This window comes from Aegilops tauschii, chromosome 6, assembly GCF_002575655.3.
Source record: "Aegilops tauschii subsp. strangulata cultivar AL8/78 chromosome 6, Aet v6.0, whole genome shotgun sequence".
NCBI classification, from domain to species: Eukaryota; Viridiplantae; Streptophyta; class Magnoliopsida; order Poales; family Poaceae; genus Aegilops; species Aegilops tauschii.
In genome coordinates this window covers 376,023,245-376,167,423 of record NC_053040.3, presented here as the reverse complement: position 1 = coordinate 376,167,423, position 144,179 = coordinate 376,023,245, and the positions used below count along the sequence as shown (strand labels likewise).

Below are 144,179 nucleotides of genomic sequence, written 5' to 3'. Positions count from 1 at the left end.
GAGACGGGGAGGCTACAACCTCGCGTAGCATGGGATCAAATTTATATACGCGCGCTCTAAGGGGTGCCCCCCTCTCGGTCCCAACCGGAAACACCCATGCCCCCTGACCGGATGACTGGCTTTAATCCAGGGCCATGGAACCCTCATCCCGGCCCATCTATTTGGTGTGTACACGGAAAGAGGTTACCAACTTACTAAACCGTATTCTTGGCAGAAAACATGTGGTGGCACGAAAAAGGGGGAGAACGATAACGTGACTCAGTCCACGTTAACATCAGGGTTTATCGGATATCGTAAGGCTGGCATGCTACAACAATACCACCTTACTGCCTTTCATGTCACCACATGACTAGGCCATCTCTCATCAGAGATCATAGTAACTTTGGAGCACACGGATAGTTGCCTTACATGCAACGAGATGCTCACCGATACTCATATGCCATGCACAAACCATTCAAGCAAACATGCAAAACACCCGTCATATCAAAGGTTCGAACATGCTTGCCTGGTTCGGAGAAGTTGGTGTCTAGCTCGGCGAAGTTCGCGGCTCCGTCACCTCTTCCGGAACCTACGGTATAGCGAAAACGTATACTAACGTGAAAATCATCACGTGTATAAAAGTTGTCCCAAAAATTATCCAAATAAATACTATAAAAAACTAGACAAAAATATAAGACTGTCAGAAAAAGAATCACTCAAAAATCACTTTTTATTAAAAAGTTATAAGGGTTTTTGTCCAGGGACTAATCTGTGATGAAACAGAAAAGAACCAGGGACTTAACTGAGAAAACAGAAAACGGTTCGAAGAGAAACGCGCCAGCCCACATAGAAAACGTACTTGCCCGAAGGCGCCAACGGAAAACGCTTCGGGGAGAGAAAGAAGAGAGGCTGACGTGGGGGTCCCACATGTCAGGTTTAAATCCTCGTCGGCGCCCAAAGACTGCGGTGGTCGCCGGCATCGAACCACAGGGAGTCAGGGAGATCGGAGTGTACCAAGAGCTTCAGCGTGTCCTTCCACATCGGTGGGTGGTGGACTTGGTCGTCGGAGAGCACCACGTCGACGGCGACAATTTCTCCGGCGGACGGCGGCTCGGGCGATGGTGGAGAACTCCGGTGGGCGCTGCAAACTCCGAATTGAAGCGCGGGTTAGGAGAGTGGATGCATAAGAGAGCTACTAGCAAGAGTTGGGGGTTAGAGGTGCACGCACAGGAGCGAATCGAGCTGGATCCCATGGCGGGTCGCGGCGGCCGGAGTTGAGGAAGAAAGCTCTCCCGTGGCTCTACCAGTGGCTAGGCGTGGTCTAGGTGGAGTGCAGAGGTGGTGTGGGTTTGAGTTTGAGCTCGGGGCCTCTATTTATAGACGGATCGAGGGGGTGGCCGTGAACGGGATCGCTCCAGCGAGCAATTACGGCGAGGCAATGGCTTGGCAGGGCGCTTAAGTGGCCAGGCAACATCAGGGAGGTGTACTGGTGCCGTTCCCCTGCTAATCTTGGTCGGTCTTGGCGTAATGGCGCCGGTCCTCGACGGGGTGGCCATACGGGCACGGCGGCGGCAGAGAGCGCGCTCCGCGCCTAGCGGTTCACGACGAGGGTGGCAGCGCGCACGGGGGAGTGGGAGGCCACGCGGCGGCCTCCGGTGGCTTGGGCGGCACTGGGTGGCGCCGTCCACGCTGCGCTCCTCTCTGGCGGCCGCAAAGCCGCCGCTGCCGTCGGTCACGGGGCGGCGCACCTCCTCTTGCTCGTCGCCGACGCCCGCAACCTTCCAGGTGCTCGTGCGGTGCAGAGGACAAGGGGGAGGGGACGGGGAGCAAGACGCCACAGCGACACTGGCGAGATGGACAACGAACACTGAAGAAAACGACAGTGCACTGAAACTGTTCTCTGAACTTAACTGAACATGACAGCAACAGTGTCCAGTAGGTGTTCGACGAAATGATTTGGCAAGAAGAAAATTTTTCCTGGAGCTGGGACTTGGTGAGGTGACCTCTCAATGCACCCAGAGGCTGCCTGATTTTTCTCAGATTTTTAGGAGAAGGATTTAAATGAATTTCATCAAATTTGGCAAATGAGGCCCAAACTTGCAGCAAGTGTAGTTTGAAAAAATTGAACTGAAGACCAGTGGATCTTCATGGATCTTGGTTGAGGGTTCAAAGGACTAGCTAGGGGAATTGGTTTGGAGGCAAAATTCAAAGCAGAAAGGGTAGCTCCTTTGAAAACCTCCAAGGATCAAGATAGAAGGCAGAAATAGTTTTTGATAAGAAATAAATGGGAAAAATTATATGGAGAGGTTCAACTTGCTGTATTTGAGGTACATCATGATCCAAAGGTGGGGAAAGGTTTATGGAAGTGGATTTCCACTTGGGTCATGGCAAGAGGGATTTTTGAAAAGGAGGAAAGATCACTCAAAAGTACCATAGTGCCATTTAAAAGATTTCAAAAGAAATTTTCCTAAGTGAAAAGCATTTGGTTTTGAGTCCAAGTAAAAAAAAAAAGAAAAACCTCCAAGACCAAAATCAAGTCTTGGGTGAATCCAAATAAAACACTTGCCATAAAAGAAAGTTTATGAGAAGGTGGGTTCTTTAGAAGAAAATTTTTTAAATACCCTCCTCAAATAAAATAAAAGTTTTGAAAAAGCCAAATAAAATTTTGGGTGTCACAACACCTACCCCCTTAGGAAAAATCTCGTCCTCGAGATTTCAGTTGATCCTCAAATAGATATGGATATTCTGCCTGAAGGAAATCTTCTCTTTCCCAAGTAGCCTCATCCTCAGTGTGGTTGCTCCACTGGACCTTGAAGAATTTGGTTGTTTTCTGACGGGTCCTCCGTTCAGACTCTTCCAATATCTTTACTGGCCGTTCTCTGTAGGTGAGATCTGGTTGCACATCAATGCTCTCATGGGATACATGCTTTTTCGGGTTGTTCACACATTTTCTCAATTGCGAGACGTGGAATACGTCATGGACGTCTGACAGCTCCTTGGGTAGGTCTAGTTGGTAGGCTACTGTGCCTCTTCGCGCAATCACACATAATGGTCCAATAAATCTCGGGGCTAGCTTCCCCTTAATTTTGAACCGTTGCAGGCCCCTCATAGGAGACACTCGTAGGTATACGGAGTCACCGGGTTCAAAGCTGACCTCACGATGTTTTTTATCGTAATAGCTCTTTTGTCGGCTTTGAGCTGTCTTGAGTCTGTCCCTGATCTGTTTAACCTTCTCCTCGGCCTCCTTGAGCATGTCTGGGCCGAAGATACGACTGTCACCTGTTTCTGACCAATTTAGTGGGGTACGACACCTCCGTCCGTACAATGCTTCAAAGGGTGCCATTTGCAGGCTGGCCTGGTAACTGTTGTTGTAAGCAAACTCGGCATACGGCAAACTTTCTTCCCAATTGGATCCATAGGTGAGCACACAGGCTCTCAGCATGTCCTCTAAGATTTGGTTTACGCGTTCCGTTTGTCCATCAGTCTGAGGGTGGTACGCTGTACTGAATGCTAGTTGCGTGCCCAGAGCTTGTTGTAAGTGATCCCAAAATTTTGAGACAAATTGAGTGCCTCGGTCGGATATTATAGTTTTTGGGACTCCATGCAGACAGACTATACGAGAGAGATAAAGCTTGGCTAGCCTTTGAGTGGAGTAGGTCGTCTTTACGGGAATGAAATGGGCTACCTTGGTTAGCCTATCTGTGATGACCCATATGGCATCATTTCCGCGTTGCGATCGAGGTAGTCCGACGATGAAGTCCATCCCAATCTCATCCCATTTCCACTCAGGTATCCTGTTTGGTTGTAGCAGCCCTGCTGGCTTTTGATGTTCGGCTTTGATGCGCTGACATGAATCGCAACAAGCAATAAATGCGGCTATATCCCTTTTCATACCGTGCCACCAAAATCTTTCCTGAATGTCTTTGTACATTTTGGTTCCTCCAGGGTGGATCGAGTATGGAGCGGTGTGGCTCTCGGTTAGGATTTGTTGCTTGAGTTCCTCAATGTTCGGGACGCAAAGTCTGTCCCCGTACCATAATATTCCTTCACTGTCTGTGACGAACTCTGAAGCCTTGCCAAGGCTCATTTTCCTCTTTATTCCTTCGATGCTGGGGTGCCCTTGCTGAGCCTTCTTGATTTGTTCCATTAGGGTGGGATGTATCTCCAGATTCGATACAGTGCCTTCAGAGACCAACACCATGTTGAGTCTAGCGAACTCCTGCTGAAACTCAGACCTCAAGTTTTGCGGACTGTTGTTGTCTGGTCTGGGGTTCCGACTAAGAGCATCTGCCACTACATTAGCTTTCCCTGGATGGTAGTGAATGCCGACATCATAGTCCTTGACCAATTCCAACCAGCGTCGTTGGCGTAAATTTAGCTCTGGCTGCGTGAAAATATATTTAAGGCTCTTATGGTCCGTATATACTTCACAACGATTTCCCAACAGAAAGTGCCTCCACTCCTTGAGTGCATGGATGACCGCTGCTAGCTCCAAGTCATGAGTTGGATAATTTTCCTCATGCTTTCGTAGTTGCCTGGAAGCATACGCGACAACTTTGCCATCCTGCATCAGCACACATCCGAGGCCTTTCCGGGATGCGTCACAATATACTTCAAAACTCTTGTGTATGTCTGGCACAGTTAAGACCGGTGCGGTCGTTAGTTTCTTCTTGAGTTCTTGGAAGCTTTCCTCGCATGCTTCCGTCCATACAAATTTCTTGTCTTTCTTGAGCAACTGTGTCATTGGTTTTGCCACAGTGGAGAATCCTTCTATAAATCTTTTGTAATATCCGGCCATTCCAAGGAAACTCCGCACATCTGTCACGTTGGCTGGTGGCTGCCAGTCAAGTATGGCTTTGACTTTCTCTGGGTCTACGGCCATGCCTTCTTGGGTTAATATGTGGCCTAGGAAACCAACTTTCCTTAGCCAAAATTCACACTTGCTAAATTTGGCGTACAACTGATGTTTCCTTAATTCTCCCAAAACAATTCTGAGATGCTCAGCATGCTCTTCTGGTGTCCTTGAGTAAACCAGAATATCATCAATGAACACCACAACAAATTTGTCCATGAATTTCATAAACACTTTGTTCATGAGGTGGACAAAATATGCGGGGGCGTTCGTCAGTCCAAAAGGCATCACGGTGAACTCATATAATCCGTATCTGGAGGTAAATGCTGTCTTAGGGATATCTTCTGTCCGTACTTTCAATTGATGATATCCCGATCTCAAATCAATTTTTGAGAACACCTTGGCTTGTGCGAGCTGGTCAAACAAATCATTTATCCGTGGCATCAGATATTTGTTTTTGATGGTGACCATGTTGAGAGCTCGATAGTCTATACACAGTCTCAGTGTCCCATCCTTTTTCTTGGCGAACAACACTGGTGAACCCCATGGTGAGGAGCTGGCTCGAATAAAACCTTTGTCCAATAATTCCTTTATCTGCTTCTTCAACTCTACCAATTCTGAGGGTGCCATTCTATAAGGTTTCTTATAGATGGGAGCGGTGCCAGGTGCTAGTTCAATGCTGAATTCTATCTCTCGGTCTGGTGGCATGCCTGGTAGTTCTTCAGGGAATACGTCTGGGAACTCGCACACCACTGGAACTTTTCTCAATTCTGAAATGTCCACCTTGTTCAATTTTGGTTGCCATGACAGTGGTCTTTCTTGAGCTGTGACCTTTATTGTCTTGCCATGATGATGAGTGAGAATCACGGTCCGATTGAAACAGTCAATAAATCCCTTCTTGGTGGTCAACCAGTCCATCCCTAGGATGACATCCAGTCCTTTATTTTCCAACACGATGAGGTTAGCTTGGAACTTTAGTCCTTCGAACTCAATGATCACTCCTTGGCAGTAACTCTGAGCGATCTGCTTATTTCCGGGGGACTTGATGATCATAGATTTTTCCAAGGGAAGTGTCAGAAAACCATGTTGTAAAACAAAACTCTTCGAAACGAATGAATGGGAAGCTCCAGAATCAAACAAAACCGTGGCAGGTACTGTGTTGACAGGGAATGTACCGAGCACGATGTCTGGGGCATTCTGCGCTTCTTCCCTGGTCACATGGTTCAGGTGACCCTTCCTGTGATTGTTGCTGGGGTTGAAATTGTTGCGCCTGGGGGCTGGATTGTTCCCACCATTGTTTGGCTTGGGGGTCGAGTTCCTTGGTTTTGGGCACTGTTTAGCATAGTGCCCTTCTTCACCACAAGCATAGCATGTGATCCCTGGACGGTACGTGAAGTCCTTGTCCCTGGAATGAAACTGCCGGGTTGGCCTTAGATCAGTAGTTGTGGATTTCCTTGCTTCAGTCCTCGGGACCTCAGTCCTGCTTCGGTTGTTGCGAGCAAGAGTCGTCTTGTCCCTCTTTCGCTTACGGATATCCTCCAGGCTGCGGCGCTCATTCTCCAAGGTAATGGCCTTGTCAACCAGAGTTTTAAAATCCGGGAAAGTGTGCACGACTAGTTGGCATCTTAACGCCGGTGCCAGGCCGTCCAAGAATTTCTCCATCCTCTTGTTCTCAGTCATATGCTCGTCATAGGCATAACGAGATAGCTGGGTAAACTGACCGTTGTATTCTGTCACTGACATGCCTCTCTGCTTGAGGTCATCAAATTCTCTCTTCTTGATTTTTATGATGCTCCTGGGGATGTGTGCCCCACGAAAGCCTTCCTTGAACTCCTCCCAGGTGATGTTGTGTTCACTGGGGTGCATGTGTAGGAAGTTTTCCCACCATGCTGCAGCTGCTCCAGTAAGGTAGTGGGGTGCATAAAGCACCTTCTCATGATCTGAACACTGCGCAATAATTAGCTTCCTTTCGATATCACGAAGCCAATCATCGGCTTCAAGTGGCCTATCGGTATGAGCAAAAGTTGGAGGGCGAGTCTTCTGTAATTCAGACAACTTTGAGTGTGGTTGATAGGGCTCACGGTGGTTTCCCATATTGATGACGTGATTCATCATCTCTTGGTGTTGTTGCTGGCTTTGTTCGAAAAGGCGGCATACTTGCGATAAGGCCGCTTCGCTGTCCTGTTGACTAGACTGTCCCTGAGTGAAATTGTTGTTGGTCTGTGTTCTATAAACTTCTTCTGGCTGATTGGGCATGGAACGAGTCCACGGACGAGACATTTTCCACTCTGGGGTATTATTTAGCAAAAATTCATGAGAAGAACTGTGTGGCACCCGGAAAATCTTGCAAAGGCAAAAATTTAAAAGACCTCAAGATTTTTCAAGAAAACATAAACGATTTCGCTCAGAGAAATGACTGCTTAAACACAAATCTTACACGCGAAACGCAAACGTACGATACAGCACTCAGGATGTGCGTACACATTCCTGACATGTTATTAAGACTAGCACAGCTCTCCGGAAAGCAGCGTACACAACTACTACAAGCTTGAACACATAAAACATATCATACAAACAGACACAACGCACGGCTACTCGGCGCACTCAGTCGGAGATGGTGACGATGTCCTTCCCCTTGCCGAGGGTAAGACCCAGCAGTATAGGAGACTCAACCTCCACCTCCTCTCTAGCAGGCTCCAGGCGCGCAGCACTGTGCTGAGGTGACGGTGCGGGAGCGACGGGCGGCAGTGCGGGTGCAGCAGGCGGTGCAGCTCTGACTGGAGTAGGAGCGATGACTCGGTCGAACTCCTCAGTGGTAGGCAGACGGCGAGCAGTGGCTAAAATGGCCGGTGCATAAGATGCTGAGGATGAGACGAAAGTCAGAGGCGGTGCCGTGTGGAGAAGCTCCTTCCTGCTGGCAGGACCGCCCCGGACTAAGTCCATGCGGGCAGCCATGAGATCGTCCACGAGGTTGTCGAAAGATTCTTCCAGAGCCTTGAGGTACTCCACAACCATCTCGATGGCTTCATCTCGCTCTCCCCTATGGCAGGCGAATGCATAGTGACAAGTATATGGCACATGGCATGGGAGGTAGCGGTAGCGACGAGTCTTCATCATAGGAAGAATGTCCCGAAGGCGAGCTATCGCCTCTCGGGCAGCCATCTGCATGGCATGCCTCTCCGTAGGCATGGCCCTTCCCACAAAACGGAAGTGGCGAGACGCAGAACGTCCTCCCTTGAATTGCACCACGACCTGGTGCATAGACACGTCGTCGCTGAGCTTGTGCTGATAAAGCGTGAACTCCGGACGAGTCGCTGGCCCGATTGCGAGCTTGGTGATGGAGACGAGGAGCTTGACAAACCCCTCGGGCACGTTAGTGAACACCCGAGTCTCGCAGTTGCTGCCAGCCATCTACAAAAGTAGGCAAAAATTCTGAGTAGTCATGTCATAAATTTATGATGACCAACAGAAAAAATAGCTACAATTGCAAAATGCTGAAAAAGCACAAAAGACGCTAATAACCGATTAGCGAGCGCACCTAGCGGCTTCCTACAGTCAGCCTGGCTCTGATACCAAGCTTGTCACGACCGGTTTTCCAATAAAAATATTTATTGAGAGACCGATCCCTTTTACGGACCAGTAGAGAAGAATTCCTTCTTACTGGTAGACAAAATCTTGATCACAGAAGAAAATACCAGGAGTACTGAATATAATACAAAGTTGAGCAGGGACTGCTCAACAATTTATTACAAACACACCAATAATACAGAAAGGCGGATAGGGTGGCAAATCTACTAACTCACGATAAAAGCGGTGGTGGATATATCACAGCGAAGTGGGTGATATGACTCCTGAAAACTAACAGCTCTTTGAGCGTCGGAGTGAGGCTCGAGGAGACTTATTGCGGGTGGCGGAAGCGTATATGATACAAGTGACCAATATCCAGGATCGCACGGGACTGACTGGGATTCCTCTAGGCGTCGGACTCACTATCAAACTCTTCATCCAAGAGAACGCCTTCGTCAACATCTGGCCAAATCAACAAGCCAGGTGAGTACTATGAAAGTACTCGCAAGACAGTTCGGACATAAGATATAACAAATGTAAACATGATGCATGCGAACAGATTATCAAGTGCACCTAGACGAAGGGACAAAAATGCGTGGAAAAATAAAAGAGAAGTCGGGCGGTAGTCCTCCCGAAATCCCAAAATAAATACTGAGGGCCAAACGAGTGTCTGAATGACTCCTCGAGAGGAAAATACAAGAATAACAATGCCGCAGTCGGGCGTCAAGGCGACACCACATAAAGGGCTTATATTGAAAGAATAAACAACAGTGCATGCCACAGTCGGACGTCTGAGCGACATCACATAAAGGGATTATATTGAAAGTAAATAACAAGAGTGCCACAGTCGGACGTCTGAGCGACATCACATAAAGGGCTTATATCAAAACTAAATAACAAGAGTGCCACAGTCGGACGTCTGAGCGACATCACATAAAGGGCTTATATCAAAAGTAAATAACAAGAGTGCCACAGTCGAACGTCTGAGCGACATCACATAAAGGGCTTATATCTTAACTCAATAATTCAGTAGCTCAAGAATATAATTCATTAAAAGTACGAGGTAAATAAAAGGTTAGTCCATCCACAGGAATAACAATTAAATTGGGTTTACCACTCAAGCTTGTTCACCGGGGATTTACCACGAGGATTGACATAGATATGGGTATACTGGCCATGGTCCTTGACCATAGATACGATGACTCGGAAGGATTGACTCTGCAGAGTTTGTACTTTAACCACAGCCAACGGATTTCAGTAGTCACGGGGACTAGTTCCGTTTACGGTGTTTTGGAAGAAACACATCTAACCAGTACACACCCATTCAACATTCCGAAGCCAGGAATCACCCTCGGCAACGTTCAAGAAAAACCTTGAGACGGGGAGGCTACAACCTCGCGTAGCATGGGATCAAATTTATATACGCGCGCTCTAAGGGGTGCCCCCCTCTCGGTCCCAACCGGAAACACCCATGCCCCCTGACCAGATGACTGGCTTTAATCCAGGGCCATGGAACCCTCATCCCGGCCCCTCTATTTGGTGTGTACACGGAAAGAGGTTACCAACTTACTAAACCGTATTCTTGGCAGAAAACATGTGGTGGCACGAAAAAGGGGGACAACGATAACGTGACTCAGTCCACGCTAACATCGGGGTTTATCGGATATCGTAAGGCTGGCATGCTACAACAATACCACCTTGCTGCCTTTCATGTCACCACATGACTAGGCCATCTCTCATCAGAGATCACAGTAACTTTGGAGCACACGGATAGTTGCCTTACATGCAACGAGATGCTCACCGATACTCATATGCCATGCACAAACCATTCAAGCAAACATGCAAAACACCCGTCATATCAAAGGTTCGAACATGCTTGCCTGGTTCGGAGAAGTCAGAGTCTAGCTCGGCGAAGTTCGCGGCTCCGTCACCTCTTCCAGAACCTACGGTATAGCGAAAACGTATACTAACGTGAAAATCATCGCGTGTATAAAAGTTGTCCCAAAAATTATCCAAATAAATACTATAAAAAACTAGACAAAAATATAAGACTGTCAGAAAAAGAATCACTCAAAAATCACTTTTTATTAAAAAGTTATAAGGGTTTTTGTCCAGGGACTAATCTGTGATGAAACAGAAAAGAACCAGGGACTTAACTGAGAAAACAGAAAACGGTTCGAAGAGAAACGCGCCAGCCCACAGAGAAAACATACTTGCACGAAGGCGCCAACGGAAAACGCTTCGGGGAGAGAAAGAAGAGAGGCTGACGTGGGGGTCCCACATGTCAGGTTTAAATCCTCGCCGGCGCCCGAAGACTGCGGTGGTCGCCGGCGTCGAACCACGGGGAGTCAGGGAGATCGGAGTGTACCAAGAGCTTCAGCGTGTCCTTCCGCGTCGGTGGGTGGTGGACATGGTCGTCGGAGAGCACCACGTTGACGGTGACACTTTCTCCGGCGGACGGCGGCTCGGGCGATGGTGGAGAACTCCGGTGGGCGCTGCAAACTCCGAATTGAAGCGCAGGTCAGGAGAGTGGATGCATAAGAGAGCTACTGGCAAGAGTTGGGGGTTAGAGGTGCACACACGGGAGCGAATCGAGCTGGATCCCATGGCGGGTTGCGGCGGCCGGAGTTGAGGAAGAAAGCTCTCCCGTGGCTCTACCAGTGGCTAGGCGTGGTCTAGGTGGAGTGCAGAGGTGGTGTGGGTTCGAGTTGGAGCTCGGGGCCTCTATTTATAGACGGATCGAGGGGGTGGCCGTGAACGGTATCGCTCCGGCGAGCAATTACGGCGAGGCAATGGCTTGGCAGGGAGCTTAAGTGGCCAGGTAGCATCAGGGAGGTGTACTGGTGCCGTTCCCCTGCTAATCTTGGTCGGTCTTGGCGTAATGGCGCCGGTCCTCGACGGGGTGGCCGTACGGGCACGGCGGCGGCAGAGAGCGCGCTCCGCGCCTAGCGGTTCACGACGAGGGTGGCAGCGCGCACGGGGGAGTGGGAGGCCACGCGGCGGCCTCCGGTGGCTTGGGCGGCGCTGGGTGGCGCCGTCCACGCTGCGCTCCTCTCTGGCGGCCGCAAAGCCGCCGCTGCCGTCGGTCACGGGGCGGCGCACCTCCTCTTGCTCGTCGCCGACGCCCGCAACCTTCCAGGCGCTCGTGCGGTGCAGAGGACAAGGGGGAGGGGACGGGGAGCAAGACGCCACAGCGACACTGGCGAGATGGACAACGAACACTGAAGAAAACGACAGTGCACTGAAACTGTTCTCTGAACTTAACTGAACATGACAGCAACAGTGTCCAGTAGGTGTTCGACGAAATGATTTGGCAAGAAGAAAATTTTTCCTGGAGCTGGGACTTGGTGAGGTGACCTCTCAATGCACCTAGAGGCTGCCTGATTTTTCTCAGATTTTTAGGAGAAGGATTTAAATGAATTTCATCAAATTTGGCTAATGAGGCCCAAACTTGCAGCAAGTGTAGTTTGAAAAAATTGAACTGAAGACCAGTGGATCTTCATGGATCTTGGTTGAGGGTTCAAAGGACTTGCTAGGGGAATTGGTTTGGAGGCAAAATTCAAAGCAGAAAGGGTAGCTCCTTTGAAAACCTCCAAGGATCAAGATAGAAGGCAGAAATAGTTTTTGATAAGAAATAAATGGGAAAAATTATATGGAGAGGTTCAACTTGCTGTATTTGAGGTACATCATGATCCAAAGGTGGGGAAAGGTTTATGGAAGTGGATTTCCACTTGGGTCATGGCAAGAGGGATTTTTGAAAAGGAGGAAAGATCACTCAAAAGTACCATAGTGCCATTTAAAAGATTTCAAAAGAAATTTTCCTAAGTGAAAAGCATTTGGTTTTGAGTCCAAGTAAAAAAAAAAGAAAAACCTCCAAGACCAAAATCAAGTCTTGGGTGAATCCAAATAAAGAAAATTTTTTAAATACCCTCCTCAAATAAAATAAAAGTTTTGAAAAAGCCAAATAAAATTTTGGGTGTCACAGGTACTCATGGATGGAGGGAGTAGTATCAATATCCTTTATTATGAAACTTTCCGTCGCATGGGGTTAACAGATAAAAAACTTAAACCGTCCAATACGGTGTTCCATGGTGTGGTGCCTGGTAAGTCGGCATATCCTGTTGGTAAAATAGCTCTGGAGGTGGCTTTTGGAGATGAGCATGACTCGAGATCAGAAACCTTGACCTTTGAAGTGGTGAAAATCAGCAGCCCGTATCATGCCCTATTTGGACGGCCAGCTTATGCTAAATTTATGGGACGGCCTTGTTATGTTTATCTACAGCTCAAGATGCCGGGTCACAAGGGAACTATAACCGTGCATGGAAGCCGCAAGATTGCTCTGGAGTGTGAAGAAGGTGATGCGGCTTATGCTGAGTCGGTTTGTGCAACAGAAGAGTTGAAGTATTACAAGGACAATGTTGATCCGGCAGATACGACTTCATTGAAGAAACCAACTACAGAGCATGATCCGGCCCTGAAGTTTAAATCGGCTGATGAGACTAAGCTTGTTGACTTCGTGCCTGGCGATTCGTCCAAGCAGTTTAGCATCAGCGCTAACTTGGATCTGAAATAGGAAAGCGCGCTCATCGAGTTCATCCCTGAGAATCGGGACATCTTTGCATGGAAGCCTTCTAACATGCCAAGTGTACCGAGAGAACTCGCTGAGCACACTCTCAATGTTGATCCCAAGTATAAACCGGTGAAGCAGTTTCTTCGCCGGTTCAATGAAGAAAGACGCAAAGCTATTGGAGAAGAAGTAGCCAGGCTCTTGGCGGCTGGATTTATCGTTGAAGTATTCCATCTTGAGTGGTTGGCTAATCCGGTGCTGGTCCTCAAGAAGAATGGCACTTGGCGTATGTGTGTGGACTACATAGATCTCAACAAAGCTTGTCCAGCAGATCCTTTTTCCCTTCCCCGTATTGATCAAATTATTGATGCTACGGCGGGTTGTGAGCGTTTAAGTTTTTTGGATGCATATTCTGGTTATCATTAGATCAAAATGGCGGTTAAGGACCAGGAGAAGACAGCTTTCATAACTCCCTTTGGAGCCTTCTGCTATATATCCATGCCCTTTGGGCTCAAGAGTGCCCAGGCGACTTATTAAAGGTGTGTGCAGAATTGTCTGCACGAATAGATCAGCCGCAATGTTCACGCCTATGTGGATGATATTGTGGTAAAATCAAGGAAAAAGGAGACATTGATTGATGACTTGAAGGAAACCTTTGATAACCTGCGGGTTTATAAAATGATGCTTAATCCGGCCAAGTGCGTCTTTGGTGTACCTGCAGGCAAGCTCTTGGGTTTTTTGGTATCTAACAGGGGCATTGAAGCTAATCCGGAAAAAATCAAAGCCATCACCTCCTTGGCTAAACCAAAGTGTATCAATGATGTTCAACGCCTGGCAGGCCGAATTGCCGCATTGAGCCGGTTTGTCAGTCGCCTTGGCGAGAAGGCCATCCCTTTATATCAGATGCTGAAGAAAATGGATAACTTCGTCTGGAGTGACGCTGCTAATGAAGCATTTGAGGACTTAAAGCGGCAGCTGGCTAATCCATCGATTCTCGCTGCTCCAGTGGACAAAGAACCATTGTTGCTATATGTGGCAGCTAATGCTCGGGCTGTTAGTGTGGCTATTGTGGTGGAGCGCAAGGAGGCAGGAAAGGAATATCCGGTTCAGCGGCCGGTTTACTATATTAGTGAGGTACTTATTGAGTCCAAGCAGAGGTACCCGCATTGGCAAAAATTGGTGTATGGGGTTTTCATGGCAAGCCGGAAGCTTAAGCAGTATTTCCAAGGTCATCCCATCACGGTGGTCAGCTCTGCTCCTTTGGGGGATATCATCTAGAACAGGGAAGCAACTGGTCGAATTGCTAAGTGGGCTATCGAGCTCGGGCCTCACGGGTTGAAATACATACCCCGAACGGCGATCAAATCTCAGGCACTTGTGGATTTCATTAATGATTGGACAGAATTACAAGCGCCAGAGGAGAAGCCGGATCACACTTATTGGACTATTCATTTTGATGGGTCCAGGCAATTGGAGGGCTTGGGGGCTGGAGTAGTATTAACTTCCCCACGAGGTGATAAGTTTTGTTATGTTCTCCGTTTAATGTTCCCTTGAACTAACAATGCAGCTGAATATGAGGATTTACTCCATGGTCTTCGGATGGCTAAGGAGATGAACCTAAGCCGAGTTAAGTGCTTTGGTGACTCGGATCTGGTGGCTCAACAAGTGTCCGGCACTTGGGATTCCAAGGACCCACTAATGGCAGCATATCATCGTGAGGTGGATATTGTTGCAGGTCACTTTAAGGGTTATCAGGTGGATCATGTGGACCGGCGGAAGAATGAAGCGGCGGACGCTTTAAGCCGCCTGGGTTCCCAACGTAAACCGGTTCCACCTAATGTCTTCCTGGATGTTTTGCATAATCCGTCCGTCAAGCTCCCTGGTGAAGAGGATTTGGTTGTTCCTGATCCGGAGGCCCAGTTGGTGGCGGCTCTTCATGTTATCCCGGACTGGACGGTTCCATATCTGGCATATATAAACCGGGGCGAGTTACCAGAGGATGAAACTTTGGCCAGACAGATAACCCGGCGGTCCAAGTCCATGACTATTATCAATGGAGAGTTACATCATTGCAGTGTGACAGTGGCGTTTCAACGTTGTGTGTCTCCTGAGGAAGGCCGTGAAACTTTGCGTGAGATCCACGAAGGAGATTGTGGTCACCACGCCGATTCAAAATCTTTGGTGGCCAAGGCGTCTCGTCATGGTTTCTATTGGTTGACAGCTCATGCTGATGCCGAGGACTTCGTCAAAAGATGTGATGGTTGTCAGAAATTCTCAAGGCGCGCTCATGTACCAGCTCAAGAATTGAGAATGATTCCAATTACCTGGCCGTTTGCAACTTGGGGGATGGATATGGTTGGGCCTTTCAAGAGGTCCAAGGACAAGAAGACCCACCTTTTGGTGGCAGTTGATAAGTTCACGAAGTGGGTGGAGGCAGAGCCAGTTAGTAAGTGTGACGCAGCCACGGCGGTTCAATTCATCAAAAAGGTGATCTTCCGGTTTGGATTTCCACATAGCATTATAACAGACAATGGTACCAATCTGTCTAAGGGTGCCATGAAGGAGTTCTGTCAACGTGAGCACATCCGGCTTGACGTGTCATCAGTGGCTCGTCCTCAGTCCAATGGTCAAGCAGAGAGGGCCAACCGAGAGATCTTGAGAGGCATCAAACCCCAGCTTATGGTTCCTTTGCAACGGACGCTGGGTTGTTGGGTTGAGGAGTTACCTTCAGTGTTATGGAGCATCAATACCACACCCAACAGATCGACAGGATATACACCGTTCTTCATGGTTTATGGAGCGGAAGCGGTTCTTCCTAGTGACATCTGTCATAACTCACCTCGTGTAGCGGCATACGTTGAAGCTGACAACGAGAAGGCATGGCAGGAAGCTCTTGACCTGTTAGATGAGGAGCGTGACATGGCGGCAGCCCGTTCGGCGATTTATCAGCAAGATCTGCGTCGTTATCATAGCCGCCGGGTTAGAACCAGAACCTTTCAAGAAGGTGATTTGGTGCTTCGGCTCATCCAGGATCAGACGGATATGCACAAGCTATCCCCCCCTTGGGAAGGACCCTTTGTGGTCAGCAAGAATCTACACAACGGGTCGTATTACCTAATTGATGTTCGAGAGCGCAAAGACTCACGTAAATCAGAGGAGGAGACCAACCGGCCGTGGAATATTGCTCATCTTCGGCCCTACTATACTTGAGCTACAGGCTCTGCTTATGTACATATTATGACATTGTATATATTATGATCAATATAATAAACCGGAACCTCAGCTAAAGCGGGGTATTTGTTGTTTTCTTATATCATGTGTGGTTACATGGAGCTTACAAAGCGGCGTCCGGTTTACCCCTTGATTTAGCTTTTCAAAGCTTAATATTAGGTCACTTGGGGGCTTGGTCGTATCTGAACCATAGCTACACCTCTTGATCGGCGTAATGCCACAGCATCACTTGGGGGCTTGGTCGTATCCGAACCATAGCTACACCTCTTGAATCGGCGTAATGCCGCAGCATCACTTGGGGGCTTGGTCGTATCCGAACCATAGCTACACCTCTTGATCGGCGTAATGCCACAGCATCACTTGGGGGCTTGGTCGAACCCGAACCATAGCTACACCTCTTGATCGGCGTAATGCCACAACATCACTTGGGGGCTTGGTCGAACCCGAACCATAGCTACACCTCTTGATCGGCGTAATGCCACTGCATCACTTGGGGGCTTGGTCAAACCCGAACCATAGCTACACCTCTTGATCAAATTTGGGGCCTGGCAGCCCGTGAAAAGCCTCGACTACAACGGTTTTTATTTGCCTTTTGCTGAGTTTTCTTCGTTTTCATAACATTTGTGACGTTTTCAAACCGGCGTTTATCAACCCGGTTAGGCTGTCAACTACAAGTTGTCAGTACATGATCAAGTTATAATCAGGAGACTATCAGCCCGGTCTGGTTTTGACTCATAGTCACCAGTATGGAGTAAACTGGTGTTTATCACAACCCGGAACGGTTTTATTGTAAACCGACATCATATAACAGGAGTTACTTTTACTCCGAATTAGGGTTATTACCCTCATTACAAGGTTGGTCAGCCAACACTATGTCCAAAGGTCACAGGTATCATATATTTCCATATTTGATTATCTTTTACAACCTTGGTTATAAACCTTGGTCATATATATATTTGGGTATCGTGACCCGCCCGGTGGTAAACCGCCAGGGCGCTTTAAGCTTCTTATCTGCAGGAACGGCTTGAATAAATAGCTATGGATTATGAACATCATATCTTAAGCATGGCGGATTAACACGCATCAGTTGCAGATAAATATGCACGAAGGCATAACAGACAAAGTGTTTTAACTAGCCTATTACAAGGCGTTTCAGTGCCCAAAAGAATAATTGTTTCTCAGTAAGCATTGCAGCAAGTGAAAGACTAAACCGGCCCCCGGATTACGATTGCTTGTCAGCTTGACCTGACGGCTGCAGATCATCTTGCACCGGTTCATCTTCTTCGTCTCTACCCAGCGGCTGGAAGTCAACAGTTGTCCAGCCGATCCCAGTTAAAGCTTGCAACACAGCTTCGTCGCTTATAAGGGTTGACGGTTCAATATCAGGGGCATAGGTGTGCTTACGGATTGGAGGGATCAGATTTTGCGCTTCTGGAATTGGCGCCGCAACCCGTCTGTTCTTTTCATCATAGCTTGCCTGATAGTGTGAGGGATCAACTTCTTCAGCCAATTGACAAGCCAGTGGACGTAGTTCCCGGTTTATGGCGCGGAGATCCTCCTGGCCAAATTCTGATCCATCTTCTTTTAAGCTTGGGAAGCCTTTAGCCACGTCCACCGGATCAAGATCAGGCACCCACGCCTTTGCCCGGGTTAGAGCGGTCAGAGCGCCAGCCCTTGCAGCAGACCTCTTTAGCTCTTCTACCCGGGTAGGCAGCATAGATAGCCTGTCTAAGGTATCCTTGATTAAAGTCGGGGTGGCTTATTGTGAGAAGCGGTGCAGATAATTCGTTGAGCACCGGTATACAGTTGTTCTATCAGCGTGTAGGCAGCCTTCAGTTTCTTCTGAACATCAGAGCCCAGATGACTAATGCGAGTTCCTGCATCATTGCAAACATCAGTAAACCGGCAACGCATGGGAAGTATTAAGGAAAAGATGCTTACCAAACACAGCAGCGGTCATCGCATGTACTTGCCGCTTTACACCAGTCAGCTCGTCTACCACCGGTTTGAGAGCTGCTTCTGCGTCCTCAGCTCTTTTCCGCAAAGCGGATTTCTCGGTGTTCCAATCCGCCCGTTCCTTGGCAAAGCTCTCCTTTAGCTTTTCCATAGCGGCTAAGGCGCTCGTCAGTTCATTTTTTGCTTTGGAAGTTTCGGCCTGTTGGGACTTGATGTTCTCTTGCAGATCAGTTGTTTGGCTTTCCTTCTTGCTCAGCTTAGCCTATAAAGAGACAGATACAAAATGAGTTGACAGTACATATTTGAAGTACCAAGCACATAACAAGTTATCCCCTTGATACTTGGGGGCTAATGCATATTTGCTCCTTATCAGACATTTCTACAAGTCCCAAGCACAATACAAGTATTAATCTTGGCACTTGGGGGCTAATGTGTGTTTGCTCAAAAACTGTTGGTATGGGAATTCTTCTACAGTCCCGGTTCATCTTTATAAAATTTAACCGGCCCTTGGGGGCTATACCGGTGAAAGAGCAGTATGGCAAATTTTAAGGAACCGGTTCATCTTAAAAAGGTAATCCGGTCCCTGGAGGCTAAACATGCAAAGTTAAGTTATGACAAAAGTCCCAGTTTAGATTGGTATCATAAACCGTCACTTGGTTTCGACGTTTTCGAGGAGCGAGAGTGTTCGGTAAGCCGGAAGACAACTCTTCACCGCCGCTTGTCCGGATCTGACGTCGATTCTCGTGTTGCTGTTGCTTCAAAAGAAAGTGAGGATCTAAATAAGCCAAGGGGTGTGAAAACCTTACTTTCCGGGTTACTTGTCGAAGTTTCTGTCTTGGCAAAGGTTCTGAGTCGGAGGAGATAATAGTTACCTCTTCTTCAGCTGCTTGGCTGGCTCCCGTGTCATCCTGATAATAGTCAGTGTCAATAAGATGATTGAAAAATGAGCCAAGAGAGTCAAGGGCTACCTCCGACTCAGAGGTGTCATCCAGATTAAGCATATCAGAGGCGCTTGGTTTCTTCTTTCTCTTGGTGGTCTTCTTGGCGGCTTTCTTGGCGGCTTTCTTGACAGCCCTGGCCTTCTTGGCAGCTTCATGATCATACTTCTTTTTCCAAAAGTCAGACTTAGCCTGTAAAGGTCATTAAAGGTTGAATTAATAAAGGTATTTGAATAATGAAGTAAAGGTAAGAAAATTCAGAGACTTACATCTGGTGGCGGATTAAGCTTGCAGAAAGGGGCCAGACCCACTTTAACGCAATCTTCCGGATCTTCATTTAGAAGGGACTTAACCATTTCGTGAATTTCCTCGTCAGTTAATGGCACAGAACTATGGCGCAGTGGATCCTTTACACCACCAGTGTAAGTGCACATTAAACTGGTGCGGCGACTCAAGGGTATGACCTGCCAAGAAACCCAGCACCTGACTAAATCAATGCCAGTTAACCTGTTTCCTAGCAGAGCTTTAACCTTTGCAATGGTAGGAGCAAGTTTTTCCTGTTCGGCAGTGGTAAGTTTCTCAGGAAGATTGTGTTTTGGGTCCAGGCGCTCGGAGCGGTAACCCGGCAGTGGATTCTCGTCATCCGGAGAGGTATCTTTGCAGTAAAACCATGTTTGATTCCAATCCTTGGGGTGGCTCGGAAAGCATGCATAAGGAAAGATGGCATCTCTTCGGCGTTGAATCGAGATTCGGCCGAGCTCCAGGCTGGGACCGTTCGTGAACTCATTCTGGTGGTTCAAATAAAAATATTCCCTAAAGAGGTTGATGATGGGCTCCTCTTGAAGATATACTTCGCAGAAGACTTGAAAGTTGCAGATATTTGACACGGAGTTGGGTCTGATGTCTTGAGGATGGAGTTGGAAGAAATGAAGAACATCTCGGAAAAACTTAGAGCCGGGTGGTGAGAAGCCCCGGTTCATGTGATCAGTGAATACAATGACTTCGCCATCCTTTGGCTGGGGTCTTTCTTCGCCCGGTTCAGGAGCACGGTAATGCATAACACTCTTTGCAGGCAAGTACCCGACTTTGACAAAGTCTCTGAATGAGCCCTCAGTGATGACGGAAGGGACCCAATTGCATTTATAGACTGTCTTTGGCGGCATTGTGAAGAGAGAAAGCCTAAAGGAAGGGGAAAAATTTTCTGGTTCAAGTTAGTTGGTGAAATCACGAGTTAATAGTTGCAGTATATATTCAGAATGGCGGCTTAAGTGAGGACTAATGATATATGGGTAATTGTAAGCCGGACATGTAATCCGCCATGACACGTACTGGTATTCAAGATCTGACAAGAGCAAAATTTTACTAAGTGTTGGGACAAACAGGTTTCACAGATTGAAGTTATAAGATTGGATCTGCAGCTATTCAGAAAAATAAAATAAAATCTAAGTTCAAAGTGGCGGTGGCCAAAAAATGGGGATGTCCAGATGAGATCTTTTTGCAATGGGGATATATTCTGATATCACAGAACAAGTGTTAAAACTGCTACCGCATAAGATTTATGTGGTTTTTCGGATCTAAGCTATGAATCTAAGCAAGGAGAAGGAAGGGCGGTGACGAACACCGATGACCACCGAAACCCTAAAGACAGATCTATGAGGAAAGAGAAGACTTACTGATGCTGATGAGACAGCGGAGAGGCGTCGCGGCGTTCTGGTCCGTTCACGGTGATGCAGCGGCCGGAGTCGAGGCAGGAGACGAAGGTCGACGGCGGCGGAGCTTGGGCGCACTAGAGCATCGCGAGGAGGAAGAAGAAGGCAAGAAGGAAAAGGGGAAGAATGAAAAGTGAACCCGTGGCCCTATTTATGAGGCTGGAAGGATAAGTGGCATGCGCGGGAATCGAGGAGACAGGAAAATGGATATGTGACGGCGTGGGCACCTCAATTTTCGGAGGGCTAGTAAAGGAAAAGATTTATTACAGATTCGGGCTATGTGTAGTATTAATCACAGGTGACGTCATGGCGGGTTACCGCGATTTCCGAAGATGACGTCATGGCGGGTTACAGTATTTCACACGAAGATGAAGAAGGATTTTTTCCAAGTGTTGAAGATTGACATGAACAGGTTCAAATCAACCTGGGGCCTAATGTTGGGGATATGACTATTGGATATGACCCGCCCAGGAGGGGCCGGGTTATCCTCATGGCGGTTCGTCTAAGACAAAGCCCGTGAGTATATTGAAGATGGCGGTTCATGGAGTAGGCCTGTTAAAGGGCCCAAGCCGAGAGGTGGCTTAAGGCCCATGAGTATAAACCATCATGTATATGTATCTTGTATTATAAGCATGTAAGATAAGTCACCAAGCCGGACACATTTGTATGAGCTGGCCGGGACTCTGTAGGCCGCAGGGCGTCAACCCGTGTATATAAGGGGACGACCCGGCAGCGGCTTAGGGCAAGAAAACAACAGATCGAAAGTCGGGCAAAGCGTATCCGCTCCCTGGTAATCGAAACCCTAGCAATACCACCAAAAACTGGATTAGGCTTTTACCTTCACCGCAAGGGGCCGAACGAGTATAAACTCCTCGTGTCCTTTGTCCCGTTTAACCCCTTTAAGCTAACCTCATCGCAATGGCTCCACAACTAAGTCCTTCCATGAGGACATCTGCCGTGACACTTCCACGACACTCACTCTAGTGGTCAAGTAGAATTGAGCATAGAGAGATTAAATTGATTCTGCAAAAGACTGTTAATAGATCTAGAAAGAATTGGTCTAAGAAACTTGATGATGCATTATGGGCTTATAGAACTGCTTATAAGAATCCTATGGGTATGTCTCCGTATAAAATGGTTTATGGAAAGGCTTGTCACTTACCTCTTGAACTAGAACATAAGGCATATTGGGCTATTAAAGAGCTCAATTATGATTCAAACTTGCCAGTGAGAAGAGGTTATTTGACATTAGCTCACTTGATGAATGGAGAACCCAAACCTATGAGAATGCCAAGCTGTTTAAAGAAAAAGTTAAAAGATGGCATGACAAGAGGATACAAAAGCGTGAGTTTAATGTAGGTGATCATGTTTTGCTATACAACTCTCATTTAAGATTTTTTGCAGGAAAACTACTCTCTAAATGGGAAGGTCCTTACATTATCGAGGAGGTCTATCGTTCTGGCGCCATCAAAATCAACAACGCCGAAGGTACAAATCCGAAGGTGGTAAACGGTCAAAGAATCAAACATTACATCTCAGGTAATCCCATAAATGTTGAAACCAATATAATTGACACCGTAACACCAGAGGAGTACATGAGGGACACTTTCCAGAACGTTTCCGACTCCGAAAAGGAATAGGTATGTGGTACGGTAAGTAAACCGACTCCAAAACTGTTCTAATGGCAATTTTTCTCCGTTTTGGAATATTTAAAAAATTAGGAAAATTAAAAGTAGTCTAAAAAGCGCACGAGGCATCCACAAGGGTGGAGGGCGCGCCCCCTGCCTTGTGGCCACCTCATGTGCCCTCCGGACTCCGTTTTCTTGCATAATACTTCTTTTGGTCTGTAAAAATTCATTAAATAATCTCTCGAAGGTTTGACCACCGTACCATGACAATATCTCCTATTTTTGTTTTGAGCTGTTTTTCTGACAGATCTAGATCACCATGACGTCTCCAAGCGCCCCCAAGGACAAGTTTTTCGAGAAGGTCATCAACCCTTACCTCGCGGAGGTGCTGCGACACCCTCAAACCATTGAGATGCGTGAGGGGGTGCTACACATCCGCGATGTTGAGGGGCCGAAGAAGACTGGAAGCGTGCAGACAAGACTCGAAGCAATGGAGCAGCAAGTTTTGAAGTGCCAAGGGATGGTGGAACATGGACTCAACGCCAATCACATGATGATCGCGGAGTTCACCAACAATCACAAGCTGGATGCCAAGAACATCTGGGAGGCCATCTTCAAGCTTCATGAGAAAATCGAGCATCTCCAAGCCCAGATCTATGACCTGCAAAACCAGAACTGTGAGTATGAATACAGATTTAAGAGGATGAGTCTGGCTACAGATTTGAGGATCCCGGAGACTTGTTCATGTTTCTATGATGGTGAATCTATGCCTTGGAATATGGATGACAAGGCTACTACATCAACAACTCCATCATCACCACGTCCGAAGAAAGAGACATAAACACATGGGTATGGGCACTCCCCTTGGCACTGCCAAGCTTGGGGGAGGTGCCCCGGTATCGTATCACCATCACTTCTTTACCTTTATCATTTTTCTTAGTTTGATCCTTTTTGTTATATCTTGATCTAGTAGAATAAAGTTTTAGTATGATCTAGCTTTGAGTTTTGTTTCGATCTCTATCTATGTAATTGAGTCCGTGAGTTATATATAATAAAGAGTAGTTTTGAGTTGAGGGCTTTGCTTTCTTGCTATGATCTTGAGGGAATTGAATTAAAGGAAACAAGTAATAAAAAGAAATAAAAAGATAATATATTGATCTTATGGAGAGTAATGACTTCACATATAAAGAGTATGATAAATAAAAGTTATTGAGAGTTGACAAACATAGTTTTGGTCATTGTTGCAATTAATAGGAAGTAATAAAGAAAGAGAGGCTTCACATATAAATATACTATCTTGGACATCTTTTGTAATTGTGAGCACTCATTAAAATATGACATGCCAAAAAGTTGATGTTGGACAAGGAAGACAGCATAATGGGTTATGTTTTCTTATATCCGAATAGAAGTTATATTGTCATGGATCATCCAACATGTTGAGCTTGCTTTTCCCTCTCATGCTAGCCAAATTCTTTGCACTAAGTAGAGATACTAGTTGTGCTTCCAAACAATCCCTTAAACCAGTTTCTCCATGAGAGTCTGCCATACCTACCTATGGATTGAGTAAGATACTTCAAGTAAGTTGTCATCAGTGCAAGCAATAAGATTGCTCTCTAAATATGTATGATCTATTAGTGTGAAGAAAATAAGCTTTATACGAACTTGTGATATGGAAGAAATAAAGCGATGGACTGCATAATAAAGTTCTTTATCACAAGCGGCAATATATAGTGACATTATTTTGCATTAAGATTTTGTGCATCCAACCATAAAAGCGCATGACAACCTCTGCTTCCCTCTGCGAAGGGCCTATCATTTACTTTTATCTTGTACCCTTATACAAGAGTCGTGGTGATCTTCACCTTTCCTTTTTACACTTTTTCCTTTGGCAAGCACTATGTGTTGGAGAGATCCGGATATATATATCCACTCGGATGTAGGTTTTCATAAAGTATTATTGTTCACATTACCCTTGAGGTAAAAGGTTGGGAGGCGAAACTATAAGCCCATGTCTTTCTCTGTGTCCGATTGAAGCTTTGAACCCATAAGTACCGCGTGAGTGTTAGCAATTGTGAAAGACTAAATGATAGTTGAGTATGTGGACTTGCTGAAAAGCTCTTATATTGACTCTTTCCGATGTTATGATAAATTGCAACTGCTTCAATGACTGAGATCATAGTTTGTTAGTTTTCAATGAAGTTTCTGATTCATACTTTACCTTGTGAATAAATTGTTACTTTGGCATAAGAAATTATATGACAATATATGTTGTTGTCCTAAAGATGATCATGATGCCCTCATGTCCGTATTTTATTTTATCGACACCTCTATCTCTAAACATGTGGACATATTTTTTGATTTCGGCTTTCGCTTGATGACAAGCGAGGTCTAAGCTTGGGGGAGTTGATACGTCCATTTTGCATCATGCTTTTATATTGATATTTATTGCATTATGGGTTGTTATTACACATTATATCACAATACTTATGCCTTTTCTCTCTAATTTTATAAGGTATACATGAAGAGGGAGAATGCCCGCAGCTGGAATTATGGGCTGGCAAGGCACAAATATTAGGGACCTATTCTGCACAACTCCAAAAGTCCTGAAACTTCATGGAGAATATTTTTGGAATATATAAAAAATATTGGGCGAAGAAAGTACCAGAGGGGGGCCACCTACCATCCACAAGGGTGGAGGGCGCGCCCTACCCCCTGGGCGTGCCCCCTACCTTGTGGGCCACCTGGCAGGTCCCTGATGCCCATCTTCTGCTATATGGTGTGTTTTGACCTGGAAAAAATAAGGAGGAAGCTTTCGGGATGAAGCGTCGCCGTCTTGAGGCGGAACTTGGGCAGAACCAATCTAGGGCTCCGGCGGAGCTATTCTGCCGGGGAAACTTCCCTCCGGGAGGGGGAAATTGAAGCCATCGTCATCACCAACGATCCTCTCATCAAGAGGGGGTCAATCTCCATCAACATCTTCACCGGCACCATCTCCTCTCAAACCCTAGTTCATCTCTTGTATCCAATCTTTGTCTCAAAACCTCAGATTGGTACATGTGGGTTGCTAGTAGTGTTGATTACTCCTTATAGTTGATGCTAGTTGGTTTATTCGGTGGAAGATCATATGTTCAGATCCTTAATGATAAGTAATACTCCTCTAATTATGAACATGAATATGCTTTGTGAGTAGTTACATTTGTTCTTGTGGACATGGGAGAAGTCTTGTTATAAGTAATTATGTGAATTTGGTATTCGTTCGATATTTTGATGAGATGTATGTTGTCTCTCCTCTAGTGCTGTTATGTGAACATTGACTACATGACACTTCACCATTATTTGGGCCTAGGGGAAGGCATTGGGAAGTAATAGGTAGATGATGAGTTGCTAGAGTGAAAGTAGCTTAAACCCTAGTTTATGCGTTGCTTCGTAAGGGGCTGATTTGGATCCATATGTTTCATGCTATGGTTAGATTTATCTTAATTCTTCTTTCGTAGTTGCGGATGCTTGCGAGAGGGGTTATTCATAAGTGGGAGGCTTGTCCAAGGAAGTGAAGCACCCAAGCACCGGTCCACCCACATATCAAATTATCAAAGTAACGAACGTGAATCATATGAGCATGATGAAAACTAACTTGACAACAATTCCCATGTGTCCTCGAGCGTGCTTTGCTTTATATAAGAGTTCGTCCAGGTTTGTCCTTTGCTACAAAAAGGATTGGGCCACCTTGCTACACCTTGTTTACTTTTGTTACTTGTTACCGTTACGAATTATCTCATCATACAACTATCTGTCACCGATAATTTCAGTGCTTGCAGAGAATACCTTGCTGAAAACCGCTTGTCATTTCCTTTTGCACCTCGTTGGGTTCGACACTCTTACTTATCAAAAGGACTAGGATATATCCCCTATACTTGTGGGTCATCAGCCGGGTCAAGCTTGTGGGAATCATTTTCTGGATGACAGGCAAGCATATAGATCAACAACAATTAGATAAAATGTGATGTCCAATAAAATATAAGAAGGAGAAGAAGAAGACAGTTGTACCTGAACGGAAATGATCCAGTAACAAGTTCGTTGAATTCAGGACACGAATAGCCCAACACTGTCAATTTCGGTGCGTGCATGACCCTGATTCTTGCTAGACCTAATTTATCATGTACATACAATCTCTCGAGGAAAGGCGCATTCTCAATGACAATATCGTGAAACACCTCAATTGACAGCCTTGGACAGCGCCAGCAATGCACATAAATCGCACAGACATTCGATGAGGTGATGTGGAGGCTACTAAATCCATCCATCACATGAAGACAAAGGTACTCAAGCGTTGTACAGCCGACGAGCAGGCGCTCAAAATCCTCCTTCAAGATAAGGGCGGCAATGAGCTCGAGGTGCTTAAGTTTAGGGAGATGAAGAGCGCGCGCGGCATGGATCCGGGGGAAAATGCACCGCCTGAATGTAGCGCAGTGCAGCGTGGGCGCGAGGTGGAACACGGATGGCGGTAGTGAGCAAGGACGTCTAGCATGAAGGCTGAGCTCCTTGAGTCGATCCAGGGCAGGGGATAGGAACCAGTAGTGCAACCTGGGTTCGGTCTTGTTGTGGGGATTGAGCCTGTCGATAGCAAGGCATCTGACCAGCCCAGGGTGCATGTCGAGGATGTGGGACAATGCGTCCAGGCGTTGCTGCTCCCCGCTGCAGAACTCGTGGTCGACGATGAGCTCCAGGGGGTGCAGCACCAGAGGGGGCGCCACCGTCGTGAGAGTATAGTGGTTCGCACGCCATATTTGATGGGGAGGTGGGATATGATGGTTACCAACATCTCGTCAGGGAGGCTGCTGATGAAGTCCATGTTCGCCGGAGGCTCTTGCGGTTCTGGCTCGACCTGCCCCCGCTTGTTGGCCGGCTCGTCCTCCATCTCTCAGCAGGCGGTGATCCTCGGCGGCGGTGCTTGTAGATGAGAACGGAGGACTGCTCACAGTCGTCCCGCCTAATCAAATAGCTGCCCGCGGTAGTAAATGGTTAGTTGAAATGCCCACGGTTTGAGTAATACGACCATTTGCGATAACAACGTGGTGGCTATTTGTTAAAAATGACTAGGAAAATCAATGTATAAAAAGGAGAAATGAACCCTGAATAATTTCATATGTTTAGCACAGTTGCATGGTGCCTCTGTAAAATAAATCAAGGCGGGAAGATACAGCGTGTGTCGTTTCTCGGCCAGATCATGTGACCAAGTTCGCTCTCTGAACCATGAGGCTTCTTGATAGAAGCTCTGGTTTGTATGAAAGAAAATATGGGTCAAAGCTGAGTTGAAAAGGGCAGCAATATCTAACCCCAGCTTACATAAGGTACAAAAGCACGATGGTTAATTGTTCATCAGGTTTACACAAAATCCAGATTGAACAAGACAATAACAACTAACTCAACCAAAGTTTTGAGCAGTCACAGTGAAATGGATCGGTCTGATCCAGAAAATCGAGATCCTGGACCAGAAAATCTACTGGTACATGATAACAAGTTGTTGTAAATAGAAGCCGAGCACGTTCAGAAGCCCTTTTGTCCACCTGAAACTTCTTTATGCTGCTCAACGTGTCCATCCATGAGAAAGTGTCTGTCCAAAAACTTATTCCTCGTGGACAATAGTACTCTCGCATTCAACAGGAAGAATGTAACAAAGCTAGTGTTTGCTTGGTTGGATGCATATCCTTGCAGCGTTATTGTCCTCAAACGAATGTCATGAGAAATGAGAAAATCCCGGTGCTTCTTATGCCACCGATTGGTTATACCTTTTTGTCCATGTCCTTTAGCCTAAATAGACATGAAGACTGAAAACAGTTAATGTCTAAAAAATAGTATAGCTGAACGGTTAGTTCTAGTAAAGTATATCAATGTGCTTGATATCATCACCTGTATATACAAATTCTCCAGACATGGAAAGCATCGCAGCAAGCTGATAACCATGTTCAACTCAAAACACCATGTATTGATATGTAAGGTCTTGACAGAATCCAACACCATTGATAGGGTACCCATGGACAAACTCTTCATTGAGCATAGAACATAATATTAGTACCAAAAGCGTACTCCAATATTATATAAAGATTATGCGCACAAATGAAAAGTGCAGCTTATGATTACAAAAGTGTTGATGATATAAAACTTACGCACACAAATGAAAAATGTAGCTTATGATTACAAAAGTGTTGATGATAATATACAGTACCTGAATAAGTGTGGAGCCAACCACCATCTTGTAACCTTCAAACAGATCAGGAATTACAACCAAGGTCTCCAGTTTAGGTGCAGAGACCATAGTTATTTGTGAAGGTGCATAGCGATAATCAAGAAGCGGTCTTTGGAGTGAAGGGGTGTCTTTGATGATGAGCTCCTCTCCTTTAAAGCAAATTTCCAATGCTTACAAGGTGAGGCGACTTTATTTGGAGACAATGGATACGGATTTCTTTTCCAAAAACAAGCAGCAAACGCTCCAGGGCAGGGAAGCAGGAGTGGATGTTGTTGTGCAGTGACGCCTCCGACAGATCGACCACCACAAGCGCGAGTTTTTTTTAGCAGTGGGAGTCGAAGCATTTGTGCCAGATTGTCTGGTAGATGACACCGGGCCAGGGTGGTGGTGTGGAGAGAGGAGGAAAACCATGAGATGGACACTGGTGGTGAGGACACAGCTACAACGCTTGGTGGACAGCTATTTGCATAGTAATGGTAGAGCTCAAGATGTTGGAGTTTTTCGAATTGACGGGATGTCAGCCAGGCATTCACCGTGAAGGGTATGTGCAGTAGGCAGCATGCCGAGATGCATAGGCGTTGAACGGAGCCCTCATGGGAGCAGATGATGGCTCCGTGGAGTTCAAAATCATGAAGGACAGATAGCCGGCGACAGACGAGATTAAGAGGTGCGGCGTGCCATAGAGTGCGCCACCGAGATGCGAGGACCTGTGTGCAGCAGCCATCCTTGGTGGGGTGAAGGAAGATGATCTCCCCAAGGATGGCGTCCGGGAGATCGCTGATGCGGTCCGCCCGATATTCTACGGGTTCCTCAGATCAAGGGGGCGAGGCCGCTTCTGCCCGCACTGCCGGGTGCAGGATCTACAGCTGGCGGCACCGCTGGCCGGAGCCCCATCTGTGTACATAGCAATCTGGAAGAAAAAAGGCAGAAACATACACGTAGGACACTCAAAATCAATTCTCAAGATCTGGAAGAAAAAAAGGGCACAAACATATATGTAGGACATTCAAAATCAATTCTCAAGTTCTGGCTAAGAATTATTAGCACGCACGCTAACCCTAGTCGGATTATTAGCAAAAAAATCATTTGTACAGAACAAAAAATTAATCACTAACCATAGATACCATTCAAACAATCAATACACTACACGAATCTTACTCTGATTTCACGGACTAGGTGAACATAACCAAGGGTTTATGTTCCCAACAAAAGGGAGGGACTAACCGATTTTCCGTCGGAGTCGGAGTCATTGCCGGAGTAGCTGTGGACCTCCGGCTCTGGCTGGGGAGGCACGACGACGGCGACGAAGTCAAGGTCGCGCTGTTGCCCGCGTGAGACCTCGTCGGCGGTGTCAGCAACCTCTGTGCCCACCTTCATGCATTGCGCAGGTGCTTCACCAGCCGATGGTGCGCTTCGGCAAAATCCTAATACACTCCATGCAGCGGTGACAACTGTGGGTGTGCGGCCGCGGATCGGGCGCGCCATTAATATGGAGTAGTGGGAGCGAGGTGGGCGGCGGTCAAAGAACTGGCTCGCCTCCCGATGAGCCTGCGTAGAAGACTGCTGGCACGCCTACCGTCATTTCACACAGCTACTAGCACGCCCCACGGTGAGAGTGTGGCGAACACGCGCATGCCTCGGCCTCCCGGTCGGCCTGCTAGCATGCGTCTTGTCAACTCACGCGTACTCGTACGGCACACGGGGCGCGTGTGCGGCACATATTATATTGGTTTTTCCTTTTTGATGATTAATTTTGCCACTTTATTGCTTAACCGAAGCACTGCACTTACATTTTGTTGGTCTAAAGCACACGGTTTGAATAAAGAGTTCGTTTGCGATATTGGTTGATTATTTATAATTTCTTGTATGTAAGAAGATTATATCAAAACTTGTCTCAAATTTGAAGAAAAATATCACAGTCTATTGGTGTCCATATGACACCACGATAAGTTTCATGAATTTCAACTTAGTTTTGGATTTATTGGATTTTAAAATCAAGATTCTAGATGTTAGAAATTTCTTGCATGGGGACTAAACATGCACCCAGGGACACGTACACATATGATTTTGCAATCCATTTTCGTGCACTATCACGGGTCTCATGTAGATCAAATTTGATTTTTGCACATTTAAATCCCTGGGAAATCAATCAATGTATAAAAAACGGATAGATGTTATCTATTTTTCTCATTTTTCAACACTAAACTCCTTTGGTCGCATGTTTGCTGCAGAAAAAGTTTGACATGCATCTTTGGGCCACATGCACGCGGTGATCCTAGGACACTCACTCGCGTGGGCCCGCGAAGTCGTCGTCTAGCACTATGACATGCGATGAGAGTGGTTAATTTGGCCAAGAAGGATGGTCATTTTTTGGTTTTTGTTATACGTACGGTAGGAGTATATATATATAGTACACGTTGAAGAGGGTGGCCGGGGGCAATACTACGCGTCATATAGGACACTCACTCGCGTGCGATGCTTCCATCTGTGGGCCCACGAGGTTGTCCTCCTTCACTTTGACCCAGCAAGGAGGTTTATTTTTGGGTTGTGTTGCGGTAGGAGTATATAGTACGCGTCGAAGAGGGGAGGAGGGGGCCGGGGCAACACATATATACTACGTACACACACGTCATGAATCGATCGAGCTCCGTGAGGGGACTTTTCAGTTTCCGAGGCAAGTGCCGCAAAGAAGTTTTGCATATTGGGTATTAAAAACATCACCAAGACATTGGGCCACGTGCAAATGATGGTTGTCACTCATTCGCCTGCGACTCTTCCCTCCATGGACCCGCAAGGTCGTCGTCCATCTAATATATGACACAACGAGAAAGGTAATTTGACGAACAAGGAGGATTATTTTTGGATTGTGTAACGGTATGTAGGAGTATATATTACGCGTCGAAGAGGGGAGGGGGCAACATATATATACTATGTGTCATGAACCTCGGCTCGTGTGGGGGACTTAAAGGTTTCCGAGGCAGGTGCCACATCAAAGTTCTGCATATATATTAGGTATTCAAACATCACAACCACACATCTCCATATATGTGTTTGGCCCACAAGCAAGCGATGGCGGTTGTCATCTAGCACTCATTCACGAGGCTATCAGCGAGATGCTTCGTCCATCTCTGTGTGCCTGCTTGGTCAATCACTTCGACCGACATCGATAGAGGTTAATTTGACTTATAATTAGGAGGGGATTAAATTTTGGTTTGTCTTATACGGTTCGGTACATGCAACTATATACTTCACGCGCATGTGTACGCACGAATCCCTCCCACCGGGTCGAAGTGGGGGGTGAGCACGCGACACATCATGAACCAGATCTGTGTGGGGACTGTGCGTTTTCCGACGCATGCATGCGCCACATCAAAATGTTGTGCTTTTGGTATTCAAACATATATGCATGCATCACGCATGTCCATGCATATGTTTGGGGCACATATATACATGCAGTGGTTGTCTTTGGACACTCTCCCTCGCTTGGTTATCATCGACGGCCTATATATTCGTGGGCCCGCATGGACGTCCATCACTTCGACCAACAACGCTAGAGAGGTTACTAGGGTGGATTCTTCTTCTCTTGGTTCGCGTTACTGTATAGTCGTACGTCAATCATGGTGAGATTCGAGACCTAAGTTCGAGGGCTTGCATACACATGAATCCCTATATGTATATAGTATACTATGCGTCGTGAACCCTCGCTCCATGTGGGGACTTTCCGGTTCCAAAAGCACGCGGCCACATTAAAGTTGTGCATTGGGTATATTCAAACACCACATGACACTTCATACATATGTTTGGGCCACATGCACACAGTGGTTGTCTTCAGGCACTCCCTCAAGTGGTTATCGGTGACAAACTAGCCTATATTGTGGTGCCGCGTGTGGAACGTCAATGCATGACTTTGACCCAACAAACAAGAGAGGTTATACGACCAAGGTGGTGATTCTTCTTGGTCAGTCTTACAATACACCTTGGTGAGATGCCCCCTCCCACCGACTCAAAGTGTGTGTGCGGGGGGGGGGGGGGACAGTACTACTTCGTACTAGATGAACCTTCGTGGGGTCGGGGATGCCTGATTAATTTTGCCATGCACATGTGCCACATCGAATTTGTGATTTGGTAACGCTAGAAGAACACATCTATGGGCCCGCACACGATCCACATTTGATCGGAAGCAAAGGGGGCACAGTACTACTTCGTACTAGATGAACCTACGTGGGGTCAGGGATGCCCGGTTAATTTCCGATGCACATGTGCCACATCAAATTTGTGATTTGGTAATGCCAGAAGAACACATCTGTGGGCTCGCACACGGTCCACATTTAACCGGAAGCAAAGGGGGGAGGGGGGTTGATATACTCCTTTTGGTTTTGTGTTACGGTACGGTGAGATGTCAGACCTAGCTATTTGGGGGGCATGTGTTCATAGCTAGGATTCCCCTCCCGGCAACACGAAGTGTGTGTGTTTGGGGGGGGGGGGCTAGCAATAATAACGTGCGCTTTGTGCGACAGGTGAGTTGTGCATTGGGTATTTGAACATCAAACCACCATTTTCATACATATATTTTGGTCCACATGCAAGTGTGTTCGTGTTCTGACCCTTTCCCGCATTTTTTTGGCCAAATTTATAAACAGCAGACGAGTCGGACGCAGCAACCGTCTGCGATCGGGTACGAAACAGACATGGTTCCCTAGGACAACCCGTGTGCCGCGCCCCTGCCCCTGTCACCCACATGATCATAGTAGATTGGGCTCCACGAGGCTTCCCTCCCCCTCTCGAAAATATCTACTCCCCCTGGCATTTTACTCCCGCCCCGCTCTACTTCAATCTCTTGATCCAAATTTTTGGTAGCCCCACCATTTTACTCCCGACTAGTAAAATTTTCAGTACCCGCGGCATTTCCTCAAACACCACCTTGGACCCCTCCACACACACACCCCAAATCCCCCGCTCACACACATACACACCACTCCTCCCTCGCTCCAAACCTAGCTAGGTCGTCGTCGCCGCCGCGCTGCCTCCATCATCAACCTCTGCCGGTCTGCCCGTGCAGTTTACCCACCGATATACATACCCTCGCCGCCCTGAGTTTCTTAGATGATGCCTGCGAAACACCCCCATTCCCAGAGATCCCCATCCCCACCCCCTCCCCCACTCCAGAGCGTCGCAGCCTAAGCCCGGCTACACTTCCTGGGGAGCTCGAGGAGCGAATGGCCCAAAAGAGCTTTACCGCGGCCTCTTCGCCCGACGTCGGTGAGGTGGCCGGCGAGGAAGCTGACGACGATGACTGGACCTGGATTGAGCCTTTCGATCAGCGGGCTGGAGTATTCTTGCATGTCGCGGACGCCGGCCACGACATCGAGGTCGCCGACACCAACGGCTTGACGTGGGTTATGTCAAAGGTTAAGTTGCCCATCACCAACCCTTCGGGTTCGACAGCCGTCGATCTCATCGATGGCCCTGCCGCTGATCTCCTGTGGCTCGTTATGAACAATTTGCCATCCTTCATCGCCATGGAGCCCCTTTTTCATTTCTGAAGGACATGTTCTGTGACGCTGGCCTAGGATCCTCAGCTGGCAAGTCAGGCCTCATCGATGGCGACCACGAGGAGGAGCCAATCTGTGACAAGTGAGGAAACCCATGATTTGTTTTCCCAAACCCCTTTTGTAGTGAGAACCTGTCCAATATTTATTGCTATATTAGGTTGTTTGCATTACGCCTTGTTTATTTCTAGGGTTTATGGTTGTTCGGTTGTTTGTAGTTAGCATATGTCCAGTTTCAATTACCATCTTTGGTTGTTCGTAGTATGCCTTGTTTATTTTAGCTATTAATAGTGTGATGTTCTATATGTGCTAGTATGAACTTTGCAGTTCAATTTCGTCAATACCAAGACAATAGCTCTATGAATGACTATATTTGGTTGCTGTTAAGCATGTTGTACTCCCTCTGAATCTTTTTAGTTCGCATATGAGATTTGTCTAAAGTCAGGCCTCTTAAAGTTTGACCAACTTTATAGAACAAAATACCAACATTCACAATATGAAATAAATATCAGTACATGTGTCATGACTTAAATTTTCATATTGTATAGCTTTAGCATGCTAGATGTTGATATTTTTTCATATAAATAAGGTCAAACTTTATGAAGTTTGACTTCAGACAATTGTTATATGCAGAGTAAAAATGACCGGAGGGAGTATTGAACACGCCTTTCCATTTGATTTAACACTTGCACTGTTTGGATACTCTAACTTAGCTAGGAGTTAGTTTCTAGCTCATGACAATTAAAAGGGAGAGAGAGAGAGATTGGTGAAATAGTTGATTGTATTGCTTAAGCCCCGTTGGCATATATATATAGGAGTACATGGTCATCTTGGAGTACAAGTCAAGGTAGAATAAATCCTACGCTATCCTACGTTTCCTAAATAACAATGATACTCAATAATGACTAACCCTGAACTAACTCTAGCCAAAGAGGTGTTTGGATGATAGTGTTAGATTGATAATAAATGCACTAGGAGAACTAGCCCCAATCAGCACGTCTTGGGTGGGATAGTTGTTTTGGGTGGGTTTGACTCAACTAGCTCAAACTAGCTCTCATGTTTGGATACTTTAGGGCTATTTGAGCCCAAACTAGCTCAAACTAACTCTAACCCATGGATCCAAACAGGGCCAATAACTAGTGTACTTAGACCTGCACAATACAGTTTGAATGACTATGTTTGATTTTTTTAAAATATTAGGCCTATTGTTAATAACACACCTTTCCACTTCTTGTTTTTAAATATTAGGTTTTTAAAATTTGGTCTTGCACATGTAGGTCCTACTATCAGAGGTTTTGACACACTGTTTGACCCTTTTTGCATATGTGGAAATGAGTTGTCCATTAATATCAGTCAAGTCAAGACACTTAGAAAGATTGTTACGATAAAGAAATTAGCGACAAAAAACAACAAGATCTTTGTTTGCACAATGAAGAAGACATCAGTTCACTACGGGATGGTACTAACTGTTATACCTTGTCTTTTTAATTCCTTTGCACCATTTCAAATCTGGAGAAGATATTTATGCATATCCTTGTTTTCAGGCCTTTCAAAAGCAGTTCACTGATGATTACCTCTCAAACCACATGTATGGTCAAGAGGCGAGGAAGGTTTTCATACAACACCCACGGTTCAATATTGAAGTGTTCCTGAAGAGGACGAAGGATGGACGGTCAATCATCCACAGGCACTGGCCTAAAGTTGCAAAGACCTTCAACATCAATGAAGGCTCAATTTTCGCCTTCCGCTTCAGCAGTTTTCCATATGAGATTCATCTGTCTATGTTCCGTCTATGATGCTAATTTCGAAAGGTTGTAGATGTTGCATGTGAAACTTGGTGCTGGTGCAGTTGTGTAATGGGGTAGCTGAGTGCTGAAGCTATATGATGTTCTACTCTGATGTATTACAATTATGAAATCATACTTCCTTAATATGGAAATGAAATATATTGCGTGCTTAATATGAAATGTCAATTAGATTAATAAATTGATTATTAATAATAGGCCAATTATCCTGCTAATGGCCAATTAGCCTGCTAATTGGGTTTTTCTATTGCAAACGGTTATTGAGAAAACACCGTGGGCGATGACCTCAGGCAACACACACAGTTTCTAGGAATAAACGGTGTTGGATCAATGAACAATCACACACAACATCCTCTTGAAAACTTTTTGTGTTAGGCCACCTTGTGCAAACGATTACCACATAAAAAGTGTGTGTGATGGACAGCCTTTGCCACATAGTTTCTTCTATGCACCGTGTGTGATGCATTCAATAACGCAAACAATAAAATTGTTAATATCGTGTGCAATGGCAACGCTATCACAAACTATTTAATGGAGAAAATTGTGTGTGATGTACCTGTGAACGGAAATGTTTTCCTTGGAGTGACTGTGTGGGATGTATATACAAACGGAAACGTACTTCTTGGATTAACTGTGTGGGATGTACATACTAACGGAAACGTATTCCTTGGATTGACTGTGTGGAATGTACATACGAATGGAAACGTTTAGTGGGGACTGACTGTGTGGATGTACTTACGACCAGAAACGATTTCACCTGTATAATTGTATTTTTTAGCACTACTGTACGTATAACCGTATTTGATCGCTCGCCGGTCGCACACGACCTCATTTTGCCGAGCGTGTGTGCCAGGAGGGCATATCCCTGACGGTTTCTGCGTCGTGTGGGAAGGACCCCCCTATCGCAGTCACTCACTAGGCGACGGTTCCAAATGTCATCGCGGAAAGGGGTTAAAAACCGTTTGTATAGCGCCTCGCTGTACCAGTGTTGGTCTTTTCATGAACATGACCATAAGCTCTAAAACTCACAAGAGAAACACCAACCAAGAACCAAGAAAGATGATGCAAGGATGCAATGGTTTGAGCTATCTATGAACGATACGATCAAGCTACTCACTTGAGAGCCCCCTCCCCCTTGATAGTACGGCAATCGATCCTATAAGCCGGTCTCCCAACTAGCACCATGAAACCGGTAAAATAGAAAACCTATCAAGGGAAAACCTTTGCCTTGCACATAGTCCACTTGAGCTAGATGATGACATTCTTGACTTCCTCACCACCTTTCTTGATTGCGTTGGCTTGACGAAGACAAGTAGATTGCTCCCCCATACTCCACTATGGGTGAGCCACTCTTCGGCACATCTTTTCATAAGTCCATTGTCACCACAATGGACGGCAAGCTTCAAGCATGATCTATTCATGATGCTCCACTTGGACTTGCACACCGCAATCTAAACCCACATTGAACTCTCATGTAGAGCATGGGTTAGTACACAAAGCGTAATGGACAATGCCTACCATTACCATGGGATCACTTGATCCCTCATGGTACATCTTGTACGTTTTGTGTGTTGATCAACTTGATTCATTCTTTGACTTAGTCGTGATCAACCTTGTATCATGTCTTCTCTACGACAAATCCTTGAATAATTCCTTGAGTAGCACCTTGGTCATCACATAAACTCCCTGAAACCAACAAATGGACTTCAAGAAATGTCTATGGACAAATCCTACGAATATAACTCAAGGCAACCATTAGTCCATAGAGAATATCATCAATTACAAAAACCACACATGGGGGCACCATGCTCTTTCAATAGGCATCTGTTGCAGGCTCAACACTTGGGCCTCACACGGATACTAAAGCCCACAAGTCTACTCAGTCATGATCCAAGTCCAGCTCAGTTCACATCCGACTAGTGTGAATCAGAGGAGACTCCGGAGCCTGCCATTCCTATGGAATATTATGAAAAATCACATGATGAAAATCCTGAGGATGATGATGAGGAAACCCTTGGTAGGGGTAAGAGATAAAGGACTGCAAAGACCTTTGGTGATGACTTCCTTGTGTGCCTCATGGATGATACTCCTACATCTATTTCAGAAGCGTATGCATCTCCAGATGATGACTAATGGAAAGATGCGGCCCGTAGCGAGATGGATTCCATCATGGCTAATGGGACATGGGAGATCATTGAACGTCCCTATGGTTGCAGACCATTGGGTTGTAAGTGGGTGTTCAAAAAGAAGCTTAGGCCCGATGGCACGATTTAAAAGTACAAGGCTAGGCTTGTGGCCAAGGGCTATGCCCAGAAAGAAGAGGAAAATTTCTTCAATACTTATTTCACCTGTGGCCAGACTGACCACCATTCGAGTATTACTCTCGTTGGCGGCCTCGCATGGTCTTCTCATCCACCAGATGGATGTTAAGACGGCTTTCCTGAACAGGGAGCTACACAAGGAAATCTACATGCAACAGCCAGATGGCTTTGTGATAGATGGCCAGGAAGGAAAGGTGTGTAGGTTGCTGAAATCTTTATATGGCTTCAGATAGGCACCTAATCAATGGCATGAGAAGTTTAATACAACTCTGACATCTGTTGGCTTCGTTGTTAATGAAGCTGACAAATGTGTATACTATCGCCATGGTGGGGGCGAAGGAGTTATACTGTGCTTGTATGTTGATGACATACTGATATTTGGAACCAACCTCGAAGTCATTGAGGAGGTCAAGTCATTTTTACCTCAGAACTTTGAGATGAAGGACCTTGGGGTGGCTGATGTTATGCTGAACATCAAGCTACTGAGAGATGATGAGGGTGCGATTACGCTTCTGCAATCCCATTATGTTGAGAAGGTTTTGATTCATTTTGGATATTCTGACTGTAAACCATCTCAAACGTCCTTATGGCAAAAATCTCCTCAGATCATGTTCCCATCAAAGTACAAATTGACAGCAACATCCCTAAAAGCAATATCTTCAGGTTTGAAGAATTTTGGACAGAGTTTGAGGGTTTTATTGAAACTGTGGAGAAGTACTGGCACAATAGCATGCACTATGCTGATTCTGCTAAAAACCTAGTGGCAAAATTTAAAGCTGTTAGAAAAGGACTGAAATCATGGAGCAAAAGAATTTCACAGCTAAAGAAAACTATTGAAAATTGCTGCTTCTATGTTAAGCTGATTGATGGGATTGAGGACCAGAGACAACTTTCAAGAACTGAGAGGAATTTCAGGAAAGCACTTATCACTCACACCAACAAACTGTTGGACACAAAAAGGAAATATTGGAGGATTAGAGCAAACATAAGATGGGCAAATCTTGGAGATGAAAACACCAAATTCTTCCATGCTATTGCTACTCAGGTTTTTAGACACAATTACATCACTTTCCTCAAAAACACTGACAACATTGAAGTATATGATCATGATCAAAAGGCAGCTATTATTTGGCAATCTTTTAAGGAGAGGATTGGTATAACTGAGAACACAAATAAACTCTTCAATGTTGATCATCTTGCTTTGACACAGATTGATGAATCTATGGACAACATCTTCACTAAGGAGGAAATTGATAACATCATTAAATATATGCCTAATGACAAAGCTCCTGGGCCTGATGGTTTTAATGGTCTCTTCATGAAAAAGTGTTGGCACATTATCAAAGAATATATATACAAGTTTGTTGATGATTTCTACAATGAGAAAATTTCCCTGGAACCTGTGAACTCTGCTTTCATAGCTCTCCTTCCAAAAAAGGAAAACCCTGATAACCCCAATGATTTCAGGCCCATTTCACTTGTCAGCATGCCTATAAAGATAACTACCAAGCTACTGGTCAATAGAGCACAACAAGAAGTAGTGAAAAGGATTAGCAAAAACCAATATGGTTTTATAAAATCCAGGAACATTCAGGACTGCTTAGCTTGGAGTTTTGAGTACATTCATATGTGTCACAAGTCCAAAAAACCAATTGTGATCTTCAAAGTTGATTTTGAAAAGGCTTTCGATAAGGTAGACTACAATGCTATATATTACATGATGGATCACTTGGGGTTCTCAACCAAATGGATTAGATGGGTGAAAAAGATCCTAACTACTGCATCTGCATCTGTCATAATGAATGGTGTACCTGGGAAGAAGATCAAATGCAAAAGAGGAGTGAGACAAGGAGATCCTTTCTCACCACTCCTATATGTTATTGTAGCAGAATTGTTACAACTTTTAGTAAATGAAGCATGGTCCCAAGGTGAATTATCTCTGCCAATACAAAGTAACAACAATAGAAGATACCCTATTATCCAATATGCTGATGATACTCTGATCATCTTGCCTGCTGAAACTACCCAATTGAGAAAGATCATGAACATTCTTTCTATATTCACTGAATTTACAGGTCTAAAGGTAAATTACAGTAAATCCTCCCTAGTACCAATCAATATTTCTGACAGCAGGCACTTGAATTAGCCAACATTCTAGGCTGTAAAAAAGAAGGTATGCCTTTGACATACCTGGGCCTCCCTATGGGATCCACCAGACCTAAAGTTGATGACCTCATGCCTATGGTATCAAGGCTAGATAAAAGATTATCTGGTATTGCGAATCTGATGACATATTCTGGTAGATTAACACATTGGAAAGCAGTGGTTTCTGCTCTACCAATTTATGCAATGTGTTGCATCAGAGTGCCTTTCACTATCCTAGATCACTTTGAAAAATCTGGCAGAAGTTTTCTTTGGTATGGTAACAAGATCAATAATCAGGGTGATTGTCTGGTCAAATGGGATACTATCTGCCTCCCCAAAAAAGCAGGAGGACTGGGAGTCCTTGATCTGAGAACTCAAAACAGAGCTCTTCTAATCAAATTTCTCTTCAAGTTTTTTAATAAACATGATATTCCTTGGGTGGAACTAATATGGAATAACTATTATTCTCATGGATCTATACCCTCATATCCTACAAGGATGGGATCTTTTTGGTGGAGAGATTGATGTTCTATCTTGCAGGATTTTAAAAGCATGACTACATGTATCCCCTCTACTGGCAGCACCATCTCACTATGGCAATGTAAGTGGAATGAAGACACTCTAGAGAACATATTTCCTCATGTATACTCATTTGCTAAAGATACTGAGTGTATAGTTGCCTCGGCTATCGTTTCCTCAACCAGCAACTTTTATGAGATGTTTCATTTACCCATGTCATCTATGGCTGTTCAACAAAGCAATGAGATGTTGGAAATCATAAGCAACATCCACCAAGACAATGACAATAAAGATTGCTGGCAATTTCTCTGGAAAGGAAACAAATACTCCAACAGAAAGATTTATCTGCATCTTATTGGAAACCCACCAAAGGCAGCACCACCATTTTAGTGGATTTGGAAATCATGCAACTTGCCCAAACAAAAATTCTTTTTCTGGTTGCTTCTGCTTGATAGATTAAATACCAGAGATCTACTAATCAGGAAGAATTTTCAAATAGAAAACAGGAGGTGTATCCTATGTGATGATGAACCCAATGAATACCTACAACACCTCTTCTTTGAATGTGACTTCAGCAGAAATTTCTGGGCTGCAATAGGAATGGAATGGAATACAGATCTTAATACTATAGAAATGCTGATGGAGGGAAAAAGCAGAGAACAAAGCCAGGGTTTTAAGGAGAAGATGATAGCAGGGTGTTGGAGCATACGGAAGCACAGGAATGGCATTATCTTTGACAATAATGATAGAAGTTTGACTCACTGCTTATCAAGTTTCAAAGAGCATTTTAGCACCATTATCAAGAAAGCAAGACCTAGTTTAAAGGATGGGATGCAATCCTGGTTGGATACATTGTAATCTGTTAATTCTTTTGTATCATGTACCTTTTCTGTACAGACCCATGTAACACCACCCATTATTAATAGAAAATAGAGTTACAGTGGGGAGCCTTTCCCCACTGTGTTTGCTCAAAAAAAACATCTCAAACGCCATATGATCCTAGTGTGCTGATTAGAAAGTTGGAAGGCACAGCTAAAGATCAATTGAGATACTCACAAATTATTGGTTCACTCATGTATCTAGCGAGCGCAACAAGGCGTGACACCACGTTTTCTTTGAGCAAACTGAGCCGCTTTGTTTCCAAACTGGGTGATGTACATTGGCATGCTATTGAAAGAGTTATGCACTATCTGAAAGTTACTATGAACTATGGACTTCACTGTACTGGATACTCGTCGGTACATGAAGGGTATAGTGATGCGAATTGGATCTCTGATGCTGATGAGATGAAGGCCACAACTGGGTATATGTTTAATCTTGGAGGTGGTGTTGTTTCCTGGAAGTCTTGCAAGAAAATGATCTTAACGAGATCAACAATGGAAGCAGAATTAACAACATTAGACATGTCTAGTGTCGAAGCTGGATGGCTTCGAGATCTTTTGATGGACTTGCCATTGGTTGAGAAGCCGGTTTTGGCTATCCTTATGAACCGTCACAATCAGACCGTTATTGTCAAAGTAAAGAGTTCAAAGGACAACATGAAGTCCAACAAACACATAAGAGTGAGATTAAAAGCTATCAGAAAATTAAGAAACTCTGCAGTGATAGCGTTGGATTATATCCAAATGGCTAAGAATCTGGCAGATCCCTTTACTAAAGGGCTATCGCGTGTTGTGATAGATAATGCATCGAGGGATATGGGTATGAGACCCACGTGAGTTGCCATGGTGGTAACCCAACCTATGTGATCGGAGATCCCATGAAGTAGGACTTGGGAAAACAAGTGGTGGTGAACTAAGGAGAGTAACTATGCTAACCCACTCCGTTGAAGATGCAATACTCTCCGAAATTGTATGGTAGGTTGATTACTGTCTTAATGTGTTCCAAAGCTTATACAAGTAAGATGATATCCTACATAGCGATCTTTGGAGGAACACACATATATGAGCCCGACTGCCGATCACAGCCTACGAGATTGGGGTGATCTCTAGCAAGCTCATTAATAGGCTAGGAGTGTGACTAATATTCTCCACCCGAGGGGTCAGCCTTCGGCAGTCTAGTACTAGTAAGACATGTGGTAAACTTCTTTACGCCAAACTGACAATTCAAGGTATAGTCCATTGTTCAGTTGTGAAGGAGTGTTGCTACTTGCTCTAGGTGAAGCTCAACCTTAACAGGTCTCCACTAAAATACTGCTATATCAAAGCAGTGTTTGGAACAAAGGGCAATATGGGCCTCTGAGATCTGGTGGGGCATTGTTGAAATATTAGGGTGGGCCTAGGGCCCATCTAACAATTTCAGAAAAATCTTTAAGGGCACATGTGGGTTAAATGGCAATGGATGTGATGGGAAGTTTAGTTCCATACCGCTAGTTGGAGAGGAGTTGGACCTCCTTATAAGGGATTCTCTTCCACATGCTATTGGAGCTTGAGAAGAGAAGTGGTTCCCGCGCGCTCCCCCTCCGCTGCCCGCCTCGCCACACCTCGTCACGACGCACCACTGGTTGCAGGAATGTGTCGAGCTGAGCTCACACCTATGCGTTTATTTTTGCCGGTCAGGAACAGAGAGTCTTTGACAGGTGGACCACGATCTGAGACATCGTCTCAGACCGTGGGTTGTTACCAACTCGGACGTGGGTCCAGCCCATGTCTCTCCACCCTAACGCGCTTATATATGTGAGGCGTCGGCCAAACCCCTAGCCGTCACGCGAAATAGATCACATATCTGCCTCCATGCCCACTATCGTTCCATTGTTGCTGCTGCCGCTGCTGATCCCATGCCGTTCATCGCGTACACGGTTGACGAGAGAGCAGGCCTATGAAACCCCGCCTCTCCGGATCCTGTACAGGAGAGGGGCGATTAGAATTTTGGGGAATGTCTCCTACGTGACTGCTCGCCACTGTTCGTCCACGTCCGTTGCGTCATCTACGTCTGCATCGTCTTCATCGTCATCATGTCCACTGACGCCGAGGGAGTCACCGCCGAGAAACTCGAAGCCGACAAGAAGGCTGCCGAGGACGCCGCTGCTGCCACCACCGCGACTTCTGCCTGGCCTACTAGAGGGCATAACTCGTTTATCCGCTCATGCTTATTTCTGGGTTAGCCATACTAGCATTATGTGTAGATGTGTCTACTGTTTATGTAGTACGTGCTTATCTAGATCGTAATCAGTATGTCTTTAATTCTGTCAATGCCATGTTCATGATTATTTCCTGGATTAAATTAATCAAAAACTGCCTATTTACTCAACACAAACTTGGTAAACCTAAACATTGGTTCTGGTTCTAGCGCCTTAGTTCCATGCAAAAATGTTAGAAAATCTTAGGCCCCTTTCTCGAAATCAGATGGATGACTTGTAGTTTTTATCAAAGGTATTCATTAGGTTGGTTGTAGTGGGGAGTATCATATCCTAATATCATGCATATGATACCAGTGTATAGTATCATAGACTAGTATCATATGTGGTCTCATTTATTGTCATGCATGACACATAGTAATATAAAATTTATTATGATATGGTATCATAACATGATACTCAATTCTCTCTTTCTTCATTTAACTATATGTCACCTCAACAAATTGCCTAATTGGCATGTATGATACTCCCTCCGTCCCAAAATAAGTGTCTTAACCTTAGTATAACTTTATACTAAACTAGCTTCAGAAAACTTTATACTAAACTTGGCAATTGCCTGTGCGTTGCTACGGGGATAATATATTTATTAGGCAGTTGTATTTCGTCATGAATAGTCTTACAAGTGCAATTCAATGTATCTTCCACTCTATGCACTTTTCTTACTGTTGCGAGAAGTACAACAAAACGAAGCCTCCAATCAAACACGAAAATGGATTGAGATTTTAATTTCTTCAGTACTAGAAAGAAATTTTCTGCAATAATCAGCAGAAAAGTAATTTTTCATTTAGTACATGTGTGTATGTTTTAGTTTTAGCGCTAAAAGTTAGCAAAGTGTTCTACTAATTTGTAGCAAAGAGGAATTAACAGGCATGGAGGGATGACAGACCTAGGAGCTAGCCGAGGATAATCATGCCATGGTGTAGGAAGGGCGTGAAGCGGTTGGTCAAATTGAATCTCCACATGAGCCATCTCCCTACCGGTACCTCATGTTGTTGTGGCCGCCACCCCTCTCCTCAAGGGCAGCTATTGTGCGTCGTGTTGGAGGTGAACCGGTGGACAACGGCCCCAAACTCCTCCGTCGACGTTGTTACCTTGAGCCTCTCTGTCGTGCCCACACCTCTGTTGACCCGCCCGGGGCACCCACGCTGGGAGCCCAGATGAAAAATCTTCGATGTTCATCCGCGCTCATCTTCCTCTAGTGTGCTAGAGATGTGGAGCCCTCGATGTGGGATGGAGAGATTTTGTGAGGACATCACTGTGTCCCGTCTGTGCCCTCCAACGCCCATCGTGCTACGGACGAGCATACCCAGGCACCTGGATCCAAAAAGAAGGGGATGCCGATGGAGACTGTGCGGCGGTGACGTAGCAGGGGAGGCCATGGCACGTGGAGATGAGGATTGGGGCATCATGGGGCGTGTGAAGAGGTGCCTGGGGAGGCCACAATGCCAAGGCGTTGGTGGGAACCAGTGGATGGCGGCGTTAATGGTCATGTCAGGCGGGATCTGAGCGATCCGAGTAAGGAGGGAGATGAGAGGCGGCGGGGGTCTCTACGTGCGTGCGTTTCCTTTGGAATGGTTTTTTTCGCTGATTCTTCTGTTGTGGTGTGTGCGTTGTTTGTAGTCCGGTTTCGTTTGGTTAGGGAAAACCGGGGGAGGCGGCCTACGATGTGTAGTGGGACGATGTGCGGACGAAAGGGAGGGCGGAACATGGTCCAACGGCAGGAAAAGGAACCTTACCTATTTTTTAGATAGTAGAGATACATGTGTGTATGTTTCAGTTTTAGCGCTAAATGTTAGCAAAGCGGTCTACTAATTTTTGGCAAAGAGGAATTAACGGGCATGGAGGGATGACGGACCTAGGAGCTAGCCGAGGATGATCATGCCATGGTGCAGAAAGGGCGTGAAGCGGTTGGTCAAATTGAATCTCCACATAAGCCATCTCCCTACTGGTACCTCCAGGCTGTTGTGGCCGCCACCCCTCTCCTTAAGTGCAGCTGTTGTGCGTCGTGTTGGAGGTGAACCCGTGGACAACGGCCCCAAACTCCTCCGTCCACGCTGTTACCTTGAGCCTCTCTGTCGTGCCCACACCTCTGCTGACCCGCCCGGGGCGTCCACGCTGGGAGCCCAGATGACAAATCTCCGATGACCATGGTGTGCCAGAGATGTGGAGCCCTCGATGTGAGATGGGGAGATTTTGTGAGGACATCACTGTGTCCTGCCGGTGCCCTCCAACGCCCATCGTGCTACGGACGAGCATACCCAGGCACCTGGATCCAAAAAGAAGGGGATGCCGATGGAGATTGTGCGACGGCGACGTAGCGGGAGAGGCCATGGCACGTGGAGATGAGGATTGGGGCATCATGGGGCGTGTGAAGAGGTGGCTGGGAAGACCACAATGCCAAGGCGTTGGTGGAACCAGTGGATGCAGCGTTAATGATCATGTCAGGCGGGATCAGAGTGATCCGAGTAAGGAGGGAGACGAGAGGCGACAGGGGTCGCTACGTGCGTGCGTTTCCTTTGGAATTGTTTGTTTTCGCTGGTTCTTCTGTTGTGTTGTGTGCGTTGTTTGCAATGCGGTTTCGTTTGGTCGGGGGGAAACCGGGGGAGGAGGCTTGCGATGTGTAGTGGGACGATGGGCGGACGAAGGGGAGGTAGGAACAGGTCCAACGGCAGGAGTAGATAGTAGAGATTAGTACAAAGTTGAAACACTTATTTTGGGACGGAGGCGGTACTAGTTAGGATAGTCCCATTACTGAGTATTTGGGTTCTTTGATTTGATATACTATGTCTAATTAATTACTCCTAACGATGTTTAAAAGTTTACAGAGAGAGAGTATTAATTAGTGAAGTCTGATTGTTTACTCAAAATAAATAGATAGAGGAACGAGATACCCCACTTTCCCAATATCACCAATCCGTCACATTCGTGTGTAGTTTTAGCGATTTAGGCCAGATGGGGAAAAAAGGAGGGAGATAAAGCTACTCCGACAAGTCAATCACTCGATCGATCAGCGCTCCCCTGCACAAGAAAAACAGTTTTCCGAAGCTTCGAGCCAGGGCGGTTGGCGGCAGCCGCGGGGACGATGGTCGGGATCTTCTCCAGGTTCTCTTCCGGCGCCGGCCACCGCCGCGCCAAGAGTGCCGTGGTGAGCTCCCCCTTCTCCTGCTTTCTTGTCTCCTATCTATCGTGCCCGTCCGTACTCTATTCCTACTTGCTCCCTAGTTTACTTGCCCAGAGGAGAGATCTGCCTGTAGATACGATATGTAAAGGCTGCGTTGTTTTAGCTCTACGAGGTCCTGGAAGTTTCAGATTTGAGCTATTTCGATTGATCTCGTATTCGTCTCATGATGAGTGGATGGTGCGGTCTCCAACACAGGGTAGCTCCTCCCCTTTCCTCATCCTGTTCTTCAAATTAGGATTCTTTTAGGGAGGATTTCTGCTTTAGCTGATTTTGTTCGGTACGGTTCAAGATAGAGTTGAACCTACTATATGCTTGCTGCGCTTGTCTACATGGATTAATCAGAACCGATCTCAGGTTTGGATTTCACAATCTCAGCATGAATCCATGATGTGAGCAGTATAGGAGAAGAGTAGGTATTCGAGAACATCATAGCATAACATTCTTTGCTGATTCGTCAGGAAAAAAAGGAGTATTCTTTGCTATATTGGGGAAAGTTTGATCTTTTTAGGTTAGTATCCTAAATGTAATCCAACCCTTTTAGGTTAGTATCCTAAATTTTGTACTACTCAGTTAGTGTTCTTGATTGATTTTGTAAATCCAAGAGCAGTTGTTACCTCTTGGCTGTCGTGCCCAACTGCTCCAGTGAGTTAACAGTTTTGGGAACTGAAATTGGTAGTACTAATTTGGGGAATTTCGCTCTGATGGTGCAGGAGGTTGTGGAGACATTGGCGCCCAACATGGAGACCGGGGAGTCTGACCCGGCAGCTGATCCTGGAGATAGCCCGCACGGCATTGAGGTCGGCATCGAGTTCAAGCCGGTGGAGCACCCTGTGGAGCCTGTCAACCTTGACCAACCAGTGAAATGCCCGCTTCCTGAGCCATCTATACTGCATGTAAGCCATGCTCTGTCTTGTTTTTGAATGATTGCATGTTTGTATTGTGTTACGCATGTAGTCCACTACAAGTAGCAAGAACTACGAGAGAATATTATATCACTACCACAAAGACAAACATGGTAGCGAACTTGTGTAGCGGAAATACAGCTGCGACGACATGCCGGCTTTTATATATACTTGAAAGTTTGAACCTTCCTCTACATATATATATTCCCAGCACCAGATAGTACAAGCATATTGGTCCCTTACTGGCTTTACTCATTGATTGTTGCTAGGATGGGAGGATATGGCAAGAGAGGATGTCTACAGCGGGCGGGAGGCCGAGGACGGACCTGCCGGTCGTGAAGGAAGGATCGCAGCTCGAGCCCGACAGCAGCACCACAAGGTCGAGGTCTGCGGTCCGGAGGCGCGCCATACTGCCCTCCGTGAGCGCCCCTGAGCATAACATCCTGGCGCTGCTTGACGAGTGCGACGTGCCTGAGAGCCAGCGCCCTGCTGAATGAGCCTGGATGCCGTCTCCACTGTATCTGTACATTGCTGTATCTTCCATCACCGCCGTCGCTACGAGCTGTGGATACAGCCGTGTTGAATCTCCGGTTGCAACTAGCAACAGCCTTTTGTGTGGATTGTTTCTATATATATGTACACACTTTGCATACGAAGTGAAAAGAAATCTGCACTTGCATCATCACATTTACTTGTTTAAGACGAAATTGGGTTGGTTGGATTCATTTTGAGCAGCACTGCTGCTATGATCCTTCCTTATAGTTTACTACTCCCTCTGTAGTTTAGGTCACTATTATATTATACTCCCTTCGTTCCTAAATATAAGTCTTTTTAGAGATTCCACAATGGATTACATACGAAGCAAAATGAGTGAATCTACACTTTAAAATATGTCTATAGTTTATAGTGCAATCTCTAAAAGGACTTATATTTAGAAGCAAAATGAGTGAATCTACACTTTAAAATATGTCTATAGTTTATAGTGCAATCTCTAAAAGGACTTATATTTAGGAACAGAGGGAGTAGTTTACATAGGGAGTAATCTAATACTTCCTCCGTCCTAAAATAAGTGACTCGAGTTTGTATTAACTTTGTACTAAAGTTAGTACAAAGTTGAGTCACTTATTTTGAGATGGAGGAAGTATATGAGCATTTAGATCACCATTATATTAGTTTACAGAGGGAGTAATTTAGTTCTCTGAGTATCATTTCTTATACCCAACCAAGAAGAATATGCTTTGCGTAACACAGAAATCTTCTACTAAACCCGCTGCATAAAATACGATGTGTTAATAAAATGTCTAATGATGTTTAAAAGAGGGAGATGTTGCCGATCGGCTGTGTGCATCGGCATAGATGCAAAAGCCGGGATCTTTCCCTTCACAAAAGAAAAAGGAGAAAAAATGATTTTGCTGATACAAACATGCCCCTATGTTTAATTTCGCAAGGGGAGGCTCTAAATATTGGTCGAGTTTCTCGACAGGTGCAAAGAGCCCAATCAAAGTTACAGCGACTGCCGATGACTATATTATTAGTAAATCAAATCATGCCACCAAAGGCTGTATATGCGAACAAATAGAACAGAAAATGCCGAGCTTGTTGAAGTGAAGTGCATCATGTTCACGTTGTTGATACATGTAAGCCTCCAAAATTCCGCCCAGGTGTCAGGATATAGCAAAGCAAAAAGAATCAGCGAAGACGAGGCAGGTGAATCACCGGCCCCCCCGTCCAGGCACTCTCTCCCGAACTGAACATTGTAGCAATCTACTCCTAGGCATGACCAGCTATCTTTCTCCTCTGCTGGTGCTCGGCGACCTTATAATCTACAACCTCGCGGAACAGGCCCGGGGTCAGCTCGCACTCCGTGCTCCCGTACACGGCGGCCTGCACGCTCGCCATCAGCTTCGCGATCTCTCTTCCGGAGAAGCCGTCGGTCTTGGCGGCAGCCTCCCGGATCAACTCGTCGGTGATGCCCTTCACCGCTATCTTCTGAGGCTGGCGGCGGAAGAAGCTGAACAAGCCCTTTCGCTTTTCGCCAGCCTTCACTATGTACTTGTCAAGGTATAGCTTGACAAGCTTGGACCTCTCTTCCTCCCCAGGCAGAGGGAATTCGAGAACCTCATCGATACGGTCAGCAACAGCGGAGTCAAGGTCACCAGGCCTGTTGGTTGCTAGTGCAAGCACAATGTCCTTGGACTGGTCACCTGTCCGGAAAAGGAGAGCATTCAGAGCACTCCTTTGAGCTTCGCTCATGTATGTCTTGTTCCGTCTGCAGAATTAAAGAAATGTCAAATGCTGCACAGTTGAGTAAAGGCAAAACATATTACCAACAAGAAGTACAGGACTTGAGAGCAGCTATATCTCAGTGGTATCGGACATAGGAAGAAGCGACATGACAATTATAGAGGATAGAAATAGCCCACCACATTGCTACCCCTTCTACTGCTGATGTTTAGCAATTACACGACAATTTCAAATACTTTATGAAATATCAAATGCTGCAAAATCACATGATATCATGGAATCTAGTTAACAAACAGTAGTCTGAAGATTTGACTATCACTTACTCGCACAGGAAAGCGTCAGCTTCATCAATGAAGAGGAGTAAACCTCTATTAGATTTCTTTGCCCAGTCAAATAACTGATGAATCTTGGTTACTGCTTGCGATCCTAATGGTGCAACATCTCCACCAGTCATCAGTGCATAATCTAGTCCCTGTAAATGGTTATAATGTTAGTGAACTAATAATATTTCAAATTATTGCATTAGTGCTCACAGGGAATTGGCTTGTGTAACTTACAGATTCGCGAGCAAGTTCTCTTGCTGCCATTGTTTTCCCAGTGCCAGGAGGCCCATAGAAAAGCATGTTCCTAAAGGGGGCTTGGTGAAGCTTCGTGTTTGCGGTGGCATTAGCTAGTTGGTTCACTCTCTTCTGAAGAGATGGATTTAGAATAACATCACCAAAACCTTTCCCATCCTTCCCCAGATTGCTCCCATTTTTCAGTTTGCTAGTCACAGTACTCATAGCACGTGAAGGGACACCGGACCAAGGATACTTCCCTCGCGATGACTCTCTGATCAGTGATGGCTGACCCAGAATACGGTCAACATAACCCCAGACTACTCTTGCACCTTCCCTGGAGGCAAATGCGTTAATTGTATAAGAACATCACATGCACAAATGAAAAATATAAATATAACTACAAAATGTAATTTGTGTTGTTGGGGCTAAAGAAAGCAAGATTGGATTCAGCAATAAAGGATAAGAAGGTCAAGAACTATGTTTATTTTGACACAAAACAGCTTCACCAGAAGGGCCAAGGCACATGAAATGAAGAACAGTGGATTGACGGTAGCAGAGCAATCAGTATTCAGTAATACTGCTTTATAATTTTTACAAGAATCCAACGAATAGCTTCCAGTATTATTGTGGCACAAAATGGTCTCATAGATTCACAATGTGAGTCATTTTGTCTTCAATGTACGCAACTAGGTTGCCTCACATAAATATCTCATGATGAATCTAGTAATATCAATTTGATATCATGAATGACAGTAATTCCTTCTTTACAGATGGTCAAACCTAGAAATGACTGAATTGGTAAAAATTCTAGAAGGACTTAAATTGTGAATTACAGAGTACATTTTAGAAGTTGCAACTTGCAATCAAGTGGATGCACAACAACAGTTTCAAGCAATTAATCCTTAGTTTACAAGGTCAAGATACACTTGGAGCATACCTTTCAATTTATGGTAGTGGATGCACAACAGCAGTTTCAAGCAATTAATTCCTTAGTTTACAAGGTCAAGATACACTTGGAGCATACCTTTCAATTTATGGTCATTTACCAATCGCTATGTCTGAAGTTCAAACATAGAGAGTACAATTATGAATTTTACCTTGTTGTGTAAATCCCAGCTGCAAGTGCAGTTGCGCCTCCAACTGCTACTACTAGCTTATTCTGATCAGTTAATATCGCCCGGAGACCACCTAAAATGTCAAAATAAAAATGTTAGACCGGAATTTCCTATAGCACTGCAGCACTATTAGACACTCAGATCCAGTCCGTGCAGGCCCGAGTGCTCAGACAACAAAAGACTAGATAAATGGTTTGTCATTCGGCACTAGGGTAAGTGAAGAAAGGCAGCCTGCCACCACTATGATTGTTTTGTCAACTAGTCTGCTACCAGTCTTGATTTGGTGATGCTCACAACGGCTCAACATTATTGCCAAACATATGTTGCGGCACTATGTCAATTGACACTTGATATAATGCATTTCTTCCGGGATTGCTATCTCTTTGGCTCCCGCGTGTCCAAATTACTGGCTCCATATCTGGTGTTTACCATCTCATATTATCCAAATATGTAGGTAGTTTTACAATTATACGCACTTCTAACTCCACTTCTCCTATAATGCCAGAACTACTTCTCAGGGATATCTTAATCACATTGGATAAGTTGAAGCTGCACTCCAACAGAGCATGCATGGGAAATGAGCAGCGTGCATGTGATTCATTAGAGAGAAAGAGAACATGTGAGCTTAGAGATTAATTCGTGCACACTTGAGGGAATAAGAGAAGGGAACATGTGATCTCTTTTCGTCTAAAAACATGTGATCTCTGCAATTAACTCCTTACTAATTGCACTGAAACATATCTATTTCTAGACAGAGTAAGTGCTAAAGATTCACCTGGGGTAATTTGCCCTAGGTTTAAACTTAAGGCCATAATTTTGGAATGGTTTACCCATTCAACATATGCGATCCAAACATGTAGAAATAGCTTATAGTAGAAAACATCCAAGAAATTCACATGTTTATATTCAATAAGCATGTGGAAATAGCAACTTGCTAAGGTATACCTCCTATATGCTCAAAAGTTGTATTTATTGCTTGGACCCACTTCTCCCGCTCAGCATTTGCCCGCTCAATAAGCAATCGCCGTTTCACATCTTCAGACAGTTGCAGTTCAAGTGCTTTCGCCTCCGCATCTGCCATTTTTTGCAGTCTCATAGTCTCCTGCTCTATACGTGCCTTTTCCTTCTCTGTCCGTCTCCGTATTTCATTGATTTCCTCTTCACTCTGGCGTCTCAGCTGCTCTAGCTTAATTGCAGATTCTTCTTGCATCTTCACGAGCTCCTGGTTTCTTGCCCTCTGTGCCTCATGCTCATGCTGCGCTCTCTTCCTTCGTAGCTCATCCTCATATCGAGCTACTTGTGCCTTTATTTCAGCTTGACTTTGCGCAAGTTTTTTCTTCTCTTCATACTCTACACGTGTCCTCTCCTGCAAATGTGACAAAATGCAACATCCACATAAACACACAAATATACAAGAAATAAATTTAGCAGTGAAGATATATGTTTAGTAAAATACATATAAATGGGCATGATCTGAAACATTTACGACATGTAATGAAATAGGATGCAGTAGAACTTGGTTTCAGTCAAGCAGTTGGTATCTACAGGATTATAAGTAGCAAACATATATGTGCATCGCAACTAAGTACCAAAAACTCCATGCGAACTACCGGGACGCAAGAGAATAGTACATAAATAGCAGTTTCTTTTTCGTGTGTGTGCCACTGAAAGATCGGCGATTATTGTGTGTGGCATCCCCTAACTCATTGAAGAGTACACCATTGGACCTGAGTTTTCTTCTCCTTTTCTTCCATTCTTGGATAACACCTAGTAAATTGCATATGCCCCTTGCTTGGTCTAGACTATCGCTATACAACCAACGAGTAAAATGGAACGGAAAGTACTAGCAGTAATGTACACCGAAATCCGACAGCTCGTGATATTGAAATGCCTGAAAACGATCTGAAGATATTTGCCAACTCTTGCAACAGTGCGAGTCTAATGCCAATTCGTTCAAAGGATTATGACAAACAACGAGATGACAGAAAGTTATCTCACGAGCTCGATCTGCGCGGCCTCCTTCAGGTAATCGGCCTTCCTTGCAGCGAACTCCGCTTGCCGCGTCTCCTCCCGCTTGTTAGCATGGGCGAACGACTGCACAACCATGTGCCAACGTCAGAACCAAAGCACAGACATAACTGAGGCTCCCCCCGGCCCTCGGAACACCTACCTTTTTGACATCAGCGTCATCTCTCTTTTCGAATTCGCGCAGCAGCTCGACCGCGCGCTCCAGCGCGTCGGGGTCGAACCCCGCGGCGGTGGTCCGCGGGTTGTCGTTCCGGGGCTTGGGCGGCGCCTCCTCCGCAGCCGGCGCGGCGGGCGGCGGCGCGCCTGAGGCGGGGGCGGGGGCGGGGGCGGGGGCGGGGGAGGAGAAGCCGGGGAAGCGGAACCCCGAGCCGCCCTCCGCGTTCACCCTCTGGGAGGACGCGGCGAAGGCCGCCCCGGCGGAGAGGACGGCGGCCCCGACCTTCGCGGCGGCGGCGGCCATGGTTTCGGTGGGGGGTTTGCGGGTGTAGGGTTTAACGGGGTCCGCCGGTTCGATCGAGAACTTGGTGGGAGATGCGTGCGTATTTGTGCGTGCTTGGACGGCGCCTCTCAGTTCGGCTTGCGGCCCAAGAAGATGGACTGCTCTTCTCGTTTTCCTTTTCCCTTTTCTTCCTGAAGGCGCTTCTCCGTTTTCTTGATGCGGAAGACGGGCTTCGCCTCGGATATTTCTGTCTTTATATTTACTGCGTCATCCATCCGTTGCTGAGTTGCGGGGAACCAAGGCCCCAGATGCTTCATTACTTTTTTGTGTTTTTTTATTGAAAAACTTGAAGTCGTGGCATACAACATCTACATCTTACACACAGGACCCTACGAGAAAAAGAAATAACAAAGGGGTCCCTAGAACTAACAAAGAAGACCCTGGACAGAACGTGAAAACGCGTTCAGGTCAAAAGCTACTTCCCGACGACTCCAATCCCGCTGATGATGGGGACGGGACCCCTTGGTCCACGAAACTTCTATAGCTGCTCGCCGCAGATACCATCTTGAAGCAGCACTACCTACCACACGACATCATTGCCATGAGAAATGATCTTGGTCGCCCTTTTAGGCCCGAGGATGCAACAGGTCATCAGAGGACGCTGGCTCGCCATCTTGGTCGTCATGGCTCCTCCAAATCCATCGCCGGTGGTGCCCTAATTTTGTGGTTTAAAAAAACCGAACTGGTGATGTTGTCGGTTAAGGTTTTCAAACAGTCGAACCAGCGGTTCACCATTTCGTTGGTTGGTTTAGTAGGCCATGAAGATATGTAAAGTTGGGTCAAATACATTAAGTATCTTTACTTTGGCAGCAATTACTCCTTTAAAGGATGGTGAATTGCCCGCCTCCTAGGGGCATCCACGCTCCGCACCATCTGATCCGCGCCTCACGCTGTTGTCTGCCTAGCGCACTCCCCGCCATCCGATCGTGCCCTCTAGTGGAGAACTTGGAAAATTTTGTGTACAAAACTTGGGAGTGATAATGCAAAACTATGTTACTTCTCCATCTCACTTATATAAACTAAACAAAGTGTAGCATATTCTTTTACATAGGAAAAAGTCCAAAACAAACCTTGAACTTGTAGACCAAACTTAAATTGAACCCTGAACTTCAAATCCCTGAAATTAGCACGCCGAACTATCTAATCCCGGTCTATTTTAAACCAAACAGGGATCGTCGACGTTGCGGATGGAACCCGGGATGGTGGCTGCGGCCAGACTGGGCCGGCCCATCTTTTTTTTGCAATATTTTTTCCGAACCACGCTACATGAAAACGTAGAAAAAATAGAGGCTTGTGAATCGAACTTCCAACCTAACGCTAGTACGCACATCCTGCTAGCCACTCTAACTGATTGCCGTTGCTCAGATAAGAAAAGCGCGAAATTATTTAAACCAACACAGCGTCGAGATTTGAAAACATTTTCTACAATTGTTTGAAACATTTTCTTGAAATTTGTCAACAATTTCCAAATCCGAATATTCTCGAAGAAAAAATCAATTTTTAAAATTCCAAACATTTTTTAAAAATTTGCACATTTTTTTTGTTTTACGAACAGTTTTTGAGAAACATGACTTTTTAAACATGAACCATTTTTTAAAGCCCAGAACATTCTTTAGAGTGTGAAACCTTTTGGCAAAAAAGGACAAATTGTTGAAAACACAAACAATTTTGAAACCTGGAAAAAATTAATTAAAGTACGATTCTTTCCCCATTATTAAGTTTTTTAGAAAATGTTCACATTCTAAAATATTGTTCAGGATTCAAAATTTGTTCCTATTTTTCAAAATATGATTATGTTTAAAAATGTCATCTTTTCGAAAAAAAATCTCAATTCAAAATTTTGTTCAGGTTTAAAAATTGTTACTGAAAAATCACGTTTAAAAATGGTTCAGGTATAAAATATATTCAGGGATTTCAAAATGGTCATGTTTGAAACTTTGTTTGTGTTTTAAAAAAACCGTATTTCCAAAATTTCTTTACACTTTTGCAAACATGTTCACAATTTTAAAAAACTGTTTTTGCTTTTAAGGATATCCGGATTTTAAAATTGTTGATTATTTTCAAGAAAATGTTTAAAAAACTCTAAAATGTTTTCGAATCTGGATGCTAATTAGTCTGGTTAAATATTTTCGCTCCTTTTATTTATCACTAACAGTTATTAGGTGGAGTCGCTACATGATGAGTTTAGTAGCGGCAGATCTTAAGTTCGATTCCCCATGAGTATTTTTCTTTTTGGTATTTTTATAAGTCAAAAGAAAAAACATGTTTCGCGCTTGGTGGGCCGGCCCAGTCGCCAGCGATCCCAGTTCGACCAGCTGCCACGTCGACAATCCCTTCGAAAAAGCGTCCAAGATTTAATATAGACCGGGATTAGATAGTTCGGTGTGCTGATTTCAGTGATTTGAAGTTCGGGGTTCGATTTAGCTTTGGTCTACAAGTTCAACGTTTGTTTTGGACTTTTTCCATTTACAAAATTGATGTTTTTTATATAAGCTCGATTTGCTCAACCATGACATATGTTGGTTCCTCTAGTCCTCGCTATTTTCGGTAATATATTATTCTTTTACCGAAAAAGAATATATTGCTATTTAATGGAACAAATATTATATGACCCGAATAGTTCAGCCTCATGGGCCAAAGTGCGATGCAACCCATGCCGCTTGTTCTTGTGGATTTAATGTGATCCCGACATCATGATGAGCCCATTGATGATGTGGATATGATTTAGGAAAACACCAGTTTTCAGCCGCTTGATCGCTTGATCGTGTCATCCGGGTGTGTACCTGTTGGATCAAAAGGTCATCATACGATGTGTGATCGTTGCCTCTCTGAAAGCACCTCGCACGAACCAACTCCAACCTTATCTCGGTCACCCATCGCTCAGCCCCATTCGCAATCTCCATCGATGTGTGCTATGTCTCCCACCTCCAGCGAGCATCAAGCTTTGCATCACACTCATGCCCCATGGTGCTACAAGGAATGCCTCTGGTGCTTGTCATACATACAATAGTGAGTAAACAGAAATTTGGATTCACAAAATCGACATAGTGTAATTTAGAAATGTGTTGGGTGTGTGCGTTTGTTCATGTATGTGTCCCTTCTTATTTCTGGAATGTGAAAGAAAGGTCAAAGCATGCAAGTATCTACCCAATAAGGGAACAATTGAGGATGATGGTGCACCCATGATAACGTAACCATTTTCATGTTTTTATGAGCACCTTTGCTAAATGTAGCTTATAACTTAATGGGCTAAATTTATGACTTGACTAATGATTAATTCAATAACATATATGTACTGATATATAAACTTGGGTTTCAACGATTCTCATCCAGAAGAAACTACATGTGATTGTGATTCGTAACTATAAAAAATTGTATAATTCTTTTACGATAGATGATCGATGTTCAGGTCAGGCAACCATAGTATGCCATATATTTTGGACAAAGGGAGTATTTCATCTTTAAATTTCCAGGGAATTGCTAGATGTGTAAACTACACATGCACAAGCGTCCCCGCGGGGATGGATGTGCTCTCACAGCAAAAGGGGGTATTTCATCTTCTATACACATGAAAAAAGTTTTATTTATAAAGCAAGAAGATATCTTTTGTCAATAAGAAAGTGGTATTTCCAGAAAACAATGTTGATTCTATGGCTATGTGGATATGGGCAACATATGCGTTAAATTGGGTTGTGTGATTCACTTTTGGTCGGCATATTTTTATTTGAAAACAAAACCATTAGAAACCAGTAAAGAAAAGACAAAAGCCTTCTAGTAGGTACCTAAAACTAAGAAATCAGGAATCAAAACCTAGCTAAATGATAGGCCAGCTTAGACGCTTAACTTACTCGGCTATGCGCGATTTGTGGACATTAGATCACAATAGGTGACAAATAGGAAACACCATGGTTTTCTAGTCCCACCAACCACTGCGTGTCTTTAGCACAAAAGTACAAAATGACGGTGCACCTCCCGCAACAGGAAAAGTGTCGTTGAAAGGAAAAGCTTAACGGGCCAGCCATTGATGTGGCCCATTTATACAAATCTTTCTACATTTTATGAAAAGGTAAAAAACAAATCTGAAAATATTCCCAAATTTAAGTTTAATAATGGATAAAACATATTCCTACATACAATGAGAATGTTCATTTTTTCTAAATTCATAATATGAAAAATGAGTTGTTCGCCCATGTTAGAATACGTGTTTATATAATTTTAGAATGTTTATATATATCCTTCCAAAAGGTAACAAAAAACAAATATTAAAAACAAATAAAAAAAGAGTGTGTCTAAGACTCATCTAGATGTGACATAACTATGTCGCACCTAAATAAAACACGAAGGAACAACCTTTCATTGTGTGGTGCAGTAAGATATTTGCAAAAAGGGAGTAGATGTATGTTTGATTTGGAAATAATTATTTTGGTTGATGTTCATAGCCGTTAGATAGATAGATTTTTCTCTCCTCTCCTCACCTAAAAATATATGTTTCCTCTGTAAACAAATATAAGATGCTCTGTATGCAGAGGTAGTACTACTTTCTTGTCACTTTAATTTCGCACGGAATCTTTAAATTTAAGACCACGTGATTCTTGGTGTCCGAGTGAAATATGGTCACTCCTTTGAGAAATAGCAAAAGGAAAACACTCCCTTCCAGCGGGCAGGTAGCTCCCTCAAATCAGCCGGGTGCGTAGCCGTTCGATCAAATCCAATCATGCGCGCGTAGTGATACTGTTAACAAACGACGCCTCCCTCTGAAACATCCCGCACGAACCGCGTAGCCTGGCCCACCACTCCCCCCCCCATTCTCAATCTTCACCACGGCACCACCGATGGATGCTCTCTCAATCAGCGAGAACACTGTGCTACAATTGACGCTGCCGATTCTGCAAAGCCACGGGGCTGCATGGATGGCGGCCGTCGGTGTTGCGACCGGCGTGGTGAAGGGGCGGTCGGCGCCGTTGCTTCGACGGCTGTGCGATGATGGAGCTGATGATACGACGGCCCTCGGGATGATGCGCGGTGATATTTGTGAGGCGACGTTGCGATGGGAGCGGCGGTTGCCGGCGTTCTTGGAGGTGATGCTGGAAGGGGAGTGGTAGAGCTGCTACTGCATCAAGGTGCTGTAAAGACGGGGGTGACGCATCCCTCGCCGGTGCTGCTAAGCCGCTCACCGACATGCATTGGGTGGATGTTGCGAGGCTGCTCACCATGGGAGCGTGGGTGTTAGAGCATCTTCACTAGCCTCCCCAGGACACCTTTTTAGGCTCGGACGACACTTTTCGCCGAAAAACGGCCCAGCCACGCCCCCAACGCCCCCCAGGACGTCAAAATAGCGCCGGCAAACCCAGGCGAAACCCGGCGCGCTGGGGGTCTCTTGAGGGCGCCGGCGGGAGTTTCGGCGAATCGTGTCTCACCACATGTCCTTTTTCTTGGCCCACTTAATCATTCTCCTCACAAACTTTTGCTTGGGGTGGGGTGTGACTGGGAAGATGCCCTCTTTATTTCGCCGGATGATCCCCAAGACATCAATTTTTTGGTTCGGTGATGTTCTTGTGGGTTCCAACGGCTGGAGATGCTCTTATGCGCCATACATACCTTCAATGGCCACAAGGAGTGCCGCGACAGCATCGACAGTCACGACCATGCTATGAGACGTGCTTCAATTTGTCGTGGCAATGCGTCGACGGCCGCTACGATGCTTCGATGACCACGGCAATGGGTGTGCTTCAATGGCCATGGCAATGCTTCCATGTCCATGACGACTTCGACAACCACGCAATGCTTCAACGACTAGGGCGACGAGGCATGCGATGAAGGCATTGACGACCGCAGCCATGCAACGACGCATGCTCCAAATGGTCACGGAGATGCTTCGACGACCATGACGACATCGATGACCGCGGAATGCTTCGATGGCCACGACGACAAGCGTGCTTCGATGGCCGTGGCAATGCTTCCATGTCCATGACGACTTCAATGGCCACGCAATGCTTTAATGACTAGAGCGACGAGACATGGCATGACAGCATTGACGACCGCGGCCATGCAACGACGTATGCTCCAAATGGCCACGGAGATGCTTCGACGACCATGACGACATCGATGACCACGACGACAAGCGTGCTTCGATGGCCGTGGCAATGCTTCCATGTCCATGACGACTTCAATGGCCACGCAATGCTTTAATGACTAGAGCGACGAGACATGGCATGACAGCGTTGACGACCGCGGCCATGCAACGACGCATGCTCCAAATGGTCACGGAGATGCTTCGACGACCATGACGACATCGATGACCGCGGAATGCTTCGATGACCACGACGACAAGCGTGCTTCGATGGCCGTGGCAATGCTTCCATGACCATGATGACTTTGATGGCCACGAGAATGCTTCAATGACTAGAGCGACGAGACATGGCATGACAGCGTTGACGACCGCGGCCATGCGACGAGGCATGCTCCAATAGTCATGGTGATGCTTCGACAACCACAACGCCATCAGACTGCAGAAATGCTTCGACAACCACAACGACGGGCGTGCTTCAATGGTCGTGCCAATGCTTCCATGACCATGATGACTTCGACGGCCACAACAATGCTTCAACAACTAGGGCGACGAGGCGTGCCATGATGGCATTGATGACCGCGGCCATGCAATGCGGATGCTCCAATGGTCGCGGCGATGCTTCGGCGACCACGACGACATCCACGTTTGTGGAGATTCTTTGATGACCACGATGACAGGCATGCTTCAATGACCGTGGCAATGCTTCCATGACCGACAACTTCGACAGCCACGACAATTCTTCAATGACTAGGGCGGCGGGACATGCCATGACGTCGTTTGACGAGCACAGACCATGCAACGAGGCATGCTTCAAGGTCATGCCAATGCTTCGATAACTACGATGACGTAGACGACCGCAGAAATGCTTCGACAACCATGACGATGAGGCATGCCATCACAACGTCGATGTCCGTGGCCATGCAACGAGGCATGCTTCAAGGTCATGCCAATGCTTTGATAACCACGACGACGTAGACGACCGCCGAAATGCTTCGACGACCATGACGATGAGGCGTGCCATCACAGCTTCGATGTCCGCGGCCGTGCAACGGGGCATGCTTCAATGAGCTTTACGGAGCATCACCGGTGTTGTTATGGAGCATCGATGGGTTGCTGGAGCATCACTGGTGCTGCCATGGAGCATCGTCGGGCCGTCGGGATGTTGAACCTCGCGGGTGCTGCAATGGAGCATCGACGGGTCGCCGGAGCATCACCGGTGACACGATGGAGCATGGTGGGTCGCCGGAGCATCACCTGTGCTACAATGGAGCATCGACGGGTCGGCGCAGCATCGCCAGTGCTGCAATGGAGCATCGACGGGTCGGCGCAGCATCACCTGTGCTGCAATGGAGCATCGACGGGTCGGCGCAGCATCGCCAGTGCTGCAACGGAGCATTTGCCAGTCTGCCGGAGCATCACCATTGCTTTGATGGAACATCAACGGGTCGCCGAAGCCTAGCCGGTGCTGTTACGAAGCATCGACGGGTCGCCGGAGCATCGCTAATGCTTCAGGAGATGGTCGCAACTGCGTCGGTGCTGCAGCCGTGGCCAGTGCTGACGAGCTCGCCGGCGTTTTGCTTTCAGATGACCGGTGACACAGCTGATGCAACGTGGACGTACGTTGCATCTCGTGCAAGTAGAAGTTCGTGGTGCAAGTAGAAGTTCGGGGCCAACTGCCGCCCGTCGCGTGGGAAAGGACGTTGCATTGCATTCGATGGCTGGCTGGAGTGGCTGCGTAAGATACATGGGCGTATCGTGGTGGAAGTGATGGCTGGTCCAGGGATCAAGCAGATCAAATCGATGCAAATGAACGGCTAGCCAGGCGGCTGATCTTTTCGTAAGATCAGCCGGCTTACGCCTAGCAGCGGCCATAGCAAAACCCATCACACATTTGCACCACCACATGATATGGTACTGAAGACCAAGCGGCCTGCTTGGTAAGCTACTAAAAAATTGCTAACAATGACACGGTACTGAAAAACGGAGATAACCATGAAAGATCCGATCCTAAATCCATTTCTAGGGTAGATCCAAGTCCTAAGTAACACGAGCGATTAATTAGACCTTCAGAGTATGGCCCCGGCTGCCATCCTGTCGCAGTGTCGCTGCTTGCCCAGTTGGCCGGGCAATGGATCTTATCCCCAGCCTAATGACGCCGTGACAGCATCCATTCCGCCCATCTGCCATTTGTCCGCTCCATACCCCTGGATGACATTCCACAGCCCATGAAAATCCCACCACCGCTTCCCAGCCACGAAATCCTACCCCCGCGCAGTTCCATCTCCGCATCGAGTGAACAACGAGGAAGCTAGCAGAGGGACGTGGGATTTTCACTCCTCGCGGTAACCAATTCGTGTGGACGCCCCAGCTCCATGTTAGCCACTCGTTCGCAGTTCGACGATGGTACGGTCTCACTCTCATCGCCCCTGTTGTCCCGCACGCCGATGGTAGCGCCATGGTGGGAGGTCTAGTGCTCCCCCAGCCGCAGCACCAGGCCGCCACGCCAAGAACCGCCGCCCCGGCGCCGGCGCTGGAGCAGGCGCCGTGCTGCGCCACGGTCTCGGCGCGGCCCGTGCGGGGCCTGGACGAGGTCAGGAAGGCGCACGCGAGGAACGTCAAGCTCGGCCTCGACCGCTCTCCGCCGCACCTGCGGCCGCTCCTCGCGGCGTGCGCGCTCGGGGAGTGGCCGGGCAGCATGGAGTACGCGGCGGCCATCTTCGCCACGCTCGACGAGCCGGAGGCGTTCGACTACAACACACTGATGCGCGGCCACGTCGTCGGCGGCCGCGACCCCGCGGCCGCTCTGCGGCTGTACGTCGACATGCTGAACGACGGCGTCGAGCCCGACGGCTACACGTTCCCGTTCGTCCTCAAGGCGTGCGCGCAGCTCGCGGCGTTGCGGCAAGGGAGGCAGCTGCAGGGACACGCCGTGAAGCTCGGGTTCCTCGAGCACGACGAGCACGCGCAGAACAGCCTCATCAGCTTCTACGGCAAGTGCGGCGAGCCGGAGTTGGCGCGCCGGGCGTTCGAGCAGATGGAGGCCGGGGAGAGAACGGCGGCGTCCTGGAGCGCGCTGCTCGCGGCGTACACGAAGGCCGGGCGGTGGGCTGATTGCCTCGAGTCGTTCGGCGCGATGGCGCGGGACGGGTGGAGGCCCGACGAGAGCTCCATGGTGAGCGCGCTCTCGGCGTGCGCGCACCTGGGCGCCTACGACGTCGGCCGGAGCGTCCACTGCGCGCTGCTGAGGAATACCATGACGCTGAACACGTTCATGGAGACGTCCCTGGTGGACATGTACGCCAAGTGCGGCTGCATCGAGAAGGCGACGGCGGTGTTCGACAGCATGGACGGCAAGAAGAACGAGTGGACGTACAGCGCCATGGTGTCCGGCTTGGCGTTGCACGGGGACGGGCGTAAGGCGCTGCAGGTGTTCGACGCGATGATCAGGGAGGGACACCAGCCCGACGAGGCCGTGTACGTCGGCGTGCTCAACGCGTGCAGCCGCTCGGGGCTGCTCGAGGAAGGCCTGCGGTGCTTCGACCGGATGCGGCTTGAGCGCAAGGTGGCTCCCAACGCGCAGCACTACGGCTGCATGGTGGACCTCATGGCCCGCGCCGGGAGGCTGGACGAGGCGCGCGCGCTCATCGGGAGCATGCCCACGGGTCCCACGGACACGGCCTGGCGGAGCCTGCTCAACGCCTGCCGGATCCACGGCGACATCGAGCTCGCCGAGCGCGCGCTGCGGGAGCTGGCGCGCCTCGGCGGCGCCGTCAACGCCGGCGACTACATAATCCTCGCGGATATGCACGCCAGGGCCGAGAACTGGGACGAGGCGGCCGCGCTCCGGACGGAGGCGGTGGAAAGGGGCCTAGCGCAGGCGCCGGGGTTCAGCGCCGTGGAGGTGCACGGCGAGATGCACCGGTTCACGTCGCAGGACCGGTCGCACCGCCGGACGGCCGACATCTACGAGATGCTCCACCAGATGGAGTGGCAGCTCCGGTTCGAGGGCTACAAGCCAGACACGTCGGAGGTGGCGCTGGACGCGGACGACGAGGAGAAGCGGAGCGCCGTCGCCGCCCACAGCCAGAAGCTGGCCTTGGCGTTCGGGCTGCTCAGCACGCCGGAAGGCACTCCGGTGAGGGTCGTCACCAACCTTCGGATGAGCAAGGAGTGCCACGCCTACAGCGCGCTGATATCGGAGATCTTCGGGAGGGAGGTCGTCGTCAGGGACCGGAACCGTTTCCACCGGTTCCGGCGTGGCACCTGCAGCTGCGGGAACTATTGGTAGCGCCAGGCATTAGCTGTGAACTGTATCAGATTCATATGTGATGGTGTAAATATGGGCAACTGAATTTTCATCCAAGCGTATGCGATTGATTTATTTGTTGTGAATGGATTATATGGTGATTTTTTGAAGCCAGGATTATATGGTGTAGATCAGTGCAGCAACGTGTGTAATGTAATGTGCTGTACTTGAAAATCTCTTTTCATGTCAATTGCTATTCCTCGGGCATTTGATTTTTTACTCATTTAAAAAAATGTTTTCATGTCAGTCGATTTCACCCCCCGAGGTCATGACATGGCTGGTCACAGTGTTGCAAGTGGAGGCTGAGCCGGAGGTCGACTCCGTACCAGGGCATGATGGTCGGGGGTGACGGCAACACGGATAAACGTACACTACTAATAAATAGAAAAAGGACCCAATATACACCTGATGTTCCGTCTGGAAGGCTCCTAGATCGAACGAAAGGTTTGCCGATGGAGGAATGATCGATCGAACGAAAATCGCTCTCTCATATAATACAAAAAAGGCACAGAAAATACAAATTACAAATGCCAAGCTTGGATTTATAAATTTAGCATGGTATATTTCAAAAAAGACTATGAAAAATCAAGGCAACCCGTATACAAGTTTACATGGCAAAATCCAACTATCATGGCAACAGATAATTTCCATGGCAAAACCTATGTTGGATTGCAAATTGTATGATGACTATTAACCCCAAAAAAAAGTCATGGCTAAAAATAAAAATCACCATGATCCAATTAATAAAATCTCCATGATCTCAAACATAAAATTACCATGGTCTAAAAAAATGCCACGCTACAAAAATTAAAATTGCCATGTTCCCAATAATAAGTTTGCCATGGTTTAAATTAAATTGTGAATTTGGTCCAAAAATATATATATTTCCGTGGTCACTAAAATTGCCATGGTTCATACACTAATTTTGCCATGATGCATACAATAATTTTTTTCCATGATCCCAAAACAAAAGTTGACATGATACATAAACTAAAAAATGTAAACATGGCAAAAGTTGTAAGATTTTTTCCATGACAAAATTTGTCCTCGAAACATGGCAAATTTTGTATTGTTGACATGGCAAAAGTTGTAAGATTTTTTCCATTCAAAATTTGTATTGGTAACATCTCAAAATTTGTGTGCTGACATGGCAAAAGTTATGACGATTTTTGCCATGGAAAAATGTGTATTGGTGAGATGGCGAAAATTGGATTTCAGACATTGCAAGAGTTTAAATATTGTTGACATGCAAAAAGTTTTTTTTAATGTGTATTGTAATGATATATTGCCATGGCAAAATGTGTATTGGTAACATGGCAAAAACTGGATTCGAGACATTGCAAGAGTTTTAAGATATCTGCCATGGTAAAAGATTTCACAAGTTATGAGTTGCAATGATATTTGCCATGTGGAAAAGGATTTTAAAATTTGCCCATAAAATGATGGCTTTCTAACGCATGGCAAAAAAAGATTGTACTAGTCACATGGTAAAAGTTTATGATATTTTGTGATCTAGATCGTGGCATCTTCACATATCATGGCAAATACTAAAAAACAATTGATTATGAATCATGGCAACTCTAGAGTTTTAATGTACCGGTGGCATGACAACTACTTGTTGTGATGTTGAGATAACACGTCATGGTGACATGCTAGTTTGTTTAGGATTTGCCTTCGAGGTGGATGAGAAAAGGCTTTGGGTCCTAATAAAGTTGCCATGAGTGTACTCTAAAAAATGCCACCCTCAAGACAAACTTGTCATGATCATGAGACCATGTTTCATTTGTAAGAAAAAAATTGCTGGCATTTCAATCTAATGATTTCCCCTGAATACTTATAAGATGCAACAATGCTACATGGCAAAATGGTCGTGATACATAACTGTTTTGCCTTAAAATTGCTATGTAGCAACAAATACAAAACATTTTCAGCAAAAAGTTCATGTCATGTATAATTGGCGTTCACTACATTTCCATCAGCCAATGCCAACTGCATTTTCATGGAAAATCCACTACATAATTTGCCATGGCTGCAATGCACTGTTCACTGCATTTTTAGCAGAATGGAAAACCGTTACGAGGGAGGAATCTAGTAGAAATCTCACTAGCATCTATGTATGCCTCGTTCCCTCGGTCAGTTTTATGGATTGAACGTGTCGTGGTGATGACATGGCAAGCCGCGTGCTCTCGGTCCAACGGCTACATGGACGTTACGATCTAAAATCCTAAAAAATTGACGTCAGATTTATAGTGATTCCGGTAGAAAATAAAATAAAATCATGGCATGGTCTTTTCCCCCTCTTTCTTTAGAGTTTTCTATATGCACAATTTCTCTATATTTCGATGCCTCGCTTATGCACCGAGGCCACAACGTTACAGGCAGAGGCGAGCTGATGGTCGACTCGTGCTAGGGGATAGATGGATGGTCAGGGGTGGCGGCAATGGAGAAACTTAGACCACAAAATGGTCTTGATGTTTACTTCGTGGTTTATACATAGAAGCCCATTTTCTGTGTCTTACATGAAACACATGTACCGCCTTGAAAGAACATGTGGTGCCCCCATGTTTGGTTTTGGTAATTGATGGCAATCTCTATGGACTAATGGTTACCTTGAGTTATATTTGAAGGGTTTGTCCATAGGATTTTCTTGAAGTCCATGTGTTGATTTCAAGAGTTTATGTGATGACCAAAGTGCTATTCAAGGAATTATCCAAAGATTGGTCATGTAGAAGTCATGATACAAGGTTGATCAAGACTAAGTTAAAGTGTGAATCTAGTTGATCAACACGCAAAGCGTAGAAGATGTACCGAAAGGGACCAAGTGATCACATGGTATGGTAAGCATTGTCATTATGCTTTGTGTACCAACCCATGGTCTACGTGAGAGTTCTATGTGGATTTAGGCATGTTTCCATGGGTTTGCATCAAGAGGAAGATCTCATACATCTCATGGAGGATGACATCAAGTGGTGATCGTCATCAAGATTGCGGTGCAAGTTCAAGTGGAGCATCACGAAGAGATCATGCTTGAAGCTTGTTGTCCATTGTTGTGACAATGGACTTGTTAAGATGTGCCAAAGAGTGACTCACCCATAGTGGATTATGGGGGAGCAATCTACTTGTCTTCATCGAGCCAACACAATCAAGAAAGGTGGTCCAATTGAGGGAGTCAATATTGTCATCATGTAGCTCAAGTGGACTATGTGCAAGGCAAATGTTTGCCCTTGATAAGTTTTCTATTTTACGGGTCTCATGGTGGTAGTTGGGAGACCGAGTTATAGGATCGATTGTCGTACTATCAAGGGGGGCTCTCAACTGAGTAGCTTGATCGTATCGTTCATAGAGAGCTCAAACCATTCATCCTTGAATCATCTTTCTTGGTTCTTATTTGGTGTTTCTCTTTGTGAGTTTTAGAGCTTTTGGTCATCTTCATGACAAGCTCGAGTTCATCAAAAACGGAGTTCATATATGCATCTTCTATGATGTTTTCGATGTTGGAGTTTATGCTCGTTATTCATTCATAGAGGTTTCACATCTCTATATCTTAGGCATATCTCCCCTGCCTCTTCTTGGATAGTACTAGTCATTATCTATCCGACAAGTTTGAGTTTGCTCAATTCGGAGTTCATTTGCAGAAGTTATGGCAGTTCAGGCTTTACTGCTTCCAGCTGTTTTTCTTAGGCTTTTTTGTTGCTCTCTAGCAGTAGTACCGCTCTGGTCTGCGGTAGTACCGCTTGCGCGATACTTCCGCGATTCCGATGCCGCGGGCTCTTCCGCTTATTCTTGGGCTTCTGGTTTCATTTTCCTCTCAGCGGTAGTCAAGCGGTAGTAGAGCGCGGTAGTACCGCTTGCGCGGTACTTCCGGCCCTCTACTACCGTAGGAACCTCCGCTTATATTTTAGCTTCTGGATTCGGGTTTCCTCTGCACGGATGTAGAGCAGCAGCAGTGGGCGGTAGTACCGTTGGTGGTAGCGGTAGTACCGCTTCGACGGCACTATCGCCTCCTTGAGTTTCTCAGTTGCACGTTATGGCTGAATCAACCGTGCGAGCGGAAGTACTGCTCGTTCGAGCGGTACTACCGCTTGTGCACGGACTGAGTGCATAACGGTTGGATTTGGGGGTGCCTATAAAAGGGGGTCTTCTTCCCCATTGTATTTCACCTCTTAGCTCCTGTTCTTCCCTCATTGTTGACCTTCTTCGTGCTTGCTATCTCTCAATCCCTCCAAGGATTCTTGCTAGTTCTTGGGGGAAAAGAGAGAGAAGATCTAGATCCACATTTTCACCAATCACTTTCTCCTCTTTGTGAGGGAAACCTCTTGAATTTAGATCTTGGAGTTCTTGGTGTTCTTCTTCTTGTTCTTCCTCTCATATTCCTCCATAGCTTTCGTTGCTTTGGTGGGATTTGAGAGTGAGGGACTTGGGCACTCTGTGTGCCCTTACCATTGCATTAGTTGCATCGGTTTAAGTTCTCCATGGTGATACGTGGAAGTGAAAAGTTGATAAGTTTATTTCTCTTGGGTGCTTGGTACCCTAGAGCTTGTTTCTCTTGGGTGTTTGGGCGCCCTAAACGGTTGGTGGTGCTCCTGAGCTCAATCATTATTATGTACAACTCTGGGCTTGCGTCGGGGTCTCCAATTAGGTTGTGGAGATTGCCCCGAGCAATTTGTACGGGTTCCGGTGACCGCCCCCAAGGGTTGCCAAGGCGTACGTGTTCGGTAACCACCCCCAAGGGTTGCCATTTGTGCGGGTTCGGTGACCGCCTTCAAGGGTCACTTAGTGGAATCACGGCATCTTGCATTATGCGAGGGCGTGAGGAGATTATGGTAGCCCTAGTGGCTTCTTGGGGAGCATTGTGCCTCCACACCGCTTCAAACGGAGATTAGCATCTGCAAGGGTGTGAATTTCAGGATACATCGTCGTCTTCGTGTGCCTTGGTTATCTCTTACCTGAGCCCTTTACTTTGTGATGGTCATAGTGTTTCATGTTACATATCTTGCTATCACTTAGTTGTTTATCTTTCTTAGCTGGTGCACATAGGTGAGCCTAACTGTTTTACGTTTTGTGCTTGACAAATTAAACGCTAGTTTTATGCCGTATTTGTTCAAGTCTAAACCATAATTATTTTAAAGCGCCTATTCACCCCAACCCCCCCCCCCCCCCCCCCCCCCCCCCCCCCGGCGACATCCTCGATCTTTCACACCTGCTACATAAATTTTAGTGAGTGCAGTGGGTATACTCTGTGTTACGTAACTTCACTAAACAAATACTCTCTCTGTTTCTAAATCTAAGATGTTCATAAAATGACCGTCTTACATTTAGAAACAATGGTAGTAATGAATCAAAGGTGATTGTTTGTTGGATCAAAGGAAAACCAACAAACATGAGCCCTGCTAGGCATGTTTGGTGGTGAGTTCCCATGCATACATACATAGTAGCTGAAGCCCCACATGCTAGTGTTTGCCAAGCGTCAGCGGCACCTACCCAACCCCAAATGGAGCACCTTAACGTCCTGCCTCTCTGTCGATGATCCGAACCATTTGGGAGCATGCGCTGTAATTCTTCAGAATCCAACAGAAAATCCAGAGCCATTTGGTTGGTGAGGCGCCAGACCTCAAATATAATACTCCCTCCGACCAAATATGATACTCCCACGACTGATTTCAGGGCAAGGCACTTGGTCGTAAACCACTCCGTCGAACTCAAACGTTTCTGCTGTATTTCAGTTTGTATTGTATGTAGTAGCCATCCCGAATTACCACGCTGAATCTGTAAATGAGGCTTCTTGTTTGTGGCCACATAGATGGAAGAGCATCAACTTGAGAAGAGCATGCCTCGAAACTGCGATCCCTCTTCTCTGGCTCAGCAAGTACCTGGATGCATGAGTGCATGACCATGTCCCTGACCTGTTCAGCAATTTTGAGATATTCAGTCGAGCAAACTGCACCGGAGAACTCACGGGCCGTCGAGAAGACCACATATCAAATTGCTGCATTGGAGCAGTGGACTGAATAGTGAATACCGATCAATTACGTGGATGTTCTGCTGATCGTAGCAGCCCAATCGCCTGCTAATTTCATCGTCGGCGCCACGTGCGTTCAGTCTAGCCTTTTCCCAAGCTCAAGCGGCCTCAAGTGGCCAGTGCTCCACATCATCATCAGTTCATCACTCCATCGCAGCGACAAAATACGAGTAGATCATTTTGTTCTCATCCTCCAGTTTTGCAGTCAACTAGAAGAAAGCATAAGCACAACTGATGGTATGTGGAATCAACATGTACTGATCTGAAGAGAAAGCAAGAGTATCAGGAAACTGCATTTCATTTGCGTTTCTGAAAGAAAAACGAAACGCGCACGCATTTTTGAAAGGTGAGGTGGGTTGGCTGAGAGACTGCGTGGCGGCCAGCGTGTTCGCGCCTCTTCCACACCTTCCTCCTCCTACCTACCCACCTCCCGCCCCTCCCTCCCTCCCTTCGTCGCCACTGTATTTATTCTCTCCACCTCTCACTCTCTCTCCTCCAACTCTCACGACGTACTGCGTGCACCAGTACCAACTCGCGAGCCGTTTGCTTGTCTAGTGCAGGCAGGCTCTGCTCCTTGGCCATTCCGGGAAGCTCTCTGCCTCTTGTATAGCAGAGGATCATGATCAAGGTCGCGGCACCGGAGGCTGTCGCCGCAGCCGAGGCGGTCTCGTCGGCGCTGCCGGAGGCGACGATCTTCCGGTCCAAGCTTCCGGACATCGACATCCCGAGCCACCTGCCCCTGCACGAGTACTGCTTCGCCAGGGCGGCCGAGCTCCCGGACGCGCCGTGCCTCATCGCCGCGGCCACGGGGAGGACCTACACGTTCGCCGAGACGCATGCGCTCTGCCGCAAGGCCGCCGCGGCGCTGCACCGCCTCGGCGTCGGCCACGGGGACCGCGTCATGATCCTGCTCCAGAACTGCGTGGAATTCGCCGTCGCCTTCTTCGGCGCGTCCTTCCTCGGCGCCGTCAGCACGGCGGCCAACCCGTTCTGCACCCCGCAGGAGATCCACAAGCAGTTCGTCGCCTCCGGCGCCAAGGTGATCGTCACCCAGTCCGCCTACGTCGACAAGCTCCGGCACGAGAGCTTCCGGAGAATCAGTACAAGCGGTGGCGAGGACACGCTCACCGTGATCACCGTCGACGACGAGGCGACCACCCCCGACGGATGCCTGCCCTTCTGGGGGATCGTCGGGTCCGCCGACGAGGGCTCGCTCCCGGAGGTGTCCATCTCGCCGGACGACGCCGTGGCGCTGCCCTACTCGTCGGGCACGACGGGGCTGCCCAAGGGCGTGGTGCTGACGCACGGGGGCCTGGTGTCGAGCGTGGCGCAGCAGGTGGACGGCGAGAACCCGAACCTGTACATGCGGGAGGGGGACGTGGCGCTCTGCGTGCTGCCCCTGTTCCACATCTTCTCGCTCAACTCGGTGCTGCTGTGCGCCGTGCGCGCCGGCGCGGCGGTGATGCTGATGCCCAAGTTCGAGATGGGCGCCATGCTGGCGGGCATCGAGCGGTGGCGGGTGACGGTGGCCGCCGTGGTGCCGCCGCTGGTGCTGGCGCTGGCCAAGAACCCGGTGGTGGAGCAGCACGACCTGAGCTCCATCCGGATCGTGCTCTCCGGCGCCGCGCCGCTCGGCAAGGAGCTCGAGGACGCGCTCCGTGGCCGCCTCCCGCAGGCCATCTTCGGACAGGTGCGTGTGTATATATCTGCCGCCCGCGTGATCCGCTGTTTTTATGCATGTTGGGTTGGGCCAGCAAGAAGACTTCGACTACTCCAGCATTTTTTTTTTTTTGAAACGGAGATCATTCCAGCATTAGAGCATAGGAGCTTGAATCACCATGAATCAGGAGTTTGCATTGTAGACGATCTTGAATTAGCTTGCGATAGAACATAGGAACATCTCACCACATTGAACTGAATCTAACTGAAGCGCATTTGATCGAGGAGAAGACGGTCAGTTATTCCACTCCAGGCCCCTGTGCCACAACCCACGACACGCTCGGCCATCATTTACGTGATTTTCTATTTTAATAATTCACTTTATCCATTTTAAAATAGATGACTTAACTTTGTACTAAAGTCTGTTACTGCTCGAGCATCGCTAACAAGGGTCAGCAGAGCGTTCCTGAACAAGTAGCCAAAAATGGCTGTCGTCTTGCAGCCGTAGAGCAACGTGTACTAGCCCGTCCACCAGGCCATTTTGCTCGTTTTGTGTCAGCCAACCCAACGCCACACACTCCACCAAACTAGCGCGTGTACGTGCAGCGCCACTGCCCGCTTGCTCGATCGAGGCGCGTGTGCGAGACATGCACATGCAGCAACAGCTTCAGGCTCCACGTACGCACGCAGCAAGTCGTTATTGCTTTTAGGGATACCGATCATCAACGGTAAGCGTACGTTCATACAGATATAGAAGTTGCCTGCCGTGTTGGCAAAATGGCACTGCCGTAACAAACTTGAAAGGACCCCGCTGCGATCGTTTTCCTCCTCTAGCGAAACCTAGCCGCCGCCATTAGGACAGCCGCTCCTTCCCGCGCCGTCTTCCGGCGGCTCTCCTCCCCCCGCGACCTTTTGCTCGTCGGTGGTGAGGGGGTCGCCGGATCCCGCGCATGTGGATCGTTTTAGCTTTAGGTTTTAGGGCCCAAGAAGCTTAGGGTTTTGGATCGTTTGACTTCTAGGGTTCGGCGGCGACGGCGGCGATGCTAAATAAAGAACCTTCGAATTCTTCTCCGGCGAGGCGATCGTCTCTATTATCGGTGAAGGATCTGGGAACCAGTCTGTTCAAGTGGGGGTGTCGTGGCGGCGGCGGCATCCTTGTGGTGGACATGTGTCCTCGGGCTCCGCCGTTGCGACGGTGTCTGCTCCGACGTCAGCGTGGAGCTCGGGAGGTAGTCGAGGAGCTGATGCGGATCGTGGTCTGCATCGACGACATCTGAAAGACGGAGCGTGTGCTGGGCTCGTGGTTCGTGGATGGCGGGTATGGTTTCCTCCTCCGACATCTTAGTCATGTGGGGGATACCAGATCTGAAGTTCGATGACGTGTTGCCCCGGTCTGATTTGTTTAACGGTAATGGTTTCTTCTTTGGCGAGCCACTTTGGATGTCCGCAAAGCTGCATATCAGCGATGGAGCCGCGTCGAGCTCGAGTGAGAAGGTGATCCGTCAGTTTTTTTTGGGGGCTGCTTTGGTGGTGCCGGAGGCAGATGGCGGGTGTTGGTGTCAAGCGCAAAAACGTTCTGCTGTCTTTTCAGTTTTATCATGTCGGCCTTCACGTGACTTGTACTTTAATCTTTAATTTTTATGATTACCATGTAAAAAATGGCACTGCCGTACGGTTCACACAATCTCATGTCGCGTCGATGGAAAGTTGGTTGCTCAGCTAACCTACGTGAGCCGCGAGCCGCTCGCCGCACCTACCTCCATGGTCCCGGCGCGTGCGTCGCGTGGTGCGCGTCCCACCGGATGGAAAGTTGACACGTGAGGCTGTCGCAGGGGTACGGGATGACGGAGGCCGGACCGGTGCTGTCCATGTGCCCGGCGTTCGCGAGGGAGCCGACGCCGGCCAAGTCCGGGTCGTGCGGCACGGTGGTGCGCAACGCGGAGCTCAAGGTGGTGGACCCCGACACGGGCCTCTCCCTCGGCCGCAACCTCCCCGGCGAGATCTGCATCCGCGGCCCGCAGATCATGAAAGGTACTACACAACGTTTTTAGTGCGGTCGTTACGTCTGTCAAGTCGTAGCCAGGGAACGGACACGTCTGACAGATGCGGGCATATGTGTATGGTCCGTGCAGGCTACCTGAATGACCCCGTGGCCACGGCCGCGACGATCGACGTCGAGGGGTGGCTCCACACCGGCGACGTCGGCTACGTCGACGACGACGACGAGGTCTTCATCGTCGACCGCGTCAAGGAGCTCATCAAGTTCAAGGGCTTCCAGGTGCCGCCGGCCGAGCTGGAGGCTCTGCTCATCGCGCATCCCTCCATCGCCGACGCGGCCGTCGTACCGTAAGAAAACCATCGTCTCATCTCACTCCTTGAATATCTTCTAGTGCAACATCACTTGTTCAGCATCAGGAACAAGATCGACCTGGTCGGGGTAATTAACCGGAAGCTTGTAAATGAATGGCAGGCAAAAGGATGACGCCGCCGGTGAGGTCCCGGTGGCGTTCGTGGTGCGCGCCGCCGATTCCGACATCGCCGAGGAGGCCATCAAGGAGTTCGTATCCAAGCAGGTAGTCACACACGAGAGCAGCTACAGAACCTTGGTTGCTGAATCGATCGGCCATCTCTGAACACAGTTAGTTTGCCCATTTTCAGGTGGTGTTTTACAAGAGGCTGCACAAGGTGTACTTCACCCACGCGATCCCCAAGTCGGCGTCAGGGAAGATACTGAGGAAAGAGCTCAGAGCCAAACTCGCCTCCCCTGTCACTGCCTGAACAACTACTACTAGACTACATCCAAGATGTCATTTTTTGACGGCCGGCAACTCCAAGATATACTCCCTTCGTTCCAAAGTAAGTGCCGTGGTTTTGATTCAATTTTGGAACGGAGGGAGTATATGTTTGGCCGCCTTTGTCATTTGAAAGATTGTTTTTTGCCTGTACCATGTTTTTGTATGCTATATACTCTCTCCATTGAGTAGATGTATCAGAATTGGTTCATTTTGATATCAACTTGTTTGCGCCAAAAGCTTAAATTGAAGCAGCATTCAACATGTGACGAATAACTACGGACAATGACAGAATATGAAGCATTCTGTAAGAAATAATACTCCCTCCGTCCCAATAAGTGTCTCAACTTTGTACTAACTTTTAGTACAAAGTTGTCCTAAAGTTGAGACACTTATTTTGGGATGGAGGGAGTAAAATTCAGCATCTGACGCATATAACCATGAAACCAGAAGACGAGAAGTATGCAGCAACTTATCAACTGAACAAACTCTGGAGGACAAGGTATCATCGTATGCAAATAAACAAGCGACCCAAATCCCTAACTGAATGTACGTGCAGTGCAGTCTTCTACTGGATGAATACAGACATCGTTCAGCAGTATAAAAGCAGCAGACATGCTGTGTATCCCTAGAGGAACTCTGGAACTTGCTGGGACGGTATTTAGAAGTTGATTAGGTCATCCTTCTTTGGGTCCTGCCTTTTGGACACGTCCTGGGAACTGCTTCCTCCCTTCTTGCCAAATATCATCTCATCAAGATCATCGAGGATATCATCATCGCCGCCCGACATTGCTCGAGCAGCAGCTGGTTTTCTTACCAGGGCATCCTCATTGCCAACAGTCACGGAATCTTCATGCTCTGTGGCAATTGGTATGACCACTGGCTGTTCTGCACGCGCCGACGCCATGGGCTTCTTCATCTCTTCGTATTTGGATAGCACTTTCAGGACCTCATCGTTCACACTCAAGGCCTCAAAGAGCAAGGCCTCATTGTCTCCAGCCGTCTCGATGAATCTCTGGATAGTATGTTGAGATTGGTAGCATTGTTGCACAAGAGTGGTTGTCAAGTCATCCTGTGGAAGTAGCAGAACCAGTCAAAACACAATAGCAGATAACATTCGCAGTTCATGAATATCACTTTCAACTTCCAGATAAGAGAATCAATCATCACTAGCTTCTCATCAGTTTAAAACCATGTCCAATAAAATGTACTTTAAAGTTTGAAATGTTACAATGACAAAGCATGTTAGATTAGTAACTACTTCCATTTGCACAAAATACAAAGAGTGAGTATTTTTAATGATGCCTGGCTTTGACTGTTTCTTGCTGTTAATGTCATCAGTATCAGGGCATCATTCGTGCTCAATAAAGCAGTAACCAACAATAATTAGATTTTCTAAGTGACTGGCAAATAAGCAATCCAGTTTAGGTAGTACTCCCTCCGTTCCTAAATAACTCTTTTTAGAGATTCCAATATGGACTACATACGGAGCAAAATGTAGTCCATATTGGAATCTCTAAAAAGACTTATATTTAGAAATGGAGAGAGTATGTTACAGACCCACTCCATCAGGACAACAGAGTAAAATGAGCACCTGTTGTAGTAAAATGAGCAAAACACCTGGAACAGATTTTAAGAATAACAATGAACTGCACATGCACATCACCTCATGATTACTAAAGTACACAATCATATCTTATCCAAAATATCATACTCCCTCTGTCCGAAAAAGCTGTACGTTGAGACAAACCAAGTGACAGTACTAGCCTGATCTCTATCAGCAGCACAAAACAGCAACAAGTACAGAAAGAAATTGTTCACTGCAAAAGCTGCTTGAGGAAACCGATCTCACACATAGAAACAGTTATCTATGTCATAATAGGCAGACAAACTAAATCTGAGTGTACAGTATAGTACAGTCAAAAGAATCTATCGAGCTTGGGATAAAGTTATACAAAAGCCAGTTACCTGCAAAGCATCCTGCTGAGGGGAGGATGAAAGAACAGTTGAAAGAAGTTCCATGCTGTTACGGGCCACATCGAAAGCTTCCTTTGTTTCTTCAGCAGTATATGTATGCACATGTACATCTTCGAATATCTGCTGGGAGAAATTTGCAGCAACTTCAGCTTCAGCAACAGAGCGTGGTGGAGTAAATATGGGAGCCAGGCTCTCATTGTCACGTCCAGGAAACCGAATTCCTCTTGATTTCAGGCTCTGTAAAAAAAATAGATTAGCACAATGTACTTGCAACCACCAAGGCACTAACCATTGCCTTGGTTACCAAAGCATGACAAATTCGTACTGCAAGGATAAATCATATGGGTTTATTATATTACCATCAAACTGGACACTGAAACAACTTTTGAATTATTATATTATTTAGCAAAACTGAATAAACAGCAATGCTGGTACTGAAGATACTTAGGGCGCGCTTGGATTGGGTGTATTTGAATACACCGATATTTAATTTACAGGTGTAATTTACTGGGCCAGTAGCGATTTCCGGCTGGAAACGAAACGACGGACGGAGAGGTGTATTGTTTACAGGTGTATTGCTAAGCGAAACGACATTCCAAACACGGCCTTAGTGATTTACAGGCTGATGAATAAAGCAATGACCGCTAGTACTAACCACCAGCTCCTAATCACAGAAGTATGAAATTACTAAAGAGAGGCCTGAGTGGTTCCATGAAGCGACGTACCCCTTTGCTAACGGCTAAAATAACCTTCAGCAGGTTGGTCCTAAATTGGATTCCCTTCCTTGCTTACATAATGGGGCAGCAGAGATTATCGTGGCTTTATTTATAAATCGGGGCGAAAGCCTATTTCAAGGAGATTATCATGGCTGATTTTTTTATGAACAGGTTGGAAAATTAACCTCACTGCCACGGGACAAAATTAACAAATCTAAACATAATACACCAATTTGTACTGCTGACTTCTCTAGTGATGGAGGAACGAAATAAAGGGGACATCAATTTTACCTTGTAGGTTTGCTCATAGACCGGCAAGTAGCGGAGCTCATCACCAGACTCTCCCCATGCCTCAATGAGCGTAAGGGCCTTGTTCCTGTTATTGACCACCGTCTGGGGGTCATCAATCAGCCTGACCATCTCATCGAGAATCCTCTCGGCCGCAACCTCGGAGAAGGCCTTCTCGCAGTTCTTGACGATGGTCTCGAGGAGGAAGAGGGCGAGGAACTGAACCCTGGCCTCCTTGAGCATGATCCGCTTCTTGATCCCGCGGATCAGGTCGACGCTGTTCACCTTCTCGGTGTTGATCAGGTCGCAGATTTCGAGGTTGGCGGCCCAGTCGGGCCCCTCGAGGTTCTCGGCGGTGGCGTCCTCGACGATCTTGTCCGCCGGGGTCTGCGCCTGGAAGAGCTCCTTCATCTTGAAGCTCATGGAGCTCATGCCGGCCTGCATCTGCTTGCCCACCTCCGACCCGGTGATCTTGAGGCGCTCGCCGAGGGCGTTCACTTTCTCCATCAGATTGTCGCTCATTTTCGCTACCGAAACGCAAAGAAAAATCGCACGGCACCGTTAGATTAACGCGTCGGCGCGGAAGTTCAATCCGAACGAAGGAACGAGCAATTTCTTTCTGATCTAATCTAATCTAGTTGAATTGTTAGTGGACCAGAGGATCGAAACTGAAAGGGAGGGCGCAACCAACCGCCGGACCGAAATTGGGGGAAAGCGGAGGAACGATCGAGGGTTTGGGGCCGAGACGATACCTTCCGCGGTGAGAATCGGGGGAGGGGGGAGTCGAATCGAACTGCGGCGAGGGCCTCGCACGCGTGGTGGCGTAGATTTGACCGGCCGCCCCGCGTGGTTTGTTCGTTGGAGTTCTTGCGCCCGCCGGTGCCTTCCAGTCGAGGTCTCCTTCGGCTTTTGGGGGGCTTTTGGTGCCGCTGCCAAGTGCCAACAACTGTTGTACTTTAGGGAGGAGTCGTCTTTTCCTTCCACGCGCTCGCAGCATATTCTTCTCAGAATAATAAATAACCCGGGCCACTAAAAAAACCGGTTAGATTAGGCAGACCGCGCCCTCTGCACATTGAACCGTATGTCTTCTGACTTGGTACTGTGATAAAGTGTTATGAAGTCGACGGGTAGATCGTTTTCCTCTCGTCCCTGGCGGCTGGAACCCTAGCCGCCGCCAGGGAAGGCCGATCTTCCAACGCCGCTCTCCGGCGGCTCCCCTCCGCCGGCGACCTCGGTCGTCGGTGGTGGGGAGGGGGGGGGGGGGGGGGGGAGCGCCGGATCCACGCGTGTGGATCGTTTTTACTCTCGTAGTCTAGGTTTTTAGGTTGTTCATCGTCTTTGCTTCAGCGGCGACGATGACAACGCTGAATAAAGATTCTTCGGATCCTTTCTTGACGAGGCCATCGGTCCTATGGTTGGGGGTGGATTTGGAAACCAGTCTGTTCAAGCAAGAATGGCGTGGCGGCGGCGGCATCCTCGTGGTGGACCTGTGTCCTCGGGCTCCGCCGTTGCGACGATGTTTGCTCTAGCGTCGGCGCGGAGCTTGGGAGATAGTCCAGGAGCGATGCAGATTGTGGTCTGTATCGACGACATCTGGAAGACGGAGCATGTGCTGGGCTCGTGGTTCATGGATGGCAGATATGGTTTCCTCCTTCGGCGTTTTAGTCGTGGTGGGGTGCTAGATCTGGAGTTCGATGACGTGTCCGGGGTGTTGCCCCGGTCTGATTCGTTCAACAGTAAGGGCTTCACTTTTGGTGAGCCACCTTGGAGGTCCGCAAAGCTGCATATCAGCGATGGAGCCGCGTCGAGCTCGGGTGAGAAGGTGATTCGTCATTCTTTTCTTCGGTGGCTACTGTGGTGGTGCCGGAGGCAGGTGACGGGCGTTGGTGTCAAGCTCAGAGATGTTCTGATATCTTTTCAGTTTTGTCATGTCGGTTTTTACGTGACTTGTACTTTGTTCTTTTATGATATGTCAGTGGATTTGTTCATGCACGGTAGTAGATGGTAACCCACCCAGTGATAATTCGCCCACATCCGTCGCGGATGGCCGGTCCGGCGTCTTTTTTCCCGCAAACCGGGGGAGAGACGTTTTGCTCGTGTCCGGACCGATGCCACGCATGTGTCTACAACCATGGCACATGAAAAACCCTCTTCCTCATTCACGCTATTTTTCACTTGAAGCAGTTGCCCGCATTTATGCTGCTCTAGAGCGGAAACTCTGCATTGACGCCGACCCAAAGCAGATGTGACCTTTTCATTGGTGCTGGTATTGAAGCGGCTTGCCGGCCAAAAGCGCCGCCCACGTCGCGTCCCCGGTGTCCGCACATATTCAATGCCGGAGATGCGTTATTGGACGGGACGGGACGAGACGGGTATGTACCGCATTCAAACGGGATGCCCATCTGTCCGCCGGTCGCCATTAAATAGACACACATGCCAAGAAACTAACTCCGCCCCCCGCGCATTGACACATCCGGACAATTGGGCTCACCGACATCCACTATTTAAAGGTGGCCACTCCTGGCTCAAACCACACCACTCTATGCTCGATCCACACCCTTCTCTGGTGCACCATATCCGACATGACTACGAGCGGGAATGCATTGTAGGGGAGCCTGTCAGCAAAACAGGAGCTCGAGGTGGCTGCCTTTGCGGCCGCCTGATAGAGCCGTCGTGCCAGGCGGATAGAGGCCGACATGCCCGCCAGCTCCCTAGAGGTCTCCGGCGACGACCCCACGATGAAGGCGGGCTCCAACGACGACTCAACGCCGGAGCCCGCATCAGTCTATGACGGCTGTTGGGGAACGTAGTTGAAAGGATCGATACGGTCGACTAGAGGGGGGGGGTGAATAGGAGACTACAAATTTTACTCTTTCTTGTCAATTTTAAGGCTTAGCGGATAAAAAGGGTTCACTAGATATGCAACTAGGTGAACACAACCTATATGACAAGCAAGCTCTAAGCTAAATATGCTAGGCAACAAACTAATTAGCAAGCCAACAAGCATACAAGGCTAAGTAAAGTGCGGGAAAGGATTAACCACAAGTGAGACGAGGACGCGGATTTTATCCCGAAGTTCACTCTTCCTTGGGGAAGAGCTACTCTCCGTTTGGAGCGGTGCCGGAGCCAAAGCTTGCGGAACGCCACCGAAGGCTCACCGTAATCTCCTCCGAGTCACCCCTAACGGATGAGCCTCGAATCACTCGGGGTTGGTCTTGAAGGCGACCACCACACCTTTACAAACTTCTCCGGAGCACACCACAAGCAAGGAAGCTTCCGGAGGAACCTCTAACCGCCTAGGAGCCCAAGCTCCAAGAGTAACAAGTCATGGTGGATGAATGTTGCGGGGAACGCGATTTGGTTTGGTCAAAGAGTAGATCGGGTCTTGCTCTCCCAATCCCCAAAGTTTCAACAAGATTGGGTGGAGGGAATGAGAGTAGTGAGCAAAATGGGGTGTAGCAATGGAGGAGCTCAACAAGACATTAGGGTTGAGGGATGGAGGAGGAAGAAGGGGGCTTATATAGTGTTCTTGGCCGGGAGGGGATTTCTGCCCGTTGGACCCCGTGCGCACGGGCCAAGTCAGCCCCGTGCGCACGGGGTGTCCAGTGAGTTTCGAGGTACCCCGTGCGCACGGGGGTCAGAGACCCCGTGCGCACGGGGTGTCCCGAAATATTCTGACTACCCCGTGCGCACGGGGGTCAGAGACCCCGTGCACACGGGGTGTCCAGAAGATTTCTGATGAAACATCACAGGACACCACGGCAACGCACACAATAAGTGGAATATCTGAGGAGGTGTAGGAGGGCTGGTGTATCTGTCTTGGAGGCATTCCCACACGACACTAAATCCACGAAGACCCCTCTTGATAGTGCGGTTTTACCTACGACTCAAATCGAACCAAAACGAAAAACCTTCGAGTCGCCGGTAACCACGCCTTTGATCTTTTTGGACTGGGGGGTCGCACACCTCCATCAATGGACACCTTGGAACCAAAGTCCTGAGATAAACTTTAGCAACCAACATTAGTTCCACCAACCACATTGTCATCACACCAAAATATAATCTAAGTTATACTTGCACTTTCAATCTCCCCCTTTTTGGTGCATTGATGACAATATGGTTAGGACATGGCATACATGATACAACTTAAGTAAACAGCCATGCGACAATAGTTGATCAAAGGAGCTCCCCCTATATATGTGCAAGGAAAAAAATGCTTGATTATGCATCAAGCACACACATATGAGGCTCCCCCTAGATCCACATTGTCAAGGCATGCGATCAACATAATAATACCCAACACGGTGCCTAGATCACATGCAAGTGTGGTGAGCAGAAAACGTGAGACTAACCTATAGAAGCTTGATCATACTCCACAAGATATATCAACATAAGCATAGATAAATTCCATAAAGTAGATAGTCTCTCACATAGACTAGGTAGCTCACGACCACACCGCGAAAGCAAGTAAATAAGAGTATCTCAAGCCAAATAAACACAACCAAAACAAACGAGGCCTTCTTGAGATCTCACCCAACTGAAACCAACTGCAAACGCCCCTAATAGAACACTTCTCCCCCTTTGTCATCAAGACAACAAAAAGGGAAAAGGCGATGCTAACGAGACTCTAGACAAGAGGAGGTGCGCTCAAAGCATCATCATCATCATCATCAAAGTGCCATCCCTCCAAGGGAAAAGAATGAGCTATGGCCACACTGTCGTTGTCCTCGGACCCTGGACCAACCTCCTCACCAGCTGCAGCACGCTCAGCCTTCTTCTGACGCCTCACCAGCTTGCCCTTGTTGATCTCCTTGACCTGACGGCGCTGAATGGACTGACACATTTTGAACATGTTGCTCACGGTCTTCAGAAGAGACTTCTTCTCCTCTCTGGTGAAACTGGCATCAGTAGCAACCTGCTTCCCTTTGCTACGCGAAATCCGCACATAGGATGAACATCCCTTAGTGTAGGTAGCACGATCCTCAGGCCTGGGGTTGCGCCCCTTCTTGGGAGGCACATATGGTGGAGGAGCAGCCGGAAGCCAGTTGGCATCACGCTTCGGAAAGGAGGTGCGATACTTGGCAATGTACCTGGCGGGACAAACAGACTCAATCAAAGCTTGGATGAACGGAGCATAGATGCATGACTTGTTCTCCTGAACACACTGCCTGATCTCAAAGAACATGAAGTCCAGAACATGCACTTTCTTCTTGTCATGAAGGTAGACAAAGATGTCCAACATGGAGCTCCTCAGATTGTGAGAGTCCCCGGTCTTAGGATTAAGCGTGTACCTAAGAATGTGACGCATAGTATCATAGGTTGGCTTCAAATGTTTGATAGAACCGGTGGTGAAGGCCTTGTCTGGCTTGTAAGCAAAAGCAATCTCATCCTTGTCTCTACCTGTCTCACGAGCACGGCCATACTCAGGATGCTCCTCAGCAAAGAACCGATACGGAATGATGTCAGAGAACTTGGCCATGGAGGCCTCACACTCATATGTGCCAGACATCCAAGTCATAGTGCAAGCCTCATCACTGTGGAAGTATACGGTGGCAAAGAACTGCATCACAAGATCTTCACTGTACGGATGGTGGAAGGCGACGAACGGGATCAAGCCAAGCCTCCCAAGAGCATTATACACACCGGGATAGATATGATCATTGTCCCGAAGAGCCTCCACATTGATTTGCTTGTGGGGGGCAAACTTGTTTTTCTTGGTCATGATCAGCTCAGAGAACACACGGTGTTGAAAATCACTCTTGAATCTTGGGTCAACCCCTGCATCAGTGTTTGGCACATAGGGGAAATCCTGCCTGCGAGCCCAAAGCTCTGGCTTGGTCCACTTAGAGAGAGGTAGATTCTTGACATTCCGACCTCCTGGGAGCACATGTTCCTCTCCTTCCTCCTCATCAACATCATCAGCAGAATCATCCTCATCTTCTATCTCTGCATCTGCGGGGTTCTCATAGTGAGCATCTTCCTGCGAATCATACTCCTCTTCTGAATCCTCGGAGGCTTCAATCACTGGCTGCTTGGAGGCGGCACGGCGAACACGGCCCAGCTCAGAGCCCTGACCAATTCTTTCGGATGGCTGATGAAGAGCCAAAGTGAATTCCCTGGAACCTGCCTTGGTGCGCTTGCGACGGAGCTCGGACCTCTTGTCAGCAGAGTCTGAAACACAATAGCAACAAAACACAACAAACACGAGAGACACAAATAAGTACAAGTGCTCGAGAAGCTGGCGAGGAATGGAAGACAGAGAAGAAACAGGACTGGCACCACTGTGTACCTCGTGCACACGGGGGTCTGACCACCGTGTACACGGGGGTCCCGTGCGCACGGTACAAGGCCCGTGGACACGGGGTTCGCCCAGCGGCAACCACTTCCAGATCGAGATCCGGGAGTGAGTGCGGCAGGGAGAACCGCCACAGTAATGCCCATCCGATTCTAGTGTATCACAAGGGAACGACTGGCCTAGACTAGTAGAGGAGGAAACCCTAGACTAATAAGGATCCAAGGAGGAAAAAGAAGGACAAGGGGAGGGGGATACTAGAGGAGGACCCCATCCCGGGAGATCTCCACGGAGCAGCGAAGTCCCACAGCGCACGGAGGAGCACCGGCGACAAGGAGGCGACGACGGCGGCCTGGAGGCGATCTGGGGCGTGGAGGGGGCGACTGGGTGGGAAAGAACCCAAACCCCCCCACGTCCCACCTCTTCAGGGCCAGAAACCGCAGACCCCGTGCGCACGGTACAAGGGCCATGGGCACGGGGTCCCCGTGCGCACGGTACAAGGGCCGTGGGCACGGGGTATCCAGAGGATTTTGACAGGAAGAATCTTGTTGGGTTATGGCTAAATGCAAATTCTTACCAAGACCCCAAAGAGCATTTCCGCCTCACTTCTGAACACGTCGCAGAAGAAATCCAACACTACTAGAAAGGAGTATGTGTAGCACTTGCACTGGAAGAGAATCGAGAAACACACACACACCGAAACACGAACACAAGGACAAGAAGAACCACACAAAAAAAGAAAAAAAAGATCCAACCTCCAACGGAGGGCGGTGGACGAAGCCACCATGTTTGAGTTTGTTTGGTATGGCACCGCGAAGATATGAACCTTGGGCCCAAGACCAATACTCGTCTTTGAAGCACAAATGCCATCTTCAAATGGCTAATGTGAAAGATTTTGTTCAATTTATGCACTAGTAGGATAAGATAGCTCATTAGTTGAGCTAGCTCCCCCTACTTAGGTGCCTACATCTAAAACAAGATACTAGTAGAGTATGTGTGTGTATGCAAGAACCTCAATCCAAGTTACTTATATCCACGATATTCAGCTCATGCCTTAACTCGCGGAATCTTGCTTCATCAAGTGGCTTGGTGAAAATGTCGGCAAGTTGCTTCTCGGTGTTGACATGGAATAAATCAATGTCTCCCTTGGCCACATGATCTCGAATGAAGTGATGACGAATCTCAATATGTTTGGTTCGGCTATGTTGCACTGGATTGTCGGCGATCTTGATTGCACTTTCATTATCACAAAATAGAGGCACTTTGTCACATTTGACACCATAATCCATCAAAGTTTGCCTCATCCATAATAATTGTGCACAACAACTTCCTGCGGCAACGTACTCGGCCTCGGCGGTTGAAAGGGACACACAATTCTGCTTCTTTGAAGACCAACTTACCAATGACCTCCCTAGGAATTGACATGACCCGGAAGTGGACTTGCGGTCTACCTTGTCTCCGGCCCAATCCGAATCCGAATATCCCAATAACTTGAAAGTTGCTCCTTTGGGATACCAAAGGCCCAAGTTTGGGGTATGAACCAAATATCGAAGGATTCTTTTCACTGCCGAAAAATGGCTCTCCTTGGGAGCGGATTGAAATCTTGCACACATACACACACTCAACATAATATCTGGCCTAGATGCACAAAGGTAAAGCAAAGAACCGATCATAGAGCGATATACCTTTTGATCCACATCTTTACCATTGGGATCAAGATTAAGTTGGCCATTTGTGGGCATGGGCGTCTTCATGGGCTTGACATCTTGCATTTTGAACCTCTTGAGCATGTCTTGAATATAAAGTGCTTGGTTGATGAAGGTTCCTCCTCTCAATTGCTTCACTTGAAATCCGAGGAAAAACTTCAACTCTCCCATCATGCTCATAGCAAATTACTTGGTCATAAGATTCTCAAACTCAACATTAATAGCATGGTTAGTGGAACCAAAAATAATATCATCAACATATATTTGGCACACAAACAATTCTCCTTTTACCCTCTTCGTGAAGAGAGTGGAATCTATTAACCCGATCTGGAACCCCTTCTCGCTTAAGAACGCCGTAAGGTGATCATACCAAGCACGAGGTGCTTGTTTAAGTCCATAGAGCGCCTTATGGAGTTCATAAACGTGAGAGGGGTGACCGGGATCTTCGAAACCGGGAGGTTGTTTGACATACACCAACTCCTTAAGAGGACCATTAAGAAATGCACTCTTCACATCCATTTGATACAATTTAAAATCATGATGTGAAGCATATGCAAGCAAGATACGAATGGACTCAAGACGGGCAACGGGGGCAAAGGTTTCACCGAAGTCCAAACCTTCAACTTGGGTGAACCCTTGTGCCACTAACCTTGCCTTGTTTCTAGTGACTTGTCCATGCTCATCTTGTTTGTTCTTAAAGATCCACTTTGTTCCAATGACATTATGATGTTCTTTGGGTCTCTTCACAAGAGTCCATACTTTGTTGCGGGTGAAGTTGTTGAGTTCTTCATGCATGGCATTTACCCAATCCGGGTCGTCAAGTGCATCTTCAACCTTAAGGGGCTCAACACAAGAAACAAACGAGTGATGTTCACAAAAGTTTGCCAAACGTCTACGAGTAGTTACCCCTTTGTTGATGCTTCCATAAATGTTGTCGGTGAGATGTTGAAGATGCTTTAACTTGGCGGCCGCTTTTTGCACTTTGAGGGTAAGCTCTTCTTCACTTGGTTTTGAACTTGTGGAAGAAGCTTGGCCTTGGGAATGCTTTAGCCTTGGAGACACCCTTCTCTTCACAACCTCTAGTTCTTGATCACTTGGATGTGATGATGTGGAAGACACTTGAGGTTGGGATTGATCTTGATCTTGATCAAGAGCTTGACCTTGGGCCTCACGGATTGGTTCTTCGCCATTTGGTTGAGCTTGCCCTTGATCTTGCTCGGGAACATGAGGGACTTGATCTTGTTCTTGGATAGGTTCATGATTTCCCATAGCATCTTGACCTTGTGGTGGCGGTGATGACTTCCCTTGTGGAGAATCCACAAGAGGGGCTCTTACTCCTTCTTCTTCTACTTGGACTTGGGGTGTTTCTTGTGGACGAATGTGGCCTATCCCCATAGTCCTTATAGCTTGTGAAGGAGCCTCATCACCTACAACACTAGGAACAATTTGCTCCGCACGGGAACCGTTATCTTCATCAAACTCCACATTTACCGTTTCCTCAATACATCCGGTGGATTTGTTGAGAACACGGTAAGCATGAGAGTTTGATGCATATCCAACAAATATGCCCTCATAAGCTTTAGGCGCAAACTTAGCTAAACGGGATTTCTTATTTAGAATGAAACACTTACAACCGAATACTCGAAAGTATTTGACGTTAGGCTTTCTCCCGATTAGGAGTTCGTAGGGAGTCTTGTTCTTGAGCTTACGAAGATAAAGCCGGTTTGTAGCATGGCACGCGGTGTTGATGGCTTCGGCCCAAAGCTTGTATGGAGACTTGTACTCATCAAGCATGGTCCTTGCCATCTCAATGAGAGTCCGGTTCTTCCTTTCCGCAACACCATTTTGTTCGGGAGTGTATGGCGCGGCATATTGATGCTTGATCCCCTCATCGCTCAAGAACTCGTTCATAGTGTAATTTTTGAACTCGGTGCCGCTGTCACTTCGAATTGCCTTGATCTCACAATTATGTTGACGTTGAGCTTCTTTGGCAAAGTTGATGAAGGTGTCTTGAGTTTCATCTTTAGTCTTGAGAAAGAACACCCATGTATATCTTGTATAGTCATCGACAATGACAAGGCAATACCTCCTCCCTCCCAAACTATCATAAGATGGAGGCCCAAAGAGATCCAAGTGAATGAGCTCGAGAGGCCTCAAAGTGGTAATGATAGTCGTCACCTTATGAGCTTTTTCATGAAGTTTTCCGGCAATGCAAGCACTACAAGGACGATCTTTGGCAAAAGACACATTGGTTAGTCCAAGGATGTGCTCCCCCTTTAAGAGAGCTTGTAAATTTCTCATGCCAACGTGTGCTAGCCGACGGTGCCAAAGCCACCCCACGTCGGCCTTGGCCATTAGACATGTTGCAAGATAAGTTTTCTCATTTGAGAAATCAACCACGTAAAGGTTGTCTTCAACATGCCCAACAAAGACCACTTTGAGATTGCTTCTCTTAAAGACGGTCACATGAAATTCACCGAAATGAGAATCATAACCGGCACGTGCCAATTGAATCGTAGAAAGTAAATTGTAGTGAAGGGATTGAACAAGCATGACATTCTTAAGTGATGCATCACTAGAGATTACCACCTTGCCCAAACCCAATACCTTGCCCTTGCTATTGTCACCAAAAGAGATGTTTGAAGTGGCCTTGAGCGAATCAATGAACTCCACAAGCATCTCCCTCTCTTCGGTCATATGATTGGCGCAACCACTATCGATCACCCATTGTGTTCCACCGGAGGTATAGTCCTACAAGAATCAAGCTTTGATTTTAGGTCCCCATTTTGCAATGGGTCCTAGAGAGTTAGCAACAAGGGTCTGAGGAACCCAAATAGTCCAAGCATAATCATCATAGTTAGTGCCAACAAATTTAGCAAAGGTATAACCATCATCTCCTCTCATGAGGACATAAGATGGGTTGTTCTTGCCGGCAAACTCTTTGGGAATGGCCTTGTCCCTAGTGACCTTGCCATCCCCAACATTCCCTTTTTCCTTCTCCTTCTCCTTGTGTCCTTCATGAACAAATGCTATCTTTTGTTGGGGAGGAGGAGTAGGACCGATCTTCTTATTGTGGCTCTCTTCTTGGTCTTCTTCTTCTTAGAAGAGGGGTCAAACCCAATTCCCTCCTTGGCAACACACTCCTTTTGGTTGCTCAAGAGGTCATTGAGGTTTTTCTCCCCTTGAATGCACGACACAAGCCCTTTCTCAATTTGGGCTTTTAACTTCTTATTCTCCTCTTGGAGAGAGGTGCAATCATGAGCAAAGTTAGCCGTACAAGATTCATCATTTAAATCAATATGAGGGACGAAAGTAAGAGCCTTAATGGTTGTAGCTTTAAGTTGAGCATAAGACTCGGTGAGGGCAATGAGGTCACCTTTGACAACCTTGGAACTAGTCACAAGGAGCTCATGTTCCTCAACAAGTCTCGTGTGATCAACTAGAAGCTTTTCAACCCTTACTTTAAGGGCATCTTTGTTCTCAAGAGCAAGTTGCAATGCATCATCGGTTTTAACAAAGTCAATTTTATGAGAAGACAAGGCTTCCTCAAGTGATGCTCTCATGACACTCTCTTCATGTAGCTCGTGCTCAAGGAGTTCGACTCTCTCTTTTTCCTCTATGAGGAGGTTTTCAACGTTCTCAATAAAATCATCGTGTTCGGCGAGTGATTTAAGGAGATCGCTAAAACGAGCACGAGCTTCACCATGAAGAGTTTTCATGAAAGCCATCAAGGATTCCTCATCATTATCCACACCATCATCACACTCATCCTCCACTATCTCACATGAAACATTGGGAGTGTGGATGAAGGGTTTTAGAGATTTGGACTTTGTTTTTACCTCTTTGGCCATGAGGCAATGATGAGTGAACGGCTTGTCCTCGTTGGGAGAGTTGAAGAGGCCGGTGGTGGAGGAGGAGGTAGTGGCATGCATGGCAATGGCGGCCGTGCCCACATGATCATCATCACCGTCATCTTCATCTCCGGACATGTACTCCTCATGAACAAGAGCCTTGTCATCTTTCCTCTTGGAAAACTTGGTGAACTTCTTCTTCTTGAGCACAAGCTTCTCGGACTTGTCTTCACGTCTCTCATAAGGACAATCGTGCACAAAATGTCTTGGGCTATCACAATTGTAGCATTTTCTTCGTCCAAACGATCTTCCTTGCAGATTCTTCCCTTTGTTTGCCATGGTCGCGGAATATTTCTTGACCAAGAGAGCCAAGTCTTCCGCAAAGTCATTTGCCGGGCATGAGGTGTCAACATCTTCCTCACAAGTCTCTTCAACAACTTCTTCATCCCTTGAGGGTTGGGCAACTACTTTCTTGGCCTTCAATGCAAGATTTGAGTTCTTGGTGGCTTGAGCTATGGCAAAGGTCTTCTTGGACTTGGTCTCCAAAAGAACATGAGTTGAGAAAGTGGCTACAACTTGTGCCGCGGTCAACTTTTGATAGTCCGGGTGTTGATGTATCATCATCACCATGGTATGTTCCGTGAGAACCATAACATCAATGAACTTGTCCTTAATGAAATCATCATTTGCCCAAGTGCACCCAAAGGTTCTCAAATTGAGCACAAGAGACTTCAACCTTCGATATACCTCTTCCGCGGACTCACCCTCATTTCTCACAAATAGGTTGACTTCTTGCTTGAGCAAAGCCAACCGAGATCTTCGAATTGCTTCATCACCTTCGAGGGCCTCCTCAAGGCAATCCCAAATTTCCTTGGCGGTCTTGAGTAGAGCAATGGAGTCACTATAGTCATCGGTCACCGCGGTGCGCAACATGTTGTGGGCGGTAGCATTGAGTTGATCATCAACCGCTTCTCTTGGAGTGAGATTCATGGGATCCTTGGGGTTGAAACCGTTGACCACAATCCACCATAGTTGTGTAGATGCACTGCGAATATGAGACTCCATATCTAGCTTCCACTTAGCAAACGCGTTAGCTTTCAAAGGGGGCGGAGGCCCCACAGGATTAATGCGAGGGTGCTGCAAGGGTTGTGGTGAGTAAAAGGGTTCCACGGCATTGTACTTGGGAACTTGAGTGCGAGCCGAGGATGCAAGAGATTCTCTCGAATCATCCGCATCATGAACCGCATTTGGATCAAATGAGTTTGAGGCGGATGTCGAGGGCTTTAAGCGAGCATCAATTTCCTCCTTGACCGAGGAGCGAACTTCTTTCAACATAGCAGTTTTGAGGTCCGCAAACATTGAAAGAATATCGGCCGCGGTCAACGGGGCCCCCGGGTTAATGAGGGTGACGGGAGCAACGGCCGGAGCAACAAGTGCGTCGACCGCGGCGGGGGGTAGGTTTTGACCATCCTCCGCAAGTGGTGCGTCACCTCCCTCATTCCCTAGATCGACCATATCCTCTAAGGTTGTAAAACCTTATATTAGAGCACGAGGCTCTGATACCAATTGAAAGGATCGATACGGTCGACTAGAGGGGGGGGGTGAATAGGAGACTACAAATTTTACTCTTTCTTGTCAATTTTAAGGCTTAGCGGATAAAAAGGGTTCACTAGATATGCAACTAGGTGAACACAACCTATATGACAAGCAAGCTCTAAGCTAAATATGCTAGGCAACAAACTAATTAGCAAGCCAACAAGCATACAAGGCTAAGTAAAGTGCGGGAAAGGATTAACCACAAGTGAGACGAGGACGCGGATTTTATCCTGAAGTTCACTCTTCCTTGGGGAAGAGCTACTCTCCGTTTGGAGCGGTGCCGGAGCCAAAGCTTGCGGAACGCCACCGAAGGCTCACCGTAATCTCCTTCGAGTCACCCCCAACGGATGAGCCTCGAATCACTCGGGGTTGGTCTTGAAGGCGTCCACCACACCTTTACAAATTTCTCCGGAGCACACCACAAGCAAGGAAGCTTCCGGAGGAACCTCTAACCGCCTAGGAGCCCAAGCTCCAAGAGTAACAAGTCATGGTGGCTGAATGTTGCGGGGAACGCGATTTGGTTTGGTCAAAGAGTAGATCGGGTCTTGCTCTCCCAATCCCCAAAGTTTCAACAAGATTGGGTGGAGGGAATGAGAGTAGTGAGCAAAATGGGGTGTAGCAATGGAGGAGCTCAACAAGACATTAGGGTTGAGGGATGGAGGAGGAAGAAGGGGGCTTATATAGTGTTCTTGGCCGGGAGGGGATTTCTGCCCGTTGGACCCCGTGCGCACGGGCCAAGTCAGCCCCGTGCGCACGGGGTGTCCAGTGAGTTTCGAGGTACCCCGTGCGCACGGGGTGTCCCGAAATATTCTGACTACCCCGTGCGCACGGGGGTCAGAGACCCCGTGCACACGGGGTGTCCAGAAGATTTCTGATGAAACATCACAGGACACCACGGCAAAGCACACAATAAGTGGAATATCTGAGGAGGTGTAGGAGGGCTGGTGTATCTGTCTTGGAGGCATTCCCACACGACACTAAATCCACGAAGACCCCTCTTGATAGTGCGGTTTTACCTACGACTCAAATCAAACCAAAACGAAAAACCTTCGAGTCGCCGGTAACCACGCCTTTGATCTTTTTGGACTGGGGGGTCGCACACCTCCATCAATGGACACCTTGGAACCAAAGTCCTGAGATAAACTTTAGCAACCAACATTAGTTCCACTAACCACATTGTCATCACACCAAAATATAATCTAAGTGATACTTGCACTTTCAATAGTATTTCCAAAAAAATCCTACGATCACGCAATATATATCTAGGAGAAGCATAGCAACGAGCGGGGAGAGTGTGTCCATGTACCCTCGTAGACCGAAAGCGGAAGCGTTTAGTAACGCGGTTGATGTAGTCGAACGTCTTCACGATCCAACCGATCAAGTACCGAACGCACGGCACCTTCGTGATTTGCACACGTTCAGCTCGGTGACGTCCCTCGAACTCTAGATCCAGCTGAGGCCGAGGGAGAGTTTCGTCAGCACGACGGCGTGGTGAAGGTGATGATGAAGTTACCAACGCAGGGCTTCGCCTAAGCACTACGACAATATGACCGAGGTGGAAATCTGTGGAGGGGGGCACCGCACACGGCTAAGAAATCAACTTGTGTGTCTATGGGGCGCCCCCCTCCCCCGTATATAAAGGAGTGGAGGAGGAGGCTGGCCGGCCTCAAGGGGCGCGCTCCAAGGGGGGGAATCCTACTCCTACTAGGAGTAGGTTCCTCCCTTTCCTAGTCCAACTAGGAGGGGAAGGAAAGAGGAAGAGGGAGAGAAGGAAGCCCCCCCAATTCGGATTGGGCTTGGGGGGCATGCGCCTCCACCTGGCCGCCTCCTCCTCTATTCCACTAAAGCCCATAAAGGCCCATTAACCCCCTGGGGGGTTCCGGTAACCCCCGGTACTCCGGAAAATGCCCGAACCTATCCGAAACCTTTTCGGTGTCCAAACATAACCTTCCAATATATCAATCTTTATGTCTCGACCATTTCGAGACTCCTCGTCATGTCCGTGATCACATCCGGGACTCCGAACAACCTTCGGTTCATCAGAACACATAAACTCATATACCGATCTTCATTGAACGTTAAGCGTGCGGACCCTACGGGTTCGAGAACTATGTATACATGATCGAGACTCATCTCCGGTCAATAACCAATAGCGGAACCTGGATGCTCATATTGGCTCCCACATATTCTACGAAGATCTTTATCGGTCAAACCGCATAACAACATACATTGTTCCCTTTGTCATCGGTATGTTACTTGCCTGAGATTCGATCGTTGGTATCACTATACCTAGTTCAATCTCGTTACCGGCAAGTCTCTTTACTCGTTCCGTAGTGCATCATCCCGCAACTAACTCATTAGTCACATTGCTTGCAAGGCTTATAGTGATGTGCATTACCGTGAGGGCCCAGAGATACCTCTCCGACAATTGGAGTGACAAATCCTAATATCGATCTATGCCAACTCAACAAACACCATCGGAGACACCTGTAGAGCATCTTTATAATCACCCAGTTACGTTGTGACGTTTGATAGCACACTAAGTGTTCCTCCGGTATTCGGGAGTTGCATAATCTCATAGTCAGAGGAACATGTATAAGTCATGATGAAATCAATAGCAACAAACTAAACGATCATAGTGCTAAGCTAACGGATGGGTCTTGTCCATCACATTGTTCTCTAATGATGTGATCCCGTTCATCAAATGACAACACATGTCTTGAAGGAAATATGCCCTAGAGGCAATAATAAAGTTGTTATTTATATTTCCTTATATCATGATAAATGTTTATTATCCATGCTAGAATTGTATTAACAGGAAACTTGATACATGTGTGAATACATAGACAAAACATAGTGTCCCTAGTATGCCTCTACTTGACTAGCTCGTTAATCAAAGATGGTTAAGTTTCCTAGCCATAGACATGTGTTGTCATTTTATGAACGGGATCACATCATTAGAGAATGATGTGATGGACAAGACCCATCCGTTAGCTTAGCACTATGATCGTTTTGTTTATTGTTATTGCTTTCTTCATGACTTATACATGTTCCTATGACTATGAGATTATGCAACTCCCGAATACTAGATGAACACTTAGTGTGCTATCAAACATCACAACGTAACTGGGTGATTATAAAGATGCTCTGCAGGTGTCTCCGATGGTGTTTGTTGAGTTGGCATAGATCAAGATTAGGATTTGTCACTCCGATTGTTGGAGAGGTATCTCTGGGCCATCTCGGTAATGCACATCACTATAAGCCTTGCAAGCATTGTGACTAATGAGTTAGTTGCGGGATGATGCATTACAGAACGAGTAAAGAGACTTGCTGAGAACAAGATTGAACTAGGTATGAGGATACCGACGATCGAATCTCGGGCAAGTAACATACCGATGACAAAGGGAACAACGTATGTTGTTATGCGGTTTGACCGATAAAGATCTTCGTAGAATATGTAGGAGGCAATATGAGCATCCAGGTTCCGCTATTGGTTATTGACCGGAGATGTGTCTCGGTCATGTCTACATAGTTCTCGAACCCGTAGGGTCCGCACGCTTAACGTTCGATGACTATTTGTATTATGAGTTATGTGATGTGATGAACCAAAGGCTATTCGGAGTCCCAGATGAGATCACGGACATGACGAGGAGTCTCGAAATGGTCGAGACATAAAGATCGATATATTGGAAGGCTATATTCAGACATCAGAAAGGTTCCGAGTGATTCGGGTATTTTTCGGAGTACTGGGGAGTTACGGGAATTCGCCGGGAGAAGTAATGGGCCTTATTGGGCTTTAGTGGAGAGAGGGGAGAAGGGCCAAGAGGTGGCGCGCGCCTCCCCCTGCCCAAACCGAATTGGACAAGGGGCGGGGGCGCGACCCCCCTTTCCTTCTCCCTCTCCCTCTCTTTCCTTCTCTCCTACTCCGAATAGGAAAGAGGAGGGGAATCCTACTTGGACTAGGGAGTCCTAGTAGGATTCCCCACACCTTGGCGCGCCCCCTCTAGGGCCGGCCTCCTCTTCCTCCCTCCTTTATATACATGGGCAGGAGGCACTCCAAGATTTATCTTAGCCGTGTGCGGTGCCCCCCTCCACAGTTACACACCTCGGTCATATCGTTGTAGTGCTTGGGCGAAGCCCTGCGCCGGTAACTTCATCATCACCGTCGCCACGCCGTCGTGCTGACGGAACTCTCCCTCGACCTCAACTGGATCAAGAGTTCGTGGGACGTCATCGAGCTGAACATGTGCTGAACACGAAGGTGCGCTACGTTCGGTACTTGGATCGGTCGGATCATGAAGACGTACGACTACATCAACCGCATTGATTAAACGCTTCCACTTTTGGTCTACGAGGGTACGTGGACAACACTCTCCCCTCTCGTTGCTATGCATCACCTAGATGGATCTTGCGTGTGCGTAGGAAATTTTTGAAATTACTGCATTCCCCAACAGTGGTATCAGAGTCAGGTCTATACGTAGATGTTATATGCACGAGTAGAACACAAATGAGTTGTGGGCGATAATAGTCATACTACTTACCAGCATGTCATACTTTGATTCAGCGGTATTGCTGGATGAAGCGGCCCGGACCGACATTATGCGTACGCTTACGCGAGACTGGTTCTACCGACGTGCTTCGCACACAGGTGGCTGGCGGGTGTCAGTTTCTCCAACTTTAGTTGAATCGAGTATGATTACGCCCGGTCCTTATTGAAGGTTAAAACAGCACACTTGACAAAAAATCGTTGTGGTTTTGATGCGTAGGTAAGAACGGTTCTTGCTAAGCCCGTAGCAGCCACGTAAAACTTACAACAACAAAGTAGAGGACATCTAACTTGTTTTTGTAGGGCTTGCTGTGATGTGATATGGTCAAGACGTGATGATATATAAATTGTTGTATGAGATGATCATGTTTTGTTGAAGTTATCGGCAACTGGCAGGAGCCTTATGGTTGTCTCTTTATTGCATAAGATGCAAGCGCCATGCAATTGCTTTACTTTATCGTTATGCGATAGCAATAGTTGCAAAAGCAATAGTTGGCGAGACGACCATATGACAACACGTTGATAGAGATCAAGATGACAGAGATCATGGTGTCATGCTGGCGACGATAGAAATCATGACAGTACTTTGGAGATGGAGATCAAAGGCACAAGATGATGATGGCCATATCATGTCACATATTTTGATTGCATGTGATGTTTATCTTTTATGCATCTTATTTTGCTTAGTTCGGCGGTAGCTTTATAAGATGATCGCTTACTAAAATTTCAAGGTATAAGTGTTCTCCCTGAGTATGCACCATTGCGACAGTTCTTCGTGCTGAGACACCACGTGATGATCAGGTGTGATAAGCTCTACGTTCACATACAACGGGTGCAAGCCAGTTTTGCACACGCAGAATACTCGGGTTAAACTTGACGAGCCTAGCATATGCAGATATGGCCTCCGAACACTGGAGACCGAAAGGTCGAACCTGAATCATATAGTAGATATGATCAACATAGTGATGTTCACCATTGAAAACTACTCCATCTCACGTGATGATCGGACATGGTTTAGTTGATTTAGGTCACATGATCATTTAGATGACTCGAGGGATGTCTATCTAAGTGGGAGTTGTTAAGTAATATGATTAATTGAACTTTAATTTATCATGAACTTAGTCCTGATAGTATTTGCATAACTATGTTGTAGATCAATAGCTCGCGATGTAGCTCCCCGTTTATTTTTTATATGTTCCTAGAGAAAAATATTTGAAAGATGATAGTAGCAATGATGCGGACTTGGTCCGTGATCTGAGGATTATCCTCAGTGCTGCACAGAAGAATTATGTCCTTGATCCACTGCTAGGTGACAGACCTATTGCAGGAGCAGATGCAGACGTTATGAACGTTTGACAAAGCTCGGTATGATGACTACTTGATAGTTTAGTGCACCATGCTTTACGGCTTAGAACCGGGACTTCAAAAATGTTTTGAACGCCATAGAGCATATAAGATGTTCCAGGAGTTGAAATTGGTATTTCATACTCATGCCCGTGTCGAGAGGTATGAGACCTCTGACAGTACTTTGCCTACAAGATGGAGGAGAATAGCTCAACCAGTGAGCATGTGCTCAGATTGTCTGGGTACTACAATCACTTGAATCAAGTGGGAGTTAATCTTCCAGATAAAATAGTGATTGACAGAGTTCTCTAGTCACTATCACCAAGTTACTGGAACTTCGTGATGAACTATAATATGCAAGGGATGACGGAAATGATTTCCGAGCTCTTCGTGATGCTGAAATCGACGAAGGTAGAAATCAAGAAAAGCATCAAATGTTGATGGCTGACAAGACCACTAGTTTCAAGTAAAAGGGCAAGGGAAAGAAAGGGAACTTCAAGAAGAATGGCAAGCAAGTTGCCACTCCCATGAAGAAGCCCAAAGCCTGAAACTGAGTGCTTCTACTGCAAAGGAAATGGTCACTGGAAGTGGAACTGCCGTAGATACTTGGCGGATAAGAAGGATGGCAAAGTGAACAAAGGTATATTTGATATGCATGTTATTGATTCGTACTTTACTAGTGTTTATAGCAACCCCTCGGTATTTGATACTGGTTCAGTTGCTAAGAGTGGTAACTTGAAACGGGAGTTGCAAAATAAACAAAGACTAGTTAAGGGCAAGGTGATGATGGGTGTTGGAAGTGATTCCAAGGTTGATAAGATCACCATCGCACACTCCCTTTACCTTCGGGATTAGTATTGAACCTAAAATAAATGTTATTTGGTGTTTGCTTTGAGCATGAATATGATTGGATCATGTGTATTGCAATACGGTTATTTATTTAAGTCAAAGAATAATTGTTGTTCTATTTACATGAATAAAACCTTCTATGGTCATACACTCAATATAAATAGTTTATTGAATCTCGATCGTAGTGATACACATATTCATAATATTGAAGCCAAAAGATGCAAAGTTAATAATGATAGTGCACCTTATTTGTGGCACTACCGTTTAGGTCATATTGGTGCAAAGCACATGAAGAAACTCCATGCTGATGGGCTTTTGGAATCACTTGATTATGAATTACTTGATGCATGCGAACCATGCCTCGTGGGCAAGATGACTAAGACTCCGTTCTTCGGAACAATGGAGCGAGCAACTGACTTATTGGAAATAATACATACTGATGTATGCGGTCCGATAAGTGTTGAGGCTCGCGGCGGGTATCGTTATTTTCTGACCTTCACAGATGATTTGAGCAGATATGGGTATATCTATTTGATGAAACATAAGTCTGAAACATTTGAAAAAGTTCAAAGAATTTCAGAGTGAAGTAGAAAATCATCATAACAAGAAAATAGAGTTTCTACGATCTGATTGCGGAGACGAATATTTGAGTTACGAGTTTGGTATTCATTTGAAACAATGCGGAATAGTTTCGCAACTCACGCCACCTGGAACACCACAGCATAATGGTGCGTCCGAATGTCGTAACCGCACTTTAGTAGATATGGTGTGATCTATGATGTCTCTTACCGATTTACCACTATCGTTTTGGGGTTATGCATTAGAGACAGCTGCATTCACGTTAAAAAGGGCACCATCTAAATCTGTTGAGACGACACCGTATGAACTATGGTTTGGCAAGAAACCTAAGCTGTCGTTTCTTAAAGTTTGGGGTTGCGATGCTTATGTGAAAAAGTTTCACCCTGATAAGCTCGAACCCAAATCAGAGAAGTGCATCTTCATAGGATACCCAAAATGTTGGGTACACCTTCTATCACAGATCCGAAGGCAAGATCTTTATTGCTAAGAATGGATCCTTTCTATAGAAGGAGTTTCTCTCGAAAGAAGTGAGTGGGAGGAAAGTAGAACTTGATGAGGTAACTGTACCTGCTCCCTTATTGGAAAGTAGTTCATCACAGAAATCAGTTCCAGTGATTCCTACACCAATTAGTGAGGAAGCTAATTGTTAAGGCATATCTCTCTACATGTAGTTTTGGTGACTGATGGCAACATGCTTGCGGACTAATCGTGTGCTTTGAGCATTTCAGAGATTCATCATTTGGCACGAGACGATTTCTTTCCCCTCGGAGTGTCATTCAAGACGGTGTAGCTCTTTCGCTTCTTTTGGTGGATTAGTTTCGTAGGAGTCACCGTACTATCAAGAGGGGGTCCGCTTTGGTAAGGCTAGGGTGGAATCAACACGTACACATCCTCTTTACACCCTCAGAGCCTTTCTGCTTCATTGGAGTTTTCTTTCCTCTCTCTTTGGGCTGAGTCTGGTCCCAGCGGTAGTACCGCGGTACCCAGCGGTAGTACCGCTTAGGGGTCACAAGCGGCAGTACCGCTCCGCAGCGGTAGTACCGCTGGTGGGTCCTCAGCAGTAGTACCACTACGGTACCAGGCCCCTACCGCGTCGACTCGAGGGGTCTTTTTTCGTGTCGGATTGTGCGGTACTTCGCAGCGGCAGTACCGCTCTTAAGCGGTAGTACCGCCCTACCACCGCGGCAGTACCGCCCATGTCCGTATCTCCCCTGCCCTCCAATCTCCACGGTAGTACCGCTGGTCTCAGCGGTAGTACCGCTGCCTTATGCGGTAGTACCGCCCTCTGCGGGGCTGTTGTGGGGGGTAACGGTTGGATTGTTCCCCCCACTATATAAAGAGGTCTTCTTCCCCATAGTTGACCTACCTCTTCCCCCAAAAGCTCCATTGTTCCTCCAAGCTCCATTTTCACCCGATCTCTCTCCCTAGCCAATCAAACTTGTTGATTTGCTCGGGATTGGTTGAGAAATTTGATTCCCCCCACTTATCCCTAGCGGATCTTGTTACTCTTGGGTGTTTGAGCACCCTAGACGGTTGAGGTCACCGCGGAGCCATAGTCCATTGTGGTGAAGCTTTGTGGTGTCGTTGGGAGCCTCCAATTAAGTTGTGGAGATTTTCCCAACCTTGTTTGTAAAGGTCCGGTCGCCGCCTTCAAGGGCACCAATAGTGGAATCACGGCATCTCGCATTGTGTGAGGGCGTGAGGAGAATACGGTGGCCCTAGTGGCTTCTTGGGGAGCATTGTGCCTCCACACCGCTCCAACGGAGACGTACTTCCCCTCAAAAGGAAGGAACTTCGGTAACACATCCTCGTCTTCACCGGCTCCACTCTTGGTTATCTCGTTCCTTTACTTTCGCAAGCTTACTTGTGTTAAATCCCTTGCTTGCTTGTGTGCTTGTTGTCATTGCATCATATAGGTTGCTCACTTAGTTGCATATCTAGACAACCTACTTTGATGCAAAGTTTAAATTGGTAAAGAAAAGCTAAAAATTGTTAGTTGCCTATTCACCCCCCCTCTAGTCAACTATATCGATCCTTTCAATTGGTATCAGAGCCTCGTCTCTTTATTAAGGACTTTACCGTCCGAAGAGTATGGTTGACGTCGTAGACGGTGTGGAGGAGCACTCCAGTGTGAATCCGGTCTCGTCTACGGGAGATGGGGGAACCACGGTCTCTCGTGAGGAATTAAATGTGGCGTTGGACACATTGAAAACCTCCATGACTACCGAGGTCGAAAGCATGTTTAATAAATACTTAGAAGGGCTTAAACTTTCCACCACACCGTTGAAAGTGGGTGATCCCGCCAACAAGGTGACGGATGCTACCTCCGACAAAGGGGAAGCTACTAGCGAGAAAGCTCCTTCTTCTAGTGGTAAAAATGGCACCCGACATCTTTGCCCATGTGGAACCTCCACCTGTCTATGGTGGACCGCTCCCTTCCACTCATTTGAATCATGCCGGCCCGGCTCCTAAGATTGAGAAGAATGTAGATTTTGATTCTTGGGTCTATCGTTTTAAGCGTCATTTAAATCATGTGAACACTAACCTTTGGAGAATCATTGAAGAAGGTTTTTATCCGCATGACCGAAGTAACTTCACTCCTAGAGAAGTTGTGGATCATCAATTCAATGAGAATGCTCTCTTCATCATCCAAGAAGCAATCCCACTCGAAGACCTTCCTCATCTCCGTCCCTACACTGTGGCCAAAGATGCTTGGCTCCAAGTTGTTTCCCTCTATCGGGGAAGCGCAAGCATTCAACGCTCCAACTATGAAGTGGTGCAAGATGAAGCCGATGAGTTTGCAATGAAAGAAGATGAAGAACCTCGTGAGCTTTTTTGGAGAGTAACCAAACTCGCAGTCTCTCTCCAAGATCACGGAAGTAAGGACACGGATGACAATTGGATCAAGCGTAAATTCCTCAAGGCAATGATGCCCTACCACAAAGCCATGTCCTCCGTCATTCGTCAAAGGCCGGACTTCCACACCTTGTCCTCAAGTGAAGTGTTGGATGAGTTCGTTGCTATGAGCATCTTGGACAAGACTGCCGACAATGCGGTTCTTCTCTCTCAAAGAGTAAAGAGGCCCAACCTTGCTCTAAAGGCCAAGGTTAGTATGGAGGAAGAGGAAGAAGAGGAAGAAGAGGAGGGCAACCTCGAAGATACGAAGTATGCCTATCATGAACACATGGCTCTTGCTTCAAGGCAATTTTGGAGCAAGAAGAACACAAGGCCAAACGTCAACAAGAACAATTCAAGTGGCGCAAAGGGCAAGCAACGAGTGAGGACTTGCTTCAATTGTGGCAATGTGAGCCACTTTGTTGCGGAGTGCCCTTACGAGAAGAGGGAAGACAATGGTGGCAAGCTCATCTGAAAGGACAAGGCCAAGTCGTTCCCCCACAAGAGCAACTTCACCAAGAAGACTCCTCCCAAGGCATTAGTCATACAAGAAGAGTACAACGAGGATGATGATGATGATGAAGATGGTGAGTCGGTTGCCATGGCCTCCGTTGCCATTGCGATGACTCCACGGATGTCTCTCTTCGACTCACCCAATGAGAACATCAACGCCAAGTGCCTCATGGCTAAAGCCACCAACAAGGTAACCCCCAACATCAAAACTACCATCATTAATCATCCTTCTTCGACGGATAGCATTGATGAACATGAGGGGACAAATGTGGAGGAAAATGAGTTTGAGACCTTTATGGGTAAAATCAAGGGTAAATCCAAGAAGGACTTCGTTGCTCTCTTGGAACAACTTGGTGAAGCCAATGACATGATCGAGGCTCACGAAGATACCATCTCTAAGATGGAGGGGCATAGTCATGACTATGCCGATGATATTTCGGATCTTTCCAATGCTCTTGACGAAGAGCGTGGTCTTCGTTTGGCTCTTGAGGAGTCATACAACGATGATCATGCTAAGTTAAAGAAAGATCTTGATCATGCTCTTGTTGTGTCTCGTGTGCTAAACTCCGAGAAGGCAAAACTTGGGGTTGATCTTGCTAGACTCAAAGAGGAGTTTGACATTCTCGACAAGGCTCACAAAGTCTTGAAGGGTGTTCATGCTAGCCTCAAGGAGTCTCATGATCAACTCCAAGTAAAGCTAACTAAGGAGAAAGCCACCTTTCCTCATATGGTGTTAATTGATAATGCAAATGCTACTAACCCTTGTTGTGAGCATGTGCATCTTGTTGAGGAGAATGCTAAGTTGAAGGAGCAACTTGAGAAAGGCCTTGTGTCATGCATACAAGGTGAGAAGAACCTCAACGACCTTTTGAGCAATCAAAAGGAAGTCGTGGCCAAGGAGGGGATTGGGTTCGCACCCAAGCCCAAGAACAAGAAGAAGAATGACAAGACCAAACGACCTCCTCCTCTCAAGCAAACTTTTGTGAAGGAGGGAGAGGGTGCTTCCAAGGAGAAGAAGAACAATGCGAAGGGTGGCGGTGTCAAGAAGGGCAATGCCACCTCTTCCAACAAAGCCGGCGACTTTAATCCTTCTTATGTGCTATTCCGTGCTAGTGATGGGCATGTTTATGCCAAATTTGTTGGTTCTCCTCATGAGTATATTGAATGGTCTATTTGGGTTCCTAAGACCCTTGTTACTAACATCAAAGGACCCATTACAAAATGGGTACCTAAAACCAAGCATTGATCTCTTGTAGGTGTTTGCTTCCGGTGGGGGATCATGGTTGCTCGATAGTGGAGCTACAAATCATATGACCGGAAGCAAGGACTTGGTGGTGGACGTGCACAAGATTCCATCTATGCCCACCAATGTCGAGTGGGGTGATGCCTCGTCTTCTAAGGTATTGGGACTCGGCAAAGTAGTCATTTCTCATGATCTTACGATCGAGAAAGTCATGCTTGTTGAGTCCCTTGCATACAATTTACTTTCCGTTCGTCAACTTGCAATCATGGGTTTTGCCACTTTCTTTGATATTGATACCGTGGCCCTCTTGTGGAGCAATACTCTTAAAGTAGCCTTTGTTGGGCATGTCGAGAACGGTCTCTATGTGATTAACTTTTTGGAGCGACCCACTAAGACCGCGACATGCCTAATGGCTAAAGTTGACGTGGGATGGCTTTGGCATCGCCATTTAGCCCATGTCAATATGAGATCTTTGCAAAGTTTTCTCAAGGGGGACCATGTCCGTGGACTAACGAACGTTAGTTTTGCTAAAGATCGTGCTTGCAGTGCTTGTATCGAAGGAAAGCTTCATGAGAAGGCTCACCCTCCCACGACTCTCATTTACTCGAAGAGGCCTTTGGAGCTACTTCATTTGGATCTCTTTGGACCTCCATCCTTTGATAGTCTTGGGGGTAGAAAGTATTGCTTGGTGATTGTGGATGACTATTCAAGATACACTTGGGTGTACTTCTTCAAGAGGAAGAGTGAGACCCAACAAACCGTCATTGACTTTGCAAATGAAGCCTAACGTCAACACAACGCAAAGATCTTGACAATAAGAAGTGACAATGGCACCGAGTTCAAGAACTACACCTTGGATGAGTTTCTTAGTGATGAGGGGATCAAGCATCAATATTCCGCACCTTACACCCCTCAACAAAACGGTGTTGCGGAGAGGAAGAACCGGACGTTGATGGATGCCGCAAGGACCATGATGGCGGAGTTCAAGTCTCCATACAACTTTTGGGCCGAAGCCATCAACACCGCGTGTCATGCATCCAATCGGCTCTACCTCCGCAAGGGCTTGAACAAGACTCCATATGAGATACTCACCGGTAACAAGCCCAACCTCAAGTACTTTCGGGTGTTCGGGTGTAAGTGTTTCATTCTCAAGAAAGGTGTTCGGTTGTCTAAATTTGAGGCTAGAGCATATGAGGGCATATTTGTTGGTTATGCTACAAACGCTCATGCTTACCGTGTCCTCAATAAATCCATGGGACTTATTGAGGAGACGTGTAACGTGGAGTTTGATGAGAATAACGGCTCCCAAGTGGAGCAAAGTGGCACTTGTGATGTAGGTGATGAAATTCCTCCTCAAGCCATAAGAAGAATGGGTGTTGGTTTTATCCTACCCATTGAGGAACCCCTTGTGGCCGAAGGAGAGGGACAATGCTCCACTCAAGTGGAGCCATCACCAACCCAAGGCCCACACGCTTCCGAAGAACAAAGTGAAGACCCTCAACCTCATGAACAAGACCAAGGGCAAGATCATGCTCAAGACGGTGGAGACACACCAAGTGATGCCCAAGGTCAAGTTCTCTCCTCCGAGCAAGTTCAAGATCAAGAACAAGCTCAAGACGGCGCTCAAGATGATCAAGTGACTGCTCCTCAACTCACCTCCGAGGAGGAATTGGAGCGTCGTGCCGCTAAGATTGCTTCCAAGCTCTCCACCAAGGGCCATCTCATGAAGAATGTGCTTGGAAGCATTCAAAAGGGGGTAAGCACTCGTAGACAATTGGCAAACTATTGTGAACATCACGCGTTTGTCTCTTGTGTGGAACCCCAAAAGGTATATGAAGCTCTTGAAGATCCGGATTGGCTCAATGCCATGCATGAAGAACTCAACAATTTCGAGTACAACAAGGTGTGGAGATTAGTGCCAAGGCCAACGGGGAACCACAATGTCATTGGAACGAAGTGGATATTCAAGAACAAGCAAGATGCTCATGGGACCATCATCCGCAACAAGGCACGATTGGAGGCACAAGGCTACTCCCAAGTCGAGGGTATCGACTACGGTGAAACCTTTGCTCCCGTTGCTCGCCTTGAATCTATTCGTTTGTTGATTGCTTATGCTTCTCATCACAACTTTAAGTTGCAACAAATGGATGTGAAGAGTGCTTTTCTTAATGGACCTATTAATGAGTTGGTGTATGTCAAGCAACCCCCCGGGTTCGAGGATCCCTACTTTCCCGATCATGTGTATCAACTCGATAAGGCACTATATGGCCTTAAACAAGCCCCATGTGCGTGGTATGACCACCTTACCGAGTTGTTACAAGATCGTGGGTTTGAAGTTGGGCTAATCGACCCCACTCTTTTTACTAAGAAGGTCAAAGGGGAGTTGTTTGTGTGCCAACTATATGTTGATGACATTATCTTTGGTTCCCCTAACAAAGCTTTCAATGAGGAATTTGCCGCACTCATGACCTCAAACTTCAAGATGTCTTCCATGGGAGAGTTGAAGTTCTTTCTCGGTTTCGAAGTAAAGCAAAGAAGAGAAGGAACCTTCATCAACCAAGCCAAATACACTCAAGACATGCTCAAGAGATTCAAGCTAAGTGATGTCAAGCCGACGTCCACTCCAATGCCCATCAAGTGCCAACTTGACATCGATCCCAATGGTAAAGCGGTGGATCAAAAGGTATATCGCTCCATGATTGGTTCATTACTTTACCTTTGTGCATCTAGACCGGATATCATGTTGAGTGTGGGAATTTGTGCACGTTTTCAAGCCGCACCTAAGGAAAGCCACTTCGTGGCGGTCAAGCGAATCTTTCGATATTTGGCTCATACCCCAAACTTTGGCTTATGGTACCCAAGAGGAGCAAACTTCAAGCTTGCAGGGTATTCGGACTCGGATTGGGTAGGAGACAAAGTGGATAGGAAGTCCACTTCCGGAGGGTGCCAATTCCTTGGTTGCTCTTTGGTAAGTTGGTCTTCTAAAAAGCAAAGTTGTGTGTCTCTCTCGTCCACCGAAGCGGATGTGGCGGCCGGGAGTTGTTGTGCACAACTCTTATGGATGAGGCAAACTTTAAAGGATTATGGTGTCATTTGTGACAAAGTGCCTCTTTGGTGTGACAATGAAAGTGCCATCAAGATTTCTATCAACCCGGTGCAATACTTCAAGACGAAGCATATTGAGATTCGATATCACTTCATCCGGGATCATATTAGGCGAGGGAAGATCGAGCTCAACTATGTCAACACTCATGATAACCTTGCAGATATTTTCACAAAGCCGTTGGATGAAGAAAGATTTCGCGAGTTAAGGCATGAGGTAAATATCATTGATTCGAGCAATGTTGCTTGAACACTTGCACTCCCCACCATACTCGACTTGTTATCTTGTTTAGGTGTAGGCATGGACATAGGGGGAGTGTTGCTCTCTTAATGAACTCTCCCTCCCCTTATTATGCATAAATTGATCAACTCTTTCACATTAGCCATTTTTGATGGTACTTGTGCTTCAAAGACGAGTTTTGGTCATGGGCCCAAGGATAATTCTTCGCGGTGCCATACCAATTGACTCAAACATAGGTGGCCTCGGCCACCACCCTCTCTTGAAGAGGTATGTGGTTCTTGTCCTCTCGCTGATGTTTTTGTTGCTTTGTGTTTGCTCTCTCTTCTTGCCTTTTTGTTTTGCTTTTCCTTTTGGGCTAAGCCTTTTGTGTCTAGGCTTTGGAGTCTTGGCTGGGTGGTACTACCGCTGGTGGTGCGGTACTACCGCTTATGTTGATAAGCGGTACTACCGCCCACCCGAGCGGTACTACCGCTGGGGGGCGGGATCAGGGGGTTATGTCGGGGCAGGGGGAGGTTTCTCCTCCCCCATACCCATTCGCACCGCCCCTCGTCTCTCTTCCTCTCTCCAGCGACTCCTCGCCGCGGGAGGGCTCCGGCGGGCCCCGTCTCCGGGCCATCCCTCTCCATTCCCTTCGGTGGAGTCGATCCCCACCTCGTCCTCTTGCCATGGATGCCGGTATTGCCCTCGTTCCTTCTCTCTTTTTGTCTAGTTCTCAGATCTAGCATTTTTGGGGCAATAGTGGTTGCATCTCTAGATTTTTGGCTAAATCTCGGCTTGAGTAATTTGGAGAAGGCGTCTAGGCTGTGTGGACTAAGTTTTGGTAGGATTATTTTTGAATTTGGCAGTCCGGTAGTGCCGGATCTAACCACGGCAGTAGGAACCGCCGGTTCCCAGTCTTGCGCGGTACTACCGCTCCCGCTGGAGCGGTACTACCGCTTGCGCGGTACTGCCGCCTATGGCCAGCGGTACTACCGCTGCCTGCCAGATTCCATCATTCCTCTACCACTGTTTGATCCATGTTGTTTTGTTTGGAGGATTACGCTTTTTCTTTCGTGTTGGTTTTTCTGTTCGTGTGTTTGGTTCCAGGTGGTGAACGTCCTGAGGAGCAAGTCCAGCGTGTCAACCCCGGTCATGCAACATCAAAGCGCTACCGCACCTCTGATTCAGTAGGTGCTTCCTCAAGTGCGGCTCCTCCGCCTCAACATCAGAAGAAACTTGCCAACATGCCCAAGCCAAGGGGGAAGACTGTGACTAAGTTGTCTGCTAAGGAGTTCTGGGAAAGGCATCGCCGCAACCCCTATGCGGAAGACCAAGAACCCAATTTTGTCAACCGCCCGTTCTGGAACCGCTTTCAGTTTGCCATCTACTTTGATGTGATCAAGGCCAAGAAGAATCTCTATGTTGATGTTCGCTCCATCGACACGGATGCCATGGAAAAGGATCCTGAATACTTTGGTGAAGCTCTTCAGATGTGTACTCAGCTCACATTCTCAGAATCATGCAGTTCAACAAGGACTTTGATGCAGATTTGGTGGCTCAGTTCTATGCTACTGTCCATCTTGGAACTGATGAAGAAAGGACTCTAACCTGGATGACAAATGGCAAGTTACTGTCTGTCAAGTGGAAGGCCTTCATGGAGTTACTTCACGTGGAAGATCGCGGTCTTGAGACTCCTGTCGGCTTTCGCCCTCACCGCAACGTCAACTCCACTCACAAGCAAGCCCTCTGGCCCTACTGCACTGTGAAGGTTCACCCTGTGACTAAGAAGGAAACCTATGAGTTGTCTACCTACCTGGACATCCTTCATCGTGTCTTTCGAGAGACCCTCTTTCCTCGCATCGGGAATTTGGATATGGTCCACTCCTATCTCGTGGATATGCTTCTCTTCTGCCAGCATGAGAAGGAAGCAAACACTGGCGAGTCCCTGGACATTTCTCATGTTATGTGGTCTGAACTTCTCACTGCCATTTCTGAGCGCAAGTGCCCGATCTATGGTCCGTTTATCATGCTGCTCATTGAGAAGGCCTGGGCACGTGTCCATCCCCAGGTGATGCTGGAAACTGGAGAATTGGTCTCTCATGAGATCAAGCGTCTGAGGAAGAAGGACAGTTGGGGCGTCCCAGCCCCTAAATCTGGGGGTCCATCTACTGCTGCTGACATGGAGACCGAGGATGGGACTGAGGCCGATGATGATGATGAGGATTATGAGCCTTCTGGGACAGAGCCCTCTTGGGCAAAGAAGATCAAGCGCAAGATAAAGAAGCTCTTCTGCATGGAGTCTCGTGGTCAGTACATGACTCATGTGGCTGAGAAGAAGGCCAGGGGGCGTCACAAGAGCTCATGCGTCAGCTAGGTGCGACCGTTGTCAGTGGGTCTGAGGGCCAGATCACCGAGGAAGAGGAGTGGATTCAGCAACACTGTCCGTGGACCGATTCCGACACCGAGCAGTTTCCGACTGAGGATGGCAGTGCAGATGACCCTGCTGGGATGTGATGAGAGAGCTCCTCAGTTTGCCTTCACCTGGAGCCGTAGCGTCGCTCTTTGCCCTTTTGGTGTCTCGATGCCAAAGGGGGAGAGAGCTTAGGAATTTGCTTTATGGTGTGCTTTATGGTGTCGACGTTTTCTGTGTTGTGTCGTTGTGTTTTCTCGCGATTTGCCTTGTTTGGTTGTGTGCCAGTGAGACCTAAGTTCCAGATATATGGTGTAAGACATATGCTACCTTATCTTTATCTATGTCTTTCTAGTACTTTGGTATCTTATGAGTTGCTTGTCTATCATGTTATATTACCTGCTCTCATGTATCCTATGCTTAGGTTGTTGGACTATAAAATATAGGGGGAGTGTTGATCCTAATGTGTGTGTCCTACATTCCAAAGGCACTACCAACTAGGTGCACACATTCAGGGGGAGCCCGTCTATATTTTGTAGTTCTAAGTTTCTTTACTTTCATGATATATCCTTGTGCAAATCCCTGGTTGTCATCAATCCACCAAAAAGGGGGAGATTGTTAAGGCATATCTCTCTATATGTAGTTTTGGTGATTGATGGCAACATGCTTGCGGACTAATCGTGTGCTTTGAGCATTTCAGAGATTCATCATTTGGCACGAGACGATTTCTTTCCCCTCAGAGTGTCATTCAAGACGGTGTAGCTCTTTCGCTTCTTTTGGTGGATTAGTTTCGTAGGAGTCACCGTACTACCAAGAGGGGGCCCCCTTTGGTAAGGCTAGGGTGGAATCAACACGTACACATCCTCTTTACACCTTCTGAGCCTTTCTGCTTCATTGGAGTTTTCTTTCCTCTCTCTTTGGGCTGAGTCTGGTCCCAGCGGTAGTACCGCGGTACCCAGCGGTAGTACCGCTTAGGGGTCACAAGCGGCAGTACCGCTCCGCAGCGGTAGTACCGCTGGTGGGTCCTCAGCAATAGTACCGCTACGGTACCAGGCCCCTACCGCGTCGACTCGAGGGGTCTTTTTTCGTGTCGGATTGTGCGGTACTTCACAGCGGCAGTACCGCTCTTAAGCGGTAGTACCGCCCTACCACCGCGGCAATACCGCCCATGTCCGTATCTCCCCTACCCTCCAATCTCCACGGTAGTACCGCCGTGGGTGCGGTAGTACCGCTGGTCTCAACGGTAGTACCGCCCTCTGCGGGGCTGTTGTGGGGGGTAACGGTTGGATTGTCCCCCCCACTATATAAAGAGGTCTTCTTCCCCATAGTTGACCTACCTCTTCCCCCAAAAGCTCCATTGTTGCTCCAAGCTCCATTTTCGCCCGATCTCTCTCCCTAGCCAATCAAACTTGTTGATTTGCTCGGGATTGGTTGAGAAGTCCCCGATCTACACTTCCACCAAGAGAAATTTGATTCCCCCCACTTATCCCTAGCGGATCTTGTTACTCTTGGGTGTTTGAGCACCCTAGACAGTTGAGGTCACCGCGGAGCCATAGTCCATTGTGGTGAAGCTTTGTGGTGTTGTTGGGAGCCTCCAATTAAGTTGTGGAGATTGCCCCAACCTTGTTTGTAAAGGTCCGGTCGCCGCCTTCAAGGCACCAATAGTGGAATCACGACATCTCGCATTGTGTGAGGGCGTGAGGAGAATACGGTGGCCCTAGTGGCTTCTTGGGGAGCATTGTGCCTCCACACCGCTCCAACGGAGACGTACTTCCCCTCAAAAGGAAGGAACTTCGGTAACACATCCTCGTCTTCACCGGCTCCACTCTTGGTTATCTCGTTCCTTTACTTTCGCAAGCTTACTTGTGTTAAATCCCTTGCTTGCTTGTGTGCTTGTTGTCATTGCATCATATAGGTTGCTCACTTAGTTGCATATCTAGACAACCTACTTTGATGCAAAGTTTAAATTGGTAAAGAAAAGCTAAAAATTGTTAGTTGCAAGCATCTCGGAGTTGGAATATATGCTTTGATAAGTTGATCAAAGCATATAGTTTTATACAGACTTGCGGTGAAGCCTGTATTTATAAGAAAGTGAGTGGGAGCGCTACATCCTTTGTGATAAGTATATGTGAATGACATATTATTGATCGGAAATGATGTAAAATTTTCTGGAAGCATAAAGGAGTGTTTGAAAAGAGTTTTTCAAAGAAAGACCTCGGTGAAGCTGCTTACATATTGAGCATCACGATCTATAGAGATAGATCAAGACGCTTGATAAGTTTTTTCAATGAGTACATACCTTGACAAGATTTTGAATTAAGTTCAAAATGGAACGATCAAAGAAAGAGTTCTTGCCTGTATTGCAAGGTGTGATGTTGAGTAAAGACTCAAAACCCGACCACGGCAGAAAATAGAAATAGAATGAAAAGTCATTCCCTATGCCTCAGTCATAGGTTCTATAAAGTATGCCATGCTGTGTACCTAACCTATTGTGTACCTCACCATGAGTTTGGCAAGAGGGTACAATAGTGATCTAGGAGTGGATCACTGGACAGTGGTCAAAATTATCCTTAGTGGTATAAGGATATGCTTCTCGGTTATGGAGGTGACAAAAGGTTCGTCGTAAAGGGTTACGTCGATGCAAGTTTTGATACTGATCCGGATGACTCTAAGTCTCAATCTGGATACATATTGAAAGTGGGAGCAATTAGCTAGAGTAGCTCCGTGCAGAGCATTGTAGACATAGAAATTTGCAAAATACATATGGATCTGAATGTGGCAGACCCATTGACTAAACATCTCTCACAAGCAAAACATGATCACACCTTAGTACTCTTTGGGTGTTAATCACATGGCGATGTGAACTAGATTATAGACTCTAGTAAACCCATTGGGTATTGATCACACGGCGATGTGAACTATAGAGTGTTAAATCACATGACGATGTGAACTATTGGTGTTAAATCACATGGCGATGTGAACTAGATTATTGACTCTAGTGCAAGTGGGAGACTAGAGGAAATATGCCCTAGAGGCAATAATAAAGTTGTTATTTATATTTTCTTATATCATGATAAATGTTTATTATTCATGCCAGAATTGTATTAACCGGAAACTTGATACATGTGTGAATACATAGACAAAACATAGTGTCCCTAGTATGCCTCTACTTGACTAGCTCGTTAATCAAAGATGGTTAAGTTTCCTAGCCATAGACATGTGTTGTCATTTGATGAACGGGATCACATCATTAGAGAATGATGTGATGGACAAGACCCATCCGTTAGCTTAGCACTATGATCGTTTAGTTTATTGCTATTGCTTTCTTCATGACTTAAACATGTTCCTATGACTATGAGATTATGCAACTCCCGAATACCGGAGGAACACTAAGTGTGCTATCAAACGTCACAACGTAACTGGGTGATTATAAAGATGCTCCACAGGTGTCTCCGATGGTGTTTGTTGAGTTGGCATAGATCAATATTAGGATTTGTCACTCCGATTGTCGGAGAGGTATCTCTGGGCCATCTCGGTAATGCACATCACTATAAGCCTTGCAAGCATTGTGACTAATGATTTAGTTGCGGGATGATGCATTACGGAACGAGTAAAGAGACTTGCCGAGAACAAGATTGAACTAGGTATGAGGATACCGATGATCGAATCTCGGGCAAGTAACATACCGATGACAAAGGGAACAATGTATGTTGTTATGCGGTTTGACCGATAAAGATCTTCGTAGAATATGTAGGAGCCAATATGAGCATCCAGGTTCCGCTATTGGTTATTGATCGGAGATGTGTCTCGGTCATGTCTACATAGTTCTCGAACCCGTAGGGTCTGCACGCTTAATGCTCGATGACGATTTGTATTATGAGTGTGACGCCCCTGATTCAATCGTACACTAATCATGCACGCAAATGTGTACGATCAAGATCAGGGACTCACGGGAAGATATCACAACACAACTCTACACCATAAAAAGTCATACAAGCAACATAATACAAGCCAGGGGCCTCGAGGGCTCGAATACAAGTGCTCGATCATAGACGAGTCAACGGAAGCAACAATATCTGAGTACAGACATAAGTTAAACAAGTTTGCCTTAAGAAGGCTAGCACAAAAGTAGCAACGATCGAAAAGGCAAGGCCTCCTGCCTGGGACCTCCTAACTACTCCTGGTCATCGTCAGCGGGCTGCACGTAGTAGTAGGCTCCTTCGGTGTAGTAGGAGTCATCGTCGACGGTGGCGTCTGGCTCCTGGGCTCCAGCATCTGGTTGCGACAACCAGGTAGAAAGGAAAGGGGGAAAAGAGGGAGAAAAGCAACCGTGAGTACTCATCCAAAGTACTCGCAAGTAAGGAGCTACACTACATATGCATGGGTATATGTGTAAAGGGCCATATCGGTGGACTGAACTGCAGAATGCCAGAATAAGAGGGGGATAGCTAATCCTGTCGAAGACTACGCTTCTGGCCACCTCCATCTTGCAGCATGTAGGAGAGAGTAGATGGTAAGTTCACCAAGTAGCATCGCATAGCATAATCCTACCCGGCGATCCCCTCCTTGTCGCCCTGTTAGAGAGCGATCACCGGGTTGTATCTGGCACTTGGAAGGGTGTGTTTTATTAAGTATCCGGTTCTAGTTGTCATAAGGTCAAGGTACAACTCCGGGTCGTCCTTTTACCGAGGGACACGGCTATTCGAATAGATAAACTTCCCTGCAGGGGTGCACCACATAACCCACCACGCTCGATCCCATTTGGCCGGACACACTTTTCTGGGTCATGCCCGGCCTCGGAAGATCAACACGTCGCAGCCCCACCTAGGCTCAACAAAGAGGTCAGCACGCCGGTCTAAATCCTATGCGCGCAGGGGTCTGGGCCCATCGCCCATTGCACACCTGCATGTTGCGAGGGCGGCCGGAAGCAGACCTAGCCTAGCAGGCGTTCCAGTCCAATCCGGCGCGCGCCGCTCTGTCGCTGACGTCAAAAAGAGCTTCGGCTGATACCACAACGCCGAGTGCCCATAACTGTTCCCGCGTAGTTGGTTAGTGCGTATAGACCAAATGGCCAGACTCAGATCAAATACCAAGATCTCGTTAAGCGTGTTAAGTATCCGCGAACGCCGACCAGGGCCAGGCCCACCTCTCTCCTAGGTGGTCTCAACCTGCCCTGTCGCTCCGCCACAAAGTAACAGCCGGGGGCTGTCAGGAACCCAGGCCCACCACTACCGGGATGGAGCCACCTGTCCTTTCAGCCCCCTCATCAGAATCACTTGCGGGTACTCAACGAGCTGACCCGACTTTAGTCACCACATGTGTCATGTATATAAAGTATATAGTATATACCCGTGATCACCTCCCGAAGTGATCACGGCCCAGTAGTATAGCATGGCAGACGGACAAGAGTGTAGGGCCACTAATGGAACACTAGCATCCTATACTAAGCATGTAGGATTGCAGGTAAAGGTAACAACCGTAGTAGCAAGGACAGGCTATGCATCAGGATATGATTAACGGAAAGCAGTAACATGCTACACTACTCTAATGCAAGCAGTATAGAGAAGAATAGGTGATATCTGGTGATCAAGGGGGGGGGGGCTTGCCTGGTTGCTCTGGCAAGGAGGGGTCGTCGTCGACGTAGTCGATCACAGGGGCAACATCGGTCTCGGGGTCTACCGGAGAGAAGAGGGGGAAGAAACAGTAAATATAAAGCAAACATAGCATCACAAAGCATAACGTGGTAATACGACGTGTCGGGTGTGACCTAACGTATGTCTACACGAATAGGTGAAGGGGAAAATTCAACCGGGAATGTTTTCCCGGTTCCGGACCTGTGCCACACAGATGACCGGAGGGGGAAAGTTCCATGTTCAGCGTGCTAGAGGCATGTGACAAATGAACGGACCGCGTATTCAGATTCGTTGGATTTTTCTGAGCAATTTTCATATAGAAAACATTTTCATCCGAGCTACGGTTTATTTTATATGATTTTTCTAAGTTTTAAACATTTTCTGAAATTATTTGATTTAATAGAAATATACAAAAAAGAGAAATGACGTCAGCATGATGCGAGGACGACATCAGCAGCTAGCTGGTCGGCTGACCAGGTCAAACCTGACATGTGGGTCCAATGGGACCCGCATGTCAGCCTCCGCTAGTATAACAGTGGATTAAACTAATCTAGCATGGTTAATTAGGGGTGTGGGCCCCGGGTGTCAGTGAGTGATTAGTTAATCTAATTACTTTTATTTATAAAACATTTGTTAGACTAATTAACAGAGGGGGGCCCGCATGTCAGTGGCTGGGGGCCGCCCAGTCAGCACGTTGACCGCGGTCAACAAGTCAAGGGGGGCCCCTGGGTCCACCAGTCAATGGCCCAGGCGGTGCCACGCGGGGTGCCATGTCGGTGACGTCGCCAGAATCACGCCGGCTACCATTCCAGCGGCGGAAGTTCGCCGGAGTTGCTCGGATTTCCAGCACAGTGCACCATTCCGCGCGTTTTCGGTGGCGTTCGAACGAGTAGATCGTCCCACGTCGATCTAGAGTGATCCCAGGAGCGGGGGTGGCCGGAGTGGAGCTCAACGACGACCGCGGGCGGCGCCGGAATACGGGAATCTCCGAAAACTACGCTACGGGCTGCGTTCTAGCTAACAAACGACGCTAGCGGGCTCTACGGACCTCCGGCAACTCGACAGAGGCCACGGCTTGGCTCGGAGATGGACGGGGTGAGCGCAACGAGCTCGCGGACGAGGCCGCATGCGGCAATGGCGACGGCGGCACCGCGAGCCATCTACGGTGCATGAGGAGGAACCAGAGGAAGGAGGAGGGGGGAGGCTTACGGCGCGGCACACGGAGGCCCTCGAGTGAACGAGAGCGCAGAGGGGAGGCGGGATCAATCGCGGCGGGCGGCGGCGACCGAGGTTGGGGAAAAGCTTGACCCGGCCGCTGCATGGCACTCCTGCTCGTCCTGAAGCGCGGGGTCGACGAGGACGACGTAGAGGGAGCTCGGGGACTCGGCGGCTCGACGAACGGTGGTCGGGGCCACGCCTACGGCGAGGCTTCGGCGGCGATCTCGCTCGGGCGAGGGGGGAGCAGAGAGAGAGAGAGAGAGCGGCCGAGATGGAGAGGGGAGTGGGTGGAGGTAGGTGGGGAGGAAATATCGGGGGGGGGGGGGGGCTCGGCGGAGGCCTTATCCACCCAGTAACGCTGTCGGCGAGCCGGCTCGGCGGCGACAGTGGGTGCGCGTCGGTCGCTTGAACAGAGAACGGGGGAGAAGGAGGAGGCCGTGGTGGGCTGGGCTGGCTGCCAGCTGGGCCGGTTGGCCCAGTGGGGGGGTCCTTTCTTTTTTTTATTTTTTTGTTAGTTTTGTTTTGTTTTACTTTTCTTATTTTCTTCTGTTTTGGCTAATTGTTTGGGCACCAAAAGAGTTTTGTAAAATATGAGAGCTGGCCCACAAATCACAGTACAATAAATCCTACCACTAAAAACTAGTTTGGGTTAATTATCATTTCGTATTTATTTTGTGTTAATAAAAAAAGTTATTAAATAATGTATTCAGCCACTGTTTGAGGTTGTTTAAGTCACTTATTAAATTTCAATAATGTTGTTTACAATTTTATCATAGCCTCTGTTTTATCTACTATTTATTGAACATTTTAGTTTTAATAGTTGAAAACTTTTATTGTTGGCTTAATTTTGAATTATGAATTATAATCGGTTTCGAACTAACGCGAGGTTAGCAACAATAACCGTGGTGACGTGGCATCGTTAACGTGGCTATCGTGGGATTACTGTAGCTTAATTATCCGGGCGTCACAATTCTCCTCCACTACAAGAAATCTCGTCCCGAGATTTAAGAGGGAAGTAAGGGGGAAGAATAGGTTACGACATTCTAACAGATCTTCTCATTCATGTTTGCTCTCCCTGAAGTAGTTGATCCTCTTCGTTGATGTCTTTATTTCTCTGCTTCAGGTCATCATGATGAAGTCGGTATCCTTTCTTCGGGAAGTCCATCGTACTTACGAAAGAATAAAGGGTGGTTATTCCGGAAGAACGGACCTCTGCAAGGTTGACTACCTGGTAGCTAACATCGGGGGAAGGTGGCGGAAAGTAACTCTCGAACTGAAACTTAAGAAAATTTCGAGAGCAAAGTAAGAAGGTACCATGAGAGGTTTAAGCGGGTAGGCAAGCGTTCGATGCCTAAACAAAGTGTGAAAGGGGTCCAAAGCAACGAGAATAAGTTTTTCGTCTGATATCAAAGCAGATAACTAGGAAGATGACCCATGAATTACATACGAAATCAAGCGCGAGGAATAACTTTGGCAACAAGGGTGTACAGGAGAGTCAGGTTTCGATCCTGTGGGACTGTGGGTTATGGGCCCACCATGTGGTTAAAAGTAGGAAGGCCATTGGCATCTTACACGGTCATGATAGCAAGACATGTCAGAGGGTAGCCTGTCAGTTATGTTGGCAACAACGTTGGTACCAAGGGCGAGGGACAAAGAGAACCATTTTCCTGCTCGTTGAACGAGGCGGACCAATAGGCAAGGTTCTCGTCCATCGGTGGTTACCAGAATGTCACCAACAATAGTAACAGGGTCTTACTGACAGAGTTGTACACCGAGGTGTTTGCACAAGCAGGGAATTAATACTGCTTAGATCATAATGATCACCAGAAACGTTAAACCAACCAATGGAAAGGAAAATATGATTATCAGATTAAACAGAACAATGGAAAGGAAAATGTGTTTAAACACATATTTCAGGGGTATATCCTTCCCAAGGACAAGGGTTAGAAGATAACCATTTAGGTTAGGGAAGAGGAAGTTCATGACATTACTCAAACAATGGTGTTTGAATAATTGATAATGAAAACTTAGCATTGTGCTTCAAATGTTTTTATTGAAGATCGGATTACCACAGACATGCTTCGAGATAGCATTGACATGGTCATTAGGTAAGATCGGGCTATGGATACACAAAGGATCCATCATGAACAACTTATAGAGTAAGTCTTACAATTTCCTCATGGAAGAATAGCTAACCTTGCTAAAAAGGAAAACTTATAACAATAGGTCCTCCGGCCAGGTGTGTTAGGCATGACATCACCTTACCGGGTCATAAATAGACCAATGTTATAACTCTTGGAAATATGTTCCAACCATCATATCTGATCGAGATTCAGATCTGATTGGTGTCAGGATAACTCAGACTCAGGATGCCTGAGAAGAAAGGTGCCACACAAATTGTCGAAACGACATCAAAGATTCTCGGGAGATGAACTATGGAAGCGAGTTCCGAACAAGGGTTCATCATTAAGTCAAGGAGAGGTGAGGAGGTGACTGATTGACTCAGCGACAATCCATTGAGATTTCCAAAAGATGGATTTCCACAACTATGTGACCAAGGAGATAACATTAGCTAGATCGAATGACTTAATGATGTATGCTCGAGGAAAACATACATAGTTAAACATTGGTTGAAATGTGCACCCGAAATATGGCTAGGTAGCACGATCAATGTTCGAATGATGATTCATTAAGCCATAGACGTAGAATGAAACTATAGACCAATAACTTCAAAGCATTAGGGTTGCTAGAAGTTTAGAATTTACACATCACAGACCATTTGTCGGTATTTCGTTTAGAAACAACACGGGGACCAAGAAAGAATGGTGATGGTGAGAAGTATCACTGTACCAAGAATTCTTAAGAGGTGGAGTAATGCTCACGACATTCTTGACATCAAAGATGGTAATACTCCACGGTAGAACATAACATAAGCTGGATAGCAGGGAAATCAAGATACAACACAAAATATGAACAAGTTTGTGTTGGGGGGGAGGCAAGAATGTTGTCGATGATAACACAATTCATCGAGGGGCAAGGATGGTATTTCTCATCCTGAATTTGGACACACAACTTGGAAGAAGTCAAATTGTTGACAATGATCACGACAAATTTGTCGAGAGGTTTTCAAGAAGATGTAATTGATCGACGATGACATCAAGTCAAAGGAATGATGAAAGCGAAAGGTTATTGGAACCACGGGTAGGACACAAACTTGAAATCAAGTTTGCTGTTCAAGGAGAAGTGATATGACGAGGAAGATCGACGCAAGATTAGCCCATTGTCGAAATTTGTGCGCTGGGAAGGTCCAGGTAGCACAGTTAAAATCGGCACGATAATGACATAGCCGAGCAGGCTAGGAATGACTTGAAGGATTATTAAACTCGTAAGCAACAAAAATTACTTAGAGTTATTGAATCAGAGTGCGGAATTGATTCACTTATCGGTGTCCTTGAGGGGTTCTAACAACTCAGAACCCGTTGGAAAAATGGAATCGGCAAGAATATTAGTTGATGAAGAACTCATAAGAAGTTAAGTAGTTCCTTGGCATTCTCGAGATACCAGGGGGTAATACTCGATGACAGATCGAAGTAGAGGTTGGACGGAGGTATTGATCTGCAGCAGGCAAGTACTTAAACTTGTCCGATAAAAGGATCAAAGATGATCAATCATGTTCGGAACCATGTTTGCAAAGGACCAACATGGATACAAGATGAACTTATAACAAGGGGACCATTATTAATTCAAGAAGCTTCCATGATAAGTTCCACATCGGGTCCATGGGCATGAACACAAAGTTCAAGGTCGACTCCCACTTCTCCAATACACAATTTTTCATTTACTGCTCTCAGTTAAGAATGTTTAGAGTTTGAAAGTTTAACTGGCGGAATACCAGAAGGTTATGACCCATGAAGACTTTTGGGTTCACACAAATTAAGGAAGGTATATGTTCAACCCATCGGGGCATCTTAGAAACATATACCACAACTTCAGGAGAAATTTATACAAGCTCGAAAGTAGAGCATTGTTGAGAAAGCAGAGGATACAATCTACCAAAGGCATTATGTATCCAAGGAAAGGCTCACAAGGTTATTTAATATGAAGGACGCTGTCAGATAAAATCCAACAAGGGATCTGATGTGAGCATTGGTACTCAACCAGAAGAAGAAAGAATGCAAGGAGATAAAATTATAGAAACAACTGACTAATTCAAAGCTCAAATGTAAAGGAATTATGATTTCCAAATCAAGGGGTCAGAAGCAAACGCTCTGATTAACAATGGATAAGTCGAATAGACTTAGGTGCACATTCAACGACAACTTGATTGGTCGAGGACCAGCTCATGTTCAAAATGACATCTGAGCCAGAAGGATGAATTCTAGGATCTGATTGGGGATTGCGAGCATTTGCAACATATTGAATCAATGGACTCAAAATGATAGTGACAAGGGCTGCCAATAAGATTAATATACTTATGGGATTAACCATAACGAAAGCAAGCAAGAATTTCAAGAGCAATAAGCTGCTAAGGATTTTCGGAAGATCGAATAGTATTTCGAAGACCTTAGTGAAACACATAAACAACTGGGGATGGGCGGATACTCGGTATGTGCGAGGAATTATCCGTAGGAGTGTTCATGTGGGTAATGAACTGCAAGACAGTAGGCACAAAGAATTCTCGGAACTATAGAGAGAATTTTCAGGGTATCTTGTAATAACAAGATCCATGGGATTGAAAGGGCAAGTGTATGTAGTTATCCATAATGATATAACAGTGGTAGGGAATTTGCAAAGGCGGTGGGCACAAGTGTCTCGAGAGAACATCGGAGATTATCTTCGGAATCTTCTGGTGCAGCCGGCGATCATCTGGACTGAAGGGGCTCTCCGGTAGAAAGTATTTTCGAGAACCTAAAGTTAGATTTTAGTAAATTCAATAAACCCAAATAGAAGAGAGATAAGAGTCCCAGAGTATAGACGAGGAATAAAAGATCCTAATACCACCCAGTGGCGACGTGGGCCCGTAAGCCACACAGCCATGTTAGTAAAAGTTTTGCAATGACTAGACTCAACTTCGGCCAAGGAGTGCGGAAGGGGGATTCCTACAGGCAGTCGGCTCTGATAACAACTTGTGACGCCCCCGATTCAATCGTACACTAATCATGCACGCAAATGTGTACAATCAAGATCAGGGACTCACGGGAAGATATCACAACACAACTCTACAACATAAAAAGTCATACAAGCAACATAATACAAGCCAGGGGCCTCGAGGGCTCGAATACAAGTGCTCGATCATAGACGAGTCAGCGGAAGCAACAATATCTGAGTACAGACATAAGTTAAACAAGTTTGCCTTAAGAAGGCTAGCACAAAAGTAGCAACGATCGAAAAGGCAAGGCCTCCTGCCTGGGACCTCCTAACTACTCCTGGTCATCGTCAGCGGGCTGCACGTAGTAGTAGGCTCCCTCGGTGTAGTAGGAGTCATCGTCGACGGTGGCGTCTGGCTCCTGGGCTCCAGCATCTGGTTGCGACAACCAGGTAGAAAGGAAAGGGGGAAAAGAGGGAGAAAAGCAACCGTGAGTACTCATCCAAAGTACTCGCAAGCAAGGAGCTACACTACATATGCATGGGTATATGTGTAAAGGGCCATATCGGTGGACTGAACTGCAGAATGCCAGAATAAGAGGGGGATAGATAATCCTGTCGAAGACTACGCTTCTGGCCACCTCCATCTTGCAGCATGTAGGAGAGAGTAGATGGTAAGTTCACCAAGTAGCATCGCATAGCATAATCCTACCCAGCGATCCCCTCCTCGTCGCCCTGTTAGAGAGCGATCACCGGGTTGTATCTGGCACTTGGAAGGGTGTGTTTTATTAAGTATCCGATTCTAGTTGTCATAAGGTCAAGGTACAACTCCAGGTCGTCCTTTTACCGAGGGACACGGCTATTCGAATAGATAAACTTCCCTGCAGGGGTGCACCACACCAGTGGGACCGGCATGTCAGTGGCTGGGGGCCGCCTAGTCAGCATGTTGACCGCGGTCAACAAGTCAAGGGGGCCCCTGGGTCCACCAGTCAGTGGCCCAGGCGGTGCCACGCGGGTGCCACGTCGGTGACGTCGCCGGAATCACGCCGGCGACCATTCCAGCGGCGGAAGTTCGTCGGAGTTGCTCGGATTTCCCGCACAGTGCACCATTCCGCGCGTTTTCGGTGGCGTTCGAACGAGTAGATCGTCCCGCGTCGATCTAGAGTGATCCCAGGAGCGGGGGTGGCCGGAGTGGAGCTCAACGACGACCGTGGGCGGTGCCGGAATACGGGCATCTCTGAAAACCACGCTACGGGCTGCGTTCTAGCTAACAAACGACGCTAGCGGGCTCTACGGACCTCCGGCAACTCGACGGAGGCCACGGCTTGGCTCGGAGATGGACAGGGTGAGCGCAACGAGCTCGCGGACGAGGCCGCATGCGGGAATGGCGACGGCGGCACCATGAGCCATCTACGGTGCATGAGGAGGAACCAGAGGAAGGAGGAGGGGGCGGAGGCTTACGGCGCGGCACACGGAGGCCCTCGAGTGAACGGGAGCGCAGAGGGGAGGCGGGATCAATCACGGCGAGCGGCGGCGACCGAGGTTGGGGAAAAGCTTGACCCGGCTGCTGTAGGGCACTCGAGCTCGTCCTGAAGCGCGGGGTCGACGAGGACGACGTAGTGGGAGCTCGGGGACTCGGCGGCTCGACGAACGGTGGTCGGGGCCACGCCTACGGCGAGGCTTCGACGGCGATCTCGCTCGGGCGAGGGGGGAGCAGAGAGAGAGAGAGCGGCCGAGATGGAGAGGGGAGCGGGTGGAGGTAGGTGGGGAGGAAATATCTGGGGGGCGGGGCTCGGCGGAGGCCTTATCCACCCAGTAGCGCTGTCGGCGAGCTGGCTCGGCGGCGACGGTGGGTGCGCCTCAGTCGCTTGAACAGAGAACGGGGGAGAAGGAGGAGGCCGTGGTGGGCTGGGCTAGCTGCCAGCTGGGCCGGTTGGCCCAGTGGGGGGTCCTTTCTTTTTTATTTTATTTTTTCGTTAGTTTTGTTTTGTTTTACTTTTCTTATTTTCTTCTGTTTTGGCTAATTGTTTGGGCACCAAAAGAGTTTTGTAAAATATGAGAGCTGGCCCACAAATCACAACACAATAAATCCTACCACTAAAAACTAGTTTGGGTTAATTATCATTTCGTATTTATTTTGTGTTAATAAAAAAAGTTATTAAATAATGTTTTCAGCCACTGTTTGAGGTTGTTTAAGTCACTTATTAAATTTCAATAATGTTGTTTACAATTTTATCATAGCCTCTGTTTTATCTACTATTTATTAAACATTTTAGTTTTAATAGTTGAAAACTTTTATTATTGGCTTAATTTTGAATTATGAATTATAATCGGTTTCGAACTAACGCGAGGTTAGCAACAATAACCGTGGTGATGTGGCATCGTTAACGTGGCTATCGTGGGATTACTGTAGCTTAATTATCCGGGCGTCACAATGAGTTATGTGATTGTAACACCCCGGATGTAACTTTCCATATTTCTAACTCCAACTCTTGCCATTTTCGGCTATGTGTTATGATATTCCCTCCATGGTTGGGTTTTGTCTTTCATTTTGCATTTTGTTCATGTCATGCATCCCATATCATGTCATCATGTGCATCTCATTTGCATACGTGTTCGTCTCATGCATCCGAGCATTTTTCCCGTTGTCCGTTTTGCAATCCGACACTCCCACGTGCACCGGCGCACCCCTCTTGTTTCTTTTCGTGAGCGGGTGTTAAACATTCTCGGAATGGACCGAGGTTTGTCAAGTGGCCTTGGTATACCACCGGTAGACCACCTGTCAAGTTTCGTTCCATTTGGAGGTCGTTTGATGCTCCAACGGTTAACCGGGTAACCGCAAAGGCCTTTTGTGTGTTGCAGCAAAACCCCGCTCCAAACAGCCCAATAACCCATCTAAGTCACTTCCATGCTCTCGGTCGTTCGATCACGATCGTGTGGGCAAAAACCGCACTCCATTTGGAGTCTCCTAGCTCCCTATGCATATATAAACACCTCCCCCTCCGAATTTTTGGGCAAACCCTAGTCTTCCCCTTCCTCCGCGCGCCGGACACGTCCGCCCGGCGCCGGACGCATCCGCCGCCGCACCCGTCCAACCAGAGAGCGCCACGTGGCCTCCCGGCAGCCCGCGCCGCCGCCGGCCCGCGAAGCCCATAACGAGCCCGTGGGCCCGTTCACCGCCGTCCGCCCCCGCGCTCCCCGTCGCCCCACGCCGCCTCCACTCCGCCCGTGCGCCGCCTGGGCGCCGCGCACCACGCCGACGTTCCCGCCGGCGCCGCTGCCCGCACCCGCGGCCTCCCGCGGCCGCCGGCGCCGCCGCCGTCCTCGCCGCCCGCCGACGCCCAGCGCCGCCGCCCGCCGTCCTCGCCCGTCTCCACTCGCCTCCCTCCGCCGTTCGCCGCCTCCGGCCCCCTCCACTCCATCTCCGGCGAGCAGCCTCCGGCGACCCTCGATCCCCGCGCCAGATCCGATCTGGAGAGGTTGATTCCCCCCCCCCCCGAAATTCTAAGTCCTGAAGTATTTTCACATTATGTGCTCATGTTCATCGTATTATATCTCATTGCAAACTGCTCCGATTCATGCGCATGATATACCAAATGTTCGTCACGAGATGCTCTTCATTTTGTTCCATTTGCCATGCTCGTTTGAGTCCATCTCGATGCCCAAATCTCTGTTGCAAGAGTGCTATATGATGTTTACTGCTGTTACTTATCAGAACTTGGTGTTTTGTTATTTTTGCTACTTTTGATGTGTGCATCTTATGGGCATGAGCTCTACAGGTGTTTTGATCTACGCCATACCATCTTTACAGAGGTGTATGCCATGTATTTTTGTGATCTATGCGGTGACTAGCACAAGCATGCAAACTAGGCTTCGTGATGTTTCTGTTTTCAGGGACTAGGTTTTTGCTGTCTGTTACTGCTGTTATTTTGTTGCCATGTATCCATGTGTCTACAGTGAGATCCATTCTTCTTTTGAGCATGTTCAGTAAGGATGTTTTGTAGATATAGTTTTTCTCTATCCATCCGTGCCCTTGTTTTCAATTATGGAGTGTCCTAGCATGTCTTAATCTTGCTCTACTTTTGCTATAAAATATTTCTGGCAGATTGTTAGCATGATATTCAATTTTGCCAAGGTTGTTGTAGTTGATCCATACATGCTATGAGCTTTCTCTTGCCAGGGTTAGCTTCATAAACATGCCATCTTGCTGTAGGTATGCTTGTTTTGTAATGCATTGCTTTGTGATGAGTGCATCAAGCTCACCAAGATGCCCTCATAATTTCTGTTAATGCCATGTTCTGTTTTCTGCAAAGTCTGAAACCTGTTGACGAAACTTGCTATGTATACATGGGTGCCATCATATCTTCTGATCCTTTTTGGCTTATGGTCATTAAGGGACTTTTGTTCTATGCATTTAGTAGATTCATGCCATGCCTTGCTTTGCTATGTTAAGTTCCTGTAGCATGTGTTTTTCTTGCTCTGAACATTACTACCTGATGCTGTTTCTGCCATGTCCAGTATTTTTACCAAGTCTGTGAACCTGATATCTTTTGTACTTTTGCGATGCTTGTTTGAACCTGTTATGTTGTGATCTAGCCGTAGCTCAGTGTTCATCTTTTGTCAAGCATCTCCTGTGGATTACTGCCATATGCTTTGTTGCTATGTTGGGGTGCTGTAGCATAGTTGCTTGATGTACTCTTAGTGCTATCTTGCTGTTAATCGCAGAATCGTGTCATTCTTATTTTGCTTGCCATTTGCAAACCGTGCATCCGTTTCCGGTGATCTTTATATCGATTTCGACTGAAATCATCTCATCTTTCCAGTGGCATACTTGGTTTGCCAAGTTACTGCCTTATTCATCCTTTTTCTTCCGGAGCATGCATACGCATCGCATATCATATCTCGCATATCATGCATGTTTTGCATCATGTTGCTTGTGCATTTCCCGTGATTGATTGTGGTTCCATTGCTTGTGTTCTTGTTGTGGGTAGAGCCGGGAGACGAGTTCGTGAACGAGGAGCCTGTTGAGTACGCTTACGAGGATCAAGCTTTCGACAACTCTGAGAACCTTGCAGGCAAGATGACCATACCCTCGAAATCACTTCTATCTTTGCTTTGCTAGTTGTTCGCTCTATTGCCATGCTGTGCTACCTACCACTTGCTATATCATGCCTCCCATATTGCCATGTCAAGCTTCTAACCATCCTTTCCTAGCAAACCGTTGTTTGGCTAAGTTACCGCTTTTGCTCAGCCCTTCTTATAGTGTTGCTAGTTGCAGGTGAAGTTGAAGTTGGTTCCATGTTGGAACATGGATATTTTGGAATATCACAATATCTCTTATTTAATTAATGCATCTATATATTTGGTAAAGGGTGGAAGGCTCGGCCTTATGCCTGATGTTTTGTTCCACTCTTGCCGCCCTAGTTTCCGTCATACCGGTATTATGTTCCTTGAGTTTGCGTTCCTTACGCGGTTGGGTGATTTATGGGACCCCCTTGACAGTTCGCCTTGAATAAAACTCCTCCAGCAAGGCCCAACCTTGGTTTTACCATTTGCCACCTAAGCCTTTCTCCCTTGGGTTTTCGCGAGCCCGAGGGTCATCTTTATTTAAACCCCCGGGCCAGTGTTCCTCTGAGTGCTGGTCCAAACTAGAGCCCTTTGCAGCGCCACCTCGGGGAAGCTTGAGGCCTGGTTTTAGTTGTACGGACTGCTCATCCGGTGTGCCCTGAGAACGAGATATGTGCAGCTCCTATCGGGATCCGTCGGCACATTCGGGCGGCTTTGCTGGTCTTGTTTTACCATTGCCAAAACGTCTTGTAAACCGGGATTCCGAGACTGATCGGGTCTTCCCGGGAGAAGGTTTATCCTTCGTTGACCGTGAGAGCTTATAATGGGCTAAGTTGGGACAGCCCTGCAGGGTATTATCTTTCGAAAGCCATGGCCATGGTTATGAGGCAGATGGGAATTTGTTAATGTCCGGTTGTAGAGAACTTGACACTTGACTTAATTAAAATACATCAACCGTGTGTGTAGCCGTGATGGTCTCTTCTCGGCGGAGTCCGGGAAGTGAACACGGTCTGGGTTATGTATGCACATAAGTAGTTTCAAGATCATTTCTTGATCATTTCTAGCTTCGCGACCGTTGCGTTGCTTCTCTTCCCGCTCTCATTTGCGTATGTTAGCCACCATATATGCTTAGTGCTTGCTGCAGCTCCACCTCATTACACCATCTTTTCCTATAAGCTTAAATAGTCTTGATCTCGCGGGTGTGAGATTGCTGAGTCCTCGTGACTCACAGATTCTACCAAAACAGTTGCAGGTGCCGACGATGTCAGTGCAGATGGCGCAACCGAGCTCAAGTGGGAGTTCGACGAGGAACGTGGTCGTTACTATGTTTCGTTTCCTGATGATCAGTAGTGGAGCCTAGTTGGGATGATCGGGGATCTAGCATTTGGGGTTATCTTATTTTCATTTGGATTTGACCGTAGTCGGTCTATGTGTGGATTTTGGATGATGTATGAATTTATTTATGTATTGTGCTCTCGTTATCCCATTCTTGTTCATTACATGGGATTGTGTGAAGATGACCCTTCTTGCGACAAAACCACAATGCGGTTATGCCTCTAAGTCGTGCCTCGACACATGGGAGATATAGCCGCATCGTGGGCGTTACAAGTTGGTAATCAGAGCCATCCCCGACTTACGAGCCCCCTGCTTGATCGAATCGCTGGCGTTGTTGAGTCTAGAACAAAAATGTTTTGAGTCTTAGGATTATATATATCGGAGAGTAGGATTCGTTTTACTCCTCAGTCCCTTCGTCGCTCTGGTGAGGCCTCCTGACGTAGAAGTTTTGACTCTTCTCTCCTCAAATTTCACTAAAATTTTTTAGGATCACGCGGGTATCTTGGAATCGTTCCGATGGTTTTGTGACGAGAACATTGTTCTTGGTGCCTCCTGACATTTAGGGGTTGTGGCAGTGTTCCGGGGAGTTGAGCTCCGAGGTGTTGTCGTCACAATTTTATCGTTGCAGTTCTGGAATACCTGAGTTTCACCGACATCGAAAATCTCTTTTATGCAGTTGTTGGTGAGATCACCTCGATGCCACCCAGTACTGGGGCGGGAGTTCGGGAGTATTGCCATAACTCATATAACAGATGCTTTTCGAAGGTTGAGGTACACGATTTCCGAAGGTTTCTTGGTTATGTGTTGACGGATGGATACAGCTGGATCTAGGGATTGCTAGTTTGGGTGATATATTTTGTGTCCCCTGTATCCCCAACACCAGATTGCATAACCAGAAAGTTTTGGGAGTTTATAGGTGGGATTCAAGTAGCTCTTAGCATTTCTTCCCGCAGATATTTGGTTTGTGATTGGGTAATCCTTACCACTTATTTGTTCCACTCGTACCTTTTTATTTTATTCATCAATCTCTTATCAAGTGGCTTCTCACCTTAATGGAAGTGTGATGATTTACTATGGAATTCATTCGTTCATCCTCGTTCGAATGTTTATTGTGAAGACTATATGTTGCAATTTCTATCCGTTGATTCAACTTGTCTATTTGTATATCAAGATGCTAACGGATGTCACCCTCTTCAGGATGGCTCCGCCAACGCGTCAGAATCCGGAACGCAATGAAGGGAGTCAGACGAACCCTCCGCCACCACCTCCACCTCCGGAGGCATGGCAAGCTATCATGGCAGCCACCAACGCCAATGCTCAGATGATTTTGCAACTCTTGCAAGAACGCACCCAAGGGCAAGGCAATCAAGGAAATCAAGGCCAAGGCAACAATCAGCCTCATTTCGCTACCCTCAACCAGTTCCTCGCAAATCAGCCGAAGTCTTTCAACTGCTGTGCCGAGGCCACAGATGCCGATGATTGGCTCGTGGACATCAACAAGCATTTTGAATGTAGCAATGTCAGGCCTGAGGACTTTGTCAAGTTCGCTTCTTTTCAACTCAAGGATCAAGCTGCCGAGTGGTATCAACAATACAAAGATTCCAGAGGAGGTCGTGTGATTACCTGGGATGATTTCCGCCGAGACTTCAAAGCTCACCACATTCCACAAAGTGTTGTTGAGAGCAAGCGTGAGGAGTTCCGCAATCTCAAGCAAGGCAGCATGTCCGTGTATCAATACAATACTCAATTTCAGAAACTCGCTCGCTTCGCTAAGCAAGACGTTCCTGATGAAAAGAGCATGATCTATCAATTCAGAGGTGGCCTTAGAGAAGATCTGCAATTACCTCTTGTGCTTTTTGAGCCGACCAAGTATGATGATTTCTACAATATGGCACTGAAGCAGCTCAAGTGTGAGGCTTCTAAGAAGAGAGTCAGGGACGCAGTTCAGTCTTCTTTTTCCTCACTAGTGGCTGCTAAGCAACAGAAGTTCTGGTTGCCTCCTCCTCCTCCGTTTCGTCAGCCTTTCCAGCAGAAGAACAAAGGTGGCCATGGATCTTCCCACCCACCAAACTCTGGCTATCAGAACAAGTCTCAGAATCAAGCTCCAAAGTCGTATGCTCCTTATCATAGTCCACTCTCAGAGGTGACTTGCAACAAGTGTCAGCAGAAAGGTCACTATGCTAACAAGTGCTTCAACCAAAGGCGCCTTCCGCCTCCTCCTCCTGTGAGATCTTCCAGCAATGCAGTGGTCAAGCATAATCCCAAGTCTGCAAAGGTGAACATGATGAATGCATCTCAAGCAGAGGAATCTACTGATGTGATAATGGGTAATCTCTCAGTTAATGACATTCCTGCAAAAGTCTTATTTGATACTGGTGCATCGCATTCTTTCATTTCAAGACCTTTTGTGGCTATGCATGATTTGGTTACTCAAGTTTTGCCGAGTCCTCTGCCTATTGTTTCCCCGGCTCGGCAAATGACTTCTCGAGTATTCGTTTGGGATTCCGTTATCAAGATGGGCGACTATAAATTTCTGGCCAAACCAATTGTTCTTGGTGACTCGGATATTGATCTAATTCTCGGGATGGACTGGCTTTCTAAGCACAAGGCTCAACTTGATTGTGCTGCCAGGGAAATTCAATTGACACACTCTTCTAAGGATGTTATCATTTATGCCGCTCGTGATGAGACCATTCGGTTATTCTCTCTCAATGAGAAGGGCGAGTTGGATGCTATCTCTCAAATTCCAGTCGTTTGTGAGTACCAAGATGTCTTTCCAGAAGAGCTTCCGGGTATGCCTCCTCACCGGCCAGTTGAGTTCGTTATCGATCTTGAGCCTGGCACTGAACCCGTTTGCAAGCGTCCATACAAGCTTGGACCCAAGGAGTTGAAAGAATTGAAGAAACAGCTCGATGAACAAGAGCGTCTGGGTTTGATCAGACCGAGTTCATCTCCATGGGGTTGTGGTGTTCTTTTTGTCGAGAAGAAGGATGGCACGGACCGACTTTGTGTCAACTACCATCCATTGAACCAGAAGACAATCAAGAACAAGTATCCACTTCCCAACATCAATGAGCTATTCGAGCAACTTAAAGGTGCTAAAGTATTCTCCAAGATTGACCTTCGTATGGGTTATTGTCGTGGAATTGTCACGGCAGATGTCCTCGTGCAAGGACATAGTCGTGGAGCCATCGCCGCTAGGAAGCTTAAAGGGGTTAAACGGGACAAAGGACACGAGGATTATACTGGTTCGGCCCCTTACGTTGAAGGTAAAAGCCTACTCCAGTTGAGGTGGGATTGCTTAGGGTTTCGATGACCAGGAGCTAAACCGCGCTGCCTGGCTATCGATCTGATCTTACTTGTCATGAACCGCCACCGGGTCGTCCCTTTATATAGAGAGGTTAACACCCAGCGGCTCTCAGAGTCCCGGCTGGCTTATAAACAGTGTCCAGCTCGGACTCCTAACTATTCTTGCCTTACACTACAAGTCACGCCTTACGACGGTTTACCACTACGGGCCTTAAGCCGCCTCTGGGCCTTAAGCCCATTACTGACCCGCCATCTTCGAGCTTGACTCCGGGCTTCATGCGATGATCGTCTCAATGTAACCCGGCCCCTCCTGGGCGGGTGACACCAGTAGTTATATCCCCAACATTAGGCCCCAGATTGATTTGAACCGGTTCATGTCAATCTTCAATACCTTAAGAGAAAATCTTCCGGCTTTTGTTTGCGCAAAGGTCATAACCCGCCATGACGTCATCTTCTGGATTCTTGGTAACCCGCCGTGACGTCATCCGCCATTAATGCACGTTCCTTCCAACGTATCTCAACGGATCCTTATCTTAATAACTATCCCGAAAATCGAGGCGCCTCTGCAGCTGGATAATCATGTCTTCAACCTCCTCGTTTCTCGCGCCCACTCATCAGCCGTCCCTTATAAATAGGCCCGGCCCTCAGGTCTTGGTCACTCTTCCCTTTCCATCGTCTTCCTCCTCTCGACACCCCAGAGCCCGAGCTCCGCCGCCGCCGCCGCGCACCCCGTCTGCACCAACCAAGGCCGCTGCATCGACCTGTCTTGACCAGAGAAACGCGACGCATCTCCGCTGCTCGTCAGCACCAGTAAGCCCTCGCCGTCCCGTATACTAGATCCACATTAGGGTTCGCAAGTTCTTCGGTGTTCTTCGTGGTTCCTCGCGATTCCTTCGCAGTTCTTCCACAACGGCTCCCTTTGATCCAAAAGTAAGGCACAACTCCGGCGGTAGTCGTTTCACGCCCATTTTCAATATTAGCAGACCCCTTTTACTTGCAAAAAGACCTCATTTAGAGCTTATGAACTTCTCCGTATCAGTTTTAGGTCTAATTTTTTTTCTTTTCTGGACGATTGTTTGATCCAAAATAATCCCTGTAATCTGTGAAACTTGTTTGCGCAACACTTAGGCAAAAACTGCATCTGTTAACCATGGCGGGTCATATCACCGGTTTAAAAGAAGCCATGCTTTGTGAAATTTCTGGATCATTCATAATAGAGTTAAATAACTTAATTGCTCATGATATCCAAGGCGGCTTAATAACCTAACACAATTAACCATATATCATTAGGCCCTTTCATAAGCCGCCATCTTGAATACTGAACTGAAATTTTCCTCCAGCTTAAATTTGAACCGGAAATTTTATTTTGTCATAGGCTTCCATCTTTCACAATGCCACCTAAGGCTCCCAAAGCACCCATCACATGCAACTGGGTTAGATCCAACGTCACCGACAACATCTTAGCTGACTTCGTAAAAACGGGTTATCTGCCAAAGAAAGAGGTCATGTCCTATCATGCTCCTGACCCGTCAGAAGAGAGGCCTCAACCCAAGGATGGGGAAGTTGTCATATTTACTGATCACATGAACCGGGGCTTTGCTCCTCCTGGCTCAAAATTCTTCAGAGATGTCCTGCACTTCTTTGACCTGTGACCTCAAGACATCGGACCCAATTCCGTGTCAAACATCTGCAACTTCGAAGTGTTCTGTGAGGTGTACCTCGGAGAAGAACCCAGCTTGCTGCTCTTTAGGGAGCTATTTTACCTGAACCGCCAGAATGAATGTGCCAACGGGCCTAGCTTGGAACTTGGCGGAATTTCAATCCAACGACGGAGAGATTTTCTTTTTCCTTATGCTGAGCCGCCAAGCCACCCGAAAGATTGGAACCAGACATGGTTCTACTGCCAAGACACTTCTCCGACTGACGAGAACCCTCTGCCCGGCTTTCGCGCCCTGCGTCTGGAATCAAATCACCCCTTGCCAGACAAATTATCTCAAGCTGAACGTCAACCACTTACACCCACCATCAACAAAACCAAAGCTCTTCTGGGGAACGGCTTGAATGGTATTGATCTGGTCCGGGTCTGGGTTGCCTGGCGGGTGATTCCTTTAAGCCGCCGCCCCGGCTTGATGTGTGATTACACAGGCCAGAAAGATGATCCTCTACGACACAGTCCAGACGACTTACCTGAGGACGTCATTGATGATACAACCAAGTCGCTTCTGAACGAGAGCCTGGCAGATTGCGGGAGAGTGGGCTTAAGCCCTTTCTGCAAGACTAACCCGGCTCCAGCGGTAAACCATTGACCTGAATGCTTCTCCTTCCATTTTAACGATTTGGTCTTAACTTACTAACCTTTGTTGTATTTTACAGGCTAATGATAAATTCTGGAAGGTCAAATATGACCATGAAGCTGCCAAAAAAGCCAGGAAAATTAAAAAAGCCGCCAGGAAAGCCGCTCCCCGTAAGAAGGGGAGTAAACCTAGCGCCTCGGACCTGCTTCGTCTGGAAGACACCTCCGAGTCAGAGGTAGTTCTTGACTCTTTAGGCTCCTTTTTTAACCATCTTATTGACATGGATTATCAGCAGGAGGATACTGGAACAAGTCACGAAGTGAATGAAGAGGTAACTATAATCTCATCCGACTCCGAGCCTTTGCCGAGAGGAAAGTTCGAAGAGTAACCCGGAAAGTAAGATTTTCACATCCTTTAGCTTATCAAGATCCTCAATTTCTTTTGAAGCGACAGATTCATGAGAGCCGGAGGCAGACCCGGACCAACAAAGACGCAAACCTATCCTCCGGCTTACCCGAAGCATCAAGGAAGCGCCGGACTGAGGTTATCTCCGACTTATATCCTTTTCATCCTTTGGCAGGCGTCACTCGTCAACCACTTAATTCTTCTGATTCCAACTACCAGGGAACTTCACCTTCCGCCGGGGACTCAATGCAGTCTAGCTTGCCGGCCTTCAAGACCGCACCCGGGTAATGATGATCAGCTTAATTTGTGCATATCTTACTCATTTATTTGCACTAACTCTTTGACTTTCAGTGTACAAGTAAAGCCCAGCAAGAGGGCGAAGAAAAATAAGCCAGCCAAAGAGCCGGTCCTGACCGAACCTGAAGCTTCTGCTCATGAGCCGCCGTCTGCACCAGCTCCTGAAATCACCATTGTTCCGTCTGATGAACATGTTATGGAAGGTTCTGATAACCCGGAGATCCCCAGCCCGGCTCATCCAGATGATCCGGACGTTGTAATCACCCGGACAGAGTTTGTCGAACCAGGAAGACCCACCGTGTTAGCTAGATGCTCTGCCAAGGAGGAACTTCTGGAACGCCGCAGAGCCAGGCTGGACGTCACTGGCTATGCCAATCTAAGCATTGGAGATATTGTCTCTGGCTATGTTAATCAAGTGCACAACTGCCGGGACTTGGAAATTGACATGGTGAAGCAAATACAGCAAAAATCTGAGGTATGACTCTCTTGCTTACTCCATAGTTATCCTTACCATGCCAGCCCCCAAGTCTATGACTTATGATAAAATATGTTGTAGACTTAATACCGGCTTAATAATCACTGCAAGAAAACCGGCTTTACCTGGTAACACTCAAGGGCCGGCTTAAACAGCATAGTTGACCCGGTTCTTTCCTTACTTTAATCAAGTAGTTGAGCAACTTTACACATTAGCCCCCAAGTGCCAAGTGTCTTTGCTTGCAAAGTGCTTGGGACTTAATGTTGCATTATAATCACCCTAACTGTAACCCAAAATTTGTACAGGCCGCATGTAAGAAATTTGAATCAGAAATCTCTGATCTAAAGAACCGCCTGAAGACCCAGGAAAGTGAGACCCAAAAGGCCAATTCCAAATTTGAATTCAGTGTATCTGCACAAGAGAAACTGAAGAAAAAGTTTGAAGCAGAAAGAAAAGCCTGGGCGGATGAGAAAACTGCCTTGCTCAGCCGGGCCGAACAAGCGGAGGCTGCTCTTACTGAAAGAACCGCCGAACTTTCCGGCTTAAAACGCCATATATCTCAGATGGTCTCCGCAATCTTTGGTAAGTTACTCTGTAAGTTTCTAACTAGTTTACATCGTTCATTTCCCATAAGTATCACCATTGCCATCAGCTCACCTGACTTTGTCATGCAGGCCCCAGGAGATCCAATCTTAATCAAAAAGTGCTGACCAAATTGAAGGCGGTTTATACCTTGGTAGAGCAACTTTACACCGGGTCACAGCGTGCCTTAGCCGTTGTGGCTCTGTCAAATGAGGTTCCCACTCACCTGGCAGATGTACTCAGGCGGCTTGCCGTACTTCCTCAACGCTTCCAAGAGTTAAGACGGGCTTCTGCAAGAGCCGGAGCTATAGCCGCTCTGAGCCGGGCCAAGGCGTTTCTACCGGAGCTAGACCCGGCCGACATCGCTCTTGGATACCCCAGCTTGAAGGAAGACGGCACCCCCTTTGACCAGAAAGACTTCGCTGCCTGTGTGAAGAGCGTGCGCCCAGTGGCCACCTTGATTGGTAATGATACAGACCTTACCAAGTATCAACCGGGCTATGACGCGGAGAATCAGAGGATCCCAACACCACGCTATGAAGCAGTCAGCCTGATTCCTCCGACTCGTAAGCATACCTTCGCCCCTGAAGTTGACCCGGCCGGGTTAATTGATGACGAGGCTCAATTTGAAGCCTTGAGTGGCATTGACTGGAAATCATCAACCTTCCAGGTCATGGACACAGCCGGAGGAGCGGAGAGGGATGACCCGGAAACCTCAGGCCAACAACGCCCTTGATCTCACAGGCGGCTCATATGATGTCTTAAAAAACGATGCCTCACCTTTCGGACTCGGAGAGTCATGTAATAGAATAGGATGAACACTTAATTTTGTCGTGCCATCGTGCACGTGTGTAGTGCTTAACTCCATTTAAACTACTTCTTTATATTCTTCTGGGTTATGTTTGATCTTCTGCTTTCCTTAAGTTTTAAATAGCTGTCTTTAATTGTCCTGCATAGAAAACAAGTCACAAGTCTCTAGGCGGCTTACCGCACAGAGAGTCATATAACCCGGAATATAAATCAAAGTCATAATAAACCGGCTCTCAATTATATCTTCGAGATACCATAATAGCATACCTGCGAGCCTTCAAATACACTTCCAGTTTATGTAACCCGAATAATGAAGGTTGAGAACTCCGGCTCACCAACACTTATAATACTTATTATGTGCCATCAACATTATTAATCAAGGTTAAGCCGGTGGAATTAGAACCACCCTTGAATACTTTTTATACGATCAAAAGAACTTGTTTGCAACAAAAAGATGTCAAAAATTTGGAGGCTTCTGATTCGAATACGACCAGAGAACCGTCCCAAAGGGGTTAAGCTAAGATTCGAATACGATCATATAGCCCCCAGTGGCTTTGGCGTTGCCGATCAAGAGGGTACCGACAGCTATGTTCTCTTTGGTTCGAATACGACCTATGTTTGAACAGGAAGCCCCCAAATGACCTTGAGAGTTGTTTAACGACGTTGATTCGAATACGATCCACGTCGGTTCCCAAAGGGGGTTAAGCTATGATTCAAATATGATCAAGAAAAACTCCCCAATGAGCTCGGCAATATGCCAATCAAGTGGGTATCGACAGCTATGTTCTCTTTGGTTCGAATACGACCTATGTTTGAACAGGAAGCCCCCAAATGATCATATTTTTAACGGCTAGATTCGAATACGATCATAAGCCGGATCAACCTCCAAGTGACCATGTAATATTACAATGAAAATAACAATGATACATTTACCTTTGGAGGAAAAAAGGACAGAGGTCCTGCTTTATTATTTATCACAATATATACATGGCTATAGAAATATGTACATTATGAGAGCCGGTGGCTCAAGTGTAATAAGGCCGAAGCTGAGCTATGTTCCACGGTCGGTGGGTCTCCTCCTCCGACTTACGTGAATCTTTGTGCTCCCGAACATCGATAAGGTAGTATGACCCGTTATGCAAGTTCTTGCTGACCACAAAGGGCCCTTCCCAAGGTGGGGATAGCTTGTGCGCATCTGTTTGATCCTGGATGAGCCGGAGCACCAAATCCCCTTCCTGAAAGACCCTGGACTTAACCCGGCGGCTGTGATAGGGGCGCAGGTCTTGCTGGTAAATCGCCGAGCAAGCTGCTGCTACGTCACGCTGTTCGTCCAACAAGTCCAGAGCATCTTGACGCGCTTGCTCATTATCCGCCTCAACATAAGCCGCCACTCGAGGCGAATCATGACGGATATCGCTAGGGAGGACCGCCTCAGCTTCGTAAACCATGAAGAAAGGCGTGTAACCCATAGACCTATTAGGAGTAGTATTGATGCTCCATAATACAGAAGGTAACTCCTCCACCCAACAACCCGACGTCCGTTGCAAAGGGACCAAAAGCCGGGGCTTGATGCCCTTCAAGATCTCCTGATTGGCTCTCTCAGCTTGACCATTGGATTGGGGGTGAGCCACTGATGAAACATCAAGCCAAATATGCTCTCGTTGACAAAATTCCTCCATGGCGCCTTTAGACAGATTGGTACCATTGTCAGTTATAATGCTGTGTGGAAAACCAAAGCGAAATATCACCTTTTTCATGAACTGAACCTCTGTGGCTGCATCACACTTACTAACCGGCTCTGCCTCAACCCACTTTGTGAATTTGTCAACCGCCACCAAGAGGTGGGTCTTCTTATCTTTGGACCTTTTGAAAGGCCCAACCATATCAAGCCCCCAGACTGCAAACGGCCAAGTGATTGGAATCATCCTCAACTCTTGAGCCGGCATGTGAGCCCGTCTTGAGAACTTCTGACAACCGTCACATTTACTGACCAAGTCCTCTGCATCAGCATGAGCCGTCAGCCAATAAAAACCATGACGAAAAGCCTTGGCCACAAGGGATTTTGAGCCGGCATGATGGCCACAATCCCCCTCGTGAATCTCACGTAAAATTTCTTGACCTTCCTCAGAGGAAACACAACGCTGAAAAGCTCCAGTGACACTGCGATGATGCAACTCACCATTGATAATTATCATTGACTTAGACCACCGGTTTATTTGTCTGGCCAAAGTTTCATCCTCGGGCAATTCTCCCCGGGTCATGTAAGCTAAGTATGGCACTGTCCAATCTGGGATAATGTGGAGAGCCGCCACCAACTGCGCTTTTGGGTCAGGAACAGCCAGGTCTTCCTCTGTAGGCAACTTGACAGAAGGGTTATGCAGAATATCTAAAAAAGTATTAGGCGGCACCGGCTTTCGCTGAGAGCCCAGCCGGCTTAACGCATCAGCCGCCTCGTTCTTTCTGCGGTCGATGTGCTCTACTTGGTAACCCTGAAAATGCCCAGCAATGGCATCAACTTCGCGGCGATAAGCCGCCATGAGGGGGTCCTTGGAATCCCACTTGCCTGATACTTGTTGGGCCACTAAATCTGAGTCGCCAAAGCACCTGACCCGGCTTAAGCTCATCTCCTTAGCCATCCGAAGACCATGGAGCAAGGCCTCGTACTCAGCTGCATTGTTAGTACAGGGAAACATCAACCGTAGTACATAACAAAACTTGTCACCTCGAGGGGAAGCTAACACAACTCCAGCCCCCGAGCCCTCCAATTGCCTGGACCCGTCAAAGTGAATAGTCCAGTATGTATTATCCGGTTTCTCTTCAGGCACCTGCAGCTCTGTCCAATCGTTGATGAAATCCACCAATGCTTGAGATTTGATAGCAGTGTGTGGCACGTACTTTAGACCATGAGGCCCAAGTTCTATAGCCCACTTAGCAACTCTTCCTGTTGCTTCTCTGTTTTGGATGATATCTCCTAGGGGAGCAGAACTGACCACAGTGATAGGGTGGCCCTGGAAATAATGCTTAAGCTTCCGGCTTGCCATGAACACCCCATAAACAAGCTTCTGCCAATGTGTATACCGTTGTTTGGACTCAATGAGTACTTCGCTGACATAGTAAACCGGCCGCTGAATCGGATGCTCCTTACCCGCTTCCTTACGCTCCACCACCACAGCCACACTGACGGCTCGTGTGTTAGCGGCGACATACAACAATAAAGGCTCCTTGTCGACAAGAGCAGCAAGGACTGGCGGCTCAGCTAGCTGTCTCTTCAGATCCTCAAAAGCAGCATTAGCAGCATCATTCCAGACAAAGTCATCTGTTTTCTTCATCATCTGATACAGTGGCATGGCTTTTTCACCCAACCGGCTTATAAACCGACTCAAAGCAGCGATACGACCCGCCAGACGTGGGACGTCGTTTATGCACGCCGGCTTAGCCAGAGAGGTGATTGCCTTGATCTTCTCCGGGTTAGCTTCAATGCCCCTGTGAGAAACCAGAAAACCCAAGAGTTTGCCTGCAGGAACACCAAAAACACACTTGGCCGGGTTAAGCATCATCTTGTAGACCCGGAGATTATCAAAGGTCTCTCTCAGATCATCTATCAAGGTCTCCTTATCTCTGGATTTGACCACGATATCATCCACATAGGCATGAACATTGCGCCCAATCTGATTATGAAGACAATTCTGGACGCAACGCTGGTAAGTCGCCTGTGCACTCTTGACCCCAAAAGGCATAGACACGTAACAGAAGGCTCTGAAAGGAGTAATGAACGCCGTCTTCTCTTGGTCCTTAACAGCCATTTTGATCTGATGGTAACCAGAGTACGCATCCAAAAAACTCAAACGCTCACAACCCGCCGTAGCATCAATGATTTGGTCAATACGAGGGAGAGCAAAAGGATCCGCCAGACAAGCCTTGTTTAAATCCGTATAATCCACGCACATACGCCAGGTGCCATTCTTCTTGAGCACGAGCACCGGGTTAGCTAACCATTCTGGATGAAAAATTTCAACGATAAACCCGGCCGCCAAGAGCCGGGCTACCTCCTCACCAATGGATTTCCGCCTCTCCTCATTAAACCGCCGGAGGAATTGCCTGACTGGCTTAAATTTCGGATCAACATTAAGAGTGTGCTCAGCGAGTTCTCTTGGTACACCCGGCATGTCAGAACGTTTCCATGCAAAGATGTCCCTGTTCTCACAGATGAACTCGATGAGCGCGCCTTCCTATTTAGGATCCAGATTGGCACTGATGCTGAACTGTTTAGATGAGTCACCCGGAACAAAGTCAACAAGTTTAGTCTCATCAGCTGACTTAAATTTCATTACCGGCTCATGTTCCATGGTTGGCTTTTTCAAAGACGTCATATCCGCCGGGTCAACATTATCCTTGTAAAACTTCAACTCCTCTGTTGCACAAACAGATTCAGCGTAAGCAGCGTCACCTTCCTCGCACTCCAAAGCTATCTTTCGGCTATCGTGAACCGTAATGGTCCCATTGTGACCCGGCATCTTGAGCTGCAAGTATACGTAACACGGCCGTGCCATGAACTTGGTGTAAGCCGGCCGCCCAAATAAAGCATGGTACGGGCTTCTTATTTTAACCACCTCAAAAGTCAGTTTTTCCGCCCTGTAGTTGTACTCATCTCCAAAGGCTACTTCCAGCTCGACCTTACCGACCGGATACGCCGACTTACCGGGCACCACCCCATGGAAAACAGTGTTGGACTGGCTGAGGTTTTTATCAGTTAATCCCATACGACGGAAGGTCTCATAATAGAGGATGTTGATGTTGCTGCCTCCGTCCATGAGCACTTTAGTGAATTTGTACCCCCCCCAACCTGAGGAGCCACCACCAAGGCCAGGTGACCAGGATTATCAACCCGGGGAGGATGATCTTCCCTACTCCATACAATTGGCTGCTCAGACCATCTTAAATAGCGGGGAACCGCCGGCTGAACAGCATTTACAGCCCTCTTATGAAGCTTCTGGTCTCGCTTGCACAGACTGGTAGTGAACACATGATACTACCCCCCATTGAGCTGCTTTGGATTGGTCTGGTATCCCCCTGCTGCTGCTGCTGATTACCCTGGCCAGATTGCTGATTAAAACCCCCTTGAAAATTCTGAGAATTGGAATTTGAGCCGCCGCCCGGGCCATGAAAGCCGCCGGCGCCTGAGCCGCCGCCCTGCCCATTGTTGCCATTAAAAGCGTCGGAATTTTTCAAGGCTTTCATGATTGCGCAGTATTTCCATAGATGAGTGGCCGGCTTCTCCCTAGAGCCATGCCTTGGACAAGGTTCATTCAACAACTGCTCAAGCGTCGGGCCTGACCCGCCAGCTCGGGGAGGTGGTCTTCCCTTGCGACGGTGGTTGTTACCTTGCGCATTGGCGTTGGCCACAAACTCCATACTGCCATCAGCTTTACGTTTGTTACCTCCCTGGTTCGCCGGGTTATGCTGAGGGCCCTTGCCATTGCCGTTCTTCTTTCCCTTCCCTGTCCTTTCATCATCCGACGCGGGATCCTTGGTACTATCAGAATCGGCGTACTTGACCAGAGCCGCCATCAGCGTACCCATATCATTGCAATCGCGCTTGAGCCGCCCGAGCTTCATCTTCAGGGGTGCAAAACGACAATTTTGCTCCAACATTAAAACTGCAGATCCGGCATACATCTTATCAGACGAATGTATTATCTCTTTGACCCGGCGAACCCAATGGGTTGTAGACTCGCCCTCCTGTTGCTTGCAGTTAGTCAAATCCATAATTGACATAGATTGCCTACATGTATCTTTGAAGTTTTGGATGAACCGGGCTTTTAACTCTGCCCATGACCCGATAGAATTAGGCGGCAGTCCTTTCAACCAAGTGCGGGCGGTCCCATCCAACATCATGGTGAAGTATTTGGCCATTGCCGCTTCGCTGACCTCTAGCAACTCCATTGCCATCTCGTAGCTCTCGATCCATGCTCCGGGTTGTAAATCGGCCGTATAATTAGGTACCTTCCTAGGTCCTTTGAAATCCTTGGGCAGACGTTCATTACGGAGAGCCGGCACCAGACAAGGGACACCTCCGGTCCTCGTAGGTATACCCGCCTCGATAGAAGCCGTCGGATAAACCGGGAGGGGCTGGTAAGCCGTCAACTGAGGTGCCTGCTCCGCCTCTTGCCGTGCTCTGTCTTGGTCTACCACGTTAAAGGCTCCATTATGAGCCGGGCCGTGGCCAGTCGGCAAGTCATGGCGTCGGACGTTGCTTGAGCCGGTCGCTGAGACCATGTGTCTGCTATAACTTGGGCTCCGGCCTGGACGAGGGGTTGAATGAATCCTGTCCCGGCTATATGAATATCCCTCCTGTTGCGCCAGATCCGTCTGAAGAAGTTCTCTGACCCGGCGGGTTTCGACCACCATTGGGGAGTCGCCCTCGATTGGGAGAGCCGCCAGTCCCGCCGCCGCGGCGACCATGTTTTCCAACGGGTTGGCATAATGACCCGGTGGTATCGGCACGTACTGAGGCGGGGTAGTGTTCACACGGGGAGGCCCCATCACTTGCGGCTGAATTGGCGTTCCAGCCCCGGGTGCCGTGATCTCTGGCGGGTTACTGGGCCCTGCACCAGGCGTGTTGAAGAGGTTTCGAGGATCGTAAACCGGAGGGAGTCGAGATTGAGCCTTCTGATGCCTCCTTCTCATGATCTCATTGGATGCGTTCTGATCCATCGTGAGTCGGAAAGACTGCGCCTGAATCAGCTGAGTCTGGGCGTCAAGAGCCGCCCGCTCTGCAGCCATCCTGATCCCTTCCGCTGCCAGATCTTCCTTGGCTCTTGCTATATCCAGTTTTAACTGCGCCACCTCCGCATCATGCTGAGTTTGATCCGCTGGGACGACCGTAGCGGTTAACAGGGCCGCCATCTTATCTGTGAGATCCATTAGCACCTGAGCCGGCGAGTGCGCAAGGCCCCCTGCTCCGGCGGCGGGGTTTTGAACAGGTTGTGCGCCGGCCATGAAGATTCCAACCCGGCTGGGCGGCTCAAAGGGGTCCGGAATACTGTCGCCATCGGAACCACCCTTGAGCCTGCCATCTTGAAGTTGATATAACGAGTTGGTCTCATCTGTGGACGACTCGCCGTCAGAGCGAGCGGCCGTCTCATCGCCAGATCCAGATCCTTCAGAGAGTCCTCCATGGACGCATCCCACAAAAGCATGCTTCAAGGCAGGCAGAGTCCGGGCGGGTCTTGCACGCTGAGCCGTCTCGATGAGATCGGCGCAGAGGTCCGGCTCAGGGCCCGGCTCGCCAATCTTGCCAATGAAAACGTGGATTCCGCCGAAGGGGACCTAGTACCCGTACTCGATTGAGCCGGCGTCGGGGCCCCAGCTTGCATCGTCGATGTAGAGCTTGCCGCGACGACTCTTGGTCATCCGGCCCACAGCGTATCCCTTGAGCCCTTCGAAGCTGCCCTTCAAGAACTCAAATCCACTGTGCGCTGGCCCCACGGTGGGTGCCAACTGTCGTGGAATTGTCACGGCAGATGTCCTCGTGCAAGGACTTAGTTGTGGAGCCATCGCCGCTAGGAAGCTTAAAGGGGTTAAACGGGACAAATGACACAAGGATTATACTGGTTCGGCCCCTTACGTTGAAGGTAAAAGCCTACTCCAGTTGAGGTGGTATTGCTTAGGGTTTCGATGACCAGGAGCTAAACCGCTCTGCCTGGCTATCGATCTGATCTTACTTGTCCTGAACCGCCGCCGGGTCGTCCCTTTATATAGAGAGGTTAACGCCCAGCAGCTTTCAGAGTCCCGGCCGGCTTATAAACAGCGTTCAGCTCGGACTCCTAACTATTCTTGCCTTACACTACAAGTCACGCCTTACGGCGGTTTACCACTACGGGCCTTAAGCCGCCTCTGGGCCTTAAGCCCATTACTGACCCGCCATCTTCGAGCTTGACTCTGGGCTTCATGCGATGATCGTCTCAATGTAACCCGGCCCCTCCTGGGCGGGTGACACCAGTAGTTATATCCCCAACACT

The 144,179-nt window shown here is 47.3% G+C and overlaps 5 protein-coding genes across 5 annotated transcripts; 3 read left to right on the top strand and 2 right to left on the bottom strand.

Annotated features, from left to right (window-relative positions):
* Positions 1 to 47,053: 47,053 nt before the first annotated feature.
* Positions 47,054 to 48,914, top strand: LOC109741496 (uncharacterized). The gene is made up of 3 exons (XM_020300588.4): positions 47,054 to 47,291; positions 48,038 to 48,220; positions 48,499 to 48,914. Exons 1-3 carry the CDS (start codon positions 47,229 to 47,231, stop codon positions 48,724 to 48,726), a joined length of 474 nt encoding a protein of 157 aa, XP_020156177.1. The 5' UTR covers positions 47,054 to 47,228; the 3' UTR covers positions 48,727 to 48,914.
* An 819-nt stretch (positions 48,915 to 49,733) lies between these two features.
* On the bottom strand, positions 49,734 to 54,832 carry LOC109741490 (uncharacterized). The gene is made up of 7 exons (XM_020300582.4): positions 54,319 to 54,832; positions 54,147 to 54,242; positions 53,094 to 53,514; positions 52,131 to 52,221; positions 51,031 to 51,367; positions 50,797 to 50,945; positions 49,734 to 50,498 (listed from the first exon to the last, which is right to left on the bottom strand). Exons 1-7 carry the CDS (start codon positions 54,634 to 54,636, stop codon positions 50,000 to 50,002), a joined length of 1,911 nt encoding a protein of 636 aa, XP_020156171.1. The 5' UTR covers positions 54,637 to 54,832; the 3' UTR covers positions 49,734 to 49,999.
* Positions 54,833 to 62,661: 7,829 nt separating this feature from the next.
* LOC109741489 (pentatricopeptide repeat-containing protein At1g31920) lies at positions 62,662 to 65,241 on the top strand. Its single transcript, XM_020300581.4, has one exon. The coding sequence runs from the start codon at positions 63,201 to 63,203 to the stop codon at positions 65,031 to 65,033; it is 1,833 nt and encodes a 610-aa protein (XP_020156170.1). The 5' UTR covers positions 62,662 to 63,200; the 3' UTR covers positions 65,034 to 65,241.
* A 6,307-nt stretch (positions 65,242 to 71,548) lies between these two features.
* LOC109741493 (4-coumarate--CoA ligase 2) lies at positions 71,549 to 75,767 on the top strand. Its single transcript, XM_020300584.4, has 5 exons — positions 71,549 to 72,760; positions 74,562 to 74,760; positions 74,862 to 75,075; positions 75,200 to 75,302; positions 75,388 to 75,767. Exons 1-5 carry the CDS (start codon positions 71,690 to 71,692, stop codon positions 75,505 to 75,507), a joined length of 1,707 nt encoding a protein of 568 aa, XP_020156173.1. The 5' UTR covers positions 71,549 to 71,689; the 3' UTR covers positions 75,508 to 75,767.
* Positions 75,768 to 75,962: 195 nt separating this feature from the next.
* LOC109741487 (TOM1-like protein 1) lies at positions 75,963 to 79,479 on the bottom strand. The gene is made up of 4 exons (XM_020300576.4): positions 79,255 to 79,479; positions 78,506 to 79,029; positions 77,490 to 77,735; positions 75,963 to 76,593 (listed from the first exon to the last, which is right to left on the bottom strand). Exons 2-4 carry the CDS (start codon positions 79,022 to 79,024, stop codon positions 76,183 to 76,185), a joined length of 1,176 nt encoding a protein of 391 aa, XP_020156165.1. The 5' UTR covers positions 79,025 to 79,029; positions 79,255 to 79,479; the 3' UTR covers positions 75,963 to 76,182.
* Positions 79,480 to 144,179: the final 64,700 nt, after the last annotated feature.

Excerpts from the sequence above, each read along its gene's own strand:
- LOC109741496 (XM_020300588.4), top strand. The coding sequence starts at position 47,229 with ATGGTCGGGATCTTCTCCAGGTTCTCTTCCGGCGCCGGCCACCGCCGC. Across the intron at positions 47,292-48,037 it reads GCCGCGCCAAGAGTGCCGTG|GAGGTTGTGGAGACATTGGC; the intron begins GTGAGCTCCCCC and ends CTGATGGTGCAG. Across the intron at positions 48,221-48,498 it reads CTGAGCCATCTATACTGCAT|GATGGGAGGATATGGCAAGA; the intron begins GTAAGCCATGCT and ends GATTGTTGCTAG.
- LOC109741490 (XM_020300582.4), bottom strand. The coding sequence starts at position 54,636 with ATGGCCGCCGCCGCCGCGAAGGTCGGGGCCGCCGTCCTCTCCGCCGGG. Across the intron at positions 53,515-54,146 it reads AGGCCGCGCAGATCGAGCTC|GAGAGGACACGTGTAGAGTA; the intron begins GTGAGATAACTT and ends TCACATTTGCAG. Across the intron at positions 50,946-51,030 it reads GAGAACTTGCTCGCGAATCT|GGACTAGATTATGCACTGAT; the intron begins GTAAGTTACACA and ends AACCATTTACAG.
- LOC109741489 (XM_020300581.4), top strand. The coding sequence starts at position 63,201 with ATGGTGGGAGGTCTAGTGCTCCCCCAGCCGCAGCACCAGGCCGCCACG.
- LOC109741493 (XM_020300584.4), top strand. The coding sequence starts at position 71,690 with ATGATCAAGGTCGCGGCACCGGAGGCTGTCGCCGCAGCCGAGGCGGTC. Across the intron at positions 72,761-74,561 it reads CGCAGGCCATCTTCGGACAG|GGGTACGGGATGACGGAGGC; the intron begins GTGCGTGTGTAT and ends AGGCTGTCGCAG. Across the intron at positions 75,076-75,199 it reads GCCGACGCGGCCGTCGTACC|GCAAAAGGATGACGCCGCCG; the intron begins GTAAGAAAACCA and ends AATGAATGGCAG.
- LOC109741487 (XM_020300576.4), bottom strand. The coding sequence starts at position 79,024 with ATGAGCGACAATCTGATGGAGAAAGTGAACGCCCTCGGCGAGCGCCTC. Across the intron at positions 77,736-78,505 it reads TCTATGAGCAAACCTACAAG|AGCCTGAAATCAAGAGGAAT; the intron begins GTAAAATTGATG and ends TTTTTTTTACAG. Across the intron at positions 76,594-77,489 it reads CTCAGCAGGATGCTTTGCAG|GATGACTTGACAACCACTCT; the intron begins GTAACTGGCTTT and ends CTACTTCCACAG.